The 144,179-nt window shown below is 36.5% G+C and overlaps 1 protein-coding gene across 5 annotated transcripts; it reads right to left on the bottom strand.

Moving 5' to 3' along the window:
* Nucleotides 1-42,908: 42,908 nt before the first annotated feature.
* Nucleotides 42,909-121,113, bottom strand: LOC131048089 (histone-lysine N-methyltransferase TRX1). Of its 5 annotated transcripts, none has more exons than XR_009106357.2 (26): nucleotides 119,653-121,113; nucleotides 118,544-118,595; nucleotides 118,232-118,306; nucleotides 117,653-117,884; nucleotides 112,745-112,868; nucleotides 112,252-112,356; nucleotides 111,210-111,424; nucleotides 109,558-109,650; nucleotides 109,359-109,456; nucleotides 96,555-96,725; nucleotides 93,102-93,254; nucleotides 92,833-92,880; nucleotides 86,632-86,749; nucleotides 86,446-86,511; nucleotides 86,275-86,336; nucleotides 86,020-86,076; nucleotides 66,552-66,620; nucleotides 66,181-66,376; nucleotides 65,649-65,909; nucleotides 55,336-55,397; nucleotides 55,133-55,210; nucleotides 48,113-48,208; nucleotides 47,818-47,921; nucleotides 43,896-44,080; nucleotides 43,613-43,767; nucleotides 42,909-43,434 (listed from the first exon to the last, which is right to left on the bottom strand). XR_009106357.2 is itself a non-coding variant. In XM_057981948.2 (25 exons), the coding sequence occupies exons 1-24, from the start codon at nucleotides 120,714-120,716 to the stop codon at nucleotides 43,930-43,932; spliced, it is 3,750 nt and encodes a 1,249-aa protein (XP_057837931.2). In that variant the 5' UTR covers nucleotides 120,717-121,113; the 3' UTR covers nucleotides 42,909-43,767; nucleotides 43,896-43,929. The 5 variants fall into 5 exon arrangements, 3 of the variants coding, with proteins under 3 accessions (XP_057837931.2, XP_057837930.2, XP_057837932.2); XR_009106356.2 differs by having other exon boundaries at nucleotides 43,613-43,749; XM_057981948.2 differs by having other exon boundaries at nucleotides 42,909-43,767.
* Nucleotides 121,114-144,179: the final 23,066 nt, after the last annotated feature.

Genomic DNA, 144,179 nt, shown 5'->3' with positions numbered 1-144,179 from the left:
AGCATTCTGATTGGAAGACTTAGCCCAATGCATTGCTTCCCAGCTGGTTATGAGATTTTCCAAGATATACCTACCTTTAATGAATCCAGTCTGAGTGGATCCAACAAATTTAGGCAATATGCTTTCCAATCTGCAAGCTAATACTTTGGCAAGTATTTTGTAAGAAACATTCAATAAGGTAATTGGTCTCCAATTTTTTATATTTGTCTTGTCTCCCTCTTTAGGGATGAGCTTGATAATACCTCTGTTGATAATACTGCCCAAAGAACCTTTATTAAAGGCTTCATTATAAAGGTCAAGGAGCTCCGAGCTTATCCATCCACTATTTGCTTGATAAAACTCAGTCGGGATCCCGTCAGGACCAGGAGTTTTATCTTTCTTAAGAGAAGAGATAGCATTAATAATTTCTTGTTTAGTTATATTTTGGCCAAGAATGTCTGAATCGGTCTGTGATAGTTTTTTGGGGATAATGGAACAAATTGTGTTCCTGAGAGCAGAGGATTCTCTGTTATCCTCTGAAGTAAATAAAGTACAGTAATAATTAGAAAAGGTTTTCTTAATATCATTAGGATCAACTAACTCCTTGTTATCAACATAAATGCTAGTAATGTTTTCGTTGATATGTTTTTGTTTTAGGTAGTTAAAAAAGAATTTGGAGCCTTTATCTCCGAATTGAAGCCAATGTGTCCTGCATCTTAATTTGGCACCATTGACAAGTTTTTGTTGATGCAAGCGAAGGTGATCCCTAGCGGCCGAAATAATAGGTATCAGATTGTGATTGGAAGGGTTATTCTGCAGAAGAGTTTCAGCATAATTCAGCTTATCAGCGAGATTCTTCTCAGCCATTCTATAATTCTTGGCCTCTTTTTGTCCAAGAGTTTGAAGTAGGGCTTTCCAGGCCAGCATATTTTTTTGCCATCTATCACAGCATGAAAGGGTCGGGTATCCATTCTTGTTGACCGAACTAATGAGTTGGATAGCAATCAAGATGTCATCATCTTTCAGCAGAGAGGTATTGAGGATGTATCTGGTGTTACCATTTCAAGGAGTTTGAGGATTACCAGTGAGTTGGATATTGGCAGATATGGGATGATGATCAGAGAGGGCCGTCGGATGAACTGAAACAACATTTCCAAATTTGTCAGGGACAAAAGAGAAACTATTCGATTGAGCATAGAATCGATCAAGTCTAGCATATATGCGGGAGGAGCCTTGCTGAAAATTACACCATGTGTATCTAATAGTAGGAGAGTTATTACCATTGTTTTTAATAGGATCGAAGAGTTTTTTACAATGGATCATATTATTCCAAGGATCAATTTCAGCCGGCTTCCAGTTAAAGGGTCTGCCACCTGATTTATCAATTGGTGCTTCAACCATGTTGAAGTCACCTCCCACAATCCATGGGATATCAGGAAGGGACTTTAACCAAATCCAAACCTTAGCCCTCTCCATAGGGTCATTAGGTGCATATACAGAACAGATACCAAAGGATACATTATTGATACAGATAGATACCCATACAGCACTATTACATGGTGATCTACCTTTATCAATAATGTATTTGGCCCATTTCGGATTGATAAGCAGAGCAGTGCCACCCCTGCCTTTTGAGTGAGTTGTACAAATTTTTAGGGAGTCTTTCCAAATAATGTCAAGACTACAATCAAGCATGAAATCAACTGCTTTGAGTTCTTGTAACATAATGAAGTCTTTGTTCTTAATGGTGTCAACAAAATGCTTAACAATATATTTCCTATCTGGGGATTCAAGTCCCCTTACATTCCATGAGATAAAATTCATTCAAAATTGTTGTTAGTGGGGACGCCTATAAGTTCCATGGACCCCTCTGTCCTGTTAGAAATGTTTTGAGATGATATTTCTTCAGTCCTGAACCCTCCAAGACTTTTGTTTTTTGAGCCCGGCGGTCTACCCCTTCTCTTAGATCTGGGGAAGTCTTTCTGCCATTCTAAGTCATCCACATCCACTTCAGAGTTCTTAGAGCAGATATTCCCATTTTCAGACCTAAGCGACAGAGCAGACATATTATTATCTTTTGTGGGTTCGGTTGGTATAATTATCTTGTTAGTTTTAACTGCTGGCACTATTTCCAGATAATATCCTTCCTCAATTTCTTTGAAGGTTTTAGCTTCAGCGGGGGTAGGATTAATATCAACATGTGTGGGAGGATCATAGGTCGTAGGAGTCACGGGTGGAATATTAGCTTTGTTAGTTATATTACCACGAGCTTCCGAGTTTTCAGTTTTTCTTCTCCTTTTCTTGTCTGATTTCTTTTTTACTTCCTGAAACCCATCTGACATATTAACATCTATAGTAGGTTCGGCTATTTTGGTAGATGTTTGTTCATTTATGAGTGTTACAGGTGTGGGAGAAAGCACAGGAGATACCACAACGGTATTAGCAGGAGGAGCTGTGTTTTTCTTGGTAGCTAATTCACCAGATTTAGGATTAGGGTTGGCCTCATCATTTTTTTTATTATTATTTTTATTGATAATGGGGCAATCACGGCGGAGATGTCCTTCTTTTTTACATAAAAAACAAGCATTCAAACCCCCAAGGATTTCCAGGGGACAAGAAATGACCTCTCCAAGAATGTTGATCTCAAGAGTCGAAGGTATTTCTATACCAGGTTTAATCGAAACTAAAGCCCTGGCGTCCATGTGAGGAACTAACCTAGAAGATTCATTAAATCTAATGACTTTACCAAGTGGTTCGAGGAGTTGAGTAATAAAATGCCAGAGATATGGGGGCAAACTTTTGACAATGATCCATCTTGGTGCCGATAATGCAAGCACCTCTTCATGGATGGCATCCGGAGTCCATGCCAACGCACGAAAGGTAGTATTACCAACATTCCAATAATGTCGTTTGAGAACAGCTTCCTGTGCTTCCGCCGTTTTAAAGAATATGACAAATAAACCCTTCTGCAACTGTCTACAGAAGGATATTCTATGCCCTAATTTCAGATTCCAATAATTGTAAAACCAATCATCAAGAAACTTCCTAGCAGGGCATCTATCGATATCAACAGCAGCAAAGAAAATGGCATAGTTTTTTAATCTGCTTTTTTCCTTCTCAATTTCCCCAAGCATTTCCGGATTAGGCGAAATGGAAAAAGACTTCAAAGTATCCATAGAACCCTTACCTGGTTTGGCATTTTCATGTTGAAGCGAAAGACAGAACTTAGCCGAAGCCGCGACCGTGGTGTTAGCCACCGCTTCAGAGAAAGTTTTAGCAGATGAAAAAACATTATGTTTATCATTTTCGCTATTAGTTGGTTTAGATGCAGGGGAGGCTACGAATTCATTAATGGGCGTAATGGTAGGAGTAAAGACTTCCGTAGAAGGTAATAAAGGCGGTCCAGACATATTATAATTTTAAAACAACAGATGCTAAAAGGAACGTGCACACCTATAACATTGGGGGAGGAGCGTAGAAGATGTGGACGCCACGATGCACCGCAGAGTCAGCCGCCATTGGCAAATTTTTCCAAAATCAAATATGGTCATTTGGAAGTTAATAGTTTCAATGAATTATTTCAAATATTCATTGAATTTATTTTATAAACAAGTGCCATGTAGTGGCTAGTACTTGTCGTTTTAATATTGTAATAGAAATAGAAGTAATAAATGTATTAAGAAAAGTATTTAAGATTTTATTTTTGTACCTATTATTATCTTCTAATGTTAAGAAATAGTCAATGTGACTTAATTATAATTGTAATTTTAAATTATATATATATATATATATATTGTAGGTTAAACTTATATGTATTGTAATTTGAATTTAGTGTTTATTTTGAGAAATGAAGTTGAGTATTAGAAACATTAAGATGCGGTGTAATATTATCTAATTCTATTCCACTTTTAAGTGATAGAGTATTATACTAAATTGAGAATAACCCTTACCTAACAAAAAACTAATTTTAATATTTTAATACAAGATATAATTTAAGATATAAAAGGCAAAATATAAAAGATAACCCTAACCATAATAGTAACCTTAATTCTAATTTAAGAAGGTTAATTCCTAAGGTTAGCTCTAAACTCTAATTTAATTGCAATGATAAAAAATAATGTAATTATGTAAAAGATTGTGTTTTTTATTTTATAAATTGATTTTATTTTATAAATTAAAAATTATTGGAGTAAGGTACATAATGAAAAATATTAAAAGCTAATAGTTTGATCAAATATTTATTCAAATTATTTTATAATTTTTTGACGTCCAAAGAAAGTTAAAGAAAGACCATGCCCAAATTACAAATTATTGAAACAATTACAAATCAAACAACATAAAAACATATATTATAGTAAAAATTAAGAACAATATACAAATTCATGAAAAAACTTAATTTTAAAATATTAATTATGAAAATTTTTTAGAGGTTTTAATTTTAAAATATTTATAAAAAATTAAATTAGAAGTTATATACCTTAATTTATAAAACAAATTAATTTATAATTAATTTACACCAAAAAATATTTTTATAAAAAAAATTATTTTATTAGAACAACAAATATAAATATTACTTATCTAAAATCTATAAAAGATAAGAGAATCCTAATATTAAGTTTCTATTAAAATAAGTATAAAATAAAACACTATTTGTGAAAAATCTACAAAAATTTCTCTTTTTATTATTTTTTAATAGTTAAGATGCATGGTTTATAAGTTTTCAAATTACTAAATTATTTTTCTTCAATATAATTGGGTCAAATAATTTGCATCTTATTACTGGATTTCCGGATCCATTTTCTACATGAATTTTTTTGGCAAATTTTTAGGTCATTAAAATAATATTTAGTATGGTTTAATTTTTTTTCGAATTATTTACAATGTGTATCTAAATATTTAAATTTTTGCAATTTGATAAGAAATCTAAACTTTTGTAGGTGAAAATATTTTGATGCAAATTAATTGATTATTAATTAATTGTGAAAATCTTGGTAGTTACTATTAAAGGTAACAAATCTTTTATTTTGAAGTAATTTATAAATAGCATTATTCTCACCTAATTTAAAAGTATTAAATTTTGATAGCATAACAACATTAAAACAATAGAATAATAACATGATATAATATAAACATTATTGATATATTCATAAAAAATATAAAATAGAAATATAATTTTTAAAATAAAAATATTATAATATTTTATTTTTTATTTTTTTTAAACAAGTGCTATCAAGATGGGGATAGCATCCTATATTGATGAAAAGAAAGTTACATTATATGATCATAAGTTTATTTCTCCCTTCTAGCCCAAAACGCATAACACAACTAAAATAACATAACCAACCTATACAGTCCAAAACAAGCAAAACATTACTACAGAAGTCGCATGATAGTTTCCATACACTCTCCCATAATGCCCACCTTGTCAATGCTAGCCTCTGACAGCCACCCATCTTCTCTCTGCATCATTCTTCGAAAGGGAGTAAAATCTGCATTTGTGACTCCTTCTCTGAACACCTCCCAAGCCTCTTCCACGAACTCCCTCTTTCTATTTCTCTAAGTGACCATCACCATCTGCGCTTTGTCTTCTGAGTCCGAGCACTCAAAATCCGATGAGAAGCAAGATGGGTTAAAGTAAGAGCCCAGAATGCTAGCCCACTCCTCCTCTACCTAAATTAACGCTCCTCCCTTGAACGCCGCATCCTCTTCCCTTACAAAACCTGTAATTTTCTCCACACACGCCTCCTTTGATGGCATGACATCAACTAAAAGGCATAACACAATATCATATATGAACCCATCACACTAATGTCGGTCCATGCTTAACGCATTAACTACCAAATCTTGGATAGCGGATTGCCCTTCTAGCTCAATTTTGAAGAGTCGTTCACATTGCTCTTCCATGGTCTCCTCTCAGAAAATGCAGCTTAACCCAAAATGGTGCACCAATGTTAAATATGGATTCACTCTAATCTGCGCTTTTCTTTAATAGACCGACATCCTCTAGATGATTCTACTGGCTCTACAATCTAATCACCCACCTACTCTATCCTTCACAAAATCTTTGAAGTGCATACTCAATCCATTCTCAGCGTGTCGTCGAAAAAACCTATCCTAATCACGTGAATTTGCACTGTAGAGATAGACCTCTCCACTCCTAGCACACCATTCAGAGAATCTCTTATCCGATTCCCTTCCTTGGGATGTGCTCACCGTCATTGTGCAAAATCTTCTGCAACTTTGTAAACCCATTCTCTGTCAATGATATGACTACAGACCTAGACTCAGATATTCCTTTGTTGGCTAGATAATCTGCCACTTTATTGTCCTCCCGGTAAATGTGCTTAACTTGAAAGTCTTGCAATCTATTGATCAAGAATTTGATCCTCGGAATCCATGCATTTAGTCTCCAGTTCGTGAAGCCATTTTTTATGATCCTATTTAATATAATTTGGGAGTCACCCTCAATCATAACTTTTGTAAAACCGAGGGAACAAATCAATTTCAGCCCTTCTTCTAAAATTGTGATTTCCGCAATGTTATTTGAAGCCCGCCCACAGGGCCACAAATAGCACCAACTAAACACCCTTCCTCATCTCTAATAACCGCACCATACCCGGCTAATCCTGGGTTACCTCTACTAGCCCCATCGAAATTTAATTTTTCCATCCGAATAGAGGTGGTGTCCATTTTACTTTCATCCTTTCTGTAGACTTGAAATTCTGAATATGACTGCTGATCTGCTTTAGGTTCCAAACTAATTCCGTCTCCCTATCCCATTTGGAGTAGTATTTGAATCTCCTCCCATTGATCTTGCCATTAATGGTTTCTTCAATAGCCTCTTGAATTTTAGCAAATAGGAAAGGGGCCTCTAACTCTTCCTCCCTAAATATTCTTTTGTTCCTCTCTTTCCACACATGCCATACTAACATATATGGACTAACAATCCATAAGTTGCCCCATTTAGAACTTTGCCACCTATCGGCCATGCAAATATAAAGTCTTTGAAACATTGATTTCACACCATCTGAATTTAGAGCTTCGCCAAAAGCCAATCCCAACACTACTTTGTGAACAAACAACCGTACAACAGATGTTCTGTTGTTTCTTCATCTTTCTTCCAAAGGGTACATCTATTAGACCTTGCTATACCTATGGTTTTGAGTATGTCACTTGTTAGTATCCTACCATGCAAAGCAATCCAAAGGAAGGCACCTGCTTTAGGCAATATTCTTTTATCCCAACACAATATGGTCGGCCAATTCCTATCTATTTGTCGCTTTCTTTGTAGTTCGTACCCCAGATTAACTCTATATTTTCCTGATTTTGTTGCATTCCACACTAAAGAATCATCTTCATTTGAAACAAAGGTCTTTCTTCTTTTTAGTATTTCCTCCAACTTTGACTTGTTCTCACTCGGCCAATCTCCTACTCATTTCCATGAGATTGGGGCATTAGGGGAGTGGATTGAATCAACATAATCTGCCACATAAACTCCCATATTTGCCTCTATTTGATTAATCCAATCATTGTATTTTATAATCTCTACCAATGCAACCTCCCCATTCCAAGAGTCCCTCCAAAACTTGGCTTTTTTCCCATTGCCAATTGTCCAAGTGAGGTGATCTATTATTATCTTCCTACTTTCCCATATAAATTTCCAAATCGGAGATCCTCCAACGGAATTAGCCACTATGAATATCCTTTCTGGATCACTTGAGTCCAAATATTTTGCAGCCATAACTTTGCACCATCCTTTTTGAGGACCAATATACATTTTCCAAGCTAATTTGGCCCCAAGAGCTAAATTTTGTAGTTTCATTTGGCTGAGACCTGCCCCGCCATCCTCCTTGAGGAGGCAGGCGGTATCCCAATTGATAAGGGGGATCTTTTTTACTTCTTGCAACCCTTCCCAAAGAAATTTTTTAAGCATACCATCTAAAGAAGATATTGCCTTACAGGACAATCTATAACATGGCATATAATAGATTGGTATTGTAGCCAATACAGACTTTATCATTTGAATGTGCCTTGCCTGAGAGAGCTAGTTATTCATCTATGTCGTTGACTTAATTTTGCATTTTTCAACTACTTCATCCCATAATTTATCATCCAACCTTCCTGAGAACAAAGGAACTCCAGGGTATTTGATAGGGAAACTGCCATGACTAAACTAAAGGATGCCTGAAATTTTTCGATTGAAGTCTCCTACTTGTATTGAGAAAATAAATCATGGATTTTTTCTTATTCATGTTCTGCCTGGATACTTTTTCATAATTATCTAATACTTCCTTTATGGTATAAGCTTCCTTCTCTAAGGCTTCTCCAAACAATATGGTATCATCCGCAAATTGAGAGTAAGAAATCGAATCCAGGGAGGTTGAGATGCTAACCCCTTTTCATAAGCCTTGCCCCACCCTGTTTGTGATACTCCTACCTAATACTTCAGCCATAAGCACAAACAAGAAAGGCAACAGGGGATCTCCTTATCAAAGTCCATTAGTAGCAGGGAAAAAACCACTAATAGACCCATTCACTATGATCAAAAAGCTAACAGAAGAGATGTAGTGACTAATACATTTCAACCAAATATTATCAAAACCAAATCTTCTAAGGACCACCAAAAGAAAGCTCCATACAACGCGATCGTATTCCTTAGACACGTCTAGTTTAACAATCATACCTTTGAACCTAGAGGAATGCATAGAGTGTATATTTTCAGCAGCCAAGATGATGCTATCTGTAATCTCTCGACCCGGGGTGAATCCATGCTGATTGGGTGAAATAATCTTCATTGGTATCCATTTCAGCCTGTTCACCATCACCTTGGACAATATTTTGTATATGGAATTGCATAATGAGATTGGTCGGTAATCAACTATGGAAGAGCATTCCAATTTCTTAGGAATAAGGGTGATGTTGGTATGATTGATTTCCTTCACAAATCTACCCTATTTTCTAAAGTTCTCCATAATTTTTAGAAAATCATGCTCCAAGAGCCCCCAACATTTCTGGTAAAAATCCATTGTGAACCCATCAGGACCGGGAGCCTTGTTTGGATGAAGATCAAACACTGCTTTTTTAACCTCCTCTAAAGAGAAAGGGCAACATAATGATAAATTATCCTTGTCTAAAACTTCTCTATGAATAACATATGTCATATAATGAGGCGGATTGTCGCTGCTACCATCTCCCAACAATTCCCTGAAGAAATTCAATGCCACTTCCTCTATAGCCTCCAGTGAAGAATGTTGATTGCCTTCTTTATCCAAAATCAAATCAATACAATTTCTACTCCTTTTTGCCTTCACTGATGCATGGAAAAATTTCTTATTAGCATCGCCTTCTTTAATCCACAATTCTCTAGACTTATCCCGCCAAAACAATTCTTCTCTCCGAATTAACTCTACCAACCCCTCCTTGAGAACGTTCTCTTTATAATAATCTTCATTGGATATCCCAGAAGAGATGATAATGTTGTTTAGTAATGCTAATTCTTCCTCTACTCGCTCCCTTTCAAAAAAAATATTTTTAAAAATGTCTCTATTCCAAATTTTAATCTTTTCCTTTAAAAAATTTAATCTTTTAGTAAAGGTATAAGACGGGGAACTGAAAAATATATTGCTTTCGCACCACCAACGTTCAAGATGTGATAAGAAATCCTTCTCTCCACCACATACTCAAAAATATGAAGCTACTCTTATCTTTGGACAGAGCCTCACTCAGTTTTAACTCTACAGGAAAATGATCTGATAAGGATATGGGAAGTATAGACGCCTCAACCTGATAAGATGACTCTACCCAAAAGCTTCCAATAAAATGTCTGTCCAATCTTTCTGAAATGTGTGCAAAATTAGCCCTACGATTAGTCCATGTGAATAAACCATTTTTTGGGATAACATCCATCAAATGATTCTGAACAACAAAGTCCAAGAAGTCTTCCATCACCTTGGTAGACATCCTCAAACCTCCCTTTTTCTCGTCTAAATCAAGCAATGCATTAAAGTCTCCTGCCACAACTAATCTATCATTATTCAAAAGGAGAATTTTTTCTGAAAGAGTACTCCAAACTTGGACCTTATCCATGGTTTTCATTGGCCCATAAATATTGAATAATGGAAATCCCATATTCTCCTTGAAGTAAAACACAAAACACATCATCCCATTCTCAGCTTTCTCTAACAAGGTAACTTTGACTAAAGTTGGGTTCCAAATGATACCGAGGCCTCCCGCTGTACCATTAGCTTCCTGAAAAATGCCCTCCCAACCTTTGCAATGTTTCATAAAACTGTTCAATTTCTCTAAACTAAGTTTAGTTTCTTGAAAGATAATGATTTCGCTACTGCTTCTACAAAGCGCTTGTTTTACCAAGCATCTTTTATCAGGCGCGGGGAGACCCCTGGCGTTCCATGTAGTGATCTTCATTTATTGCCAAGGGAGAGACCTTCTCCCCTATCTTTTTGCATAAAGTCAAACACACTAACTAATCCCTTCTCATTAGTTGTGTCTTCCCTTTTTTGACGATTACTCCTTCTACCCTGACAGCCTTTTGCTTTCCCAAGCAAAGCATTGGCCGACTGACTAATGCATCTCGGATCCACATTCTCTAGGGAATCTTCAAGGAATAGCTCTTCTTCAAGTTCCTTGTCTAGTTCAACCTCCATATCAGAAAAGCCTCTGTACGAGTGGTTGCTTCGTAGGGGTGACAAATTCCCTTCCTTAATTATTGGAGTATCCTGCCTGAGAAGATCCTCTCCACTTCTAGTTTCCCTAATTGCGACACTATTTTGCTCTACTTCCATAGGGCCTTTCCCTGATTTAGACATGGGCTCCTTATCTAGATGCTGATGTTGCAAAATTGCTTCTTGTAAATTTGCAGTTGAGCCCATAACCGTTTTCAATTGGATTGATTTGGGCCTCCATTTTTTTGTAAGACGGCTGAATGGTTTTCTTGCTTTCCTGACAAACATCTTACAATCTTCTTGTCCATGAAATTTGCTCCCACATCTAGAACAACAGCGAATCTCTTTTTTGATTTCCACCTGTTGACCCCATACCCCATTTGACACTCTCAGCAATATGGAGTCTGGGACACGTCTCGACGCTGTTATCCTCAGTCTTGCATATTTACAAAGATCTTCTTCATCATTAAAATCTATCTCCAAAACCATTCCTAGCATTGAGAGGGTAGGTAGGGCCTATACTGAATAAAGAGGGGCCACCCTGAGTGTTTATAACTGAACAAAAGGAGAAGGTAGGCCCAACCGCAGGTGGTGGCGAGGAAGGAATCGATCCAACCCTGGCAACATTAGCTGGGGCATGCAGGGTGGGATTAGAAGGCAGGGTGGGAGGCGAACGCAATTGGGTCGCTTTGTCAGTCATATGAGCCAGCCAATTCGACGCATTGGGAGGGGAGGAAAATATCGTTTGGTCGCTTTCACAGTCTACGGAGCCAGAACCAAGCATTCCAGTGAAAAAAACTATAGCAAAAAAGAAAAGAACCAACCATGCAACCTAATTATCAGCTTCCATGTGCTTAGAGAGAATAAGCCCAGTCTAGTCATCCACCAAGAATTGGAACAGTTCCTTAGTCATGTTGCTTTCTAGCCCGCCCTGGTCAGCCTTATCCTGGTGGAGCAAGCACAGAGAGGTAGCCGACGAGTGCATCACTTTGACAGCAAATTTCCCAATTTTGTTAACATAGGAATCCAAGTGCTCCAATTTTTTCTTAACACCATTTAACTCTTCAGAGATAGCACTGCAACCCGAACACTGCACTGCCTCTTCCTTCTCCCCACCATCAACAGCAGTCTGCCCACCTTCATAATGCCTTTCATCCCCCTCAGAGGTGTGGGGCAGCGAAATGTTAGAATGAGGTGAGGTGTTCTTGATATCCTCCTTAATGGTCTTTGAGTTGGGGACATTAGTGCCCAGATTGGAGGAATTTGAGCCCTCCGTAGCCTCCATTTCCTCCTCCCCCTTTTCACTTTTTGGTTTCTCATAGTCATTCTCTTCTTTATTAGCATAATTCTTTCTCACGATGATTTTCTTCATCCATGGTTTGTTAGCAAATCTGTGGGATCTTCCCAGGGTGATACCATCCTCTGCATCAGACTCAGCAAGAAGGATTTTAGGTTTCTTTCTGGGTTTCTTGGAGGTGGTTTTCGCAGTAGAAGGGTTGCTTCTATTTTTTTCCCCAATTTTGAGGGGGCAGGGTGGGCCTTGGTCAGGGGATTGACAAGGGGTCATTGGAATTTTTGAAGACTTTTTGAGGCCTTTTTTAGATACCTTAAGGGGATCCGGAATGGAGGGGGCAGGTTGAACCGAGATAGGTTTAGGGGTACAAAGGACCTTGTGAAAATTGTAAAGCCGAAACATCACCCCCTGGTGGAGGATGGTAAAATTACCCTCTTGACTCATACAATTGTGGACATCTTTAACAATAGATTCAAGAGCATGCAGCAGGAAGAATGGAAAAGAAATGGTGTCATGGTTGCGAAAGTGATTGAGCAGTGAGAAATGATAATAGTAGAAAACACCATACCTTCCCTCGAGGGTAAATTATTTCATAATGATTTTGCAAACCTGATCCAACGGGTAGGGTAAAATTTCTGTGTTGAAACCCCCACGCATTCTCGTCGGTTCCTCACCCTTTTTGAAGAAGCAGTTCATGTTGTTCTCGTCCGCAAACCTGTTGTTTTCTTCCACTTTCTGCCTTCAGTAGAGAGACCCGTAGCCTGGGTGGGCAATAACTTCCTCACTAATTTCAAATGAAATGTCCTCCATGGCCACCCTCCTATCCTTCCAACTATTGACAAACTGCATGGAGAGGTTTTCATTGAACTCCTTCATGGCTTCCATGAATGGGATGATTCCTCCTTCTTTAGAATACATCCAGACGCACGAGTTGTTACAAAAATAGTCATCAATAATGTGTGGTTCCACCCGGACTAAATCCCCCCCATGATAGCTTCCTTCAGAGTGAAGTTGAGATGCAACACGAGCCTGAAAAGAGAAATGCAGAGGGAAAAACCAGAACTGGAGTTAAGAGAAAACAACCGTAAATTAGCCAAAATATTGTGCAAGGCGCAATAATTATTTTTAGTGGTGTTTCCCAAGGTATGCGTCTGCTAGCTCTAGGAAGCATGTGAAGGGACACCTCTTGATATCTTTGCCAACTTGCAAAGATCATCATTATGGAGAGATCTTAGTTTCCAGTTAAGGTAATAATTAGAGTCCTTGTTGTGATTAATGATTAAAAGTTGGCTCTCCAACCCATTGGCGACATAGAAATAGGTGGCTAGCCATGTCACCATCGGGCAGAGAAGGTGGGCACCACTTGAAGCCAACATGGCATGGCATGGCCCGCCCAATTTGAATTTAAATTTCCCACCAGCAACATAGCATAGCAGTCGGCCTAAAGTGACTTGTTGAGAAGGAGGATGTGGCACTTCATTGATGGATAGAGGTGATTTGTTCATTCCTAATAAGGTCCTTATGCCTATCAATAAGAGAATCTAGGTGTCTCCAGCACCTCATACCTTTTATCTCCAACCCGTCGTAGACAGAGAGTCTGCCAACGCATTCCCCTCTATAGATATGTTAAATTTGAAATTCCTCCAACCAGACTATCATGGACCAGATGTCCTTGATGACATTGTTGATCATCCAGCTGATCCCTAAAACACCTTTAGCAACCTCAATAATTAGCTTAGAGTCCCCTTCAATGATCAGTCTTTTAACATTGATGCCAAGACCTAGCTTAATCACCCAAAAGAGAGCGAGGGCTTCAGCCATGTTGCTCAAGACAAAGTCAAAATTTCCCACATAGGCCAAAACCAGCTTGCCCAAGTTGTCTCTGATAATTCCACCCCCTTCCGCAGAACCATTGCAAGCAGCAGCGTCAAAATTAAGTTTGAGCCATGAGGGGGGAGATGTTGACCATCTGGTATTAAGCCTCTCCATTTTTTTCAAATTTTCATATCAAAGGAAGCTATCTGGCAGATTCCATGTTTTAATCCAGCTCCGATCCAATACCATAGGGGCATGTTGCGGAGTTTTCCACCTGCATATGAGGGCATTTTCCCTGAGGTACTTCTCAGCTATGTCAGTCACTGTGTCAGCCAAGTTTTTGGTGTCATGGAAGATCCTATTATTCCTTTCCTTCCAGATATGCCAACAGACGTGGGGAGGGATGAGTCTCCAAAAAGTCTGATCGGTGGGTGAGTGAAGGGGCACTTCCAGTTGCTGATAAACTGTTGCAAGTCTTCCAAGAATGTCCAAGCCAAATCAAATTTTTGAAGAACTTTGTACCAAGCCCTGGAAGTGAAAGGGCAATGGATAAAGAGGTGATTTATGCTTTCCTCAACACAATTACACATAACATACCTATTGCCAAGCAGAAATCCCCTCCTCTTCAGATTATCAATAGTAAGTATCTTCCCGTGAAGGGTCGTCCACTAGAAGAAGTTAATTTTAGGGATGAGTTGAGAGTTCCAAACTTCTTTCCAGCTGTAGCAATCATTCATGGGGGTAAACAAGAGATTGTAGGCCGAGTTAACACTGAAAGTCCCTGAAGGGTTTACGGTCCAAACAATTTTATCAATGTGAGTGAATAGGGGATCCTAATCCCCTCAAGAAGGGATTGCAGCTCTTCAGGAAAATGGATCCACTGAGGGGTATTTCCCAAACTATCAGTGAGCCTTAACCGGCAGCAAGAGGGAGAGATGTAGTTTATCACAAGGGATCCAAAAAAATCCTTGAGAGTTACCATGAGGCAACTCAACCGGGAGGAGGCAAGGGGTCTTTCTCCAAACCAATTGTCCTCCCAGAATCTAATTTTCTGACCATTACCAACTTGCCACTTTAGACCCTATTTGAGAAGTTTCTTGTTCTTAACAAAGTTGTTCCATATTTTAGACCCTGGAGGGAGCTCATTGGAAGAAAGGAGGGAGGGGAAGGGGGTGTGATTTAAGTACGTGTCCCTCATAGTCTTGCTCCAGTCAGTTTTGCCCTTCATAAGGATCCATCCGATTTTAGTCAACAAGGCCTTATTCAAATCAAATATTTTTCTAATCCCAAGACCTCCCATGAGCTTCGGTTTGCACACCTTCTCCCAGTTGACTAAGTTGATTATGGCCTTCTCCTTCAATCCCATCCACAGAAATATTCTTTGGATTCTCTCAAGTTTCTCAACCATAGTATTGGAAATCTTGAAGAGAGAGGAAGTAGACAGGAAGTAGACAGGAACACCTTGAAGAGAGGTCAACAGTAGCTAGAGTTTACTCGCACTACTCAGAGTTTTTTCAGTCCATCCAGCAAGTTTATTTTGCATTATTTCTAAGATTGATTCCCAAAAGTGGGAGGTGACCTCCTTGATAGTGAGGGGGAGACCCAAGTAGGAATTAGGGAGATCAGCAGCACTACACCCAAGGATTTGCATAAGCTTACCCTAGAGGTTATCTGTGTTAAAAAAGTAAATCTTGCTCTTGCAATAGTTAATCAGTTGACCAGAGGCAAGGGCGTACTCTTCCAGGAAATGTTTCTATTCTTTAGCCTCTATCACAGATGATTGGCCGAAAAGGAAGGTGTCATCCATAAATTGTTGCATAACCATAGGAGGAAGGGTGGAAGCAGCTTTTACTCCCAAGATTCTACTGGTCTTGATTAGATTGGAAAAATTCCTACTCAAGACTTCTGCTACCATAATGAACAAATAAGGTGAGAGTGGGTCCCCCTGCCTTAGCCCCTTCCCAACCTTAAATAATCCCCAGGGGGTGGCATTGACGATCACCAAATAGTGAACACTTTCCATTGCCACCGTGATAATATTGATAAATCTTTCTTGGAATCCCATCTTAGAAAGGACCACATACAGGAATTTCCGATTAACTTTATCATAAGCCTTAGATATGTCAACTTTGAGAGTCATACTTGGGTTGCGATTTTTCTCCATGGAGTGGCTGGCCTCATGGGTAGTAATGAAAGTGTAGCGTTGTAAATTGTACGCACTTGCTAGGGTGGTACAATTTCACACCTAGTTTAGCACCCGCCTTGGCGCATTTTGTATTTTGCATTGCATTTCTCCTTTAGCACTTAATTAATCAAATTAATTAGGTCTAAGGTTCTATTTCATCATCTTCCATATCATAAAGTTGGGCCCTTTCATTAAAGTGTGCCCTTTCCATTTTATTTCTCCAATACATCATTTAATTAAAAACCCTAATTAGGTCCTATTTCAAACTTGGGGGCTTGATTTCGGGGGTCAAAACATCTTGAAATCACCTATAACTTCGGGATTCGCTCTAAAATCATCATATCCGACGGCCCTGAAAATTTGGTGAAAAGTTGTCGGGACCATGGCGCCCAGAGAGGACCATGGCGCCCGGAGTGCACATGGTCCCGGACATTTTTCCCGAAATTTTAGGAGCGCGATCCAATCATAAAATAAAGCTTAACCCCAAGAAATTGGTCGGATATTCAATCTCTAGGTCAGCCAAAAGTCGAAATTAAGACCTAGGGTTTCATATATAAGAGCTCTCTTTCTTCATTTGAAAGGATCCGAATTTTTGGGCTTTCGAGGACCTTCTATGCAGCGAAAGAGCAGATCTTTGAAGACTTCAATAACATTCAACATCCATCCATCAAGCATTCATCAATTTCATTCATTTAGGGCTTGGGAGACATTGAAGAACAATAGGAGATTACCGACTGAAGATTGGCTTGTACTCCTCCCTTGAGGGTTGGGTATGATTTCATGTTGTTTTCATGTCTTTGCATAAGCTTCAATATATCTTTTATTCATGCTTTAGATCACTTTGCATCTTGATTTAGAGCATTTACATTATCATTTACAAGCAATTAGGGTTCACTTTCTAGGTTGCTCTAGTTTGCTTTCTTGCATTTAAGGACCTTGCACACACACTAGGTCTGCACACACAATACATTTTACAATACAACTTGGCTATTCATGGAGGTGGAAATCACCGAAGCAGGGGTTTGACTAAGGCAAAACCCTATATAGCCGCCCACCACACCTTTTCAGATATAAGTGCAAGTTTCGGAATTTGGACGACGCCGCAAGTTACAGATCCGGAAGAAGCAGACGAAGACCGAACTTCACACCAAATCTCATAGCAAAAGACCGGGACAGGGGCGCTGGGTGCCCTGGTCCTGCCAGGATAGGGGCGCTGGGCGCCCTGGTCCCTGGGACAGAGGCGCTGGGCGCCCTGGTCCTCCTGACAGACAACATTTTTTGACATTTCTGGCAGTTTTCCAGAGTGCAAAACAACAGTTTTAGGTGCAGTTTCCAGCACTGTATCAGGACAGTGGCACCCGCGCCCCCGTCCTGAACATTTTCAATCAGATTTTGACTCCAGGTACGCATTTTCATTCTTACCTTGTCCTTGTGTTTACAGCTTTCCATTGTTTAAGTTCAATTCTGCAATCTTGCTATTAGTTCATACTTGCATTTTGTGATTAGGACTTGAACTTGCATCATTTTATCTTTCAATTTCAATGAAGGAATAGAAATCCTAATAGGTAGCCCGTGGCTCTCTCTTTCACAAGAAGAAGTAGCCAATTGTGTGATACCTCTAGGCTCTTTCGTATTTTGTAATGTGTGTCAAAAGGTAGGATTAGGGCATGTTAACCTAGTCTCACTTTTTCCCCCACACAGAAAGCATCAAGAATTTGCCTGCCCAAACAAAGCCTTTTTGAGAGGGACTGATCCATTTATCAAGGAGCGGTTTGATTCTATTGACAACGACTTTAGAGAAAATTTTATAGACTGAGTTACATAGGTTGATGGGTCGATAGTCAGTCATGAGTTTCGGGTCAAGAACTTTGGGCACCAAAATAATGAAAGTGTTATTCAATTTCTTCAGAAGGTTTCCAGTGCGGATGAAGTCCCTGGTAGCTTTAGTTAGATCATACTTCATAGTTTCCCAGAAGACCTAGAAAAAAGCAAGGGGGAAGCCATCAGCACCAGAGGCCTTAAAGGCAACCATATCAAAAACCACTTATTTAACTTCTTCTTCAAACACATAGCTTATCAGCACCTCATTATCAGCCTCATCCAAAACTTGAAGGATGAGACTGGGGAGTTTATCGCTGATCTCAATAGGTTCATTGGCCCTATCATTCGTGTAGGCATTAGCAAAGTGAAAGGCAGCCCATTGGCCAATTTCATTATTCTCCACCACTTCCTCATTTTTGTTATTGAGAATGGATCTGATAGTGTTTCTCCTTTTATTCTTTGAGGTTGATCTGTGAAAGAAGGATGTGTTCCTGTCCCCCTCAGTTAACCATTGGATCTTGGATCTTTGCTTCTAGTAAATTTCTTCTAGGTTCATGATTTCTTTCCATTTGTGTCTTCATCCCTCCTCCTCTTTATGTGTGTCCATAGAGGAAATTCCCTCCGCAATGATCCTCTGGAGGCGGTCCAAATTGGTTTCAGCCTCCTTTCTCTTGAAGATATCCCCAAAGGAAGAAAGGCTCCAGGCTTTGACCTCCTTTTTGACAATTTCCAAATTTTTAGAAATTTTGAACATAGTCATACCTTGAACAAGGGAGTTCCACCGGTTTTGAATGCATTGTTTGAAGTCTGGATAGGAGTGCCACATGATCTCATACCTAAAGGGTGAGGGACCAGAGGCCAGCTTGTCAACCCAAAAGAGGAGGATGGGGGAGTGGTCAGAGATAGTGTGTGGTAGAGACAAGAGCAAGGAATTGATTCCAATGTTCCACTTAATAGAGATCATAAACATGTCCAACCTAACTTGAATCAGATTGGAGCCTTTTCTGTTATTAGACAAGGTGAAAGGGTTCCCTTGAAGGTCAAGATCAAGTAACTCATTATTTCTGATGAAGTCAACAAAGTCGATCATTCTCTCACTGTAGTCATTTAGACCTCCTATCTTCTCAGAAGAATAAAGGGGGGTGTTGAAATCCCTAGCTAACATAAACAAGTCCTTATTGTTAGTCAGGAAGGAAGTGGTTTCCTCCCAGATTAGAACCCAGCCATGTCTAGTATTAGGAGCAAAAATGTCAAATAAGAACCAAGAGAAGTTATTCATAGTGAACCTGGTAGAAAGAAAGTTGTGAGAAGAGCCAACCGTGAGCCCATCCAGCTTGCTCTTACTCCAAAGAGTACCAATTCCTCCTGAAGCACCTTTCACCTCTCCATAATGAAAGGCAGCACCCGGTCATAAACTGTCAACAAACGTAGAAAAATTTTGGTAAGTCATTTTCACCTCCTAGATTAGGATAATATCAAACCTATTGGTGAGTATGCATTGCTTAAGAGCATACTACTTTTGGGGGTTGTTTAAACCCCTTAAGTTCCATGAAAGAAACCTCATTTATTTCCCTTCTGAGTTGTCTCCAGAGTTAATTGCCTTCCACTGGCAATTTCCCTGGCCATTGCCTTAGTTCTGAGGGTCCTCTTAGAGGGTATGCCTAGTTTAGGGTTGTTTCCCACATCCGCCTTCTTATTTCCTCTAGTTTTTCTTTTTGGTTCCTGCCATTCCCCCTTCTCCTTATCCGTCGATGATGACGGGACAGAGCGACTACCATTAGAGAGAGTAGTGATATCCCCAGTAGATCTCTAGTAGCAGATGAAGAGGAGGTAAAGTCCAGACAAAACCCTATGGTAGGTGAGGCCCTAGCTCCAGTGGTCTAGATACTCCTCCCACAACTTCCCATTGAGATAGGTATCAGCTGCACGATTGTTGGCGGAGTGGATACATTGTGCCCTTTCTTCTCCTTGATACTTGCCTCCTCTTTAAGACCTTCTTGTTCTATCTTCGCTTAGGGGATCTCTCCTTCTTCTAGCTCTGGGCCCAAGCATCTCCTCAAGGGGGTAGGAACCTTCTTGGAGTCAGGGGTAACTATCATGTTAAGAATACAAGCCAAGAATGGGTAGCCCTCCTCAGTGGTATCTTGAGGACCCATATTCTCTATCGGGTCCTTGGTCTAACCCACAATATTGTCAGAATTCGAGGGGTTAGGGAGGTTACCATTCTCAGTTGTCTCCCCAATAACAATACCTAAGGATGATAGCTTCTCCTTCATCTTTTCCTCTGGAGGTTGTGGGGTTGGGCAATCCGCAATAACATGACCATGTTTGCCACATCTTTGACAATATAGGGAGGCGTTCTCATAGACAATAGCCTGTGTCCATTTACCCCATTTGGATTTAAGGGCAGTGAAATTAGGGAGGGGGTTGTTAACAACCACATTCACACAAAGGTGAGTATAAACAAGTCTGGACTTCTGCATCATCACATTGTCCATAGCAATAAACTGACAAAAATGAGTTACCAATCCATCTAAAAATGGTATCGTCCCAAAATTTCAGAGGGAGGCCCGGAAGTTTGATCCAAACCGACGCCAATCTAAGGAGGTCCACACTTGGGTCAAACCTCGGCTTCCACTTGGAGAGAGTAAGGCAATGTTTACCATAAGACCATGAACCAGACATAATATAGATGAAGTCTTCTTCTGCAATAAATTTGAAAAGGAAGAGTCCACCAAGCATAGCAGAGACCGAGACACTACCTTTGATTTTCCATCTAGAACCGGCCCATCTTCTGACCATATATATAGCGGGTCTAAAGGCTAAGAATCTTCCTACCAGGGAAAGGTGAAGGGAGGAAGCAATATTATCCATGATACTGTCTGGGAGGCAAATCTCAGTGCCCTCCTCACCATCAGTAACTCTTGGCAGCAACGTCGAAATCTCTGACTTGGAGTTACCATCAAGGGCACCTTTCTAGGAGCTCTCTTGAGCTTCCCCAAGCAAAGGTCCCACAGCCTGAGTCTTGGGATCCTTTTTGGGGTGATCCAAGTTGGGGGCCACTAGTGGAAGCTTCGCAAGGCAGGGGGCCTCGTGCAGCACTACATTGCAAGAATCAATCGAGGTAGCCCACCCACCTCCTTAGGCACGCAACACAAGAGCCAGATCTGGACAAATCTTCAGGTTAGCCCGGGGGGTCAACATCCAAGGAGGCTTGTCCCTCCCCTGCAGAAACAACAGGCATAGCAGGAATTACAAAAAATTGTAGAGCGGGAAAAAATTCCTTGAGATTCGTTTTACTATTTTTTTATCCTTCAAACATGGTTAGGGTAAGGGTTAGGTAAAGTTAAAAATTGGAGTTAGGGTTAAGGATCAATTATACTTATATGTAAAAAAAAAATCATTTAGTGCTAGGGTTAAATTATTGTTAGATTCAAAGAGGTTAGGAATACAATTTATTTAAGATTAGAGTTATAATTGGAATTAGAGACATGACTTTTATTGGAGTTAAAATAGAGTTAGGGTAAGTGTTAAAATTAGTGCTCAATTTAGGTTAGGGATTATTATGTGTTAAATTTAGGATTCAATTAATTTATAATTAACATTCAATTAGTATTATAGTTAGGGTTCAAATAAGATTACAACTTAATTAGGGTTAGAATTCAATGATTCTCATTATTATTTATAAGATAAAATATAGTAAAATTATGATCTTTGAATTATTTGCATGTGTTGCATTATTATTTAATATTATTATTATAGAGGAATTACATTTTTTTGTAATTATAATGTATAATTTTAAAATAAGTGTCACAAATGCTTATCATTTTAATAAACTAGAAAGTATATAAGATTTGAATTAACTGATTTTTAATATAATTTAAAAATAAAAATAATCAATTTCTTTTGAATTATAATTGAAACTTAGAAGTATATACATTGTAAGTTAAAATTATATGTATTGTAATTTAATTTTGATTTTGATTTTGATTTTGATTTCAAGAAATGAAATTGTATTAGATATAAAAAGATATATTATATATACTAATTTATGTTTTTTATAGTATACATATGTTTATTTATTTATATAAAGCTTATAAAAAAATTAGATATTTATATATTTGTTTAATTGATGTATTAAATAAATTGATAAAAATATTTAAACATATAAATATCATCTTTACATACCTAAAAAATTGCCTAAAAAAAATCATTTAGATGTGTAAAATAAATTGATAAAAAAATTTAAACATATAAATATCATCTTTGCATACTTTAAAAATTGCCTAAAAAAATTCATTCAGATTGCAATAGTACTAGCCTACAAGTACTAATAATGCCTCTTGTTTTGTGCAAATCATAGTTACATCCTTGTTATACTCTTAAACATTTGTTTAATTTTTATTTATTTAGTATTTTTTTATTTTTTTTTGTGTATTACCTTCACATATGACATTTAAGTGAAAGAAAAAAATTTTAAAAATTATTATTAATATTAATTTTTATTACAAGATGTATAGAAAGATTGTTATAGTAGAATTTCTGTTTTAGACAAATGTTTAATAGAAATATACTGAAAGCCTTTTTTTAAGAAGTTTAATGAAAATATAAAAAATATATTAAAACATAATAGTATAATCATATCTTAATAATAATTTGATATCAATTATAATATCATAATATAATAATAATTTAATGATCAAATTATAATATCATAATATAATAATGAATTAATATTAATTATAATATAATCATTTCTAAAGAACAAATATGATATTTTTGTTTTATTTTATTTTTCTAATGAAATAATGAACAAATTTATAATATCATTCTGTAGAGGACTCTAACATATCATTCCGAAATAGATCAACATGAAAAAAGTGGACTAACTTAAAAATAAAAAAAAAAGAGAGAAAAGTAGTTATTAGGTATAATTGAGTTTTAGAAATAATGTTATTTGGTCCTTGGCTGGTTAACATTCTTTATGTATTGTAATGCAAGGCTATATCATTACAAAGTGGGAAACGTGCTGGAATTCTGCAAAAGCCATGGGAATACATAGATGAAGAAATTAGTGGTTGATGAATTGGATTCCAATATGGCAGTTGTGCATATATTAACGTGTTATGTAAGTTGTTATGTAGATTTATTTGCATTAAAGGATACTGGAAGGGTATATAACTTTCCTTCTCTACTTATATTACATTTTGACTGGTTATAATCATATGAATTAATGAGGGTAACACATTGAGTCGTCTGTATAAGAAGGCACAATTTAAGGTTTGACGATGGTTATGACCCTTGTGATCCTGCATATTATGGTTGCTTCTGTCCATGAAACTCGTCCGTTTGATATTTGATGGACGTTTATACAAATCAAGAGAAATATTTGATGCTATTATCTAATCATTCGAAGAACTTTTTGCATTCCTTTATTGAAAAGCAAGCTGCCATCTTCAAGAATTTGTGTTTCATTATTTGACTAAAGAAGGTTCTTCCTATGAAGAACGTGATGATGCAAGCTCAAAGAGTCTAAATATAGAAGGTTCTTCCATGAAGAACTTGATGATGCAAGCTCAAAGAGTCTAAATATAGAAGGTTCTTCCTATGAAGAACTTGATGATGCAAGCTCAAAGACTTCTAATCGTCTACTAGTTTTTCCTTTTCTCTATTCCCTGCTTTTATTATGTTTAGACATCAATGGTTGCCCTCTATGTCCTACATTAGTACGCTTGACCACCTTAATTTGCGAAAAAAAAAGTTCCTAAGACATATTTGGGTACTAAATACTCAAACTTCTTTTCACCAACAACTATATTAAATAATTGTGTGAAAGGCAGATGTCCTTACATTTCTAAAATTCTATTGCCATATGAGAAAGAAGGTGGTAGAGGTAATCAGACTCATTCACATGTCGATGATGTCACATGGGGCTCAGCAATTTGAAGTGGGTAGAGTGGGGCAGAGAGTGTCTTCCTTCACAAGTGAAATATGTTCTACAACAAAGGCCCATTTCCATGGAAGAGATGTTTGCCCGGTACCCTGAGAAGTCTCCAACAGTGGGTCTCCAGGGATTGTAAACTCTACCTGAGCATATATAGCATCATGGTGCTTTGGGAAATCTTCTCCCTCCATTGGAAGCCCTATTACTTCAAATTTGTCAATCATCGTGGCATCAACTCTCGTACCCTTAACCATAGCCACATTGTTTTCCAAGGTATGTGCAAACTATCTGGCTACCTCTTCATTATATCGAGTCAATTTATGAATTAACCTAACAACCATGCTTCTTCAAATTCTCCACTACACTCTGCATCATCCTCTACAATAGAACGTCCTATAGGCTCTTTCTTTACAAGGTCACTACCCATTTCTGCTAATCTTCATTCTCTTGTTGTGTACAGTTCCTCTTAATTTCTCTTCTCAAATTCCCTCAAATTTGTTGCCTTCAAAATTCTCTATGTTCTTAATATTCTCTCAATTGGTCTTTTTGGACTGCTTGTGTTATGCATCTAATTTTATTGAGGGTTTTCATGCTACAGGTTAAGTTACTTGGCAACAAAGAGATGGGTAAGGTTATCCGCTCCCCAGCTTAAAAGTGTTACCTATGTCCACACGTGACTTGGACAGGAAGGGGCGAGGAATTCCACTATTTTAAATAAGCATGTAAAAGTATGATTACACAAATGAAAAAAATATACTTATGCGATTATGAATGAAATTGTAATGAAATAAATGTGATAAACATATGCGGGAGTATTTTGTATCTACTGTAATAAGGAGAGAACTTTGTGGCATAAAGATGTGACAGCAGATCATGAATGAATATGATTGGCATTAAACATGGATTACTGAAGTACATGGCCAAAAGGTGAAATAGGTTTTATGATGTAGTTGTTGAAGATGCATGAGATGATGTGGAGAAAAATATTGCTGTAAACTGAATGTAAATTGTTGAACAGGTCCCTCTTGCAATTTCTACGTGCATATAGTAGATGACTGGTAAAATATTTATAATGGAAAATGGAATGTTCCCAATGGGAACTTTATTATTTGCAATGGGAACTTTTTTAAAATGGGCATGAGAGATCATTTTTAGGGTCAAATGTTGTACGAACTATTTTAGATGGAGAGTATGAATTATTTTATGAATTTTGCTTTGTTGATCGGTTTTTTATACAATCTGAGTTGATGGCCATTGACCAACAGGGAGAATCTGCTTAGGTCAATGGTCATTAGCTTCAATACACCAGTGTAATAGACTTCCTCAATCTCATATGACTCTAACCAGCGAGCCTGAAGGTCTTTGTATCGAGAGTCATGCAATAAATCAATAACCTTGGTGAAAGTGTTTTTTCTTGATAAAATGGTCATGCCATTTGATTATTTGGTTCTAGATCAATTTTGTATGATGCAATGTCTCCTTTTTCAATTCATCCAGAGCACTTAGCTGTGTAACCCTATCTTGTTGGGTTTGTGACAAATGCATGCCCAATTCTAATGTTATTCTCAATGTTTTATGGTCAAATTCAATAGGAAGAACGGCTTCCATTCCCTACACCAATGTAAATGGTGTAAAGCCAATTTTTGTCTTGATGTAGTTCTATAGGCTCATATGGCCTGTAGAAGTGTGGACACCTAGTCTTTCCTATGAAGGGTTGTTGTTTTGGTTGAAATTGTCTCAATTTCCCTATTTGTCACTTCTACCCAACCATTTGATTGTGGATGGTAAGTGTGGACTTCTAGTGCCTTAAATTGTATTCATTCATTAAAGCTTGCATTGATATGAAGGTGAATTGAAGTCCTTGGTCGATGATAATTCCCCATGGCACCCCATACCTAGTGAAGACTTCCTCGTACACGAACTCTACAACTTTGTTGTCTCTGACATGTTTCAATACTCTTACTTCCACCCACTTTGTCAAATTATTTGGGCATATCATCACCATAGGTAGGTCTGCCCATTCTTTGACATATGTCACAATCCCAGTTGAGTGTAGTGTCAGGTGAATGTAGTGTTTAGTCTAACAGTGAAGCCAAGTGAACACTACTTGTTGAATTTTGTTTTTAGTTTGCAAGAAGTCAAAAATAGACAAAGCTATGGTAGTAAAACTATCTAATAGATTGCTATCAAGACTAGCTTATTTTCACATGTTCCGCTAGTTTTGTGAGATTTTGTATTTGGTTGCCTCTTGCTACATCATCATTCTAGGAGATATTTTGAAGGATTTTGATGCCACTAAATATGTTGTTACTTTTGCAAAGGTCCAAATCCAAGAAAGGATGATCCTTGCTGCCAACTATCAAAATTAAAGGTGTGAATCTCCTAGAGAATATTCTAAGTGTGAACTATTTCCAGCTGTCAAGATGATGATGCCATCCATGCGCCACTTTCAAACTTCTATCATCATTTTTTTATGTATTATGAGCCATTGATCATTGTAACTAACTTTTGGGCTTCTTGTCTTTAAAAAAGGGTCAAAGTCATTCATTTTAAGATATTAGTAATTGTTGATCACTATCAAGCCGAAGTTAGAAAAAAACAATGAATTTTGATTTGCTTCATGGTAAGAGTGCTTGTATATTTTGTAAATTTTTCTAAAGTCAAGGTCCATTGATGATCATTCAAGATTATAAGTGTATGACTACAACTCATCATATTTTGTGAAATATCAAACTATTGTGCCAAAATATGGGTTTGATTCAAACATGTCTCAATGTGATTGGTTTTTCTTTGAATATTTGTATTATTTTTGTACATAGATGTGAATGATTTTAGTGAAATACAAATAGTTTGTCTCAATTTACATTTCTTAATAAGTATACATGTGTAGTTGTTAAAAAAACTACATTTTTTAACCTTTTCTCTCCTTTCCCTTATCTTTTTCCTTTTTTTTGAAAAAATCCTTTTGAAAACATAAACTTCATGAGTAAAATTGAAAACATTTTAAGAGAATCAAGCAAATTTGATGAAATTGTGAAGAGCTTTAGGTAGTTTACAAAGAATTGATTAGAGTTTACCAAACTTTACCAATTTTAGCACCTTGCGTTGGAGCGCTACTATTCTCTTCCCTAGTAGTAGATTGTTGTTGAATCTAACTTCTAGGTAGTGGTGTCTTTGTTGAATCTGCAACATTTTGATGGTGTTAGTTGGCAGTTGCAGTTGAAGTTGGTTATTCGGCAGATTCTTTTGTTTTGCGATCCTTTTGTCAGTCACTTTCCTTCATATTCCCAGAGAATGGAATGGGGTAGTTGATTGTCTTGCCAAATGGGCCTATGAATTTATGGAGGTTTGGTCTATTAAGAATAGGGCTCAAATATCTCCTAAGTTGTCTCATATGCTAGATCAACTTATTGATCTGGATAACTCTTTGTAGTTCTCTTTGTTGGATGGTTCGTCTTCTTTTGTTGTATTTCCTTTTTTGTTTTGAATAAAATTTTGCCCCTCTTTATTGTCAAAGATGAGTAGATAGTTTTAGAAGAATTTCTCAAATTTATCAACTAATTTGATAAATTCATCCAAATAATTGTCGATACTACCAAAAAAATGTCAAAATGTGTGATTCTAGTAGAATATCCTACAAATCTTTGTTCAATTAAAGTTTGAAAGTAAAGATTAGAAAAACATAAGCCCATTTGTGAAATAGCAATTACAATGATCCTTGTGTAACCCTAGTATATAAAGACTTGACAATCAAAGCCTTAGGATAATAAATTTTGTTAAAATTTAAAGTATTTCAAGAGAGAGATAGGATTTTGTTGTAGAAATTATGTCTATGTTTTGTGTGAATTTAGACCACATCAACAAGTCATTATTTTATGCATTCATAAAAGGCACGCATCCAATTAAAAGATCAATAACATATAGAACTAAGAAAAGGATTTTTTTTTAATTGTCCCTCCTCTTTCAGTATTAGCCTTTGCTATCATAAACGCAATAAGGTGGAAAACTTTCTATCCAACCAATGCATTGAAAATTCAAATGAAATAATAATCATACACAGGGTCAAGAGTTGGTAGAATCTTGATGATAACATAGATCACTTGCAGATTAAGAAAAGATAATAGCTTGCAAAGAAAGCGTAGTAGAGCCTAGGTGGCACTTTCTTTAACATGCATTAATGGGAAATTCCTTGCATTAAATTTGCCTACAAAGGTGGCGAAGGATATTTGTCCCTAATCGTGTCAAATCTCCCTGAATCTGAAGTGATTTCTATCTTGTGGACATCGCATGCCTCGAGCTAGAAATGACAGCTACCGTTGGCTGGCTTTTCGGGAGATGAAAAGGATAATGCTATTTTAAAAGAGAAAATTATATGGCATCACTGCTAACGAGTCCACTTAACTCTCGAAGAAGGTAGAGATTTGAATTCAAAAAAATAGTCGTTCCCCAAACTTAAGCGCCATGGATTAGATTTGAAAATAAAGAAAGAAGAGGTTTTGCTAGACCTTTTCATTTGCTTTGAGAGTCATACCATGCACCCATCAAACCAGAGGGTATCTTTGTTGCATAATTAAAACCTGTAATAGTTAGCCTTGCTAGTTGCCTCCCTGTTCCCACCAATGAATAGAAATGTCATCTGCTGCAACTTTTGAGAGGGCATCTGCCTCTGTGTTCGCTTCTCTTAAAATATGTTTACCCTCATATTGCTCTAGCTTCACCAAGTTTTTTGATATACTATCTAGAACTGCCTATAGCCTCCAGTTTGGGTTTTTTTGCATTTTGATTTCATTGATTGTTATCTTTGAATCTCCCTCCACTGTGATGTTTCTTAATCCATGGTTGATGCAATCCAATAATCCTAACTATAAGGCTTTAAATTCTACTATATTATTAGTGTCTGGTGGAATTGGCTTAGCCATTTTCCCAATGATTGACCCTAAGTGGTCTCTAATCACATATCTTGTGCTTGAAGGGTCTGGGTTGCCTTTGGAAACACCATCAAAATTCAATTTGAACCACCCGCGCTTAGGAGGGGTCCAAATAGCTTCCTTTCTAAACTTGGATTTTTGCCCAAAAAAGGGAGGAATCTTAATTCCCTGCCAATTTTTCCTTATACTTTCATCCCAAGAAGAGAACATTTTGGACGATTCTATTGAGAAAGCTAATTTGCAGTTTACTGTCTCAACAATTAATGTTTCAATTGAGTTTAGGATTGATTCAAACCTTCTGGCTTTATTATCAAAGAGCCTTCGATTCCTTTCTTTCCAAATTTCTCAGACAAGGCAAGATGGAGAAACTTCCAAAATCTGGCTCAAGATGCTTTCCTTCAAAGGAAGAGGCCAACATTGGAAAAGAGAAATTATGTCATTAGGAAGAGCTGCTATCCACCCCAATTTTGCACAAAGTCATCGCCAGAATTTTGAGGCAAAGGAGCAATTCAAAAGAAGGTGATCAACTATCTCTACATGGGCTTTACACATGATGCATCTAGAAGGCCCTTCATAGCCCATTTTAGTGAACTTTTATGCCGTTAAAATTCTTTTTTTGGAAAACTAGCCATGCAAAAATCCTTGTTTTTGGAATAATCTTACTGCTCCAGAAAAACCTAATTGGAATGTCTTGTTCATCTTGATTTGAGGCGTTGACTAAAACTTTGTAACCATCTTTAGTATTATACTACCCTGTTTTGGAGGAGGCCCAAATTAAAGTATCTTTCCCTCTTCTAGGGTTGATGTTTTTTACTTTTAACATATTTAAAAGTTGTTCTAATTCAATCCCTAGAATAGGCAATCCATCCATAGACTTCCACCTCCATCCTTGCATATTTGAAGTCATTTCCACCGCTATATAGTCACTAACTCGGGATCCCCAATGTTTCTTAAGCCAGTGCTCTGCTGTTGGAATGTTGAGAGAATTTGCAATGCTAGGATATCCTCCCCATGAATCATCCCAAAAAGGGCTAGAGGTTCCATCATGAATATCCCAAGACATGGAATCTGAAATCAAATTTCTACAGGAAACAATGAATTCCAAGTTCTAGATCCCTTCAAATGAATGTTTGCTCTAAGGAGATTATGGGGGTCCTGATCTGAAAGATATTTAGTTGTCAGCATCCTAACCCATGTTGCGTTAGGATTTTTTATAAACTTCCAAGCTAGTTTGGCCCCAAGGGCTTTGTTTTGCAATTTTAGGTCTTTAATTCCTAAACCCCCCATTGACTTAGGTTTGATAATTTCATCCCATGCGATTAAGGCAATTTTATGCTTTTCTTCAGAGTTTTGCCAAAAAAAAATTCTCATCTTCTTGATGATGTAGGAATTTGCACTAGCTGTTAAAGACAAGATGGATAATAAGTAAATAGGTAGGGTCGAAATCACTGCTTGGAGCATAACTAGTCTACCTGCCCATGAAATCCACTTCCCCTTCCAAGAGTATGTGCTCTGCTCCATCTTTAGCTTTAGAGGCTCCCAAAGTTTATCGTTCCTTAGTCCTCTATCAATTGGAATGCCCAAATGTATACATGGAAGTGTTCCTGCTCTGCATTTGAGGATTCTTAGGATCTTAGCCTGTATTGGGTTAGGAGTGGAAAAAAAGAACTTTTGATTTTTCTTTATTACTTATTTGTCCAAATGCCTTTCCAAAGGATTCTAGTAGCAAATTTAATTGGGTTGCTTCCTTGACTTTTGTTGCACCCAACAAAAGATTATCATCAGCAAATTGATGATGTGTGGCTACAAAATTTGTGGTTACTTTGACTCCCTCTAGAAGGATGTTAGATTGTCTTGATTTTATTGTCCTCCCTAAAGCTTCCCCCATTATGATGTAGAGAAATGGAGATATAGGATATCCTTGTCGGATGCCCCTTGAAGAAGAGAAAAAGCCTGTTGGCTTTCCATTTATCAAAATAGAAAATTTGGGTGTAGAAATGCATTTATAGACCCAGTTGATCCATTGTTTGGCAAAGCCAAAAGCTTGCATAATTTTGCAAAGGAATCGTCAATCTACATTATCATAAGCTTTTGAAATATCTAACTTAATTATCATACCTGGTCTATTTGTGTTTTGAAGAGTATGGATGGCTTCTTGTGCCACAATGACCCCATCAAGAATTGAACGGCCAAGAACAAAACCAGTCTGTTCATCTGATATAATGTTGTCCATAAGAGGCTTCATTATGTTTGTCATGACTTTTGAAAGGATTTTGTAAATTGTGGTGCATAAAGAGATAGGTCTGAAATCTCCTAGGTTAGATGCTTTCTCCTTTTTGGGGATGAGAGCAATAAACGTGTTATTGATTTCTCTGAGCAATTTACCTGATCTTCTTGTGCATTCTAAAGCTTTTGTAAGATCTTGACCCAATATATCCCAGCATTTCTTGAAAAATTCAGAAGGAAAGCCATCCGAACCGGGAGCCTTTCCAGAGGGAAACTGATTGAGAGCTTGAGATACTTCTTCCAAAGAGAATTTCTCAATTAATTTCTAATTTTGTTCATCTGTTATGATCTTTGGGATCAAAGCCAAAAACTTTTTTTGTTCTATCAGTTGAGAGCCTTCAACATTGTTTAGAAAATTAGAGTAATATTTAATTATTTCTCTCTTAATCTCTTTGGGATCCTCTATAGTTTGATTATGATTCGTCTCCAATTTAGAAATCCAGTTCTTACTCCTGCGAATCTTTCTCACATTGTGGAAGAACTTCGTATTTTTATCTCCCATTCTGAGCCAATTCTCTTTGGACTTCTGCTTCCAAAATATTTCTTCTTTGGAAAGGATATCCTCATATTCCATGAGTGGGTTCTTTTCTTGTTCAAAAGATTCTTGATCCATTCCCTCGGAGATGATCTTATCATTTAAAATTGCCAACTACTACTCTAAGGATTTTTTGGATGAAAAAATGTTTTTAAAATGATGAGCATTCCATTGTAACAATTTCCGCTTCACTAGTTTCAACTTTGAAATGAAGCAAAAAAGTTTCGATCCTTCAAATGGTTCTCCCTTCCACCAGTCTTCAACCATAAATAGGAAATTTGGGTCTTTCATCCACATATTCTCAAATCTAAAGGGAGATCTAGGGGCATCATGGGTACCTTGGAGCGAAAGCATAATGGGAAAGTGGTTTGAACCTGAGCAGGCTAGGACTGAACAGTCGAAGACAAAGGGAAAGGATCTGAGATCACCCTACCAAAAGAATCTATCAATTTTTTTCTAAAATATTGCTAAAGCCTTTTCTCCTATTTGTCCATGTGAAGGAATCCCCTGAGTCAATTTCTAATCATCCATTCCTATTTATCCAATCATTGAAATCCTATTGAGATCTGCCTAATTGGATGATGCCTCCTCTTTTGTCTGAAGCATACCTAATAGAATTGAAGTCGCCTCCTATAATGAGTTGTTTATCAACAAATTGTGATATGACCCCATTGTAGGATAGCCAGAAAAGTCACCTTTTAAGAGGAGATGTTGGTCCATAAGTATTAATGACAAAAAAAGATGAGTTTGATTGAAGATGAGTGATTTTGACTAACAACCATTTTTTGTTAGAAGCAATACCCTCAACATGAACTTGAGAAGGCTTCCAGATTATCATTATAACCCCAGAGGCCCCTTCTGAGGCAACTATCATTTGCAGGGATGAATGGAACAAAGACCTAATTCCACTACCAAAAGAGATAGCTTGCTGACAATCTAATTTGGTTTCTTGAAGGAGGGTGACATCTGCACTAACCAAAAGGATCCTTATTTTGATCACCCTCTATTTGTTAGAGGCATTGAGACCCCTAACATTCTAGGATAGGATTTTCATTGTTGTTCAGGAAGGGGGTTTCCCTTCCCTACTTTCCAAAGATCTGTAATTTTGGATTGATTCTCCATTGCCCCATCTTGAGATCTATCTTCAATCAAAGATTTGCGGCCCTTCTTGGGGGGGAGGATCCAAAGTGAGGTTTCTCCTTGCCCTCTTGATTTTGATGCAAACCCAATTTCCTTTTTTCCTTGATCTGAGAATATAATACTGCTAGGGGGTATCTAGAACTGAATCCAAATCTTCATCGTCTTTCATGTATCCTTGAAAGAGTTTTTGGGTGTTTTGATCCAAAGTCATATCCAGACCTTGTGGAATTAATGAAGGTGACAACAAGAGTGGATAGGGGATCTCCGTCGAAAGATTGAAGCAATGCTTTGTTGATAAAGGCTTTGTAGTAGGGGGTAACTCTCCTTCAGAGAAGTGAGGGTCATCTTCCACCTCCGTATCAACTTTAATATCATTTTCTATAACATCCTCCTCCTATAGGATATTAGCTAGATGCATAGGTTTGCCTTTTCTTGATTCTATAAGTGTTGGAGCACCCCTAAATCACTTGTGCCTGAGTTTATTCTTCCTTTTTAAGGCCTTTATGGGATACTAAGAGAAAATGTTGAAGGCGCCTCTACTCAGAGAAGGGGTTTTCTTTTGGCCAAACAAGCTCCTAGCTGTTTTATGAGGTTGGATCTTAACAATCAGAAACAAGATGAGAGGGGGATAGCTTGAAGGAGGGAGAGGGAGAGACACAGATCCCATACCTAAAGGAGACTGAGTCAAATTTCCTAACTTTTCATCTGAATGTCGAGAGGATCTTGGAGTATGAAGATGGTGGGAGCCTTCAGGAATAGGAGAGATAGTCGGAGAAACCAAACCTTTGTTTTCCATCTGCAGAGTAATATCTTTACTTGCAAGAGCAGCATCTAAAACAGGTGAATCCGTTAGATTCTCTAGACTCTTGTCCACCCTATGTGGATCGAGGCCATCATTACTTGGATCTATTGTTGCTTGGAGTAGATTCAATGCTCCTCTAGATGCTACCAGTGAACAATTTTTAATGATTTGGTTTCGGAGAACGCATTTGCCAAGAATCTCCTTTCCCAATCTCAGCACTTTCTGCTTCCATCTACCCACTTCTGAAATTATTTCTATTTCACTATAAAAACCTTGTTTTAGGTCAATCTCAACATAGATGTTGGCCACATCCCCTTTGAGACCATTCAAGAAATCCTCCTTGATTCCCACTAAAGATCCTAATGCATCACCAATCTTCAAAAGAGCCTCCGAGCACCAAAACTCAGATGGAAGACCAACTAGAGAAAGTCATACTGAAGACTTCTGAAATTTGTGGTTCATTGGATCAAAGCCTAATTTCTAGTCGATGAAATGAAAAGTCGAGCCTTGAAAGAATAGCGGGCAACCATTAATGATTGCATTTTTCAACGTTGAGTCTGCGCATTCTAAAAAGAAAAAGTCATTCTGCAATGGTCTAACTGAGATCATTCCTGGAAAAGGAGAAGTCCATTAGGACATGATCTCTTTGATATTCCCTCTACAGCCACACCATTGCACAAAAAAGGTATTTTTCTTAAAGCGGGCAATTGTAGGATTTAGAGAGTCCGAAGGTAACACAAACAACTTACTCCCCATGCTTTTGCTATTCCATTTTTTACGTTTATGATCAAAGGGAGGGATTTGCCAAGGGGGAAAGGGTTTTTTGATGCCCAAAGCCCTCTGATGATCTCTGTAGGTAGACAAAGTTCTTGAAGTCGTAAGGTGGGTTTGCAAGCTCTAAGGGTGACTCTGTTTTTAAATAAAGAAGTCTGATTAGATGGAGAAAAGCTTGGCTTCCTTGATTGAAGAGGGATGCTATTAGAGCCTATTGCTACTCTCCTAGCCCAAGAATCTAAGCTATGGTACTTGGAAATCGCATTATTCATGTGATTTTGATTACAGGCTTGCTAAGGAGCGTCAGAGCAACGATGAGAGATTGAACTTTGTAGTGGTGGTCGCAAAGGAAAGCCTGCCCAGACAAGTCTCTGATTACTCTGATTTATTTGAAGCCCCTGGACATTTTGTTGTCTCTGGAAGCGCGCGGTTCTCTGAAAACTCTACTTTCTCTGGGTTTTCGGAAATCTTTGATAACTTGTAGAGTTTCTTTGAAGACTCAGATTACTCTAGATCCACTGGTTTGAACGTTGAAAGGCATCTGGACGCACTGCATTCCCCGCCATAGATTATTTTATTACTTGCAAATGTAATTTTTTATTTTATTTCTCTGATTGATCCTTTATTTCCCTGATTGATCCTAGATCCTAGAGCCACACTATAAACCTTGCATAATCTTGCACCTGGCGTTGAGGCAGATTGATCACTGCACTACTTTACAACCAGTCAAAATGTTTGCCTTCAAGGGATGTTACATATTACCTTTGACCGCCATCCCTTGCATTTCACAAAATTATGAGATTGGCTTTTCCTTCTCTGTATAAAAGGAAAGTTATTTATCATTTATCTTCAATAAATTTAAGATTTAATCTCCGGTATCAGATCATGTCTTTACCCTACTGCATCATTCTTCATTTGTATGTTCTAATAATGTAATTCTTGATAAGTAGCACCTTAATATCATCTTGTTTAATGTTCTATGATTGTGATGTAAAGATAGAGATGTATCGGGTCATGCCTTCACGTCTTTATTCTGCTGCATCATTACTTATTAATATCCTTTCTTTGTGGCAATGGTGTGTCTGTATTGATTATAACCATCACTTTACAAATGGAACATAAACTAGCCAAACAATGAAAAGCATAGTATTCATCTCCCACAGGCAACTAATAAATATAAACCATTCCTAAAACAACGAAGATTTTCTGGAGGAATATCTTTCAACTAAAGAACTTCAAGCATAAATGAGAGTTGATTAATGTGCACGCTAGAAAATTCTAATGCTTCCATCTGTATCTAATATATTATTCCTAGATGGAATAAGTGATAAAACATAATAAATGCTTCCATCTATATCGGATAAACCCATTCCAAATGGGAATTGGATAAAGCTCTGAAAAATTAGTGTTTTAAACTTCAATTACCCTGAATAGTCATTGCCTAAATAACGTGGTGTTAAATCCTAACTTTTTACTTAAAGACGTTACAAGAGAAGTTAGCAACAATCATAAAATCCTGAAAGAATCTCCCGCAATATATTCTGTCTGATTACAATCAAGATCCATGCGGAGTTTGGACCAATGGCAAATGGCAGACATAATAGCTAATGGAAGTATAGCCATCTTAGCTTCATACAGAATGATACAAAACACAACTGCTCCTGTCATGGTCCAAGCAAGACCCCGTCGAATGGAAATGGACCTCCAAAATTAATCATTGGGATTGAATCAATCTAATTGCCGAATGATTTCCATCCTCTGCAGGTTTTGTGGGCTGCAGAATTACATAGGCCTCTCTCCATTTGTTCTTATCCAAAATCCTTTGCAACTGCGAGTATTATTTTGCTCAATGATGGTTTTTCTGCAATTGTTACAACTGCATCCAAAAATCACAGCTGCGGTGAGGGTTTTCAGTTTATTTCTCCTGGTTTGGTGTTTTCCCTGTTTTAACAGGAGGAATTGTGAGTAAAAAAGCCAGTGTCAGTTAGAACTCACCACAGAAACAGTCTGATAGCCTCATTTTTTTGTATAACATTGGATTACAGTGCCAACCTAATTGATTTATAACTGTCAGTTTGGGAATTCCATATTTGATCTGCTAGTCAATGATCTTCTGCAAAGTTAAAAAGGACAGGATACGATGACCAACCCATCAACAATATCAATGTCATTAATCCAAAACATTATCAATGTCATCTATCAATTAAAATAGATACAGTTTACTTAGACATCAAACAAACTTTCCGTAGGTGCAACAATCTGTTAGGTTTAACCCACAAAAGAACTTGTAATCGGAGTTGTCATCTTTAATCAGCCTTACCTTCATTTAGACCAAAACTACCAGGTAAGCATATGCATCCTGAAATCAATTGGCATGTTAGGCATCTTCAAGCAACCAATCCTTTTTCTTATGAAACATAGCAACTGTAGTAGCGAGAGTATACATCTCAGTCTGCATTGTTTGAAATATCACCACCGTTACAGGCAGACAGGACTAGTAGAGAAGATTGGACGAGTCCTCATACACCATTGAAAAAATAGTAGATGATGCTTGAGATAGCGAAAAAATATTTATTTTTTTAATATTTAAATATAATAAATTATACAGTGGATACATAAAACTTTGGAAAATATAAAAAGCTTAAATTTTATTTAACTTTTAAATACTATTTATTTTTTTAAGATAGAAATATGGTCAATGCAAGCAAAGGTTAATTGCAGTGTTCCATGGGCGTTGGGGACGGGGGGACGCAGGGACATGGAGACGCGTTTTCGGGACGGGGGGGACCAAGGGCCTAAATTTGGGGACGGCGGGGGGTTGGCGGGGTGGTGGTGCTCATATACTTATATATACATATAGTACTTGAAAAACTAGTTTTGAAAAGATGTATAACAGTATAACAGTATAAGAATTAGATTTCAAATGATACTATAGGAAATACCAAGATTACTTAGATTAGTAATACTAATTGCTAAATGCTAAATAAAATTTGACAAATGAAATTGTCAAATTGGAGATTTCTCATTTCTATCATATGAATATCGAAAAAGGAAAACAAAAATACGAATATCTGATGCCATTGCAAAGTCTATAATAATAAAGATGATTACATGATTCATCATTACAATGAGTAGCCAAATACAAATACCGAAATACGTGTAGCAATAGCATTACAAAAGAGACTAGAGTCAAAGACAAAATGACAAAACTCAAAATGTAGCTAATGGAGGCCTCTAATCATCTGCGAACTCCTCCTCACTGGAACTACTGGACTCCTGAAGATCAAGGTCCCTCAAGCTCACACCAACTAGCCCCGCATCTGAAGTGGTAGGATCATCCTCATCAATCTGTGAAGGCTCCTCTGGCTCTACATCCCATCGTGCCGCTGGACTCTCCTTGTACACAAGTGTCTTGCGGTCCATGAGACGCAAAGCACTGTGTACAGCCACAAGCTTCTCTGCTCTCTTAGAGGTAAGTTTGTTCCTCTTGAGAGAGTGGATGAAGCTATATGTAGACCAGTTCCTCTCAGCAGCTGAAGAACTGGAAACCTGGGATAGCAGACGGATGGCTAGAGTGGTGGTCAAAGATTTCAGGCCATGACAATTCCACCATAAAAGTGGGTCCTCCTGTGCCATAGTGTCTATATCCATCTTTGCCACATCTGAATAACCTCTAAGAGTGGCAAATCTTCCCCACTCAGTGCGCATTGTGCCGGCATCTCTGGAATCAAACATCTTCTCTATGCACCTAAAGACACCCACCTTCACCTCATCATCCTGAATCGGTGTCAGTCTACCCGGTCTAGCCTTGTACCACTTAGAATTCAAGGCAAAGGCAGCCATATGCAAAGGAGTGTTCAACTTGTCCCATCTACGATGAATGATAGGCTAGATTTGCTCATTGTAGAATGCTAAAGAGGGGTCCTTCACTTGCATAGCAGCCCTCATCTAGTCAAGCATGGAGTCAATGCACTCATACACCTCTCCAAGGTTAGGAGCATCCCCATCCCCATATCTGATCACCTGGAATACTAGAGAAATGATGGAGACAATGTATTTCGCATCAGTCCAAAACACATCACTCTTCACTATCTCCTTCACCCTTCTCCCTTGCTCTTTCTTGGCCTCAGCCCACCTATTCCACTCATTAGTCATAACCATGAGTTGCAATGCCTCTTGCAACTCAATCATTCTCTCCAAGAGAATGAAATAGGATGCATATCTAGTCTCAACTGGTTTCAAGAACTCCTCCTTCGTGAAGGTCCTGAAGAGTGCATGTGAAGTGTGGTGGTTGCAGATAAACATCTGCACATCTCTTGCATCGGTGACCACTCCTCTAATCCAGTCTATCTTCCCCATGTCCTTGAGTGTATTGTTCATGGCATGCACACAACATGGGGTCCACCAAATGTGTCTATAGGCTGCCTCAACGAGTCTCCCTGCTGCTCTACACACATGGGTTGCATCTGTCACTACTTGGACCACATTTTGTGGCCCAACCTCCTCAATAGCCTCCCTGAGGACCTGAAACTGGAAATCAGCATCTTTACAATGCCCTGTACAATCAACTGCTCTAAGGAAGTATGGGCCCTCTGCACATGTGACTATGACGTTGATGAGTGGACGATGGCTAATGTTTGTCCACCCATCCATAACTATGCTGCAACCCGATGCCACCCAACATGCCTTCATCTCCTCCATCAAAATATTGATCTTGGAATATTATTTATCCAAGATCGAGGTCCTCATTTTCGTCTCCCCTGGTGGCACATAAGATGGTCCTCCCTTGGCCACCATAGCCATCATCTCCCTATAATAAGGAGACCGTGTAACATAAAATGGAATACCATTGGCAAAGAAGAACTTGCCAATGGATTCATCTATCTCATCTCTAAGCTGCACATTAAACATATCAGCAATGGGGTTGCTCTGTGGTGTCTGCAACCTACGTTTCCTAGCCCTAGCGGCAGTAGAAGTGGAAGTGGATGGAGATCCAAACATCATTCCTCCCATCTGCGAAGTATGAGAAGTATGTGGCACATTTTGGTTGCCCTGAAGTGTTGCCCTAGCAGACATAGTAGTAGGCATTGAAATATTTGTGTCATCTGGAACCCCCCAAACCCTGTTAAACTCAATTATGTACTGTATATTTTTAGCTTCCTCCAAAAACTTACAATGTTTCACGCCTTTTCCTCTCCAAAACAAGAAGTGTGCATTCACCCTACTCATGCTACCTAACCATTTTGTGTCACAAATATTGCACTTCCACTTCCTTGTTCCCCCACTTGAATGTGATGTGCCTTGTACTGATATTCGTGAAGCAAATTGTTTTAGAGGAGACTTAGGATCAAAATGATCCCTAGCATATGGTGCCAACAACTTTGAAGGGCAACCTGTACTAGCTGGTGCACTCGCCATAGAACTAGATTGGGCTCCAGGATCAGCTCCATGGTCACCCCCCTCATTTTCAGGTTCAGAATCATTCTCACTATGAGAATGGATTTCCGTGTCATCTTCACTCATGCCTTGGGAGCTCATTGTGAAATTGACACTACATTTCACAAAATAAAAATAAAAATAAAATCAGCCTAGTTTAACAATAGATTTTTAAATTTTTTTCCTATTCATCTCAAAATGAGATTTGATGTTGAATCTTGAGGGCAAAATGATGATTTTGAGTCTTGAGATGAATAGGGAAAAAAAATCCAAAAATGACATAGAACAATGAAAATCAAAAAATAAAACAAAAAAAAAATAAGAAAAAGTTGAAAAACCCTACCTTGTGCTTGAAAAAGCTCTCCAAAATGTTGAAGAATCTTCTTCTTCCTCTTCTTCTTGCTTCTAGCAGCTCTTATCACACTTGCAATCACTTTTCTCACCCCTTCAATCACTCTTCTTCAAGTTTTTCCTCCTCTTTAGCTTGCTGGAAAAAAATTCAGTTTTCCAAAATGAGAGTGAAATCTAAAAGAAACATGCTTTTGTGTTGTTTTGGGGGGTAGGGTGGGGCCCACGTCCAATTAGGGTTACCCCTTAACCCGCCCAAAAGGCACATGTTTTTTAAAAATTGTTTTTTCCAGGTGCTTTTGACGTGGGAACGCGGGAGATGCCCAGACGTCTCCACATCCCGGTGGCGTTTGGGTGGCGGTGGCGGGACGGTGGGGGACGTCGCGTCCCCATCCCCGAGACGTTTCTGACTGGGGGACACGCCCAAAAATAGGGGGGATGCGTCCCCGTGGAACACTGGTTAATTGTGATTATATTTTATAATCAGCATCATAACCAAAAATTAAAATTTAAACCAACCACTTAGAGATGGCAAACAAGGCCCAAGACTGAAATCCCATTATTTTAAAAACTAGAAACTTGAAACTTTGAACAAGCTCTAAAAATTTTAGTTAATTCAGAATTCTTAAAAAAAAATAGTATTAGTTGTAGATTTGTGGTGAAATAGTTATGATGTTAGCCTAACAAATCATCTGAGCCTAGCTATTTGTGCTTATTCCCAGCTCTGTAGTTTTTCTAGGTGTGAACACAATTGGAGCCTATTTGAAAGCATTCACACATAGATGAGAAATAGGAACACCTTGAGATTACTACATTTTCATTCAATTGATAGAACTTATGTGCATGTAAAGAAATCTGAAACCTTTTTAATATTTCTCTTGGAGACTAGGTTGCCTGTTCTTTCTATTGGCATCTCTATTGATGGGCTACCCCCTTTTGTGTACATTTTGGTTGCCCCTCCCAAAGCTCCTCCCATAAAGGACATCATCACTATAGCTGCTCAAGACAACACCTACAAACAGCATATCCTAACTCCCTGGGTTCACCCCACCACCCCCTTGAGTCACTGAACCCCAAATTGGCATTTTGCATTGAGAATTTCTATTAGATGGTGGATGGTATAATTACTTGCCCTCACTATCTCTAGTGTCATTGGTTCCATGACTTGAGATATCCCCTTGGCCAAATTAGAGTGTATTCTTACTAGTTACAAGTTGAACCTAATCATCACATCTTTCATTGAGATCAAATCTCATCTTTGTGGAGACCAATGAACACATTTCCAAATGTCCCATTTACCATAAGCTTCAAGGAGAATATCACTACCTCCACAAAATCTTTAAAAACACTCTATCTACTTCCTTCAAAAATTCAAACCAACAATGCTTGGCTCTTTTTCTTAGCAAAGTCGTCACCCTCCAACACAGATCCCTACAAGGAGTCTAGAGACTCTAGAGCCCGCATGACAATCACTTCCTTTTTCCAACCCACCCAAGGAATAAGCAACACATTATGCCCTATTGATACCAATTCTTCACATATCAAAGTTGTTAGATTAGTCAAGCAGCACTTACTCTAACTATAACTTTCTAAGATTGCCCAAATTTTCAAACCTACTCTACTTGAACACCATGGCAACATAGATCTACTACTTACCACCCACCATCTAGATGATAAGGGGAGACTCATTTTACAAGTTTATGTTCTACCATGGGAGCTACACCAGACCTAGATGTTAGGGGAGTTTCTAAATTAAATGATTTACCTCCTAAGATCTCTCAACCTAACCTCTCTAGCGTATCAAGCATCATCAAAGCTTTCACAATGATTGATGATAGCTCAAGCAACAACTCAATTGTTAGCGATCAATAGACATTACTAAATTTATTAATTTATTTCTTACTAATACCTCTTTGAGCTTAGACAACATATGTTTCTGCAATAGAAATTGTTAATTTTTCATGCCAAAAATAGAAAATTACAAGTCTATCGTCCAAGGGGTTGAACTTAATTGGTTAAAGAATTTAGTTGTCATTGTGGAGACCCAAGTTCAAATCCCAAAGAGACATATAATATGGAATTCTAATTTGTAACTCTTGATCTTCCATGGTTGACTTCTACTCTGGAGGTGGGATATCTAAGTTGTGATTCTTGGTCTTCCATAGGTAGTTTCTAGTGTGGTAGCTCTAAAAGAGTTAATACTAGTCCTATGGTAGTGCTCACAAGAGCTTGTATTGGGCTCATGTCGATACCTATATGAGCAAAATATTTGTAAACGAAAAGCAATATAAAAAATTGGAGTCTATTAGTGCACTTTTTTGTTTGTTTTAGCCATCGTCAACTAGATATCAATACTTGAGGGAAAAACAAATATAATTCATGCGATACATCTAAGAGACTTGTATGGGGAGTTTCCCAATTTCAAAGAGCCACTTCCAAGAGACATTGAGATGTAAAGAAAATTTACCTGAAATCTCCTTCCTTATGTATGGAGACATCCCCATATGTGTTCTTGATACAGAAAATAAATACTCAAGATAAAAGTTTTCGGGTAACTACGAGTATGGTTTTAAATTGATTAGATTCTAAATTCTAAACATTATGTTCACAATTATAGGGGGGTTCAAGATCATGTAGATTTTATATGCTTGCAATTTTTAAAATTCCTTCATGGAAAAACATAGTATTTAAAATGAATCAGAAACTTGTAAAGTTGCCATTTTTTGTGTCAAACTTAAATACAAAAGCACTCTTGAGAAAAACGTCCATATTCTGTGTGAAGAAAGCCAAACTCAAAGACAAGATGCATGCAATAAAGTATTGTATGTTAAATAGTTCATGATATTGATGCACGGATTCAGCTTCCATGAAGTTTCATATAATGGAAAGAATAACAACTGTCAGAAAGCAGCTCAAACCAGAACAAAACAACAAAACTGTTAAGATGAAAACTTGGAGAACAAATCAATAGATGGAATTACTAATCATACATTTTACATGCGCAATAAATGTTGCAAAACTCTCATTGGGTGTCACTCCACTTTCTAGAAGAGCAGATTCAGTAGTTGGATGTGTTTCTTCTTTTCAATCTGGGTGTAGTTGTACTCAAAATTACCCACGATTATATGCTCTTTACCTTCTTATATTATACTGAGACAGAAGAAGACTGCATCCAAATGCCAAATAGGTATAACATTCCAAAATCATGGACTGCAACCATTCACCACCTTTAGCAACAAGCAGTTTCAAAGCCCTGGCTTTGGCTAATATCCTTAACATCCCTTTTTATCAGCTCAAAGGTAATCAGCAATTTCAATTACCAAGAGGCTTTCACAAAGTTGATGTTACAAAGGGCTTAAAAGACAGCACGCTTTTCCCAAGTTGATGTTCTAAATCTCAATGGAAGCCATTACAACCTTTCCCCATGTTGATGTTATTTGTATATAGAAGCGGGACATGATTCTTCTGCAATACAAAAACTTCTCAATGAATAACCATTTTCAGTAGCTCAAACTTAAAATGTAGAGAATTGAATGTCAATAAATTGTCCTCAACAGACATGATATACAGTCCCATTAACATAAAGAAACTGCATATCAAACATTATCTTAATAGTAAACTGATTATACTTCAGTATCCGCACCCTCATTTTAGTCCCTCTTCATCAGAGCTGTTCTCTTAACATATGGGGCACAAATATTAACCACTACGGACTATGTAAGCTGTGAACTCCAAGATTTTTGAAAAAACAACTGGATAAATGACCATATAGTGAAAGATCTGCAAATAACAATCCAACTGACATGGAACGAGTTAGTGTCCTGAAACTAATAAAGTCATTTGGTTTGAAATAATTTTTGGTATAAAAAGGAAATTCCTACAAGAATAAACCCTTCTGTTATGTTCTACACATAAAGTTTGCCAACCTGAAAGTAATCACTGCATTTGATCAAGTTCTTTTCATTCACAATCGTCAGGTGTCCAGTCAGTTAATTCCCTGCGTGGCACACTGATTGTTCCTACTTGCTCCTCGTTGTCATTAACATTGACAATTCCACGGCATCTTGGGAAGCCACAATAGCAAGCTAACTGTTCATCTATAGAGAAAAATCTGGAAAATAATGCCAATCCATAAGAAAAAAGTAAATAAACAAATTATGACTTGCCCAACAATCTTATGAGGTTACCATGTAGTTGCATAGAGCATTTAGGCAATTCTCTAAAATTTGAAATTTCATTAAAGCAGTAGAAACAGATGCATGCACTATTTCTTGCTTATAAATCAAATGATACAAGATAGTGTTACACAGCTAAATAGCAATTATCTCCATATATAACACAAACTAGTGATACTTAGTAAAGGAAATAAGGAAACTATATAAGTTCATAAATCAATTGAATAAGCAATGATTGTTTGAAGCTCTTTGAGTGTAAGTCTCATATGAGTCTCTGACATACAAACACAAACAAGGTTTGAAAAATCAAAGTAAAGATTCACATGGCAGAGGACCAAATATGGTATTGCAAAGATACATATCTGCCCGTGTTTCATAACTGAGTGAATGGATTTTAGGAATTATAGGGTAAAATAAAGACATGACATTATATCAGGAACCTAAGGAAAATTTACGCTGACATTTTGCGTTCTTTGCCAAGTTTAAGCAAATGACAATGATAACAAATTATTCCAAAAGGAATATAATAACTCTAAATCCATGCTCCTTGTAGATTGATACAACAATAAACATGACATCATTAGTAATACCTCCCTAATTGTGCTAGATCAGTATGTGTTCTTTGAGTAAAAATCCTCGCTGAAATAAAAATATTCTTCTACTACAGTTCAACAGGTAGTGAAAATTGTTCTCAGGCTTGGCCAGGTAAGGTATATGGATGCATGGCCCTTCTTTCAAAGACACAAGGCAGAATTTAGGAATGTGGAGTTTTCAAGAGAGTAGAAAAAAAAGGTTGTTGCATAGCCATTTAGAGTGATAAATAGGTCAGGAATTGTGGGGACCTGCTTGGAAAAAAAAAAATCTTCAATTTGATGACATCAAAATAGAAGAGGATTGTGAAGCAGTGCCCTTGACTTTGAGTAGGGTTGCATAGCTTTGATGGAGTTTATCCCAGCAAATCTAGCTTGTTCGTCCATCTCAAGTGCTATTAGGGTTTTGAATTCCTGAGTTCCCTTGCATTTTAGCGTGAAATATGTTTTTTTTTAATCAGTAATTATATTGGGAAATTGTTATACGTCCATAGAATTTGGTGTCATCAGCTCAACATGAAGCTGAAGGGCATTCAGATTATCCTTCCTGTGGTGCTTTGATATATTTTGAAGTGTTTTCCATGGCAAGACCAACAAGTACAAAAGATCACCTCGAATCCCAAAGCCTTAGTTGAAATTTGAAACAATTTTTCATGGACAAGATGTTTGTCACCAAAGATAAGAGAAAAAATTGTGTCCATCTTCACATACAAACAAATTTAACAAATGGAATGAAGTAAAAGCTGCTAGAATACCACCAGGAAGAAGACGTCTATGAAAGAAAGGATTCCACCTAAGAAAATGAAAAGTAATAAGACGAACCAAAAGTCCTAAAAACTAGGAACAAAAAGGACAGGATCCATGTCACCAAAAAAAATGCAAAGGCTATACGAGAACACAGCTAATCACAGGTATTCATAGAAGAAATGATATCTGAACTTTGTAGGATGAAACACCACTAAATAATCTCCTTAACAGAATCTTACAATGTGCCCAAAATGGCTGGGTTGGGAGGGATCAATGGAGTTATCTTAGATTGTGGTTACTGTGTCTTCTTTATCCATCCACAGACAAAATTCTCCTAGAGGTCACAAAACTATTCATATTGAGCCTTGGCATGTCTTTGGGATCCTGGCTTCATGCAAAAGCAATTGGTCATCCCAAAAACTTAGTTACAAGATTTGATGTTTTAGGGGGGGATAACTCACTATGCTGTAATTATTCTGTACTTTATCTTTTAATAAATCTTAAGCTCAGTGGAACTAGACCTCGTTTAGCCACTAGCTCCCTATTAGCCATAAATTAATAAGCTTCTCATTCCATGAGTTGACACATGCAATATATTCTATTTTTGTACCTTTGTACAAGTGGCATTGCATGATTTCTCTCTCATCATGTTTCTTATACCATTATTGATTATATTTTTATTTTATTCATACTATTCTAGAGTGTTCGACATGTATAGTTGCAACCAGCTCCTATTCTTCCTTGATCTCAATGTGTATATTACTATATTCATATCCCTGGACTGGTACTCATTGAGCATAATTAATCCAACTTGATGAATTTTACAATATATATGTGGTGAGAATGAAAATTTTATAGAATTTTGTGTGCCTCTGTGAGAAAAAAGGCAAAGAAATATTTAATCACTCTTAATTGTGAAGATTGATGTCTGGGACATGGCCTTGTGGAGAAAAAGGGCTACGAAACTCTGATTGAAGAAATGGAATAAAGAGAAATCTAAAGTTGTTTGTCTCATGGTCTCTGAGAAAAATGTGTTGATCTTGGAGTCTGAAAATCTTTGTACCATGACAATCTTTCTCAATCCAAAGCTGACCAGAACACATTCTATCACTATAAGGTGGAAATCCAAGACTATAAATAATTAAGGCCTTCAAAAATTTAGAGAAAAGGGTCCTCAGAAAAGTAAAACTTACTATTGAGACAGTACACATCCCTCAAGAATAGTTTCAACTCATCTCTATGGATTCCAAGAGCATTTGAGACAGTGAGCATCCCTACTTTACTCCAATAGAGCTTCGACCAAAGTCAAAATGGCCATGCACAGTCTTAAATGGTCCAACAAGTCTCGTCAATCTCATTAAAGCAATAATTAGTCCCATTCTAACCCCAACTTCTAAAAGAGGCAGTGTTTGAAAAGTAAGCCAAAGGCTTTTCACTAGTTCAAAAGATAGCAATAAATTTGAAATTTTAACTTAGCTTCTTCAATAATAGTGTCAATTTTTTAAAGATTAATGCTTCAATGCTTTCCTGTACGGTTGTACCCTCTACCCTGATCTCGTAACTGAACTATTTTTACATACATAGAATGAATCCTACAACACCAAATGCCTAATCTACACTTACTATAAAGGATCAAACGAATCAGAAAAACTTTCTTTGTCTGTTAACTTCATGCTATGTGATCTTAAGAAATGCATGACCATAGTTCATCATCACCTGAGCACCCCTTCACAAGGCTGCTTGTATTCATAATTTAGTCTTATTTGATAACGGAGAAAAGTAACTAATTTTGGCATTAATGTGTGCTCATATGCAAATTAAAGTTCAGACCTTGAAGGTGAAGCTAGATATCAGCCTAAGGCAACAACTCTAGATGTTTTATTCCCCCTGCCTGTACAACAAAGAAATGAAAATCCTAGTCTTTGACATATTCTAAAGCAACTACTTTAGTTTACCATTGCCTGGTAGAACTTAATAAAATATCCAATTCTATTCTATCAAAAGCAACCAATGGAAAGGCAACTGCAACATGACAAGCATGCCATTAAAAGTTGAAGTTAGTATTATGCTGAAGAAGCAAGCAAAAGAAACTCATATCAAAAGGGGACCTACACATGTCATAGAACAATTTTAGAGATTTAGTTATAGATTCTGTTTGCTTGTGTGCATTTCAAAATAAGAAATAAATGTTTAATTAGAAATCACAAAATCTATTCATAATCATAAGCTAGTCAAGTTATCGTGGTATTTCTCTCTTGTCAATCTCTCATTTTCTTGTTTACTTTTGTGCATGTCAAGAAAAAGCATTGATGTTTAACAGAACACCATGCACATACCTGTAATCATAAGTCAGTTCTTCCCATTGCTTTATATCTCGTTTCGCAAATATAATGATGCGGTCTTCACCACATACATTAATGGCCCTTGAATAACAGTTAGGCTGTTCATTATGGCAAATTTATAAATCAGTTATAATTCATGCAATTTAAAAGAAACCCTAGGAACTTGGAGTACAAATTTAAGAAGTTTCAAAACCATAGCCTGGGACACTATTTGAACATGTCTGAACAAGAGCAAATGTTAAACTCTCTGAGATAACAAAATGTTTTCCAAACAGTTTGACATGGCTACCTCACATGAATGATTGATTAGATGAGCAATACTACCAACTCTAGTGGCATCTATGACGCGCTCCTCGTCAATGCGAAACATGTAAGTGCCTGCACCCTGGACAAGCAGCAACAAGATATCAAACATGGAGAATACTATGTATTACATTTATCCAAAGCTAATTTTTCAGGAAGAAGTTCTCAAAACAGAATACTTGAGAATCATACTCAAGAATTAAAACCAAGTACTTAAGTAATAACAGTGCTTTCTATAATGTTAAATTGGCAAGTAAGGTCAATTTAACATATATGCAAAATGGTTTTCAAATTTCAAGCTAAAAATATTAGGAATGCTCCAGAGAATATCCACAAGTATAATTAAATTGAGTAGGCAAAGTGAAGTCCTTTATGATTTTAAATTCCAAAATCATAAATATATTCAAAATGGTTTTCAAATAGCAATAGAGTACAGCTAGCAGAAATAGCACTAAAAAAGCAAAAAGTAGCTACAAGCTATAATTAAACTAAAATCCCATTAATAAAAGGGCATTGCTGGAAAGAGGGACCTCCATGAAAGCAATTACTTTTGCGAAGGGTGGAACAAGCACAGCCAATTGAGTGACAAGCTATTCAATAGAGCATAATGAAATTGATATAGTTCAGATCTCTGTTTGAAAACTTTGCAAACTCAAGAGGTCTCCTAGCATAAGCACCAAGTTAATATGGTACCCAATGATGAGATTAGAGACAACGTTCTCGATAGTTGGAGGTCTACAAGAGTGCAAAGGAGAAGCTCATCTCTTCAACTCATGTAATTCGAAGGAGGGGTAAACAACCAGGTAAAAATAATCCTTTAAGTTTTAGCTCAGTAACTAAAAGTAGAAACTAGAAACTTGAAAGTTTGAACAAGCTCTAAATTTTTTAGTTAATTCAGAATTCTTAAAATAAATTAGTATTAGTTGTAGATTTGTGGTGAAATAGTTATGATGTTGGCATAACAAATCATCTGAGCCTAGCTATTTGTGCTTATTCCCGGCTCTGTAGTGTTTCTAGGTGTGAACACAATTGGAGCCTATTTGAAAGCATTCACACATAGATGAGAGATAGGTTGACCCGAGAGTGCCTCAATAACCTTGTCTTCACCTGGTACAACCTCCACCTTCAAATCAAAAAGGTGGAGGGTCCATCTCATGACAGTATCAACTTGGATAAAATCAATTCTTTTGCTGATTGGACAGTCATAGAAGAACATAAAGATGTCATGTTTACTGTTAAAGATCTTTGGAGAGAGCAGCAGCAGAGTCAGATGCAATGAATGAAATCAAAGTCAATTTTGAGGAAACAATCAGTCCTCATTTTGTTACCGGCTTACCTTCTAGTTCGGGGCCCAAAAGATTTACACTAGGAGGGGCAAGAGGAGGATGTAGATTATATTTGGCTGTTTTTTTAATTTGTGAACAAATCTACTAAAAAAGGTGTTGTTATATAATTATTATTTATAATTTTGTTTGTAATACAATGTATTGTTTGACTTTGAAACTTTGAAATTTTAAATTTTGGGCATTTGAGCATCATATGACATACAATGTTTGACTTTGACAAATGGGAAATCAAATTACACTTTTGTGTTCTCTAAATGCACTAATTTCTATTTTCTTTGTGTAATTATGTTTTCTTTTGTTTTGTTATGTTTTTTGGCCAAGTCCCAAGTCCAAGTCAAATTTTTGGGCTGGTGAGTCCACATTTTCAAACTATGGTTCAGATAAGCCAACAAAGAGCATCTCCATGGAAGCAATTACTTGGGGAATGTGTGGAGTAGGCACAGCCAGTTGAATGATAAGCTAAATCATACAGCAGAACGGACAAGACACAAGTCAATAACACTCTAACACATTGTTGTACCCATTCAAAATTCTTCACATAGTTGTCAACTTTTAAGTCAGCTATTGCCATTCACTGCCTAGTGAACCATAACCAAATTCTTACCTCTTGTGCTCATGAATCTTGTTTTTCTAAGCTCTAATCAGTGTCTTTGCATGGCCAACAAGGGATGTTTTCCAACACATCAAACAAGACAAAGAATGCATTTTTTTTAAGGAAGAAGATGCAAAAATAGTGTACAGCATGAAGATGAACATCCCAATGCATATGAGCACGCCAATACATTGAGTGTCCCAAAATCAATGTTCAAATCAAAAATCAAATATCTAGACCCATGGAGTGCACCAATACACTAGACAGCCAGAAAGTGTTCTTTTAAGTGGCAAAATGGCTTGGTAAGTCAACAACTATTCATATGATCTAAAACATGCTTAAGTGAAAAGTGGAAATGTGGCTTAGAAAGTCAAAAGGTACCTTTTTAATAGAAAAATGACTAAGCAAGTTGAAAAGAAAAAGCGAATAACATCAAAAAAATTGGCATATGCTTGTATTGGAATGCTTCAAAACATAAGTGTCCCACATTCAATGTTGGACATCCCTGTGCATTGGCATGCACCAATACAAAGAGTGTCCTAAAAAGTGAAAACATGACAAGTGGCCCTCCAACACTTTGGAGTGCACCAATACAGAGCATAATAGAAGTTTCAAATGGTAAAAGGTGGACAGTTAGACTAGAGAAACAGGCCAATACAAAGAGCATATTGTAACATCCCCTTCTCAAACGTAATCTATTTGATTACAGTTAGCCTATTTTCTGAGTTCCCGTAGGCTAATTGGTAAGGGAAAGGGGACTCCAAAGATCTTGGAGAGCATAGGTTCAATTTTCTTTGGTTTTTGTTGCTTGCAATGAGCTCAATTTGCAGTGAGGATCGCAATGATACTTTCAAAATGTGTTTTCTGCCTTATTTTTAGAAAGCCACCAAGGTGGCACTCGTCATCATTCTACTGCTTCAATTTCGTCATGACACGCTCAAAATTAGAATCCAATGTCGTTGCAAACTTTTCGCAACTCTGGTGAATTATTTTAATTATTCAATTAAGTTCTAATGTTTTATAATTATTTGATAACTTAAAGTGTAATATCAATTTTTGAAAGATGTTTATGACCCTTAAGTTGGACGCCTAGAAGATCAGGAGCTTTTTTGCATGAAAAAAGTATTAATATTTTTAAGTCATTTGGGTGGGAAAATGTATTAATTTATAATTTCAAATTGAATATTTTCCCTCCAAAAGCTATAAAAGAAGGTTGAGGAATTCATTTGTTCATGTTGTTAATTGATACTATCATGTTGTCAGATTGAACCCGTGAATTCTTCCTCCATCTTCAGAGGATGAAAACCCTCTTTATATTTCTAGTTTAGGATTTGAAAGATAATCCCTAGCTAGAATAGTGCAGTTTCATTCTGGAATCACCTTTGTGCAGATTGAAGCTTCAGTTGTCGCTTCCAACCATGGAGATTTTTTGTCTTTTAGTTTGACTATTTTGGAGAGTTTAGTTTTTGATATCTAGAGTTTGCTTAAAAGTTTCTTGGCAGATTAATCTCTTGCTGGACCATACCATTCAGGAGGGTTTCTTTTCAGTTTTGGGAAGCACATTTGGAGCTGGTTGTGATTTATTGTGTTGCAAACTATGTTAATATGGACTACAGATCTGGCCGCCAGATTCGGAACTGATTTGAAGTGGATTGGGCAAGTGACATTGCTGGTTTGTATGGCCAGGTACAGGCCGTACCATTCCCAGACCTAGGCGTGTGAGCTAAACATTGAATCACCTCTCTTTTGGGGCTCATTCTTGCTTGAAAGTTGGTGTCAATGTTCATGGATGCTGATATAACATTTGGGAAGGTGGTCTTTATCATTTTGGCAGGTTTATGAGTGATACATACACTGGTTGGTCGATATCCAGTTCTGCAAATTGATATCAGACCTGTACAGAAGATAATGACAGCAAGGAACAAGAGTTTTCAGACCTTTGCCAACACATTTACATCATTCACACAAGGTACTTGCTGTAGTTTCCAGTTTGGTGCTTGTTCATGCTATTTGGAGTTATTTCGGAGTTGTTCTATGTCACTGTTATTATCAGCTTTTTAATCAGCAGCTGACCAACTTCTCATTTGATAATAAATATTCTCCTGGACTAATGTTGTAGTGCTTTGGATGGTCATACCGCCAAAGTCATTGCTTTCATCAACTTTGGGTTGTACCAGTGGATGGTAATGCTGCCAATGAATTTATTTTAGTTAATTGTTGATACTTATCCCATTGAACAAGTGGTTTTGTAATTGCCCAGCACTGGAAAACTGGAAAGAGTCTGTTATCTACTTTCAGTTGTATAGGCTTTCCAATGTTAGTGTATGTACCTAGTTATTTACTTTCAATTTAAATAAGCTTTCCCACTGAAAAGTGGATGTGTCATTGCAATTCCCGTTGAATAAGCAGATGTTTACATTTCTGTATTGCATGATGCATCCCACCGAATAAGTGGTTTAGCCGGACTGCCACCTGATGCCTTTCCTTCTCAACAGTTAATTTCCAGTTGATTTGTAATCCTGACAACATATGCTCTCACCTTGCCCTTTCCAAGATCTGGGTGATCAGAAGTGGGAAGGTAGTTGTTATCGTATTTACAGTGAAAGCTAATGTATTTTTAAAACAAAAAAAAAATTGAGGGTGTTTATTACACATACTATGTAAATATTGTAAGAATGTCAAAAAGGGATTGCTTAATGTAGAGGCACGTGCCAATACAAAGAGGATATCGAAAGTTATCACAATGTTAGAATGTGATACCTACACTAGAGGAATGTTTCAATATACTTGAGTGTCCCAAATCAATGTTTAAGTTGAAAAGTGGACATCCCAATGTATTGGCACACACCAATGCATCGAGTGTCCCAAAAATTTGAAAAACAGAAAGTGGCCCTCCAATTCAATTAAACACATCATACCAAAGAGGGCCCACCTTGTCAAAAAAGAATCAAATTTAGTCACTTAGACCCATAAAGTGTGCCTCTCTAAGGGGAGGACCGAAAATTGGAAAGCTTCAAATGAAAAATAACCTTCAGTCTTGTGGTTTGTACCTCTCCAAAGAGTGTTCCAGATTTGCAAACATAAGTAGGACAGAGACTGCTCAAGCATGCACCAAGATAAATGATAGTAAAGTTTTGACGAGTTGTAGTTTTCCAAGGGTTATGAGTCATGACATCAATTATCAAACATCTCCAACAAGGAGCATTACAGATTTTCAAAGTTCTGCATTGTTTGAGAGCCATTCCAGACTTGTTTGGCAGATTTCCTAATATCTATGGCAGAGTTTCAGCGGTAATTTTGTGCTGTTCCAACAGATTATTCATTATATGGCTCTCATTTACGAAGGATAACAGTAGGTCTTGGATTATTCTCAGCATGTTTCAGTCCTCAAGTTGCAAATTTGTTCACAATCAAGATTATTATTTTTTCTACTCTTAATTCAAAGTGCTCTTTGAGGTCAATGATCTGCTATTTTCTTCAAAAAAGATAATGTGGAGGTAGTCATATCCTTGGGTCCCCAGAATACCAAGTTACAGATTTGTCTCATTAAGTGTTTCATCCTTGTAATCATGCATGGTGTATTTTGAGCTTCCCCTTCGAGGGTTTCAAAACACTCAAGTTTACAAATTTTTAAAGAAATCAGATTCAAGTCATCAATTTTTCTCTCTAGGGTGTACATTTTTTCCTTGAGTTATTAGGTTCAAAATGAAGACAAAATTATCTTTGCATCAAAATCATTGTGAGGAACCAACCAACAACACCAGGCAGGCTATTCTTCGCCATTGCTATGATTGATGGACCACTCTTCTTGGATGAACTTTTAGAAGGTTTAAACTTTATCTTAGGACGTTGTATATTTAGCCAAGACCTATTTAAAGCTTTCTCTGTTTTAGATTGCTATGTATTTTGAATTTATTTTGTGATGAAGGCTTGTTTTGTATACAAGCTATTTTTGGTGTAATCGCAGTATGATTTTTATTTATTTTGAATAAATCAAATGTAAATATTGTTAAAAACAATTATAGATAAGTACTATTCGCACTAAGATTGGGGAATGATATTCTTTAAGCCTACTTGCTGTTGTGATTATTGTTCAAGCTTCTTGTGTTGTCTTATGTGTTGATTTGGGACATTGAATAGAAATTAGTGATTGTTGCAGGCTTTCGATTGCACTTTTCATTAACATGGGTGTTGTATCTTTGTAAATTGTATGCAATTTCTATCATTCAATTTATCGGGTCTTGTCTATTGTTTTCAATCCAATTCCATTCTTGTGTTGTACTCATTCTTTTTGGTATCCACTTTTAGCCAAAAAGTGTGAGCATGTGTTAGCTGTCATAGATTAGGTTCATGTCAGTCAAAAAAAATATTAAATCTCTCATGTCTGTAGAAGCATTGATTAGTCTTGTGTGCATGCCTAAGAGTCTAAAACCAAAAGATAAGCAATTTATTTAGTCTATTTGCAATGCACGCTCAAAAACCAGAGATTCAACATGTACATATTGTAGAAAGAAAGAGGTTGTTTCCTTAAGTTCTAGGGTTTAGTTTAGTTTTTAGCTGCAAGGGAGCTTCCCATTCTAATTCAAAGAAAGGTTTTAAATCACTCATTGCTCCATTTTGTGTTGTCTTGAAAGAGACAAATTTAAATTCTAACAGTTTTTCAACAAGACATGAGTGAATGACAATCCGCATCAAGCTAATAAGATGTTCAGACAAACAACCAAGGAGGAGCTTCAAGTAAACAATTACTTTGACAAACTGTGCAGGAGGTACAGCCTGTTTAGTGATAAGCTGTATCACAGCAGAAAGGAGTCGATAATAGATATAGTTGCATTTCAAACAGAATTTCGGAAGCTAGAAAAAACAATATTGTCCTCACTGCAGTTTTCATAAGCTGAGAGACAATTCAGATGAATGAAATTTCTATGGATGCACAGAGAGTTGACCATTTGAAACCCTGATAGCGCTCAAAAAACATCCATAGAAGTCACAAGAAACTTTAAATGTAATTAAGGATAAAAGATAAAAATAATAACAGAAAATCATTACAAATAAAGAATATACTTACAACTAAGGAATTATATATGAAATGCTCTCTAATATCTGCAATAATTGGCCTGACAATCTCCCCAGTGTATTCAATGACCTGAATCATAACAATCGGGCAAATTTTATACTGACCTCTATAAGGACAGAACAACAGTTATATTAAAATTGAGAGTAAATGAGAATTAAAATTTTCATGACCAATATATATTCTAAACAACATACCATGTCCCCTGCTTTGTGTGGTTGTTTTGCAAAAATACCAAACCCATGTATACCTGATTTTCCTACAGAATCAGATTAAAATGCTGAGGTTTAGTCCACATAAATTTCAATAGAAATAGCTAGGCATACCTCTGTCACAAATGCACATACACACTGAATTTCCTTTCTAGAAAATTTTAATGAGCACATAGGCATGACACCAATTGTACACTTCAGAAATCAGCTTTCCCAGCATTAAATGATGCACAGAATTATTTATATTTTGCCTCCAGGAACAGTTGATTACAATGATAATTCTAGCATTCACCCAACCTACCTAGTTTGTCAATCTGAAATAAGCATGGTTTTGGTATAAGTATATAAATAAAAAGTCAAAGTCAGCCCAGCTATACAAAAGGAATGAAAAGCAGCACCTTCTAGGTTTTGTAAAAATCAAAATAGGAAGGAAGAGCAATATCATGATCTCATGAAACAGGTGATTACTTGAATCATGTAATTCGAAGATCAATACCAAAGCCATAGTAATATCAGTTTCACTGTTCATTCAGCATTCTGCACATTGGTAATATCATAGTACTGTTACATCACTTACACTGAAACCTGTGTTACTGGTTTGCAGCATGTGGCCCGCCAGTTCAGGTCTGATCCAGGCCTGGATACAAGTGTGGACCCAGTTCGTCCTAGGGATGCCCAAGGTCCCTTCTGAGACCTGCAGGTTCATCCAAGACGAACCTGGGCATACCTGCTACGAATTTGGTGAGGATCAACACCCAGGCAGTGAATTTGATCACTTAAGTTGTTTCGATTTCTAAATTTAACCAAAAAGCCAAAATCGCCACCCCAAATCCTAAAACATGATATTCAATGCATCTCAAAGACAAACAAAATCATCTCTCATATAGTGAATGCAAAACAAAAATATTATTCATCCTTGCCGAACTTCCATTCTTGCTTGCCCTTGCATGAATAGAGTTGAAGATTGATCGGATAATATTCCAAACTGGTTGGTTTGCTATTCCTATGCACTTGCAAGAGTTCATTTGTTGCCAAGGAAATTGTAGAGGATGATTTCTACAAAAATGTAGGTTCTTTTCAAGTTTTTGGTATTTATTTACAAATTACCTCCCTTGTTTTATTTTGAAGTTTTTGTTAGTTTTCATTCTTCTATGAATCTATAACACACGCTTAATTTTTTTTAAATGGATTAAGTTGTATATATATTTTTTTGTTTTCACTTGTTTCAATTCTTCAGATGTGTTGTTTATTGAGATTGTTGGCATATGTATTACAATGGCATCCGGTTCTAACTCTATGGGCCAACCCTGCTTCAAAAGGGACCCAAACTCTCCCTTTGCAAAATATGTTGAAATGGTACAATAGCTTCCAGGTGGTGGGTGTTATGCTTGGATTTGTAGTGGGTGTGATGTTAGATATTCAAGCTAATACAGTCCAATAAAAGGAGATTTGTGCCACATCCCTAGGCTAGGCATCAAAGCTTGCCTAGGAAAAAATAGTGTACCCATTTCAGAACCACAAGGCATGTCATATATTAATGAGCAAGAAAAAGCAGATCAAGCAACAAATCCGTCGAATCATAAATCACATCATCATTTGTTAAAAATGTATCTCGAGAAATGAAGCCCCCTTACACCACCTTCTAATCTTCAACCTATAGAGAGCCACTCAACTTTGTACACGCCTAAAGAGCAACCCATGGATTTTACACATAAGAGATCAAAGGGACCATTGGAAATGGCATTTTTAAATGAGTCTCAAGATATTGCCGATCAACACAACGAGATGTCTCTATGCAAATGGATTGGCAGTCAATGTTCGTTTACCATATTGGCAACAAATGGTGAAAGCAATTAATGAGGCTCCAAACGGGTACAAGGGCTTGGGTTTTGAGAAGGTGCATACCACCTTATTGGAAAAAGAGGTGAAGTTCCTAGAGAAATCATTGAAGCCAATAAGGTATTCATGGGCTGAAAGCATAGGTGTCCATTGTTTTTTATGCATGGAATGATGCAAGAACTCGGCCATTGATCAATGTGGCTACAAGGAAATGAGATATCAAGCCACAGAATATTAACTTAGATGCTTCCACTACCCTCCTTGTTATACTTGATGTTGAAGATGAGCCAATTAGTGAGTGTGAGAATTCTAATGCTACTGCCAATGCCAACGATAGTGGCATTATTTGTGGTTATTCTAATTTAGCAATACCTACATCATCTAATATGGATGGTGATAATGATGTTTTTGGAGACCCACATGATGATGCTTGATCAATGATGACTAATTGTTTACACTTGACATTATTATTTATTAATTTTAATATATATTATAACCTTCAAGTTCGACTAATTGACATTGCAATATTTTTTATTTTTATGGTGGTTTTGTTTATTATACAATATATGATGTTATGTGTGGTGTATTTTGAACTTAATTATTGCTGTAAATATGTATACAGTTCTAATTTTTATATATTTTTAATGGATGAACCCAGCCCCCAAAAACTTTTTGACCAAACCCAAACCCAAACCAGTACTGGCAACTTAGACTTAAACAAATCATGGTCATACAATATACTCTTAATTTCCATCTCCTCATCAAAGTTGTCAACCATGATTCCCCAAGTTTCTAGTATATGGAAACACGGAGGCATCTTTCCAATATGGCAAAAATTTCCAACATTTGGGAGCTATGAGGTAATGGGTCAGGGGAGGGAATAAATTATAATACAAATATACAAATATGAACATTATATCCATGACACTGAACATTGCAATGAACATTGAAATTGAGAATTAAGCTATAAGGTATTATCATAACAATAACTATAACGTAAATTCTAAGTCCTACATGGCAAAATGAAAATCAGAAAATATAACAATCATATTACATGCGTTGACAAAATGCAAAGCTCGCTAGTTAGAGTCTTCATCAGACACGTGCCCCAATGGTTCCTCATCATTGCTTGATATTGAACCTTTGGCTCCTGAAATGGGATGTCAACCAATCTAGGTTGCATATCCTAATCCTCATCAACATGCAAGTTTAAAATCTATTATTCTATTTCTTTTTTAATTGTGTTGATCATCAGGTGTAGACCATCTTATGTAGATTAATAAATGTTATGCTAACTTCATTGTGTTCTTATAATTGTCAACTAGTTTCCATTATGTGGTGGTTATAAAAATATTGATGAATGGAATTAATGTTGAACAATAATCATCGATGACGACACAAGAAGGAATTGTAGGAGTAAATGTGCCAATTGAAACAAAAACTAGTTGACCCACAATAACAAGAAGACAAACTAAATGAGGAACTTAGGTATTTGTGGGAACTCTTGGTACTTAAGCACATTAGACAAGAATCAGTAAGGAAGAAAGTACCCACAAGTCCATCTTGAGTAACTCAATCATACCAAAGAGGTTCATCAACATTGGATAGTCTACCTAGACTCCTAGAAAGGCAACAGATAATCTTGCAAATTCTCATGCCAAAAGAGATTGTAAATCACACAAACAAGTCCTATAGTATTATGAAGAATAGCATTGCCGAGAGATAGAGCAACAAAATGTAGACCAATGCCAAAATCCAAGAGATTAATGCCACCAACCCGAACAAAGGAAGGAGAAGACAACGTGGTTGACAGATAGACAACAAGCACGATGATTATCTCTAAGAGAAAGATTCATCAATATCTCAAATTCGAGTCCCCAAACAAACAAAGTGTGATGAGCTCAACCAACTTTAAAGAATAGCTAATTACTTATAAGATAAGTGTGGATTGAAATTCTTAGGTGAGTTCCCCTTCCTAAGTAAGTACTAACTGTTTTCCCCAAGTTGAGCTAGAAGTTGTAGAGAACCCTTCCTGAGTAAGTACTAACCTTGCTCCCCAAGTTGAGAAGTCCCCCGACTTAATAAAGTCCCCTTAGATTGAGGTAATGTCTTTATTCTAAGTTAGAATCTAACAACTTCCACAAACAAGAGAGGAAAGCATACAAGAGCAATATTCGAGGTATCAAAGACATGCTACTATAAGGCATAAAACTAGGGATGTCAAAGAAATTAATTGCACTGAAATAAAGAGACCTTAAAGGCAACCAAAGTAGTGTACAAATTGCCCAAACTATAGGAAGAATTCAAGATTCAAACGTGTTTCAATAATGTTGAATGAGCAAAGGAACATCCCAATTTGAACTTCTTCAGAAGGATCCCACCATTCCAGTTGCATCAAGAAAGACAACTAGAAATGGTTACTCCACCTAATCCAAGTTTTGAGAAGCAAAAGCTACCACAATTCAATAGTGATGCTTTTGAAGATCTAATGCACCATTGCAAAATATGAATGCATGCTAATGGACAAACTTTTGAATCCATTTCTTTCAATCATTTCCAACCGCACTCAAAAGAGTGGCAATTGATTGGTTTATAGATCCAACACAAACATGTGTTCTCAAGAGAAAAAATTCCAAAGCTTTTAAAAGCATTAAAATCTTCAAGAACACAAGCATAGACACAAAGAGCTTTTACATAAAATAGAAAAAGAAAACCTACTAAGGAATTGATGAAATAAAAATTCATCGAGAGACTAAGCCCTTGTTGCAGAGGAAGACGAATGTGTTGCCACCTTCATCTTACAATGATGCATGTAAACATAGTTTAAATACTCGACTCATAGTTACTAGCAAGTGAAAAGGGCCCAACAGGACACTTTCCAAAACAATTGCCACTGTGTTTTAGGCAAGTATTCATCCAATAATTTGCAAGTTCCAATGAGTCTCTGTAAAAAGCTCCCCTGCCTTATGAAAAAAATAGGCAATGGGCAAAAAATAACAAAACCCTCTACTTTTCTCAGTTTTTTCATTTAAGATATTGTGCTTTCAACTCTTTTAAATCATTGCTCTGATTTATTGATGGTTGGTTAAGAACTCAAGAGCATGCACTACCCTTTGACCCCACTAGGGGCTGCCGACTCCAAAGCCACACTTTGGTTAAAAAAATAAAAGTTGTTTTAGGCTGTAGCAAATGAAAACGCAACATTTTTCTCTCTATTCAATAAAAAAATCAACACTTCTGAGTTTCATTTTTTTTTATATTAGAGATAGAGGACCAAAAGTACAAAGCTCGAAAACAATATGTGATGCAAGCACCAACCCAACTTGGACACTAAGTCACGGACAGAGTCAACAGACATACTGATTAAACAAAACAACCCCAACATATATAAAAAAGAATCAGCACATAGAAATGTTGTGGCTGTATTCTGACCTTAAAAATTTTAGTCCATTGTAGCATCCGATATGCAGTTGTTCTCTTTTGTGGTGCAACATTTTGGTTGCTTGTTCCTTATAGAGGCTACACCTAATGTGCTAACTTCCTTTTTTCTAAGAGTCATCAATGGTTGCATCTGTTGTATAAACTAGATATGCAGTCTATGGATTCATGGTAGTTTCAAAGGCTCCATAGATGTTAAGTTTGCTATTTTCTCTTGGCAGTGCGTAAACTTAAAATTCAGAAATAGCAAGAGTCTTGTTGGCGGCTTGGATGCTGGAAAATATGGAAAACAAAGATCTAGAAATTAAAAAACTCAGAAATAGCAAGTCTTGTTGGCTGCTTGGATGCTGGAAATTATGGAAAACGAAGATCTAGGAATTAAAGACATGCAATCAATCTTTGGAATAATTTAAATGTTTTAAAATGAATATTTCAAATGCTTGATTGTCATTCTGGAACTGTAACTTCTATTGATACATTGTTATTTTTCTGCATTCTATATATTTGTTGTTTTAAATAGCTAAATCTATGCTCGAAAATATGAGAAATTAATCCATAGCAGCACATAGTGGCGAAATGCCATGAAGATTCATGAGACAAGGTAGATCACAAAGAGAAAAAGTTAATAAAGAATTTCCAAGAACACCCATGTGGGTCTCAAGAACAAAGACAACAATATTCTCCAAGAAATGAGGTCAATCACCAAGATTAGATTCTTCATAATAGTGACCACTGTCACACAGATGGGAATCCTAAAGAGGTGATGAAGTAGTTATAAGAACATCCATGAGGGAATTCTCATCAAACAGAAAAATAATGTCCTCCAAGGGATGAGGATAATCATGAATATAAGATTCAACAAAGAGGTAATAGCATAGATGCAAGAGTCGCAGAGTACTCAGCAAGTTTTTAAAAACTTGCGAGTTTTTTTTTGCTCCAAGAGTTTTTCAGCTAAAAACTTGCAGAGAACACTTGCCGAATTTTTCACAAAAACTCGATGAGTCTGGCAAAAACTCGGCTGCACTAAAAAAAGAGGCCCAAATGCATCAAAAAATTACCTAATTTTTTTTTCTTCAAGTTAGTCTCATTCTCTTCATCAGAATATATATATATATATATATATATAACATAAAATTTAAGTATAAGTCAAAATTCCTTTAAGTTATATTTCATGTATATATTGATAGAATGTTTGAGTGGTTTCAGATCTCTATCTCACTCACTTTATTTGCCCTAAATTCTAGACCTCTCTATCTCCCTATCACTCTTCCTCTATCACCTCTCTCTACCGCTCTTTATCTTGCTCTCTCCTCTCTCCCCCAAGATCTAGACCTATCTCTCTACCTCTCTCACCCACAGACCTCTATGAGGTGTACTACCGTCAACCTCATTTTGGCAATGTGGAGGAGCCACAGCGGACTCCTAGGACTAGACCCTCTAGCTCTACGTCTCCACTAGTTTTCACTAGAATTGGAAAGAGGAAGATGTAAAATGTTTTGATGTAGTATTTACTTTTAGTTTTACAAAAACAATTTGCTATTTTCATTTTGTTTCAGACTATCAACCATCAACGTTCCACATGAGGATGCTATTTTGTACCCAAATTGCATTTAAATCAATCAATAAAACTAGATTTATCTTGTTTCTTTTGTTCCCTCATTTATTGACTCATTGGACGCATCTCCTTCATTGAATTCTGAAAAAATAATGCATTTCTAATCAAATTTAAGCAATTTTTTAAGTTGTCGGGTTTTTGCCGAGTCACATTTTCCGGCCTTGCCGAGTTTTTGTCATGTCTGAGTTTTTCAACTATGGGTAATACTGTCACACAAATAGGAATCTCAAATAAGTAGCTCTCATAAATGGAAGATCCTATAAAGAAGTAGTGTCGATATATTACAAGCAAACAAGTTTGATGAAGTCATGTGCAAGTCCTTGTGCTCAATGTCATTATCAAAATCATCAGCATAATGAGGTTTGAACAATATGTCATAAATGGAAACATCACATGATGACAAGATGTCACCAAATAACTGCTTAAGGGCCAATCAAGCAGCACAAGACACTTAGTGTCCCCAATGTGATGTTAAATCTCCATAGAAAATGATAAGACAAAGGTGACCATAACATATATCACGATTATTAAGCCACTTGGTGTGCTTATTACAATTAGTTGGTGGTGGAACATGTCATAAAACATAGATATAGACACCTTAGTATTGTTCACACAAAAAGAAAGGCACATAAAATGGCCTTACAAATATACACCCCCCAAAATGTGTGGCACTTTGTAGACTTATAATGATGAGATATTACAAGCTGTGTCTTTTTACAATATTTGTTGAAAATAGAAAACAAAAAAATCATTGTTTTCATCACATTATAATGGTAAATCTGGAGCAAAAAATTACCCACTTTCCAAAAATGGCATCAAAAAAGAATCCTAGGCACAAAATTATTACCACATGACATTTGGAGTCACAAATAGTGAAATGGAGAAAAAATAGTAGTGCAGAAAAGTTCTTTGAGGGGAGTGTAACTTCCTTTTACACGCATCCTGCCCACTAGTCTTCAATTATAGGCATAAAGAAAACATAACCCAATAATTTGATTGAGCCAATTGCTTTTTACAACAAACTCATCTTGAAGGAGGGTACACGGCCTAAAAGGTTGGTCAAGTCATTGAGCAATAGGCTGATTTTTCTTGGGTGGTGCAGCAATTTAGACCAAGCGACCTGGTTGGCACCCTAAAGGGACTCGACAACACCCTAAAACAAACAATCGGCCATCAACACACCCTAAAAGGACTGTTTAGGGACAAGCCAACAATTGAAGTGCCCTAGAAGGGTCTGTTGACCATAGCCACAACATTAGATCACAAACGTAGCCACGGTCAGATCAACTAAGGTCGAGACTCTTAAAGGGATAGATGACCACTAAAGCATCCTAAAAAAGCAAACAAAGGTTATGCTTGCAAGTTTGCAACCACCAAAATCAATCACAATTGCAATCCTAGGAACAATCAAGTTGGCCTATGCCAACCCTAAATGGCAAGAAGCCCCAAGTTTAGAGGGTTTGGCCTAGATTTTTTTGAGCTGAGACCACCAAAATCAATCACAATTGCAATCCTAGGAACAATCAGGTTGGCCTATGCCAACCCTAAATGGCAAGAAGCCCCAAGTTTAGAGGGTTTGGCCTAGATTTTTTTGAGTTGGCTCAGCCTTAAACAATTAACATTTTTTTCAAAAAAGGGTCTAACTAGAAAAAACTTGTAAATAATTATTAGGGAGCATGAAAAACTACTAAAACTGAATTTTTGTCATCTTCTATCTCAAATGGAAGTGTTTTTTTGTCTATTTTTGTGAAAAACTTAAAACTGAAATTTTAATCGAAAATTCCCAAATTTAAATTTTTTTAAAAAGCTAAACAGTTTTCAACATATCTAAAATCAATTTCTACTTGTATACAGAAATTTTTGCCTAAATTGAAAAATAAGAGAAAAGGGGCGAAAAACAAGGGTTAGTGGAAAAACTAAAAAGAGAGAAGGAAAATTAATAAGGTGTCTGAACTGCTGATTTCCTCACTATATAAAATCTAAATTTCCATAGCACAATGATTCTTACATAGAGCCTACATTGATTTCATGCTAGAAAAGAAATGAAATCGTATCAGAAAAGGCACGTAGGTTCTCATGCCATTTGAGTAAAACAGAATAATCACTCACCTGCTTAAGAAAGGACCCAAAGATTATTTCTTAAGCAAAGAAATTACTATAAACAAAAAATCAAATGCTATAAATATGTATTTCAAAAGGCTAAAAATAGTATATTGACATTACAATACTCCTCAGATAAGATCTTAAATAAACTCCTCTAATAGATATTAACTCATTAACTATCTCCTTAAAGTCTTCCCCTCATGGTATTCATATTTTAAAGGGATAAAACCCTAATTTATAGAATTCTAAGAGAACCATAAAAGTGATTGTATTGGCCATCTTACATCATTCTTGATTATGATCGGCTAGATTACGCAGTTAAGTCTTATTGGTTGACTTGCACGACAGCTTACTTTTTCTAATTTCTTCATCAGTCAAAGTAGGAAAATACCTAACATTTCTAGCTTAAGTTAAATCATCTACCTAAATAAATTTAAGTAAAATGGTGGGTATACAGCCACACCGACATGATGCCATAAGAGAAGTTGGGGTTAGTGTTGATGTTATTTTCTTATTTCAAAAAGAACACAATAAATCTTGCAATAACAAGCATGACATAAGAATCTAACCAATATACCCAATGTTTAGGGCAAACCTGAAAATTCAAAGGCCTAAGGTAAGTGGCAAATTTACTGACAACAAAGGCTTTTGGTAAGAATTTTCTAGTAGAAAAAATTGGTTTTAGTAACATAATCGTGGCTGAAAAATATAATAACCCAAAAGTGCAATTAATTTGTCTTCTACAATGAGGCAAAAATTTGGAAGGTGGACTTACATAAGGCATTTGCAAAGTACAGAACACCACAATAGGATTAGCTACTTCCAACATATACTCCAACCCCCCCTACAAGGATGAAATTTGGCCACATACAAATAGCATTATTTCATAGATGTTATTCATAGTAAGTTGGTTGATGTTACATGAGTTCCAAACATTAGGGTGTGGATGTCAAATTACATGGTTAGACTGAGGGTCTACGATCTACAATTGGGTAAGCTGTCTAATTGAATTCACGAGTTCGTCTCCTTGAAGTAAAAGACAAGAAATTAAAAGAATAATAATGCTAACTTAAAAGTAAAACAAATAGAAATGCCTCAAAATAGTTAATACAAAATTTATGCTGTCTAATTCATAATGAATTAAATTCCACAGAGACACATTTCAGACCTTGTCACCTTCCCGTACCAAACTAGTTTTCAAGTTTAAAAAATGAACTAAAATACTGCCAAGCAATTAGTCAATAATTTCCTAAAAATAATACCAAATTCCTAAAGCTCTATAAAAGATTTTAGATAAGCTTACCAAATGCTAGTCTTTTCCTGAAGGTAGCACGCATGTGATCATATTTATCTGATATAAAATTTCGGGAGCCATCCACATGCTGCCTACTTGAATTCTGGTGTGCAGATTCTAGACCATGTCTAGCATTAACCTCCATGTCTTCCCATGGACCATTTCTACAGCAACCACTTACCAAATATGGCCTATTTTCCACAAACAACCGTTTGATGGAAGCTGCTTCAGGTTCCTTTCGACCCCGCCTTTCAGAGAAATTATATGGTTCTGTTTTCCATAGAGTACAAGTTTTTAAAAGAAAAAAGCATATACAGAAAATCTAACAAAAGCAAATTTAACAAAAAACATAACTGTAATGGGCTCCACAGTGCACACACTGCATCTGCCTCAACAATCATTTGGAAGATAGTTTAGATATTTAAATTTATATGCTTTAGATTGGAAATGTGAAACTCTTGTCTATAAAGAATTAAAGATCTTCAAAGAAGAAAACACCAGATAAAAAGGAAATCAATAATTTAGGTAATCAAGCACTTACCACAACGAGCACAACCGGAAGGATTGGAAGGAGGAACATATGCTGAGCAATCTCGCATAGCTAAGGATCCTTCTTGATCTGTTGGACTCCGCTCATCTGTTGGTTGCCTATGCTTCTTGCAAAATGAAAGCAAGCGCAGTTGTTCACATTCCTCATGAGCGTTCCCTGTATGTCTAACCCTTTTATCTTCCAGAACCTACAGATAAAGGTAGAAAGATATAAAACCCACTCTTGATTAGATATACCAAACTCAAATAAGAGAATTACCTGACTCAGACAAAAGGACCAACTGGTGTGATAATAAGAAATTCATGAATTTGAAACATTTTAATGATCTCAAAGAAACTCCTAGTCTCAAAACTGCTACAAACCTCAACACAAAGTCCTGCTGCACGGGCACAAAGTGGATGATAAGCTACACGGCAATTGTGTTCAGAGCACTGCATGTATATTAAGAGTGATAGCTCAATGCACTCAGATTTCAAAAAAATCAAATCAAAATGCAATCTCACTGTCAATCACAATGGAAAAACATACAGCCTCAAGACCACAAGAAGGCACTTATACATTCAAAATTGTCACCGTTGTAAAAAGCGTCAATTTTAACAAACCTGATAAACTGAATTGGCTGCTTCAAGAACATGTCTCCAAAACAACAAAATTTGTATAAAAATCATTGTGCTTCTGAATTCAAGAAATTGGATTTTTCTTTTGTTTCTGATTTTTTTCATACAAGTATCTTAACAAAATATGCAGTAGAACCCAAGAAATTATTGCAAATTAGTACAATGCAAAAGCACTTTTCTCAAATCAAGGAATTGTAAATTCTATATAAAGAATTTACAAGAGACGATGTTTCTAAAAGAAACAATCGTAAACTGAAGCTGAAAATACAAAACTAACTAAAGACGACTAAGATGACCATTAAAGAAACATTACAATATTCTAATACCCTCCCTTAATGGTCATCATTCTAACTACCCAAGGAAAAACAAAGAAGGTTGCCCCCTTCTGTTCAAAACGTTCTGCGACATCAGCCTGCCACTGACCTTGTCATTGAGATGAGCCTGCCACTGACCCTCCCAGAATCTGGAGAACTTCTAGATAACACAAATCGTCCACAAACTTTATCAGATGAGCATGACACCCCAAAACAGACTGCAAGAAGCCATGATTTTTGAGGGAAAAATTGCCAAACCCAAAAAACTTAAGTTAACAAAGCATCGTTTTTTTTTTCAAAAAAACAGTAAAAACCCTAAGATAGGACAACCTATACCCATGATTTTTGAAGATAAAAATAATTTTTAAGGAGAAAATTATAAACCTTATAGAATAATTTTTAAGGTAAAAAATTATAAACCAAACAAAATAATTTTTTAGGATAAAAATTATTAAAACCATACCAGAATTTTCTAAGGGAAAAAATTATTAAAACCCATCCAAAAATTTTTGAAGGAGAAAAAATTATTAAAAACCCAACAATGATTTTTTAAGGAAAAAAATTAGAAAACCCATGAAATTTTTTTGTGAAAACAATTACTAAAACCCACAATTATTTTTGATGGGAAAAAATTTTTTTAAAAAACTTCCAACTCAGACTATAGAAGCCTTGCTTGCAATTTTCACAGAGCCATCAACAAAGGAGAACAACTCCCGATGGCATAAAACACAAGCCAAAAAAACAAATCCCGTTGAATAGAAAAATACGGGAACACGGGCTAAAGAGAACAGACACAAACACACCCAAACAAACCCTCATCACGTCACACAAAAACACTCTTCAGACAACAACTAGTCCAACGGAAATAACTAGAAGTTCGCGGAAAAAACAGAAGTCGTGGAGGGCACAAAGGCAACATGAAAAAACCATCGCAGAAGGTAGAAAAACATCGCAGAAGGTAGAAAAGCATCGCCGAAGAAACAAATGCCATAAGAAGAGTCCGCGCGGGCGCGAAACATGTTTGTGGAAAAAAGAGCAGCGCCTAGCAAGCCATCACAAAAAACAGTGCCCAGATAGAGCCGACACGGGGAGAGAAAAGGCTGGTTGCAAATAAAAAATGGCCACGAATTTGCAGAACCTGGCCCGCAAAGCTTCTACAAACCCTCAAAAAATAGACATTGTTGAAATGTGGCGACTGATCAGCAAAGTACTATACACTCAACACGTATCCTTATGAAAATCGACATTGTAATAAAACCCTAAAAAAGGCCGACTTTGTTTGTTGCCCTAAAAACGCATGTTATAAGCGGCTGGGATGCTTAAGGCATTGTAAGGTTGATGTACTGTTTTTTTGCTGGATAATAAGAAAGATTGGACGGCTGTGTATGGTGGACGTAACCCATTTTGGGTGAACCACGTTAAATCTCTGTGTTATCTGTGTCCTGTTTTATTTCTTTATCTTTTGTATTTAAATCTGCATATAATTGTTAGTTCATATTTGCTTCGGATCTGCTTGAAACCCTAACGGACATGATTCAAGATCGCGAAAAACAAACCCTCAAAATTGCCTAAAAAAGGCCACAAAAAATTTGCCCAAACAAAATTCCAAATTGAACTTTGCCCAGAAGACGAGTCAAAATCCTTCATGGGTTTGAACACAAAAACCTGCCTTAGCAAATCCGTACCAAAACAGAGTGTTGATTTTTATACTTTCAGATTAATGTAAAACTCAGAAATCAGAATTTAGTTTCTAATTAGATGTTTGTTGTAAAATTCAGCGATTTCTAGATTTAGGCATAACATAGAAATGAACAAATAAGAACAAAACACAATTACGCTGGGAAAACCTCCTAGGAGGAAAAACCCAGCCAGAAAAGATCCTCAGATCTGATTATGGATTAGATTCAATATTCTGATTACAATACTTATCTCAAGTACTTGTAGAGGTCTGAGATGTTCACTCTTAGGGCTGATGAAATCTTCAACAAGTCTGCACTTTCATAAGCATTAGATCTGCCCCTTCAGCACACCAACCAGCAATCAGGTTCATACACTGGATCTGCACTTTTAGTGCATCTTAGGTCTGCACTTATGCTTGAAGCTGATCAGTAACCCTAGCGCCTTAATTCTAGAGCAGTTCACACTCCTTTATGACAGTATGTACTTGATATTGGCACCTTCAATGGCAAGTATGATTCGCATAAGTTCCTTCTTCAGCCTTCGCATTAAGCAGATGTATATTTCACATGAAAGGATATATTGATTGTGTAGAATGAGGTGAAGATGCCCTTTATTTATATGTGGTGCAAGGACTAATTAAGTCGGCCTTTACTTAATTGATGGCTTTTAATTATTAACATCTCCTTTTACCGAAATGCCTTATTAGAATAGGGTCAGCCCTATTTATGGGAGCACGCTATCTTGAGTGTGGCGTGAAGATTTAGAAGGTGCCGTGAGAGAGGGCCCAGCCCTACACGTTGAAGGCGGGGCCAGACCTTTGGGCGGATTCCAATGTTGCCCAAGGCAATTGGAATCCGCCATTCCTACCTAATTTCAATCAACATAGAGAACCAGAAAAGCCTTCCCAAAAACCTGAGCCCTCCGGTGAGGGAGACAAGCTCAGGCTGGCTCTGATACCATGTTAAAACATTCGATGATAAAAAAAAATAGAGTGAGAGCTCTATATAAAGAATTTACAAGAGATAATGTTTCTAAAAGAAACAATCATAAACTGAAGCTGAAAATAGAAACTAACTAAAGACGACTAAGATGACCATTAAAGAAACATTACAATATTCTAATAAATTTTAGAGTGACTCAATTACCAAAAGTCGTATTTTTCTCTTCAGGTATCAATTATTCATTTTTGAAATCTAATGATACATCTATCTTGCAAACTTATGCTATACACTCTGGTTATAACTACTTTTGTAGAAACAATTGGATAATGAAACTCATTCGCATCAAAGTAGAACTTAAAAGACACCAAAAACAAGGACCCCCACACCCTTTTACAACAACCCTAAACCTAAAACAAAGACACTGACACCTAAAAACAAAAAACCCTCTCATTTTGCCATTTTGCATTTTGTGAGAAAAAGATAAAGAAAGAGAATGGCAATAAGAAGCAAAAAAGAAAGCATCAAAACTACATCATTTGAGGTAAGTTAAATATCCATTGTTCATTTGCAGAAAGAGAATGCCAATAAGAAGCAAAAAAGAAAGCATCAAAACTACATCATTTGAGGCAAGTTAAATATCCATTGTTAATTTGCAGAAATCATTTTGATATTGCTTTTTGTTTCTTTCTTTCACAGTTTCAAGCACTTAGGGGGTTTCAATAGTTTTTGGCTGTGCATCGATAAGGTTAGCGAAAATGAAGAGGTTGAGATTCAACAAGGAATGAGAATCCATGGAGATACTTGGGATCCTTCTAGGTAAAGTAGTGTTGCAGGTACTGTGGGTTCAAATAACCTATTTGAATGCCCATTTGATCTCCCAAAATCTTATGCAAAGGGTCCCTTCAATCCTTAAAAATGTCTTTTGAAATTTGAAACAGCCATAGACAAGACAAGCAAAAAATCTCAAGGGGAAATAGAGTTTGGTTATGTCATTTCCAGCTACAAAAGGGGTTAAAATTATCTGTTGTGCATAGGTGGACAAAGGATAAAAAGATGTGAAAAAATAACACTAGCTAAGAAGACCAAGGTGTCTAAGTTATTCATAGAGGTTAAGCAAGCATAAATTGCACAATCTAATATATCATTGCCGACCTGGATTGTGGACATCAAGACTCAAATCGGAGAGGGTTCTACAAAGGGAAAGACAAAGACTATTGTAGGAATATTCTATATGCAATCCCAACAAGTGGTAGATTCTTCAATTGCCATAATCTTTCTTTGCCCATGCCATTCCATTTGATGTGGCACATTCTCCCTACTTCAAACAAATATGTTGTCTCTCCGCAACAAATAGCAGGGAGTGCTTTAAGGCTCCCCGATAAGAGACTTCAAATCGAGAGGATAATTAGTTATTATTCAGCTGCTGCCTTGGTTAGATTGGTGGTAGAAGCGAGAGATATATAGATGTTCATTCAACCACCACATCTCACTTACTCCCTTTAATACTATTTTAAGGAAATATATATTTTGTATTTGCACTTTGATGATTAAAACTCAAATGATTACACATTGAAATGGTATTTATTTATATGACAACTCACACAATCTCAATTCAGTTCTAATTTTTCATAATATAGTTATACAATGAATATGGTGAATGCCTTATGATATAAATGTTTGAAATTTCTTGTATAGTTTAATTTTTCTTTCTTTTAATTGTTGTGCCCTTTTGCCCTCTAAAAATTGGGTTCTTGTCCCAGCCATCCTTGAAATGTATCCCCCCATCCCCTACCATCTTTATCACAGAAACTTGGTGGAACATAGGAAATAACCTATATTCTGGTCATCTAAGTCATGACATTTGCTGAATTTCGGCCATGAAGTTTGAAATTTGGTGAACCTCGAAGGATTACCAAAAATTCATTGAAATTCGTCTGATATTTCGCACAATGTTATTTAAAATATATTTTAAAAAACAAAGAATTTTTAAGGTTGTTTTCTGCATTTTATCTTGCTTGGGTTGTTCTCTCTACAGTTTGCAAGGCTACATGAATTCTTATTCGACGCAAAGTTCTAGCCCCAGGAGTGGATGTGTTCACTCACATCATGCACTCTACCACAAGGGAGTCATCAAATTTGACGGGCTGATCCTTTGGCTCTTATTCAATTCAGTTCTTTTGCGGCACCGGTGGGTTTGAGCAGATTCAAGATTAATGACTCCTCCTAGGCATCTGATACCGATAACACTTGACTCCTCAATTTAATATTTTTAATAAGTTTTTTATATCATTTATATTATTATGTTTTTATATATTTTGAATATTTTTTATTTATACTACGTTTTCATACATTTTTATATTATTTTTTATGTAAGATATTATTTTTATTTTTATATATATATTAGTTATTTTATATTTTAATAATATAAATATACATACAAATAAAATTACATTTATAATGTAGAAAATGTATAATATTTGCATATTTTTTATATTATTTCTTTATATTATCTTTCTATATATTTTTAATATCATCTTTTTATAATATATTATTTTTATCTCTCTATATATTATTTATTTTATTAACTAAAATATAACAATGTTAAAACCTAAGTCACCAGGTTCGCCGAATTTCAAGGTTGGAGTTTGAAATTCGGCGAACATTTAAGAAATATATAAAGTTCGTTAAAATTCGTTGCCAAATTCGTATGGAACACTTTGAATTAGGTTTTTTTGACAACAGAATTCCTCCTCCTCGTGGCTAGGGCACAATATATTTCTGCAAGGCGTGACGACAGAACGGTGGGTGAAGAGTGTTTTGCGCGAGGAGCTTCGCCACCATGGGATCACAAGCGTTAAGCATGCCGTCGAATAGAAACCTGCAAATTTGAGCTAAGTCGACCACGACGGCCACGAACCTTGCGATTTTCTCCATACATCATTGCGCTCTTTTGGTGTCTCCTTATCCCTAGCGGACAACACTTTTGTTGCTGTCTTCTCGAAGTCGTGATGATCCTCTACGGGCCGTCGCGATTTTATCTACAGTTTTTAAGTTTTCTTATATATAGTTATTTTAAAGCTTTTCTATAGTTTAAATTTTTTTAAAACCTATATTTTATATTTTAATAATTTACATTCATTAAAAAATTAATATTATTTTATTTATATTAACATTTAATATATTTAAATTTAATATTATTTTACTTATTGTTTTAATATCAATATCTAATAATTAAATATTTAAATTACATAAGGCGAATTTAATTCGAATTTTATACATTTCCAATTTTTCCCTTGTCGAACTTCGAATTCGAATTTCAAAGCTGTCGAACTTCGAATTCGAATTCGAACCTAGTGACTTAGGTTAAAACTACTTGGATAATTTTGTGAATGTGGAACTTATATTTTAAAAAATCAAATTTATGCAAGGCAAATTTAATGACAATTTTTTTCCCGAATTTTCCCCCCTGGCCGAAATTCATCCAAATTTTATCGTTGTCAAACACAAACTCAAACTTGAACCTTGTGACATATATCCTCCCTTAACAGCTCTATTATTGGACTAAGAACCAACCTAAATGATATTCATCATACAGAATAAAAATCAGTTGAATCTTATCTGCTAGAGATATTAGAAAAACACAAACTTTCAAACAAATGATTAGAAACAAGATTTCCCCATCAAGTACATTCACCTCCATTGTCCTCTCTATTGAAGACTTTCTCTTGGAAAGCTTGGAGACTAATGTCCCCTTTTCAAATTAGGATTTAATAATAAACAATAATAGTAAAATTATAAATATAGAAGAATAAAATTAAACATAAGCATAACTAAAATTTAGTTAAGTTTAATGAATGGTCAAAAGGCATAAGATGAGAAGTTGTGACTCCCTCAAACATGAGATATAAAAGAGAGAAGAGAACTATATTTGAAAGGGGGGATACTTTAAGAATCACAAGTGAAGATCTGATTTAAGTAAGAAATGCAGATCTGATTATGAAAGGTTGTGTCCCTTTCAAAGGGCAGAAGTAATGAAGACTTGCACTCTTTCAAAGGGTGCTAATGGTGAAAGGGTGTGTCTCTTGCCAAGGGCATCCATAATGAAGAGGTGTGACCTCTCCCTCACATTGAGAGATATAAAGGAAAGGAATCAAAAGCATCCAGTGACATGACCATCGATCAGATCCGATCAGAATTGTTATTAAGTTACAGGAGTCGGCAGCCTCCTAGTAGGGGGCACTACATGGAGTTTGATACAATTAGTGCTAAGTGCTTACTCAATTTATCAGAATTTAACATTAAATGAAAACAAAGTAAATGTAGGGATAAAAGTGCTCAAATAAATTCATATATGTTCAAAGTATATGGAGCCAAATGGCAAGTGAATAAAAGCACAAGTTGGGTGACAAACATTTACAAAACTGATATTTGAAAAAAAAAGATTGGACAGACACACCAGAAGCCTAAAAGATATGTGGTTTGTATATCTACATGGACAAATAAACAGTCACATCAGTTTTGATAAATATTAAATAACCCACTTAAACAAGAAGGAGCAATTCTAGTTTAAGTGACAAAGGTTGGTATCATTGCAAAGGCTGTAGGAATCCTTCTCACATATTGTTTGAAGATTCAAACCTCCATGTCCTCCAGAATTAGTGATATCATATGCAATGATTCTCTATGACTTTATTGGCAGAATGAAAAAATGAAGATAGGAGACACTAATGATACTTATAACACCAAAAAAAGACAAGCTTATCCCATAAACTATAGATGATTTGACCAGCTATCTCCTTTCCAACGCATCCTTCACCATTTCATTGTATTGTTGTTCCATCCAGTAGCAGGTCTTGAGATGCAACTTGACAATCAGTTCATTTTGGCATAAAGCTAGTCTACAGGTCAGCTATGAGATAAGAAAAGTTGTGGCCTTTAAATTTTCCAAATATAAAGTGGTCAACAATACCATCCTCACATATCAAGGGCAAGTAGTAAATAACAGTTACACAGCTGTTACCACCTTAAAAAGACAATATTACCCGGTTTGCAGAAAACCCTGCCAAACCCAGAACAGTCCAGGCAGGGTTCTGAGCCCAGTGCAGACAAGGTCCAGCCCTGGGCCTAACAAAACCTAACCTTAAAAAGTACATTTTAAAAAATTCAGAGATTAGTACTAAATAATGAAAAAAGGCATGAGCAATGAAGGTCCCCATGGCTTTGAAAAATAATAAATTGTTTAGGTTTGCAATGGATGGAAAAGCAGCTTTTATTCCTGAGATATTTTCTGATTAAAAACCAAGTAATTTAGTTCCATTTATACTTTTGGTATCCCAAAGCAATCCAAAGAGATGAGCAATGCTACTATGAATGTAAACCATTTCGATTTTTCTTTAACAATCATAATTACATTAAATTAAACTGAATATGTCAGATAGATGTCATAGAATAAGGACTTTGTGTGCCAAAATTGTTGATCAAATGAGACCAATAGTAAAAAATCAGCCAGAATTGATTGAATACAAATGTAGGGGTAATTCACAAATCTCCATCTACAAAAAGTAAGAAAAACATTCTCCAAAATAAAGCATAAAATTCCTATTACTATTACATGGTATGAAACCTTGTTATATTTGTAAAATAAATTGAGGGCTCATTCCACTAATCTCTAATTTCCTATTCTACTTCTAATTTCTCTTTTTCTTTGACCTCACATTTGATTTGGATTAGGAAATCCATACCAGTTCCCAACCATGATATTCGCAAACATATTTCCTATTTTTAGTAGGTTCTGCAAGAATCCTATCCAAACACAAACCGATCTGGATTGGGTTTTAATCCTGATCAAGGTATGGCCTGTATTTGCCCAAGGTCCTGCCCTAAGCCTTATGCAGAGGCATTGGTCATAAACTTGTGCAAACCCAAGGAGAATCCACCTGGCAGCCAAAAAGACCATTTTAATGAAAAATAGCCCAAACAATAACCCTAACCCTAACCCTAACTAACAGATTGCATAGTCTCAATCAAGGATGACAAGTAAGGCTGCTATACAACATCATTTGCATGGTGCAACTACTGGAAGTGGCACTGGCACTACTTTTCCTTCCAATGAACTAGTTGATGACATTTATGCTCTCAATGAACACCATTAACATGATTTAAATTGATTTTACATGTGTAGATGCACTAATGTAAACCATTGTGATTTATCTTTAATGTTTGATAATTGAAATTGAATTAACAATTATCAGCTGTGTTCTGTATTTAATTTTGTAATTTTTTTGCAAATCATGTGTGTGTAGTTTAGCTGACCCCAGCCATACTGAAGCAAGCTGCCCAACCCAAACCTCATAAATCCAATTTGTCAACAGTCCATTTCTTTACATGACTCCAAATAGTATCCCCCTATATTCCTGCCATATCACATATTTGCATATGCATCTATGTGCCATCTGGCATACCTAGCAATATAGATAAGCATGACATTTCAAAGGTATGAAATTTAAATGCATCACTCAATCAGCTTGTAAATGACCTTGTCTAGTTACAACCATATTTTAAAAACCTTGTGAGTACTAGCAGGATGTAATGTCCCTTAATGTTAATATTCAGAAATATGGGACAAATAACTTCAAAAATCAATTTTAAGAAACTCCTTCGTACAAAACTCCAAATTCTTATGAAATATTGATACTGCTGATAACAAATCCTTCCTAGAATGATAATGTATCAATTCTGAAACATAATATATATGTTCTGCAAATAACAATCTGTGGTCAGGATGGTAGATTACTGCTGTGTCAGGTATGACTTGAGGAATTGTGTGCGAATTATGGATGTTCCTATCTGCAGAAGTATAGAGAGATCTCTGCTCTTCCTGGTGTGTCAATGTGAGATTTCTGCTATGATCTTCTCCTTGCTGATAGCAATAATGCTATGAAGCGCTGTGTCTGATATGGTGATAACAATATGCTGCTAATCTTCTTCTATCACCTACAGTGATGTAGAATGATTGCTGTTTCTGATTATGACTTGGGAAATATGCAATGTATTGGTGCTATCTGATGTGAACTTTGGAGTATGCAAACTCAAATAGTGCCAACGGCATTTGCTCGTACAAGCTATAATAATCCAAGTTAAAAACCTAAATCCCCCCCTTCTTTAGGAGTGGAGGGTTGATATAAATATCCTCTCAAATAGATTGGTAATCAGTTGTGACCCTTCATTGTTTTTGAAGAGACACCTCTTCTGTATCAATTATGATTGTTAACCGATACAAATTATGGTTAACCGAATAATCACGCTAATTAGACAAATGGCATTGAATAGTGTATGGAAAGATGGAGATGAGTAATGAAATGATGGCATATAACTGAGAAGATATGTTTATTTAGAAGGTTTATCACAGTCTCCCCCTCTTAAAAATCTTGCTTGTCCTCAAGCAATCTAATATTGGGATGCTGTAAGATACGGTTGTTTTCCCAAGTTGCATCTTCTATGGGCAGATTTTTCCATTGAACAAGATATTCTTGAAGGATCCTATTCCTTAATTTTTTCTCCCTTATATCGATGATTTGTTGGGGGATGCGCTCCAATTTGCCATCTTCGTTTAAGGTTGGTAATTCCATGGATGCCGTGACTTGTTTGCCCAGAGCCTTTTTGAGACAGGATATGTGGAACACATTGTGAATTTGGCTGCTCTCGGAAGCTCGAGTTCATACACTACTTCCCCAATTCGACTAAGCACCTTGTAAGGTCCATAGAACCAAGGCGTAAGTTTTTCAGCCCCTCTTTTCTTAAGTGTTGTTTGCCGATAAGGTAGTAATCCCAAGTACACCAAATCTCCTATCTCAAAACTCCTCTCGGTACGATGCCTGTCCACGTAAACTTTTTGTTGGTTTTGAGCTTGTTGTAGATTATTCTTGAGTGCCTTGAGAATATGTTGACACTCTTGGATCCATTCCTTTGCTCTAAGTGCCCTACAATAGCCAAATGCCAAGTCTATAAATGATAAGGCTTCGTATCCATACAAAGCTTTGAAAGGGGTCATTTTAAAAGACATGTGGTAGGTTGTGTTGTAACAATATTCTCCTAAATAAAACCATTTAACCCAAGTTCTTTGCTGACCAGCTACGTAGTTACATAAATAACCTTCTACCCACTTATTTACTATTTTAGTTTGCCCATCCGTTTGTTGATGGTAGCTTGTGCTGGGTGTTAGATTGGTGCCAGCGGGTGTGAACAATTCGGTCCAAAAAGTGTTGAGAAACTTACTATCTCGATCACTTACTATGTTTTTGGGTAAACCATGTAGCTTAAATACCTCTTTGAAGAATAAGTCTACCACTTGTGGAGCATTGAAATCTGATAGAATGGCAAAAAAATGTGCATATTTTGTCAATCTGTCTAGTAACCCCATGATGAAATCCATTGATATACTTTCACATTTTTATTCTGGAATAGGAAGTGGTTGGAGCAGTCCTGCTGGAAAACTATGTTCTGTTTTATTTTGCTAACAAGTAGCGCATTCTCTTACGAAACATAAGACATCATCTTTTAAACCTTTCCATGAAAATCTCTCCCTTACTTGTTTGTAGGTTTTGAAATATCCGAGGTGTCCAATTGTGGGTGCCTCATGAATTTTCTCGAGTATTTCTTCCTGAAGTGTGGATTGTGGAACCAAGTAAATTCTTTATTTGTGATAGATGATATTGTCTTTCACCTTATACTGTTCTTCGTGAGATTTTCCTTTAATAAGGTCACTAGTGAAGGTGTTCTTAAAGTATTCTTCTAACAGGTGAGTCCTCCAATCACTGGATATTGAGGATAAGGAGCAAATGGAGCGTCTCCTAGATAAAGCATCTGTAACAACATTGTTTTTTCCCTTGACATACTCTATGTCAAAGTCATAGACTTGGATCTTGCTGATCCACTTTTGTTGCCATTCATTGAGGTATTTTTGCTCTAAGAAGTATTTAACGCTATTGTGATCTGTTTTGACCACAAATTTAGTGCCTACTAAATATTGGCCAAATTTTGCTAAAGCATGGATAATGGCAAGCATTTCTTTGTCACATATTGAATATAACTTCTCACTGTCCCTTAATTTTCTGCTTTCAAAAGCAATGGGATGTCCATCTTGCATCAGAACCGCACCAATTCCTTCTCCCGAAGCATCACATTCAAGGGTGAAAGGCTGATTAAAGTCTGGAAGGGCTAAAACTGAGCAGTTACTTATGATATCCTGAAGTTTTTCAAAAGCCTTTTGTGCCTCTTCCGTCCATTTGAAGGCTCCTTTCTTGGTTAGGCTGGTTAAGGGGGCTCCTAGGGGTGAAAACCCTTAGAGAAATCTCCTATAATAGCTACATAGTCCATAAAACCCTCGTAGATCTATGAGAGTCTTGGGAGGAGGCCAATCCAAAATGGATTGTATTTTTTCTTGGTGGACTTGCACCCCTTTCTCATTAATAATGTGGCCAAGATATAATATTTCAGTCATACAAAATTCACAATTTGATTTCTTTGCATAAAGTGATTGAGCATCCACGATGCCCAATACTTCTTCTAAGTGCCTTAGATGTTCTTCCCAAATCTTACTATATATTAGGATATCATCAAAGAATACAAGTAAAAACTTCCTTAGTTGTTTATTGAAGGTATGATTCCTGCAGGATTGGAAAGTTGTTGGAGCATTTGTGAGTCTGAATGGCATAACTGAAAATTCGTAATGCCCAAAATGGCAGTGGAAGGCTGTTTTGTGGATGTCTTCTTCTCAGAGTCTTATTTGGTGATATCCAGACCTTAAGTCAATTTTGGAAAAATACACAGCTCCATGTAGTTCAACCAATAATTCATCGATTCGAGGTATAGGATATCTATTCTTAATTGTTTTCTTATTGAGGGCCAGATAGTCAATAAATATTCTTAAGGTTACATCTTTTTTTCTACCAATAGTACAGAAGATGCAAAAGTGTAGTGACTCTATCCGGATATGTAACTCAAATTCATCCCAACTTCTGATATAGTTTTAAACCACTGTATTTTCTGATTTCTAACGACTTGACATTTCGTCGAACACTTGTTATGCAATGATGCAGAGTTCTGATTTCTAAGCTTAAGAGTTTGATTTTGATGTTTGCCAGTGAGGTTTATGTATCATCGAGCATTCTTATGCAATAAGAGACCATAAATAGACAAGCTGGAATTTATTTCCAGATCACTAACTTAAATCAGAATGAGCACAAAAACATCCTTCAATGATAGTTCTGTTGAGTTATGTATGCTACTGATATTTCAAATAAGATATCCCAATGTGGTTTCAGATATTAATATGAAAAACAATGAATGATTTTGGCATATAATGTTCACACCAAACCACTCAATGATTTCTGAGAAATTTGCAGTTTGGAACCTAAGCTAACTGAATATCATTACAGCAACATTTGATATAATTCTTAGGAACAACCTGAGTTCTTTACAATATCCAGGAACATTGCTTACATTCAAAATAATACCAACTCACTTGTATGACTTGGAAGAATGAGTCCAGTGATCAATTTTCGAACCTTGGCTTAACACGGCAGAGATGGGTGCTTCACAGATGACTACGCAATCATATACCCTTCATTTGCACCCAGCTAAGGCGGTTCTGTTGCTGTCCAAGCCTGGTGCCTCTTTCCCACATACCTCTGACTCCATTCCACCTCAGATGCAAGCTATACGTAGGAGATTGGAAATGCGATTTTCTTTCTAATGCCACTGCGGCGTAAGCAGGTGTTAAAACGCGGGCCAAACCATAGTTTTCAGACTCATGGACTCGCCACGGACTCGCAAGTACATTGGCTTCAAGAGTCGACTCACCAAGGACTTGCGAGCTGAGTCCTGGCAAGTGCTTCCCAAGGACTCGCGAGTCTTTCGCATGGACTCGCGTGAGTTTTTCGCTCGGATTCGTGAGTCTTTTGACAGGACTCGCGCGACCCAGAAAACACATCCAGCAAGCTTAAAAAGTGGTTTTTTAAAAAAAAAAATTTCATTCATTTGGCAATCTTCCTTGGTGAAAACAACACCCACTGCTACTACTTCTAGCTCAAGGCCTGAAAAATTGAGCTATATTAGGAGAAATACAAAGAGGAAGATGTAGTCTTCTCTTTAGTTTGTTCATTGTTGTTTTTCACATTTGGAGTTGGACATATCATTATATGTAATTTTGTAAACATTTATAAAAAATATGCTTCTATTATACATTTTAGAGTTTGAAACTATGAGTATGAATGATGAAATCTCAAATATTGAGTGTTTGGAGATCATATGACATGTGTAATGTTTCAATTATGGCTCTTATGTTCTCTAAATGCATTAATTTCTTTATGGTTTTTTTTGTAAAACTACGGTTTGTTTTTTTTGCCGAGTCTTTCGCGAGTCCGAGTCCAAGTCCAATTTTTTGGTTTGCCGAATCCGTGGCGAGTCCGAGTATTAAAGCTTTGGGCCAAACCACTGAAAGTAACCCAAACTTCAGCTGCAGTGCTGCTGGAAAACCACGACCCATCACTCCTGTCAATGAATTCGCCAAATTTGGAGACCTAGGGCTATGTCCAAGATCACCAGCCACTAGAGTTTTCGTCCTAGGGTATTGGCTACAGAACTCGCTTAGAGAATAACTTTGGCAAAGAAGAAAAATATCATGAATAATGTCATTCCTCCAAACCCAATTCACTTTATAATTCGCCTTATACCTTCCTCACATCACTTCATGTCATATTAATAATATTTCATTGGGATAAAGTTGCTCCACTTATATAAATCGACTTCATAAAAAAACCCTAACTTAACCATGCTGCTTTACATCAAAAAGTCGGGCTTTGATATGTTTTCACAAATGCACAAGAATAATTTATATTGCCTTCCATAAGCCGCTTAAGTCATATAAATTTTAACTTAGCCTTTATAAAAGTGTCACCCACTATTAATATTTCCACCTTCATTAATAAATTGACCCAAAGCACCATGCGTTTAGCTTAGGCTTATAATGTTTCATGTGTCCAAACACTTAGCCGCCTCCAATATTGATAAATATTTCAACTAAAGCCTTCATGTGAATAAATCACCGAAGACTTTGGTGTTCCCCTTAATAATCAATTATGAATAAATAAATAATAGAGCTTTATGGCCCCTCATATTTAATTATCGTTTCATTCCCTTACATATTAAATTACGCTCAAGCCTTCAAGAATATGAAAGGCTAGCAAATTTCGACTATGATGAGGCACTAAGCAGGAGAGAACATCACAGAAAGGACCGAAAATAGGTCTAATATGCCCCATGTCAAGTAGCTCCTTGATTGCTTTCTCGATCTCGTCCTTGAATTTCTTTGGATGCCTATAAGGGGTAGTGATGACAGGTTTTGCTCCTTCTAGTTCTATAGTGTGCTTGAATCCTCTGTGTGGAGGCCTTCCTAGGGGTAAGTCTCCAAATACCAAACTATGTTTGTTCAAGATGGCTCACGATTCTTGGTCTCGGTGATGCTCGTGCTGGTTGCTAACCTTAGTTGAAATTAGGCATTGTGCTGCCCAAGCTACATCTCCATGCCTAAAAATACTTTCCATTTTCTTTGCTGACACCACCCTAGGTGTTCCATCTGATATTCCCTTGACGATGATTTTTATTTACTCCGTCCTTGAATTTGAATTCCATGGTTAGTGAGTACTTCCCTATAGATATCATCCATTGGATGCCTAGGATGGATTTGTGTCTCCTAGATCCACCACAAAGAAGTCATCGGTGATTGTGCGATTTTCAATTATGATTTTCAGATTGGATACCTTTTGTGTGCACATGATTTGGTAGCCATCAGAGACCATGACTTTGAATCCTTCATGCTCTTCCAAAGGGAGCCTTAGCTTCTTTACTAGTGCTGCGTCTATGAAATTGTGTTGCTCCACTGTCAATGAATAAGGTGATCTTTTGTCCTTGCAGCGTACCACATACTTTGAAAGAGTTGAACCTTGGGGTTCTGAACATAGTGGCTATGATGCCTTCTTTTTTTTCTTTTGTGAGGAAGTCCTTTCCTTGCTCATTTTTTGGATTGCTTGCTTGATTCTCCTCTTGAATTGTTCTTACCTCAATGTAATGAGTTTTCCCTTTTCCTCGACATTGGTGCTTTGGTTTCCATTGAACCTTACATGTAAAACGAATACAACTTTCATTGTCCATTCTTGTTTCTTTCTTGGTTACCTCCTCCTTTGGTGTGCAGTCTTCCATGTCTCTTGCTATTTTTGATGGCTCCTTGTAATGTTGTGGGGCTGAGAGCCTTGACCCATCCTCTAAAGGGATCTTTCAGACCATCAACAAATAATGCAGTTGTCTTTGAGTAGATGTATCAGCAACTAATACTGAAAGTCTTTGGAAATCTGAGATGCATTCTTCTATGGATCTGCATTGCTCTAATTGTGCTAGCTCTTTGAAGAATAGTTCCGGGTCCTTATTATCAAACCTCTCTATTAATTTTTCTGTGAATTCTAGGTAGGAGGTGACCTTTGAATGCCCCATGGTGGCCATACCAAGGTACCACCATTCGTGTGTTGCTCCATCCAGCAAATTTTATAGCTTCATCCTCACTCATGGGGTTGAGTTAGAAGAAGGCATCTACTTTTTGAATCCAAGCTCGAACTGTATTCTTATTTGACCCATCAAATTATGGCAGGGTAATCTTTCCTATTCTCTTTTTAAGGTATAAGCGTTCTCCTTTAGGCAGGTGTGTCATTCTTAAATTCAAACAACCCTTGAGGGTTATTTCCTCTTGTAGCCCTCCATTGATCCAATCTTCCCAAAATTGTTTTTGTAGTTCAGTTATATTATTTTGCCATTCTGATTTAGTAAATGTGGGAATCATGTGGCGGAATTTTAAGCATTGATCATTTTTTCTTACTTCTTCCTCCTTGTTGACTGAGACATCCTCAGTTTTGCTCAATTTTAACAGCAGTTATTCTATTTGCTGTGTTGTGTTACATTGTTCTTACAAGAGTTGATCCATAGTTCTGTTAATTTTATGATTATCCATTTCTTTCCTACAGGCTGGCAGGATGGTAGCTCTGATACCAATTGTAATGTCCCTTAATGTTAATATTCAGAAATATGGGACAATTAACTTCAAAAATCAATTGTAAGAAACTCCTTCGCACAAAACTCTAAATTCTTATGAAATACTGATACTGCTGGTAACAAATCCTTACTAGAATGATAATGTATCAATTCTGCAACATAAAATGATATATATATATATATATATATATATATATATATATATATATATATATATATATATATATATATATATATATATATATATATATATATATATATATATATATATATTCTGCAAATAACAATCTGTGGTTAGGATGGTAGATTACTGCTGTATCAGGTATGACAAGGAATGGTGCGAATTATGGATGTTCCTATCTGCATAAGTATAGAGAGATCTCTGCTCTTCCTGGTGTGTCAACGTGAGATGTATGCTATGATCTTCTTCTGCTGATAGCAATAATACTATGAAGTGCTGTGTCTGATATGGCAATAACAATATGCTGCTAATCTTCTTGTATCACCTACAGTGATGTAGAATGATTGGTGTTTATGATCATGACTTGGGAAAAATGCAATGTATTGGTGCTATGTCTGATGTGAACTTTGGAGTATGCAACCTCAAATAGTTCCTACAGCATCTTATCATACGAGCTATAACAATCCAAGTTAAAAACCTAAATACCCCCCTTCTTTAGGAGTGGAAGGTTGATATAAATATCCCCTCGAATAGACTGGTAATCAGTCATGACTCTTCATTGTTTTTGAAGAGACACCTCTTCAGTATCGATTATGATTGTTAACCGTTACAAATTATGGTTAACCAAATGATCACGCTAATTAGACAAATGGCACTGAATAGTGTACGGAATGATGGAGATGAGTAATGAAATGATGGCATATAACAGAGAAGATATGTTTATTTAGAAGGTTTATCACACAGGACTTGCAAGTACTCATCTGAAAAATCTGCAATCGTAACTGCAACAAAAACTCCACACCAATTTATTTTTTTCAATATAAATTGTCAAAAATCACTTAACTCAGCCAGGCATTCTGTGTAGAAACTAAAAAGTGACTCAAAAATTTATTTATTTTTCACTCCTTTTTGACAAACCCTTCGACACAGACAGGTGACGGGCTAGAGTAACATTTCAGACTTCTAGTGCATTTTCTGAAAAAAAATTACTTTTATAGTCTATTATTATTGTATATTGTTTAAGATCTGGGTGACAGCTTGTTTGCTGTGTCCAAGCTTCAAAGAGTAATCAATGATATTATGCTGCTCTAAGAATCCGAAAAAAAGAAGCCGTTCCAGCTTAAAAATCCAATCATGTTCCTCTGCCCTATTCCTTCAATCTGACCTCATTCAACGTCTACATTTCTTTTTGAATCAATGTATTAACTTAGGCAGTGAATATTTTCGATTGGCACCAAATAATTATAGCAATATAAAATTATTACTAACATTATGTCATCAATTTCTTTATTGGTATGCTCTAAATAATTGTAAAAGGAATACGAAATATGGACATTGTTAGTTTAATATTAAGGAACATTAATAAAAAAGAATGTTTCATTATTTTAAACCTTCTTTATTTATTGTCAAGGGATTAGACAAAGATCATTAATGCAAAAGGAATGCCTCAGTTATAAGTTATACAATTTAGTTTGACACTCACACTTAGTCATAAAAGAAATCTAGAATTTGTAATTTTTATTTCTGTTGAAACTTGACGTTGATGTGTTGAATTCATTTTTTGTTCTATGCTGTGTATCAAACTCTAATTTTAATTTCTTATAAAGAGAAACAATAATATATACCATAAATTCAGTGATATGCATGTTCTTAAAGAATATTTTCAAAACTAATCTATTTTTTGATGTTCAATAAATTGGCCAAGTTATTACTGAGCTTTTTCCAAGTCATGAGTTATTAAAAATTTTGGGCCAGCCGAGTAATTGTCAAGTCCAAGTTTTTAATCTATGGTTACAGTTATGATAAAAGTTCTGCTTCCATGGGTGAAGATGTAAACATAAAGAACAAAAGTTTTGGTCATGGTCAATTTTCCATGGGTGAAGATGTAAACATAAAGAACAAAAGTTTGGTCCTGGCCAGTTCCATAGACCACAAAATCATTGCTACAAGCCATTAAACATGAAAAAAAAAACATTTTCAGAATTCTGTTATCAAAGTACCTGAATACATGCTCCGTATGGTACCTCACAAATACTGCATATTAACTTCCAACGGTCCTAAAACACACAGAAACACAAATCCACATCAAGCAACAGAACAAAAACAACGGTCATTCCAACAAGTCTAGTAATGTCCCATAAGAAGTCTATCAAACATAACAAAATACAAACATGCTAAAAATGTCTAAATACTTCCAATCACAGACATACAGACCAAGGACTGTTTCATAAATAAAAATACCCATCCAATCATACCTTACTAATTCTATTTACTCCATCAATTGGTTCCATTCTTTTGATATCCACAAGGCAAGTCTCTGCAACATAATTTAGCTGGGTAAATGACAACATTCTGTGAAGTAAATGTACAATGGTTAGTTGGAAACCTAACCATACTTGTGAATCCAAGAACACTTTTTCTTAAACCTGGGATCCATGTTGCACAAGTTAAGTGAGCCCAACGTCCACAGGTTGTTTTCTTCATTGCACCTCCTGAAAATACATAAGAAACCACACTTAATTAACCACTGAATGTGATACAATAAATAAAAATGCCACATTGTCAAGGTCTTATTAATAGTTAAAATGCCATTTCGGTGTGACTGTAAATACCAGTGATGGGACACAAACAACATGCAGGCCATCTTTTGGGTGCTCCTGGACGGCACAATTTACAATGCCAAAGTTTCCCATCTACTGGTTCTAGCTCACCATAGCAATTTGCATGCACCTAAGCAATCAATAATAATGAGTTTAGTTAATTGCTGATGAAAGCTGAAACAAACTGCTAAATGCTGTTTTTGATTCCAATCCTATTGAGGACAAGTCAATATGCACAAAAGGCACTTGCAAAGCTTTAAGACCTTTGCTTGTTATTTAATATGAGCAAAAGGAGAAATAAACTCTTGTGCAAAGCATATTCTACATTTTCACCATTCTTGAGCTAAATATTGATAAACATGCTCAAATTGACACTGAACAGACTCAGCAAACCAAAGCACCCATCCAATATAAGTATTTCTGAGTCTGGAAACTAAAGTAAAGCTACAGGCAAACATCCTATAAGAATATTAAGTCTACTTTTAGTCCTCATCAAAGGAAAGTTTCTAGCAGTGCAATTCTTTAACAGCACAAGATAATTTCTAAAGCAGGTCGATACAACTCTTCCGAAAGTTACCAGCATAGCAGTAAGAAATTATAGTCTTGTTATTCTCTGCACCTTTTATCCCATCCAAAGCTATCAGTACCAGCATATTTTCACTAGAACTTTAGTACCCGGAAGTATAACAAGCAGTCAAGTGGTCCCAAACATAATTCTGCTGATTCAAAGAAAACACCAAGCTGATTAAATACCACTGAAGTGCGTTCATAGTGCTCCTGCCAAAATTTTTAGTTATCACTGTCCTACTTCTATTTTTTTTCATGTACTTTAAAAAATTATGTTGGTTTTTTGCTAAACCAATATAATAAGTTATCTACACCACAAGGTCATAACTTATGCAAATTAAACCCACACAAATAGGGTAAGTGGGATGCATGCTGCTGTGTAGAAGGATGTCTACTCATTTATTGTTAAGCATAAACATAACGGATGGACATTACCCATAATAAAGTGATAGTTTGAACATGGATTCATAGATGTCAAGAGAGTGATGGATGTCCATTCACGATCAGGCTTATTTGAGGATGTTTGGTCCAAATATTTCTACATATTGACTCAAGTCAGATATGAGAACATAAAAAGCAATCTTAGCCATTCAAATGATGGGCAACAGTGAGCACCCTTAATGCATAGGAAATGCAGACTTTCCTTCATATATTACTATATTTTCAATCTACCTTACATATTAGCGTTATTGAGTACTCATGCACTGATAAAGCATGCCTGGAAGTGTAAGAGCTCTATATTATATAAGCCCAATTACATCAAATAAGCTTGGCATTTTAATGGATAAAGTTGTGAACAGCAGACTACAATAGTATTGCTCAACATGTATTTTGTTTCTGGAAGTTACTGTAGCTCACTTAATAACAAAAGAAATATAAAAATTTAGTTTCCATCCCGTTCTATCATTTTTTGAGTAAGAATTCACTGGTTCTTTTTTCTGGTTCTAAATGTGACAAATACATAACAAAGCAACAAAGGTTATTCTAATATATACAAACTAACAAAATGAATTTTTTTACTTTCTAATAAAAGCTAATGCATTGAAAATATACCCCACAAAATTACACTTTTCTGATTGCATAAGAGCCATGTTTTTGAGATTAGGAAGTAAATAGATTAAGCTTTTGAAAATTTGTTTTTACCCTCCCTCAAAATTTTATTTTTAGTTCTTGTGTCTTTCATTTAAAAGAACGGTCCTACCACATGTTAATAGCATAATTGAAAACAAAATAAGATTAAGCGGAATGTTTACTAGAGACCACCAAAAGTTTGTTTTGTCAAGTTGAATTTTGATAGAGCTTCAAAAGGGGGCTTTGGCTTTTCTTGAAGATCTTAAATTGGTGGCTTCCGTAGAATGTAAATATCTAGAAATTGGATGTGATTCCTAGGTACTCATCAAAGGGTGTGTTGAATATTCATTGAAAGATTGGAAGCTCCACAATATTTCAGAAGAAATTCTTGATGTTGCCGAGACCTTTGAAGAGATTTTGTTCACCCATTATTACAGAGAATGTAGCAAGGTAATTGAACTCGAAGATTGATAACCTTTTGAAGTTGCATTCTCCTTTGGTTGAGTGTGTTACTTTCCAAAGTATTATCGATATAACACACGCATTAGATTTGAACGACATTCCCTTAGCGTCTCCAATATCCCCTGTACTTTTGTTCATCACACCCAACCTTTTGATTTATCTTATACCAATTAATTATGACAAGAAATGAAAGAGGTCACTGCCTTTTCATTCATGTCAAGGTACCAACACGTGGGAAGTAGCATGCACCCTATCTTGGACTTGTGGAAAAGATTGAAGCATATCATTTGATTATTGCCGTGTCATTTCATTTCAAATCACTATCATGATTGCTTGTGGGAGTGCTACCTTTGTTTTAGCCTTTAGGACCGTTTCGGCATATAGAGTTTGGCATTAAGTATATGGAACACAAGACATCGATGAAGGATTCCCCCAATGGTGGATTGCCTCAAACAGAAGGCTAAGACACAAATTTTGCCTATAGGATTCAAAGTAAATGGATTTGGTTAAGAATAAATATTTCTGGCAAGGATGGCCCCTACAACACTATGGTTTTAAGAACTAAAGCATCTACTTTGGAGCATTTCATGAAAAACTAGCAGACTTACATGATAGGATGGTTAAATATTGGATTATAAGTCACATTCTTTCATTGGAGGATGATTCTCTCATAGTGGAGAGTTATAAGGAAGTGATGGCAATTCAAAAGCTTGCAGGTTGCTAATGTGCAGAGGTGGAGAAGCTCAACAGTACATCCTATGTCAATGCCAAACAGCAAGTTGATATGGTTGGTTTTTGCCAACATTTGGGACTTTAAGTAGATAACCTTTGCATTATCCTGAAGAGAAGTTCTTTAGATATTGTCAACTGATTCACCATACCTTCATTTCCTTAACAAATGCCACTAGCACTTGTGAACAAACATTCTCGAAATCAAGGGTCCAAGTAGTACCAAGGAAGGAAGAAATTGGAGATCCCAGTCTATCGTGCTATTAATTAGGTTGTCTTTTGGTTTGTTGCTTTTTGTCATTATGCTACCTGTGTCCATTTGGGTTTTGTTGTCTTTTTTTGAGTATCTTAAGTTCTATGTATAGAATGAACTTTTTGTTGAAAACTTATCTTATTTTATGTTAACACTTCGGCCTGGGCCCCTATAGAACCCACCCACATTAACCTATCAAACAAAAATAAAGTGGTCCTACAAAAATGAGTGGAGACTACATCCATAGGCATGTCATCTTTAAAATATTAAAAAAACATCACAATGATTAATACAGATTAATCTTAGAAATATAAATCATTTGACTTAAGGATTGCAATAATGTTTGCTGGCCAATATGAATGAATGCATTTAGATACAACTTATGTACTAGTTCACTAGGTTCGCAAACCAGATCTAGGTCCAATTAGTACCAAGCCGAGGCACACACCCATGTCTGTCATGGGTGCAAAGATATCACTACAGAGCCCACCCGAATATGTCTAGGTACACCCTACAACATACCCAAGTGAAGCCAGGTGGTCTCTATCATGCCCAAGGTGAACCAGTAGCATACCTAGGTGAACTAGGTGGTCTCTATCATACCTAGAGCAAACCTACAGCATTATGGGCACCATGTGGCAGGTTTTTGAACTTTTTTTTGCTTTTTTGACCTCCTATGTTGATTGGTCAACATAACAAACAATATTAAATAATTCAGGAATTAAAAAAATAGAAGGTAAAAATGAAAACAAAAACTACACATAAAATTTTTCCTCAAGGAAATTTGCAACACAAAAAACAAACACATTTACCTCATTTTGAAAACAAACACATAAACCAAATACACTTATTGAACTTCATTCTGCTTGTCATTGCACATATAGAGTTAAAGATGGATCATTGAAGGCTCCAAAGAATTTGGATTGCTATTCCTACATGTGTAAGATCTCATTTGCTGCCTAGGAGATCATTGATGAAGATTCTTGGATTGGAAGAACGTTTTTTAGGTTTTTCTCCTCCTTTCTTCTATAAACAAATTCTCTTGTTTTGTTTTCCTTTTTCTACATTTAAATGAGTTACGATATATTGTTTTTTATTTTAGTTGTTTGGAATTTGTTGTTTTCCAAATTCGATGCCATAGGGATTACAATAGCACCCAATTTGTCATGTCCTCTTTTCAGTAATACTAATAAAGCCATAGAGAAGACCTCTAGCCTATCCCCATTTCTCATAGGCTAAAGGATAAAAGAAGGGAAATAGTATTTAATGTTGTTTTAAGTTGGGCCTATTAATTTTTAATTTAAGGGGCCGATTCAAATAAAAAGTGGTTTTTAACACTAATAAAATAGAACTATTTTAGATATTAAAAATAAAATAAAATAAAAGGTAATGATGGCTGCTTGAGAAAATTAGTCCCAAGGTTCCATTTGGAGTGCGACCAAAGGAGCACACTTGGCTTCATTTGGATCATCAAGTTTTGCCATCATTTTGCTAATTGATTTTCAGAATTTGAGCTTTGTGTTCAAATTTACTTCAAAGGACAAAAGCCCTCTAAGATCTATCTATTGGATTTGGGGACAAAAAACCCTCATCTCCAACATTGGCAATTCCGTCTGCGAGTTTCATGCGTGCTGATTGGATTACTTTTAGATTTGAAGGTTTGTAAAACAACATAATGAACAACAGCAAAGGATGAACAGAGACAATGGCCATATTGAAAAGTCAGAATACTTAATATTGCCCTATGGTTCATATGAATTAATCTGATCAAAGCAGCCAAAACAATAGAATCACTCAAGATAAAGCAAGATGTTGTCAAATGGGATGTGCTAAAGTAGTAGATCATCGGGGCTTTAACAATGGAAACTTACTTTCAGATCCCCACAAAACATATTACATGCTTATGCTTATATGTACAAATACTCGAATTTATAACTGTTGAACATTTAAAAGATAATGTATCACATTCAGTTCTGGGAGTGGCACACCACAACAGACAAGGCCAGGAGCAAATCTTGGGTGAATTTCATGAAACCCATCATTCATGGCATTCACCACACAGAGGTAATATGGAACCTATTAAAAAAAAGGAAGCTAAGAAAGAAGCTTCAGCAGAACTTGATTGTATAAATAAATCAAATAATCAACCTTTAAAAGTGTATAGGCATGAAGCATTGCATCTCATTCATGAAATTGAATTCAGATCAGACAAAAATGTAGAAAATTAAACAATAAGATGAAATTTCAAAAAATACAGAAAAAGAACTGATAAGAACATAAAAAAACACTGCATCAGAAGAATCCATTTCAGGCACCTTAAACATCACACAAGAACTTTCCAGCACTATTCCATTTGCAATTCAACATATACAACACACCAAATGACATCTCTATATAGAAAGCATGGAAGAGAGTAAAATTGGGGATGGATGTAAGTATATCAACTACCCAAAGGGGGAAGAACATAAAATAAGAAAGCGCAGACAACTACCAGTAGATGCCACTCACTAACATGCTATATGACACAAATAATGGTCAAGCGATACATATTTTGACCCTGGACTCTACATTGCTACAAAATATTAGCCCAGACACTTATAATTTGTGAAGTATAATCTTGGTTTCACAAGTCAGATTAAGCGTGAATTCCTCTTACCCTTATTCTCTTAATTATAAAAGCTTACCAGCAAATACAAGTTTTTTTTAAATGTTGCAGAAATCAACCCAAACAGACAAGCACCACATAGAACTGCTTGTAAGTGGCCATAGAAATGTGTCTCCCATAAGATATAAAATCTTGCTATCCTGTTAAAATATTATTCTTAATTGTTTAGACAAATCCTTGCAGATATTCAAATGTGTTGAAGAAAAAAAATCAAAAGTAGACCTTCAATTGAAGACCCAAATATAATGGGATTTTAATTAGGCTCCGAAGATAGATAGTATACATATTTCTCAATCTAATCATTGAGACAAATGTTTTAAATTAAAAGAGACGTTAGTGAAAACTGAGAAGTATGCACAATCAGTCCCACAGTACATCAAACCATAAAAAAATTCCACATGGTATTTTTTGCTGTTAAACTAACGTCAAGCTGTAACAAAAAGAAATGAAATCTTAAACTTCTTACCATCATTCTACATTTGTCACACTGAAGAAACACATTGTTCACATATTCCTGCAAAAATAATCCACAAAACATACTTTAAAGGTATTCATTTACAGCTTATAAAGCATACACTTCCTCTAGGAAGAACAAAAGCCACAGGTAGATGACAGATTGGCAATAAATTATATGCCAAAAACTTGGGAGACAAATAAGTATGCAAAAAATTGAGGAAGAATGAAATAAAACTGGAAATTATAACACAATATCTTAAAAGGTAAAAGCAAAACCACCTCTTCCATGTGGCATACGCTGCACCGATCAAGGTCTTTCCACTGAACATTAACAGGCCTATAGCCTGCAGGCAATACCTCATCACAGTTTTGCATTGCAAGCTTGTCATCCCAATTCATGTACTTTGAGCATGCCCGGGCATGTGGTAAAGCCTAGAACAACAACAGTTGAATTTCAGTTTTTTGTTCACATAATTTACTCCTCTACATGGAAGTACACTTTCATCATCACACAGGTAACCATGCACATAAATAATAAAGTCGTTGAAATAAAAATACTCCATGATCCGTATATCAGCTTAAGCTTATACATAAATCATTATAAATTAATAAACTTTCTCAAAAAATAGTTTTAAACTTTTATATGACACATTTTAGTATACTCAAAGTTTAATAAACGCTTTTGAAAAAATTAATTTTGCAGAACTAATACAGGCAAGCCTCTTAAGGAGTAACAGGATTGAACACACAATTCCATATGGAATAGGAATACACGAGGCAGTGGGAACAGGCCACTGGCATGTGGAGGTCATCTTACTTACTTCCTCTGGACACAGCCTAAGATAACTATTCTAAAGGTATGTATGCTCTCAACGTTCATTCAAGCAGGCTCTTCCAAAGGATGAAGAAGTCTCTAACATTCGAATGCTCAAAGAGGTTACCAATAAATACAGGGGAAGGATATTTCACAATGTATAGTTTAATGGATGCCTTAGAGCACATAAGGGCCAACATTTAAAGCAGGTCATAGCTTGATAATATTCTGGCATTTTCAAAATGACAGATAATGTTTTGATATAATGTTTCATGGGACAGTGTCCTAGTTGAAAAAACTCTAGAGCAGTTAGCAAAAAACCTGGCAACAGGAGACTTGGAAAATATTCCCCTGGCTTGTGGTAGTTGCCATTATTGCAAGTCAGAAAAGCAAAAACTTGTGAAAAAAATCCTTGTCGTGGGTTGGGAAGAGCACATAATGAATACTTGATGTTGGGCTTTTACCATAGGAAGATTTAGTATCATATAGGATGGTAAATTGCCTTAAGAGAATTTTTTAACAAAGAAAGGATATAAATATCCACAAAGGTTAATGTGACCAAAAGTATAATGAGCTAAGATACCACAGGTAAGGAGAGGCCTAAAATGACACCCTGTAAAAGAAAATAAGATACATGGAAAGAAAATTATAATATTGTTTCTTTAATAAATTCGTTTCAAATTTAAACAAGGTCTCCTAAAAACAAGTAGCCTAGGAAAAAGGATACAGTAGCTGAGCACATTCCAATAGTTATGAGTACATTTGGGCATTAAAATACCATTTCTTTTATCACTGTAGCACCATGTTTATTTTTATTTTTAACTAATAGTTGTAAATTCAAGTTATTAGTGTTGACTCTCATTACCAATAATTAAATGAAAAAAACTCTCTAGAACAAACTACATTATAAAGAGGACACATGGGCACACCAAAAAAATATGATAGTGCACAACTATTGTACTAGCTTTTCTTATCTTTGTATTTTCTGACACAATAAAAGCATGCTTCTGTGGCAACATATTTGATGGTGTGTACCTGCAACCTTATGTTTAAGGAGTGAGCTTGCCAAGTAATCCAGTATAAACGTTAAGAGTTACTCAAAATCAACATGTATTAATTTGAGGGGTGCATGGTTAGGGTGCACAACTATCCTTTCCTCTAGTTCTAATAATTTGTACTTGGAAATCTCTAATGGACTATGAGAATCTTCTTTTTATGTTAAAATTTTATTTTGTGCATAGACATCACCGGGGTGTACTGAAATAATCCCAATGCCAGTAAACATAAACATGACATGGGAGGAAAAAAGGATTACAAGTCACCCTTTGTGGTACTATACCAAAGGAAGAAAAAACAAAGCCCCAAGCAGCAGACCAAATCACAACCTAAGAGCACATAATCAAACATAAAGCTTTCTACAACTCAGGTCTCATCTCGGAGTTGGTGAAACTGACGAAAGCGAAAACTGATGAGAAATTACCTGTCTCAAACAAAGTTAACCACTAAAATTAATTTGCTGAGTTCCTCCCACTTTTAACCCTGAGTTATTTAACTCCATTTACACTTTCAGCAGGTTGTATCAATAAAAATGCTACTGATATATTGACAATAGGAAGAGGAAGATGACAACAATAGGATCTTGAGCTACAACTCACTCGCATAGGAAACAATAACAGGATGGAAGTAAGGATTTGATTAAAATCTGAGACATTGAACAAGTTGCAACCCCATAGATTGTTTTCTACTAGATGCAAAGAATGTCAAAATCTAAAAGATGTTCAAAACAAAGTTGAAATTTTATGTTTTATGTTCATTTTTACCTTCCCCAAACATCTAAATCCTTCCCACCTCAATGTATGTGATTAACTGACCCCAGGTTTAATATCAAATTAGCACTTAAATACTACCTTATTACGATTTAGTGTTGCAGTGCTATGGTTTTCTTTTTTTAATTTCCCATTTGAATATCAAATCAGCATTTAAATGTACTAAATATTAGAGCTTCAGATCACAACATTAACCGAGTACTACCTTAGTAAGGTGTGCAAGTCAGAAGTTGCATGAAGATTATCAGTGTATAGGAATTTGTAGATACACAAAAAAAGAAGGAAGAAATATGTTTTTCCTACACTGTGAACTTGAAAAGCAAACTGAATATTGCTAAAATAATGACCAATGCTCACAACCTACATGGTGAATCTGATTACTAGATTAACCCAAAAATCCTTGGTAAAAACAAATTTGTAAAGTTTGCAATACTAACATACTTAAAGGTGAACACCAATTTCTCTAATCTGCCCTACTTTTCATAATGCGAGGAGCAAATTCATCCAATTCGATTACCCAAACAAATCCAATAACCAATTGTGACTCAAAAACTATTAAATAATCTTCTATAGTTAAATGATGCATTTCAAAGGTTCGATAGACCAATTTGGTCTAAAGGACATTAAAATCATAATAATCATCAATTTAGATTCATTCCTACCAATTAAAGCCAAGTAGAATACCATAAAAGTCATTATCACATGCAGATATCTAAAAGAGTGGCAAAATCCTATTTGCAGAAAAACAACAATAAGCAACCAACATATGAAAATCAGACAACGATAACTTTTTAAATAGTGACTTTAAGAAAGGAAATATTCTTCAGAAAAATCACTATGAAATTATTTGTTCAGACTCCAAGATTAAAAAACAAAGCATAGTTTACTCTGCTGTGATCCACAAAACATTCTACAAATCAATGAAAACAATTAACATTACGAAGTATGAACACAGTAATAAAATATTATAAGGATTGTCTAGGGTCTTTTACAATGTTTCTAACAGAATTATGTATTCTTTGCTGGTGTTACCTAGCAAATAGAGACAAGAGTTACAAAATTGAAAGGCAAACTTCAACACATGATACTTGCCTGGATAAGACTAGCTATACGTTTATTTGAAAATCCAAACATATATGAACCAGACTTATATGGCCGTCTTTTCTCCAGATGAGCTTTCAAACCATTACCAATTTTTTGTTTTGACTTCTCTACTCTTGCATATATTTTCTTCCAACATTCAGTTGGAGTGGATCCATCAATCTGTTCAATGCATAAAAAGGACAGAGTTAGACAGTAGTTACTGAAAAGCTTTAGCATTCTAATAGAACTTATATTAATCAAAATGATGGAACAAAACTAACATAAAGGAGATGAAAGTGATAGTCATCTTTGATAAATGACTGCTCCAACTGCCATTCATATTTTGTAAAAGCACAAATTCAAAAAAAGTAAAAAAGGGACCTAGAATGATAAACATCCAAGGTTAAATGTCGACAAATGTCAGGAATCATTAAAGCATCATCTTGAACTCAACCCCTAATTGATCAGTTCAGTTTCTGTACCATGTTTAAGTAGGAAGAAGCACTGGTTGTTGGAAACAAATGGGGTAGCAAACCAAGAATAACTATAATTCCATAAAATAAGGGGAATTGAAGGGAGTACACAACTCTGTGTTCCTTCTTATTAAATATAGCATATCAAGGGGTAATTTCACAATTAGAGGACATAAGTTTCAACCAACCCAACCGTTAACACTTAGTGTTATAATTCAAATTCACATGCTCCACATTTACTTCAACATTTCCTTCTATGCTTCGCTTGGAGACAATGTTGCCAACTTGGCTGATATAAAGGCCGATTTCAGGTAAGAAATGTCCTGGAATTGGATCTTGGTTCGAATCACATGCAGATTTCAACCAAGGCTCCTCTTTTTGCATTGGAAATGATACCTCCCTTCACCAATCAAATCCAACAGATTCCAACGCAATTCTAGAGATAAATCATAATATTGAGCGATTCCATGGTAAATGTGATTTTCAAAGGTTTTATTTCTTTTTGGACTGGAAGAAGCCCTACATTGCAGAGGAAAAATGACTGAGAATGGTTAAAATCCTAAGCCTCTTTCTGTGCAAGAGAGACAACTATTGCTAAAGCGACCTGCTATTCCCATGCCTAGTGCGGCTGCCTCTGCCCCATTCCAATAATACAATTCTTCCAATGATTGTAGACAGTCGAGTCACGCAGGTCAATTATATTTAATTTGGTATAAATATTAGACTTTACTTACTATTTATATATTCATTATATTTATTTTGTTATTAAATATTAGACTTTGGTTACCTTGATAAACATTTTTAATATATTAAAAAAATATTATTACGATTTAGATAGTATTCTATTAATATAGTTTAAAAAATAAAATTTTATATGGTATTCTTTTCATATAAAAAAAAGTTATCAGTATATATATATATATATATATATATATATATATATATATATATATATATATTGTAATTAGATTATATATATATTTATTTATTTATTTATATTTATATTATATATTTATAAATATATATTTGATATGTTTTCTTCACTAGCGTACCTTAAACATACCCAACCTTCTCAAAAAATATTATCGTACCCACATACCATATCTACGTACCCATACCCATAACAAATTCGCTAACTTAGCTTGAAGACTACAAGGGAGGACACCACATGCTCAACTTCCAGTATATCAAGTCAAAAGTGTAACTTTTTGATGCTATTATGAGACCTATAGTTATCATGGACCTGATTTTGATGATACAATATGGATGACACAGATGAACCATATGATTGTTGAAACAAATATGCTTCAGCAGTTACATACTGTAACAATGCCATTCTTCCAAGTGATTTTAATTAAAATTTGATGCACGCCTCATCTAGAGAATCTGGAAGAGATCTTGCATGGTAAGCACAGCTCTAGGACTGAAAGAGATCATTTCCTCTTTGGTTCTTAACGAGAAAAGAAATATTGAAGCAATACACTACTCTTTAAGGATGAAGTTATACATAAGTGCCTACATGTCTTCAAATTCTTGCACATTTACTGCTCATATCCATCCAGATTCTCATTAAGACAGACACTTACAAATGAAGGCTATTCAAAACATTATTAACTCTTCTTCTTTACTTCATGTAATGAACCTTTGTTGTACCTGCCTTGCCCTTCTGATAATTAGGGCCTGATCTATCCACCGAAGGTTGGATTTAGGGCCACAAAAGGAAATTACGGTTTCCTGCAACATTTAGATATTTTATTTTATGTCAGCAGTAATATTAGATCGGTGGCATAATTATTGCAGCACAAAATACATACACGACCCATTCTAGATTTTGAGGATTTTCCAGGTTGGCTGGGCTACCCATCCAAACCCATCCCGTCTCTTAGGGCTAATAGGGCCACCTGAGGATGGGCCCAGCATACCCCTAGCTTGCACTCATTATCTTGAATGTACTAGCAAACAGAGAATATCAGGAAGATAACAAATGCATACATAAAACATAGATTCATGACTATATTACTTGGTTAGCATTTATCCATTATATATAAATTTGTAGGGACTTATTCATTATATTTGTGCCTAGTTGCAAAAACATGACTATCATTAATTAGTATTCCTTTTCTCTACATATTAGTTGTGTCTAAGAATGAATGAATTATTTTTATTCTTTTGTCTATCACTAAAGTGTATTTTAATGCAGCATTCTAAACCTGATATTGCAGGTTACCTATCTAGCGTGAAGATTAAGTTCATTTTACCCTTTTGTACATTATAGATGTGCTTAGTTCATTTGGTAAGACATTTTTAGGCATGGAACCGATTTAGCAATTAATCTGGGTCACTACTTAAATTATATTAATTACTGTTATATGAGGAATGAAAACAGATTTAATACAACTGGCACAAAACATACTTCAACATTTCGACATTTAAGCGGATTGGCCTAGGGACGTACCAGCCTACTGGTGATGGGAAGGAATGCTTACTAGGCGCTGGTTCTTCATTGCTGGGAAGAACCAACGACTAGCCCTTTTACATCGTCTGCTGACTGATGCATTCCCCGGGCAATCCTCATGGTTGTCTAGGCATCATAAATTATGAAAACTGAAATAAATATTATTTCTGAGTAACGAAGTTACCTGTTGGATGCTTCTCCTTGTCCTTCTCTCCTTGTCACTCCCTCTCTTGTGTTTCCTTGGGTTGCGGTTTTATACCTCTTTGAAACCATGCGATTCCCTTTGAAACGTGGTGTCTATTCCAAAGGTGGCTTGGGAATGGACGCATCCTTTCATTACTAGTTAAGATAAAATGTATTTTAAGTGGTAAAAATAATTTATGTATTGAATATATATATATATATATATATATATATATATATATATATATATATATATGTACATGTATTGTTTAATGTTTCTAATCATTGCCTGTTGTCTACATGGGAATATGACAGTCCTCCCCCCTTACATTGCTTGTCCTCAAGCGATGTGGAGATTTGGGTGGTTGAAGATCTCTTCACCCTCCCAAGTTGCATCCTCCTCCGGCAACCCTTTCCATAAGATCAAGTATTCTACAATGTTTTTACTCTTTATTCTCCTCTCTTACGTCTAAAAGGGCTTCTGGATCGAGTGTTAATTTTCCCTCGTCATCTATTGGAGGTAACTCCTTGCATGGGGATATCTGCTGCCCTAATGCTCTTTTTAATCTAGACACATGGAATACATTGTGGATGCGGCTGCCTGGAGGAAGCTCAAGTTCATATGCTACCTCTCCTACCTTCCTTGATATTGGGTAGGGTCCGTAGAACCATGGCTTCAGCTTCTCTGCCCCAATAGATTTCAGCGAAGACTGCTTGTAAGGCTGCAACCGTAGGAAGACTAAGTCCCCTATCTCAAATGATCTTAAAATACGATTACGATCAGCGTATATCTTTTGCTGATTTTGGGCTTGATGTATGTGATCTTTTAGAACCCTTAGGATGTCCATGCTTTCCTGAATAAAATCCTTGGCTCGTGGTACTTGACTTTCTAGAGTAATTAGTGATCCAAAAGAGGTGGGTTCATAACCATAAAGTGCTTTGAATGGGCTCATTTGGATAGACATATGATGTGTAGTGTTATAACAGTATTCTCCTAAATGTAACCATTTGATCCAAGCTTTTTACTGCCCAGTGACATAATTTCTTAGATATCCTTCAATCCATTTGTTGACGATTTCAGTTTGTCCATCGGTTTGGGGATGATAGCTAGTACTCGAAGTGAGACTAGTCCCCACCATCTTGAAGATTTCTTGCCAAAATTGCCCCATAAACCGACTGTCTCGGTCACTTATGATATTTTGGGGAAGCCCATGAAGTCTGAAAACTCCCTTAAAAAACACTTCTGCTACTTGAGATGCTTGGAATTTGTTTGTTATAGCAAAGAAGTGTGCATATTTGGTGAGACGGTCCACAACCACATATATACAATCTTTCCTTCAGCCTTGTGTAGGCCGGTGATAAAATCCATTGAAATGCTTTCCCACTTCTGGTCGGGAATGAGCAATGCTTGTAGCAACCCCGCTGGGTGGTTGAGTTCTGCTTTGTTCTTCTGGCACTGTGTACATTCTTGTACGTATTTTTGGACTTCTTTCTTAAGTCCTTTCCAAGAATACCGTTCTCTGATTTGTTTATATGTCTTATAGAACCCTGGGTATCCTGCCAATGGATTATCATGGTACTCTTTAACTATTACTTCCTTGAGTTTAGAGTTGGGCACCAAGTACAACCTGTCCTTATATAGGATAAGCTCCTCCACAACTTTGTATTCTGCATGACTTGATGGGTCCCTCAAGATCTCGCTAGCAAAAGTGTCCTTGGCATAATCTGCCAAAAGATCATATTTCCAATCAGCATTTATAGAAGTTATGGTATTTATTTGTTGCTTCCTTGATAAGGCATCTGCTACCACATTGGTTGTTCCTTTAACGTATTCAATATCAAAGTCATAAGCTTGTATCCTGCTGACCCATTTTTGTTGCCTATCATTTAGATCCCTTTGGTTTAAAAAGAATCTTAGGCTGTTATGGTTTGTCTTTACATGGAATTTGGTGCAAACTAGGTATTGGCGGAATTTGGCTAGGGCATGCATGATGGCTAACATCTCTTTATCATAGACGGGGTAATGCTTTTCTGTTTCTGTCAGCTTACGGCTTTCGAAGGCTATGGTGTGTTTCTTTTGCATGAGGACAGCTCCAATCCCTTCTCCGGAGGCATCACATTGTAGTTCAAAAGGAAGGGAAAAATCAGGGATAGCTAGGACGGGGCATGAGCTCATAGCTTCCTTCAGACTTTCAAAAGCTCTTTGGGCTACTTCGCTCCAAGTGAAAGCCCCTTTCTTAGTTAGATCGGCGAGAGGGGCTGCCACTTTGGAGAAACCCCGTACAAACCTTCTATAGTAACTGCATAACCCCAAGAACCCCCTTAATTGTGTGAGGGACTTAGGTCTAGGCCATTCTCTGATAGTGGCTATCTTTTCCTCATCCACGCTAACCCCCTCCGCATTATTCTTATGCCCTACATATAGGATTTCCTCCATTCCAAACTCACATTTGGATGCCTTAGCATTAAGTGACTCTTGCTCTAGGATACTTAATGTGTCCTCAATGTGTTTGAGGTGCTCCTCCCAAGTTTTGTTGTAGATCAAAATGTCGTCAAAAAAAACTAGTAGAAATTGCCTTAGCTGCTTGCGGAAAGTATGATTCATACATGACTGAAATGTTGTTGGTGCATTGGTTAGACCGAAAGGTAGAACCAAGAATTCAAAATGTCCATAGTGACACCGAAAAGCTGTTTTGTGGATGTCCTCTTCCCTCATCCTGATTTGATGATATCCTGATCGAAGGTCGATCTTGGAGAAATATCTGGCTCCGTGTAGTTCATCAATCAGCTCATCTACCTTGGGATTGGGTACCTATTTTTGATGGTTTTCATATTCAGTGCTCTGTAGTCAATACACATTCTTAGAGTGCCATCTTTCTTTTTAACAAGTACCACCGATGATGCAAAAGGGCTGGAACTAGGTTGGATGTGTCCCATAGCAAGTAGTTCCTTAATGGTTTTCTCAATTTCTTCCTTATATTTGTGAGGGTGGCGATAAGGGGTAGTGATGACTGGTTTTGCCCCCTCTTCCAATTCTATAGTGTGTTCAAACCCCCGTTTGGGAGGCAAACCTTGGGGAATTTCCCCAAACACTCCTTTATATTTCTCCATGATGGGTTTGATGTCCATATGCGTGGATTTCTCATGAGTATTGCTCTTATCTAGTATCATGCATTGGGCCACCCATTCTCCTTGTCCTTTTCTAAAAATTTGCTCCAATTTCTTACAAGAAACCACTTTAGGGCTACCATCAGGTAAGCCCTTGAGAGTAACTTCCTTCCCTTCATTCTGAAATCTGATTATTTGGTTTGGGAGATCAAACATAAAACATCCCAATGAATAAATCCATGGAGTCCCCAATATGATATCTGTGTCCAATGGTACCACATAGAGATCTTCCCTTACCGGATGGCTACCTATTATGAACTCCAACTTAGGTACCAACTTAGTGCATTGGACCCTTGCCCCTGTGGTTGTTGCTGCTTCGAACCCCTTAAAAGTTTGTGTGGGTAATTTATGCTACTTGACAACCCTTTCATCAATGAAGTTATGGGAGGCTCTGCTATCCACAAGTGTGACTACTTTCTTCCCTTTAAGCGAACTCTTGATTCTAAACAGATTGTGTTTAGCAGCATGGGTGATAGTGGCAACTATGGCCTGATCTTCCTCCCCAGTCTCATCCTTTTGCTAGGTGGCTCTTCCTCATCCTCATATGGTGAGGCTTCTATTCTATGAGCCCGGCCTTGACATTTATGGCTCCTTCCTTCATAGGGTTTTAGACATGTGAAACAAAGTCCCTTCTTTTTAAGGTCCTCCAAGGCTGAACACATATGTCCCTTTTCTCTCTTTCCCTTGCAATAGGTGCAAGACCTTACAATCCCTTCTTGATTGTGTTTACTGTCCTTGGGCGGAGGTTTGGAGGAGTTGCCAAAGGGCTTGGTCTTGCCCTTGGCTGAGCTTTCTTCAAATTTCATAGCTTTCTGTATAGCCTCATCTAATGTTTGAGGTTCATGGACACTCATTGTGCTTTTGATTGATCCCCTCAAGCCTTCTATGAATAGGTAAGTAAGCCTTTCTTGTGTTAGACCCGGTACCATCACTACTAATTTCTGGAATTCTGTGGCATAGTTTTCAATAGTCCCATGCTGCCTTAGTTGGGTAAGCTCTCGAAAGTACCACTCAGGATGCTTTTGGTCAAATCTTTTTATGAGCTTTTGGGTGAACTCCTCATATGTGTTTATAAGTTGATGTCCTTGAGTGATAAGGCCATGGTGCCACCACTCATGGGCAACTCCGGATAGATGAAGTATGGCAAATTTAATGGCATTGGATTGAGTCATGGGATTGAGGGATAAATAGGTATCCAATTTTTGGACCCATGACCTAGCTGATACCTTGCCTTCCCCATCATAGTTGGGGATAGTCACCTTACTGAGCTTGTTTTGAAGCTCTTTGTGGGCTGGAGGATGTCTTTCATTCCGGCCCAGTGTCTTTAGTTTGGCATCACAATAGTCTTTGAAGGTTACAAGATCTCGTAGTTCGGGATCCAACCCGCGGTAGTCTGCAAGGATTTGATCTACATTCCCCATGGGCATGTCACGGTTATCATCACTTATTGGCGCTTCCTCAGGTAGGAATGAAGGTCGAGTGGGCCTTGAGTTGGTGTCCTTTGACGGGGTGGGGTGGTGGTTTTCAGAATGATTGGATTGGGCTTCTTTGGTGTTATGGTTGCTTATGTTTTGGAGGGCCTGAAGGACTAGTTGGTTATTCCTCTCATTCTGTTCAATGAAGGCCTGCATGGTTCTTTCAGTTTGTTCCCTTAGTGCTTGAGCAGTTTGCTCCATGAAGGCCCTAAGTTCATTACTAGCTTGTTCACTCATGTCGTTGGCTCCTTTTTTTCTCTCTCTTTCTAAGGCCCTACGGGATCTTTGGCTTTGTTGCATTAACTATTTCCACAGCGTGGCAGGAAGGAGGCTCTGATACCACTGTAATGAACCTTTGTTGTACCTGCCTTGCCCTTCTGATAATTAGGGCCTGATCTATCCACCGAAGGTTGGATTTAGGGCCACAAAAGGAAATTACGATTTCCTGCAACATTTAGATATTTTATTTTATGTCAGCAGTAATATTAGATCGGTGGCATAATTATTGCAGCACAAAATACATACACGACCCATTCTAGATTTTGAGGATTTTCCAGGTTGGCTGGGCTACCCATCCAAACCCATCCCGTCTCTTAGGGCTAATAGGGCCACCTGAGGATGGGCCCAGCATACCCCTGGCTTGCACTCATTATCTTGAATGTACTAACAAACAGAGAATATCAGGAAGATAACAAATGCATACATAAAACATAGATTCATGACTATATTACTTGGTTAGCATTTATCCATTATATATAAATTTGTAGGGACTTATTCATCATATTTGGGCCTAGTTGCAAAAACATGACTATCATTAATTAGTATTCCTTTTCTCTACATATTAGTTGTGTCTAAGAATGAATGAATTATTTTTATTCTTTTGTCTATCACTAAAGTGTATTTTAATGCAGCATTCTAAACCTGATATTGCAGGTTACCTATCTAGCGTGAAGATTAAGTTCATTTTACCCTTTTGTACATTATAGATGTGCTTAGTTCATTTGGTAAGACATTTTTAGGCATGGAACCGATTTAGCAATTAATCTGGGTCACTACTTAAATTATATTAATTACTGTTATATGAGGAATGAAAACAGATTTAATACAACTGGCACAAAACATACTTCAACATTTCGACATTTAAGCGGATTGGCCTAGGGACGTACCAGCCTACTGGTGATGGGAAGGAATGCTTACTAGGCGCTGGTTATTCATCGCTGGGAAGAACCAGCGACTAGCCCTTTTACATCGTCTACTGACTGATGCATTCCCCGAGCAATCCTCATGGTTGTCTAGGCATCATAAATTATGAAAACTGAAATAAATATTATTACTGAGTAACGAAGTTACCTGTTGGATGCTTCTTCTTGTCCTTCTCTCCTTGTCACTCCCTCTCTTGTGTTTCCTTGGGGTGCGGTTTTATACCTCTTTGAAACCATGCGATTCACTTTGAAACGTGGTGTCTATTCCGGAGGTGGCTTGGGAATGGACGCATCCTTTCATTACTAGTTAGGATAAAATGTATTTTAAGTGGTAAAAATAATTTATGTATTGAATATATATATATTTATGTACATGTATTGTTTAATGTTTCTAATCATTGCCTGCTGTCTACATGGGGATATGACACTTCATTTTAAAAAGAATAAACATTAGATGATAGTAGGCATGCATCTACTTCACTAGGAGCCACCCAAATGATACTAGGAATCTGCATGGTACAAAAATCCTTATTTTCAGATATATTGTCACTAAAGGGAAGTGGAGACATCCACTAAATGAACAACAGATGGGGGCACCTGAGTTATTGGACAGCAGTCACACGAAGAAGCCTTATGTGAGAGAAAATGCTCTTCCTCAAAGAGATCTGATAAAACACATAAAATATATTGATTTGGAAATGGAATGCTTACAAAATGTAAGATACATCCCCTATATATGGTAAATTCCATACCTTAAACCAGATTTGTGCTCTGCCAATGATATCACAAAAAGAGTGTGGTATCTACCTACCACCAATATCTAAAATTGTCTAAATGCAGCTTGTAGAGAAAGCTACTAGCCAGAAGTTAGAACCTGACATGTCTAGATACATTGACTTAGGTACCTCGTGGAGTGAGCTACTGTGCTCAAACCTAATATTGTATAAAATATGAATTTCAATAAAACTAGTCCATTTACATGATAATGTAGATGAAAAATGGATTCTGTTTTGGCACACAACATGCTCTCTTCCTTTGGGAAACTTTATCCCCAAAACTTGAGGACAAACTAGAATCTCTCATTCATCATCATCATCTTCTTCTTCTTTCACTTTTTTGTCTTCCACATGGAGATAAACATATGCAGCCACTTCAGAGGGTAGAAATTTTGGACAATGACATATTTTGATGAACCAGGTGAAATAATTTTCTGTACTATAAATGCTCAAGGCTTTGACGTGTTTCTATGTATGAATCAACTAAGAAAATATAAACCATCTTCAGCATGTGACCAAAATTATCATCATATAGATGTGTCATGTGAATTTTAGAAACAGAGAACTCTTTAGCAAAATTTAGAGCAAATTCAAGTGAGAGAAGACTGAACGGATTATTATTATCTGCTGAAACAATTTCTTGCAAGGTGAACTCCTGAAATGAAGAGTCTATTTTGTTGCTCATTTGTGACCACTAGATTATTAACATTTTCCAGTAATAGGTTTGCCCATGACTGGCTTCATTCAACAATGTAAGAAGCCAACCCTGTAATAAAACCTCCTCTGTCAATGCTTTGAGAATTCTTAATGCAAAGTTTAACATAACATATATTTGATATTCATATATTTAACAAGCCCAATTTGATCACTTTTAGTATTTTCTAAATGTCATGAAACTTCTGTTCTTTATATGCCTTAACATTATTTTCAGGATCTTCTCATTCTTAAAAGTTAAAAGGAATGCAAACTTAAACCATACAAATTGAATTTCTACTAAATGACCGAGGACAGTGTTCTCCTTCAGTACTCTCTATCTAGATCCATCCATGAAGAATTATGCAAAATAAAAATCAATGAAGGCTTCATAATCAACAAAGCATGGAATGCAAGCTGTGAAGCATTCGAAAACTCAGTCAGTGATGTTACAAGTCCTCTGACTGCATTGCCATGAGGCTCAAAAATTTCTAGTTGAAATTTTAGTTAACCCTCACTTCATGGTGAGACAATCTGAGTTGTGTGGAGAAACGGACAAGATGCAATGGGTGTATTTACTATCTTAATGCTTCTAATATGAGCTAGGAAGTCCTCTCGAACTATCAAAAACACTGAAAAGAATCACTATACATTTTTTTAGCTCATGTTACATGCCAAAACTCTATGCGCCTATAAAAGAGTCACCTACCTCCATGTATACCTACAATTACTAAGAATCTCTCTCCCACCACATGACTCATAGTAATCATCCACAGCTATTGCTTTGATTTTGGTTGCTAAGAAGCTATTGGTGCCACAATTATTGACAAATAACTTCCCAAGATCACAAACTGAAATACTATCACAATCCTAAACTAAGATGGTCCCTTACAGCTGATGATAGGCATTTCATTATTATGTAACTTTGCAATTCTAGGGTACAGGTATCAGATATGGTGGATTTTTTACTCTTCTAGCTATTGTTCTATCACTCTTGTTGTTACCTACCATTGACATTAACTTTTAGCCACCAGACAGATTGAATTACAGTGCTTGAGTTTTTTCCTTACAAACCATATGCACATATTAATCAAACACAGTTTAAGATTTAATCATGGAGATTAACAGCACTTTTTCCTTTAATTTTTATCCAACAATCTTGTACAACAAAAACTCAAGCCTTTCATGAGCAAGCATGAATTCTGCATTACATGCCACATTTCAAAGAGGTTGGAGTTTATATCAATTCTTCCTATAGCATGCACTCATAATGAGGGCGATGTTGAGTGATCTGAAGCAATGAGCATTTGATCACCTTTCTTGACCCTAATTTATCCCATGGATTATTTCAGAAACTCCTTGAATTATCTTTTGTCTTAGAAAATGTGGCCTGGGGAACCAAGCTGATGGCCAAGAGGTACTACATCACTGCATCTTGGATACTAGATTGTCACAAGCTGTACAAAGTTATGAAAATTTTCTTCAGCTATATTATTATTTTTGAAGATAGATTGACTAAAAGAAATGTGACCATACCAATATGCATCACAGTTAGCTTTAGCTATATGAGCAGAGCCTCAATCTGAATCATTATTGGCCCACCCTTAGAAAAATTTCCAGGCAAAACTACTAAGACCTAAAAATGTTCATGTAAATGCCTCAATGTAATGTGTATCTTTTAATGCTTGAGTATGTCAGTCTTACAGCATGAGCTCCCAGCATCTTTCTGACCCCTAGAGTGCCAGATCAAACAACTTTAAGATATCCTAGATAAGCACTGCAGTCAAATCTATACACCATCACCAAGCCAATAGATGTGTCAGTTGTTCAACCTAGGTTGTCCGAAACATTGAAGGAATAGGGAGAAGAGACCACCAATCATTCTGAAACCTTACCAGACCCTTTTCTTTGTGCATTCTTTAGAGTAAAGAAACTCTATACCCTCTTTTCCAACAAAGGTTGTGTGGGTGCACTCAACATAGTTCATCAATTGGGTTTGCTCAGAAAAGCAGATAATCACTTTTCTTCAAGCCTGCTGCATACAGCAATTAGCTTATTTAAGCTTATATCAAAAAATGAAAATACAACAGCAAGCATACATAAAAACTAAGTTACTAGTTTGGGTTTAGGTACAGGAGTTTTGTACAGAGATACAACAAAGAAAAATTGGGGATCGGATTTGTTTTGGTTATATCTGTACAGAAAACATATAAAATCATAAATATATACAAATTTAACTTCAATTGTATAACTAAATCCTAAAAAACCAAATATATATATATATATAAACCTTGGTGTGTAGATATACCATGGTGTAGTAAGTAAAAGAAAGTAATTCAATCACAACTTTAAACACAGATACCCATAAAAAAAATGACTATAGTTTACCTCTGCTCCATCTTCCAATGTGATACGGAAGAGTGGCATATTCCTTTGCAGAGGATTTCTCAAAACTTCCATCTTGTATTCTGCATACCTACCTGGACCTGCAATATGCGAGCCAGAAACTGTCATTTAAAACTCAGTCATCTTTGAGATGACCAATGACAAAATCTCAAAATATATTTTTGATGAATATTTTGTGCACCTTTTATAGAAGTAAATTTCCGTATAACAGTGTATCCCTCAGTCCATATATGATGCTCATCATGAAAATGTTCTGAATCTTTTACAATTTTTCCTGCAGAGGATACAGAGATTCAAATGCTTGAATATTACAATTGCTTAATTTTCAATGGATCTACAACAAGCAAATCGCACAAGCTACCAGATTATATTGCTCAACTAGAGCTTGTCTTCCTCGAACCCATTTCAAATACAATAGCTTCAAATTTTTCTTATCCGTAATATACAAACAAATGTACATCTAACTCCAACAAAAAACTAATTTAAACAAGAAAACATCCACTCATATTGCGAGCTATCTAACATGTTCTGTTCTGTTCTGTATTACTTGTCAGAGGGAAAGAGGAGTACCATGATAGCATTATAACCTTCATAATCTAAATTTGCTTGTCTGACCAGGGCAAAGCTAGTTTATCACAGTGTTCCACGGAAACACGTTTCCCCTCCCCAGGCCCAAGTCCCCCCGTCCCCGAAACCCGTCCCCCAAACTTTTTCCCTTTGTCCCCCTGTCCCTGAAGCCCATCCCCACGTCCCCCCATCCCCAACGGCCGTGGAACACTGGTTTATCACACCCACAGCACATAAAGCATACATGGAGTACTGGCTATGAAGTCTTGCAGCTATAGTTAATATGTGTAGTATATTTCCCTTTTAGCATAAATGAAAAATGCCCAAAAAGAATTTAGAAAGCAATATGAACCTCCACATGCATTTTCAAAAGGTTTCATGATGTTGATATACACCAACATCTTTGCATGAGCTTTAATCTAAAGCTCTTCTATGGCTACATATCAACAGTAGTTAAAATAACAAAGGCAAACCTTCCAACACCACGTCATGTTGCTTCACCTGCAGAATTTGCAGTGGAAGCTTGTATTATTAGTTACCATGAAAAATTTTGATAGTCTTCTTTGCTTAATTGATTATGCCGATGGCAACCATAGAGCACTTTGTGAAAGTTAACTTTAAATAGCAACACTCTTTTCAAGGGAATGTTGAGGATTAGTTTTCTTTTATTAGACGTGATGCTGAGAATTCCCTACATGTGAGACATGTGCATAAGGAATGGCCGTTAGGAATGTTTCATTGCAGGGAAACAGTTGATTAATTATGCTTGCCATGAAGATCACTTGTAGAATACGCATATATTACATTTGAATTGGTGAGAAACAAATAAAGTTCACAAATGTGAAGAGAGTTGTATTGTGCAATTGGACAGTGAGCAACAAAGGAAACTGTAATGGAACTCTTTCCAATTGAATTTAATAAGGGACTGGTCAGGAAAAAATAAACTAAAGCAACTAGACATCTACACTGTTTTGTGGCCATCATTTGTAAATAATGGAAAAGGATTTTTTCCATATTGATGTACATTGAGCAGTGGACAACCATAAAGCTGTGACAAAATAATGCTACTTTTGTATATAACATAAACTCACTTTGACCATACCAATGCATAGATAGCATTTTTATAGGAATCGAATAGGTATATCAAAAGATTGAATTATAGAATTATAATCATCTATGTTAATCTCAAAAAAAACATCATTAATGATAGAACATTTATATGAAGAACCTTCCTTCTCAACTTAATATTAAGATTATGAAATTCACCTAAACTTAAAACACGAAGACCACCAGTAACAATAGGGCAAGAGAAAAGGCACTCGACACTTTTCTTGATTTTTTCACTCCTTTCATCCCCCATGCAATCTTCATCACCATCACTCTGTTCAGAATTTCTCTCATTTTCTCTCTCACTACCAGCATTTACAACTTGCATTTGTAATTTTGACATTGCTTCCGGAAGCTTTATATCCTTAAGATACCTGATGATATTGACATATGTAACAAGACATAATTTGTCAATCCAAAGTGAAGTTCAGAATTTTTAATAAATATAATCCGTACAAAATTTAGTCAAATTGCACAATTAATTTCAAAAAAAAAGGACAATTCCCCCAATAACTCTCAATATAAAGAAAGAGTATTAAATGATGATAGCAATAAGAACCACAAAAATAGAAACGCTCAAAAAATATGAAGATTACAGGCTACTTGAATGTAGATAATGGATCTTATAAAAAATTTATCTTCGATCTTAAATATCAACTAGTTAAAAATTATGACACAAAATTCTAGATGTTTATACATTATATGATAATAAAAAATGGAAGGAACAACGAAATTAAATCAAAAACATTCCAATCCACCTGCAATGCAGATATGCAACACTCATAACCCTACATGACAAACAAGGACTTGATATGCACTTCTGAAGACCCACGTCAAGAAGCAAAAAAACTGACACTATATGAAAAGCTACTATGTCAGACCACTGCCTCACTACAAACTCTACACAAAAAAAGGAGCAGATATGCATATATAGAAGCTGAAATACAAGTAGCAAAGAATGGACGCAAATTGAAGAAACAAGACCTCACTGAAGCTGGTGTTTCAAGAGTAATGCTCCCAAAAACATCAAAGCACAAGTTCAAAGAATCAAGACATTAAAACACAAAAAAGTAAAACTAAACTATAAAATATCAGATAAATTACATAAGTAAATATATATCATATACTCTGTTTATAGAAAAAGTTTGACAAGATACATCTAAGTATGAAATAGTGAATTTATTGTTAGACGTTGACGCACCTCCATGCCTCCCGTAATGCTCGCAAAAAGACTAAGGTTTTGTTCTTAGATTGTAAGTTGCGTTGGAAACCTCTGGAAAATGGCATAATCTGCTTAGAATTGATCCTGGTTGAGCAAGCCAGATATAAGTACATCAATAATTTATTATGAAATGAGCTGATCACAAAAATTTGCCGTTGAAGATCAGCTATAGCAATATAGACAAATGCATATACTTCCCGGTAGTTAAAACTCAGACCATGCCATTCTCGTGGAAATAAAATAAATGGCATCTAGCGAACAGAATAGGAAAGAGAAAATCAGAATTAACAAACAGAGAGAAAAATCATTAAGAGTCTAGAGGATGTGTGTGTGTGTGAGCCAATGAATATACCCAAAACATGAGAGAAAATCTACATCAATGACAAAATCATCTCCAAGATTAAGCCAGCTATTTTGACATTGATTATAGAACACCACGATTCATAAAATTTACTCATTAAAGCTTACAAACCTTGCATAGTCATAGCTTCCAAAAAACTGCAATGGAATAGAACCCTCTCTTGTGGCTGGTTCTAATCCATCACAAGCATTTGCATGCAGTTCATCCATGACAAAAGCTGGCCACATGGAATGTCCTGAGAGTCAGAAGAATACTAGTCAGTTAATTGAATATTTACAAATGAGGGAAACTACTGATAAGCATATTAGAAAACTGCATTAAATTCTGCCCACTCCAACAAACAAAGTTACTAGGACAATCTTCATGTAGATGTTGATATTGTATGTTAAATTACTATTTGCCAAACAACAGACTTCATCTTTAAATTGTATTTTTGCAGCCACTAGCCTTTATATTTTAATTATATTTTGCCACGCAATATCGTTTGAGACCAAACATTTCAATTCTCAAGCAGTGATTGGAAGCTTTGGATATATGTGTCATTTTCTATTCTCATTCCAAATCTAAAAACTCGTATTTAGGTTCAGGCCTTGGTAAGGAATATTAGAGATGGCATGCTCTTGCAATTTAAAAGCATTTGTCACATATATTGATCCTAATAATAAGCATTCAGTCAAACTGAGATTCAAGATAAAATATAGGAAAAAAGAATATGATAAACATATAGAAAAGAAATCTTGTACTCATTTCCAATCAGAAATCATGTTTAACAGAACCATCACCCCTGTCAAAGCCAACATCAGAATGACTGCAATAATCCTTTTCAGCTCTCAGTAGGATCAACATGGTTTAGCAAAAACAATGGATACCCAAATTACCCATTCATGAAACATTTCTTTCAATATAAAAAATATCTAGTAATCAGTACACCCCATGGTCAAATGGTTTCCCTTACTCACAGATTTAATTAAAGTTAATTTTGACCGAGAATCTAAAATAATCTGGGACAAGCAGGTAATTGTGGAATATCATGCAAAGATACGCAACACATGCTTTTTGCATTCAAAACGAGGATGGGAATAAAAAAAAGTGGCACAATTGTTTGCTTGTCTATGTGGGTTAAAATAGCTCTCCAGTGTCATTTTGACAACATTTTTCTCAAAGGTGATTCACAGTTTATCACCTGAATTCTACAGTGAGGACTCTCCTCCCCAAGCAATCATTTGATGGGCATCCACTGGTCAATTATCAGCCAAACAACCATCCTACCTCAATTCTCAGCCCAATGACTACCCTACCTACCAGACCATCCACAGAAATGCAAATTGATCCAAATCAAAATTTCAAAATAAGATGCCAATCAGGTTGCCAATGCATTGGCTAGTATGCCACCAACTTCACTCGGAGAGGGATGTTAAAATCTGATCATGAAAAGAAGTTCCTCTCCCTACCTAGAGGTGCATATCTCAAGAAAAAATATTATAGAAAAAGGAAAAAAGAAAAATGTGGAAGTAGAAAAAATATAAATAATGTTTATTATTCTACACATTAATCAAAAAAATTACCATTTCCTATTAGCCACCTACATCCTAACATGTCCCTAATGCCCCTCATGTCCTGTTGACAACTCTCACGATCCACTCCCTGAATTTCTACCCCATCTTTGCAAACCCTTCCCTACCCTCTATCCGTCTTATAGCTGACATATCTCATTATTTCTATTTTTTATCTGTTTCAAAAACCTTAGGCTGTATTAAACAGCTTAAGGTCTCACCTTGTTGCTGTCTCACCCACTACCCAAGGCTACCAATCACAATACACTCCCAAACACCCACAGCCAGATTCAGCTTCTCAAATCCCCACTACCCACCATGACACATCCCCCTACTGCCCATTTCCACTTCTCTTCAGGCAACAAGCACCTTCCACTTGCGATGAATCCATCCACTGTTTCAAGAAGCCACCCAACAGAAAAAATAATTCTTTGGGACGTTGTTACAAGATTTTCAACTTCATTACTCTCTCTAGGTCATTTCTACAACAACATGAAATTCATTCTGATGCACTACAAATGATATTATCACTACCATTGCACCAGCTGGCCAAAGAAAAAGATGACAGAAAATGAAAGTTTTAATTGCACCCTTAACAACTAAAAATTGAATGGAAAGTTGGAAACCAGTTAAAGAAGGCTCTGACAACACATTTATTGGCTAGCTAGCAAAGGCAGCTCCAAGCAAGCAAGCAATAAATCAAACCAGTTCCACTCCAAAAGCCAACTTGTGCCTTAGGACCTATTTCTATCCACTTCCCACAGAATTTGAGCTTCAAAACGGCCAACATCCTTTTGCCATAACAAATTTTAACTGTATCCATCTATCCTAAGCTCTCAGATTCCACCATTTGTGGCAGATCATTAAAATATGTTATACATTTCCGCATCTACCTTAGTTATTAAATCTCATTGTTTGTTGCTGCAATGAACCTTAGAAGATGTACTACAGCATCAAGTAATCACATAAATCAGACCTAGTGTGGAACTAGAGGCAGGTAGAGGGCATACAACCCTTCAGAGCTACAAGTCTACAAGCAGAAGTATATTAAAAAACATCATTGCATCAACATGAAGAGAGAACAAAATCATTCCAGCGCATTTTAGAGCAAAAAGATGAATTAGCCCCTGCTTTAAGGTAACAACTTGTTCTTGTCCTTCCATTGTAATTGCTAATAAAAATCTTGCTCTGGACATCAATCTAAATAATGAAGTTGCTGGCTTTGCTGATGTTGAGATCATACCCCACTTATCCAATCCTTGTACTCTCACCAGATCATTTCCAATCTAAACATGATTGTTTCAAAAAATGTGATACAGAAAAAATTGAACCTGCACAACAGGATGATCCAAACCTTTATGTCATCTTAATGAAACCGAAGAAGCCATTCACAACCACAGCGGATATCTGCCCAAAATCCAAATACACAATCCCTTTAAGGAAATGTGTCTGCTTCACCTCATTCATGTTGTAAGCAGCAACAAGAAAGGATGGACTCAATGAACAACTGCACCAACTGACTTATTTTTATCATTGACAACCACAAAAAAACTCTCCAGGCAATCACCTACTTGCTAATATTGTAAAAAGTACAATGCCAAATGATGAAGATTATCGAACAGCAGGCTAAATTTTCAGCCCCTCCAAAGCATCAGAATCACCAGAATGAAAGCTCCAAAACGGCAGGTATATGTGGAGTAAACTGGCAAGCAGCCCTTACTTAAGCTTCTATAACCATCAACCCTTGGCAGATTGTTCTGAAAGACACCCGATATCTCACCACTGCCCAAGGAAAAAATAGCTTGCTTTACCTCTTTAAGTTTCAAACGGTTCTCTCTTCTTGCCGTATATGTTGAACTACTGGACCCTATAATGTTATCCATACCCACTAAACAGCTATTTTGTAGCAATTGGTCATCATCTTTCCACTGTACTCTTGTAAATCTCAGCTCAAAATATCATAGAATATATAGGTGTATTCAGCTCTTTGTGTAATATCCAGAATGCTGGCAAGATCACAAATCTACCTGCTTATATCATAATTAATATATATAATGTTTCTAATATTTTATTTTATTTTTCTCCAATCAAAAATAAATGTCAACAGAACCAAAAAAAGCTAAAAGTTGCGTGGGACATGGATACAATTATAAAAGTAATGGATACTACTTATAAGATGCAACATCTGCATACATGCAATAGTGTTTCAACTTTCAAGAGCTATATGTATAAATATGATAGGTATGAATACATGTGAAATAGACACATAAGATATAAGATATTTTTGACATAAACTAAGTGATTTATAAATTCAGATGCTTTATGTGGCTATGCGAGGTATGTCACAGTTTCAAAGCATATTTGAGAATAAATATCCAGGGCATGCAAGCATCTGCTTGCATAAAAATACAGAATGCTGGAGAAAGCAAAATTAAAGAGAGATCTAATACTGATACTTCAAAGGTTTTAAGAACTTGGAATTGTTTATCATGTAGATTTCCTACAACTTAGTATTCATTGCAAAGACCAAATTCCTAAACAACTATAAATAATGATTCTATGGAAACCATGTTTTTCAGATGGATAACTAGCAATTCAAGCTTTCTGTTTTCTTCTTTCAGACATTTGTTCTGTACAATGTCCCGGTGGACTTCTGAAACTCAGATATTTGAAGAGAACCTCCAATCTGAATACTTTACATGACATATACTATTAAAGAATAGTGTTATTGTTATGGATCTCTAAATTGGAAAATGTGTTGAGCAATGTAAACACGACTACAAAATAAATTTTGTTATGAAGCATAGATATCTCTTAATAATCAACAAGATAAACAGTGATGTGCTATGCAAATGACTCGAGATTGAGAAGAGGTGTGTGAGCCATGATTCAGTATTATGAAACACCTGATCTACATAATCATTTTGTGAAGTAAGTGTTCATATGCTGAAGCACAAGCGGATGTTCTACAAGTTGCATTCATTATTCTTCTTGTTGCTTTTGTCCAGGGCATTGTTTATACAGTGAGTAATTTCATAGCAGGCTAAACTCAACTCTCATGACATATGTGCAAATTGCCCACAGATTCAAATCTTAATGAAAACAAATTAAGCCAATGGAGAGATCATCACACCACAATACTCTTGTGAGCAACTGCATCATAGCCTCTTACATACACATCATTGGGAATCCATCCAAGGCAGTCTGTCGAAACAGTTTAATGATATATGATAGAGATAATGAGGTTTTAACATTCCAAAAATTCCTGTCTAAAACTGAGGCACAAGAAAATACAAATTGTAATACAAATAGAGCATGTACATTTAAGTGTGATCAAAGAATCAAGTCACACGCACACCAGAGGTCTTGATGTTCCAAAAGTTCCCATCTAAAATTGAGGAACAAGAAAATACAAACTGGAGTACAAATAGTGCATGTACATTTTTAGTACAATCAAGGAACACACCAGTAATTTTCGCCCATATCACATCCCCATGGCCAGGTTCCCCTTGATAATCATCCATTGTTGCAGCTAAGGCAGCCATCTCATCATAATCTAAATTGTTCATCATTTCATTAATTCGCATCTGTTCTTTGTTCTTCAAATGCAATTTGCGCATTTCCTCTCCTGAAACAAAAAGCTTCAATTTCTCCTCTACCAGGAGCACCCATTCCTCTTCCCCATCAACATATTTAACCTGCATATTGCAATTTTTATAAGAAATTGTCAACATATGAATAATATTCTTATGTGCATACTTGCCAAGCATTTCATAAAGAAACACCATTTTCATAAAGAATAGGAATGTCCATTAAGCTAGGAACTTATATCATGACAAAAAAGAAACTCATGTATAACAATGGCCAAATAGCAAAATCTTGTTATACATATGAAGCATGTAAGGACCTTTTTCCAGTCATCCAACCAAAATTCACACATGGAGATAAATTCAAATCTGACAAGTGAAATAACCACATAAACCAAAGCTTAAGAGAAAAACAATTTAGAATGTAATTATGACTGGTCAGAAATGTTTCAACATACATGATGCTTCTTGTTTTTTGAATCGTATTGATCAATAGCTCCAGAATACCACTTATCGTCCAAAGGCCAATAGACCTGTCATTTTAAACCAGTCAACCAGCTCAAATTCATATAAACTGTGTCCCCCTGATTTAAATCCTCAAAATGATAAAGATTTCATCAAATTCAAGGTAAATTGGAGCAAAAAAAGAAAAATTAAGGTAATGGGAGAAACATCAAATTTAAAACCTGTAGCACAATTGTAGGAGGATCCACAATGCATTCGTATAACATTGAATTTTAAGCTGAAGATGCAAAAACTAAGTCTATTACCTTGCACATGTATTCAAGTAAAGCCATTGGATCAACTTCAGTAATACCGACCCTGTAGGATGCACAGTGTTAGAAACACATTCATCCATCAATGCTAGCAGAGAATTGAATATAAATCCATAAACAACCACATAACCTTCTTACATGACATTACAAAAGCGTCAACTTCTTCTAATTATCTTTTCCTCACATGAATGCCAACATGGATTCTATAGTAGCAAATTTATTGTTTTCCCATTTCTAATCAAATCAAGACAACTTATTTTCAAAAACCAATCCCTCAGAAATGGAGAATCACTCTCAATTAGAGTTTGCACTATATCAAGTTCTCTAATCATCCATTTCCTTACAAGGATCCACATGTTCAAATCTTAAGAAACAAAAGAAAATTTTCTGAGCCGACTCCCCTGGATGTTTGCTACTGCAGTTGTTTATACATTATTATAGGTTGGCATTGTCATTGTATGCACACAAAGTTGTTTATACATTATTATAGGTTGGCTTTGCCATTGTATGCATACAAGGCTTCTATGCTAATTAGCATCATGATCCTGATCCTTACAAACCTACTGACCATTAGGTATAGCAATGAACCTGTGGCTGCTCAGGATCCTCAACTGAGCTAACTGTCACCAGCTCTTCAGGGCATATACTAACAAACTGCAGTTGGCAGCGATTTGCATTAGCGAGAGCTGCGTAGAATTGGTCATTCCTTACATTACAGGTGTAAACATTAATCAGTAAGAAGACACGGAGTGTATTCAAGAACATCCTATGGTGCATCGACTTTTAGACCTGTCAGATTATGAAAAGGTAAACTTCTTAATTCTGGTTTAATTTATTTACAACTGAGATTGTAACTTATGGATCTTACTTAACAGACTGATAATGTGGTTGCTCTACAGTTCTGGTTTTTTTCTCTCAGAGATTGGTACATACAGGTATTCTTTACTCTTAACAATTCTGATAATTTGCTCTAGGAGGCTGGAATGTATGACACTCTTTACTACATTGGTGATGTACTTGGTATATGAAAAAATAACCTTCTAATCATTAAAACATACCCACTTGGTTTCCCACAAACAAACAACCAAATACCATACACTTACTCAATCCACTTCCTTTTGTTTGAAGCCGCAATTTGCTCCCTCCCCCGGGCCTCTGGTTTTGCAACTGAAGCAGGCAAACTCTCTCTTCGTTTTACAGACTGTAAATTCCCATTTGATGCAAGCTTGGCAGCTCGTTGCATACGAGCCCCACGTTCCCTCAACCACATTCTATCTTCCAGCTTCCTCCTCTTATCAGGAAGCAAATCGATTCCCTCAAATGTGCTCTTCTGTAGCTTCTTCCTCTTCATCGACCCACTGCCGTTGCCACTCCTGGCATTGACATGGGAGTCGAATTTCTTCAATTTCCCAATCCCACCATGATCTCCACTTTCAATGCCATTTAATCCTCCACCACCATCAATTTCCCCACAATGCACTACCACATCATCATCGCCATCATCAACAATGTCCACGAAATTTTTATCCTCCATCATAGCATCCCTACTTCCCAGCTCATTATCAGGCCTCCTAACCTCATCTACATTGCCATTTCTATCATTGTCCAGAGTTTGACGATCCTGCTTCAGTTTAACTAATTGTATCAGTCCCTCCGTGAAGGAAAGAGTGGGAATGGAAGCAATACCATCATCCACGTGGGAGCAAGAATTTTGGGGAGAACCAATGCCACCATCCATCTGGGTGTTAGATTTTCTTGGAGAACCAATGCCGTTATCCATGTCGTTGTAAGTTATTTTGCCATTACACATGTGGGTATTGGATTTTATGGCACCCTTTTTCCTTCTCCTACAATAAACTAACATTGATTTTTCGATTTTATTACCATAAGTTAACGAGAGGTCCTTACTCTTATTGGTTTCCAGAAGCTTCCTGGCCTTGCCCTTGCTTGAACTCACCTTAGCATTTTCAATACCATTGGCAATGCTGACTCTGGAGTCCTCAGAAGTAGAAGTGGTATCCTTATAAAGCCTGTGTATGGGGACAAGCTTCATGGGTGTTCCAGTCGTGGACATGACTACAGATTGGGACGGTGGTGATGATGCAATTGGAGCCGAATAAGAATTGGAAACAGAAATTTTATTACCATTCTCTTCGGCAGATTCCATATTGATCTTGAAAGAATCAATAAAATCCTACCCCAACCTTCGCCTGCTCCGGTTTCAGTCCTCCATAGCCTCCTTGTGTTCGTTGCCTCCTCTGCTTCGTGTCTTCCCTCCACTTCTATGAGAGGATTCAATATGAAACCCCTCTTATAGTGTTAAATAATAAAAATAAAAATCAAACGAGTTGCTTGCTCGCCTCAATTCGGATTTTTGTGATAACTTCTATGCCTGTTTGGCGGTCTCTTTTCTTCTATTTTATCTTATAATGTTCAATAATAAAAATCAAACGAATTCCTTGCTTGCCTCAATTCGGAATTATGTCATTTTTTTTTTCTATACCTGTTCGGCTGCCTCTCCTTCAGTTTAGAGGAGGTTCTCCTCGAAGTTTGCGAAACATGAACTTTGATTTAGTTTGAAGTGACATTATCGTATATTGTTAACAAGCTTTTATAATGATTTTAGTTTGAGAAGTTTCGCTTCAATTTCACATCAAGATAGGACTACTTTTTTTTTTCAAGGTGAAACATACTTAAAAAAAATTTTGGATTATGCATAGTTAATGTTAATTTGTGTTTTCGAAAAAAGTGTTGTAAATAGTTGTTATATTATTTTAAGGATGAAAGGGGTATTTATTTTCAAGATTCATATTGATTTATTTGTTTTATATGTAATGATTAATATGTCATTTGTGTATTTTCATCTTAAAGTTGATGAATGATGTGAATTTGAATTGAACTTAATTATATATATTTTAAATGTTCAAGTTTGATCTACAAATTGCTCATTTCAAATGTATGACTTATCTCTGCTCATTCTAATGCTTGCATAACAATCAATGGTTTAATCACTCAAACCTTTACAACAATCAATAAGACAAGGTTTTCCTTTAGCTTAATTCATGTATGTTCTCGTAGTAGATGCTCACGGCTACCCTTTAAATCATGCTAAAAGGCATAATCTAATCCATGGTATTTCACTACCTAAAAATGAAGTTGCTCTTAATTCTCACTTTGTTGGTCATAGCTTATTATTCATTCAGAACTCTCAAGAACTCACCAATACCCTTGATGTCTTGGACCTGTTTGTTACTAAATTTTGGATGACTTCAATTGATCAACCGCCTCCTTGGGCTCCCCCGCATCTGAAATGGAGTTTGAATTGACCATAATCCAAGTGATTTAGTGATGCAGGAGCATCCCTAGTCTATGAGAAATCTTGCATCAACCAAAAATATTTGCTTTTAGTTTTGTTCCTATTGCAGTTTCTGTGTTACTTTCAGCATTTTCCAGTAGATGTTTATTTTCATTGTGAAACAGATTATTGGCTTCCAAGCTTGTTCTTGTTCATCATTCCAGATTTCCAGTTCATTTGGATTCACTTCCGGCAAGTTATTCCTTCCGGAGTGTTTGTTTCTTGGTTCTGGAGCAGTTTTGAGTTTATCGACTATGTTGGAGGTTTCTTCTCGTGTGGAGCGATTTCTTGGCTTGCAGATCAATGTGGCACCACACACAATGTACTTAGGTCCTTGGTCGACCCTCCTTTGTGGTCCACACTTCATGTTTGTTCTTGGTGGATGAGATCTTCACGTTTTGGGGCCAACCTATTTTACACGTTTCATTTTCCTTCCTTGGTACACGTAATATTTTGTGGTCGACCCTGATGTGCTCCGGATGGTATATATATATTGTTGTGTGTGATCCTTTGAGACAAGTGAAGTTGTATGATGATCTAGATTCATAAATTGTAATTCGGATACTTCTTGGAGGCCCGAATGAATTGTATTCTGGGATGTAGTGTAACCGGGCATGTTAGCCTGCATGTAACCCGAATGTTACTGGGTGTTCTATGATGAATATATGATGATGCGGGTGTTTAATTTTCCATTTTCTATGTTCTGTGTTGTTGCTTCCGTTGTGTTACTCTTGCTGCATGATTTGGTTTGTTCTCTTTGAGGACCCACCAGATCATGGTCGTGTCACATGGTATCAGAGTTGATTGTGAACCTTGAGGCATTCCTTTGGGTGAACAGATCATCAATTTGAGGTAGGCTTCTATGTGTTCAATAGATCATCGACGGAGAGGTAATTGAAACCTTATAGTCAGATCGCTGAGTTGAGGCAGTTGCACCAAAGCAAAGGATGAGATGTCGTCAAAAAGGATGAACCCTAGAAGAGTAGAGCAGATGATGGAGGATTTCAAGAATGAGATGAGGAATGAGATCCGAAATGCGTTGGCTGGTTTGCGGAGGAATCTGGAATCGGAGGATAAGTATGAAGATGCAGGGGAAGAGCTTGAGGTCAAAGAAGTTGAAGGACCGGTAGACAAAGGAGAAGATAGATTTCTTAGAGCGGTGGTGCAAGTAAGCAAAGTTTATAAAGTTGAGGTTTCAAACTTTTTGGGTTCGTTGATTCTGGAAGACCTCCTAGATTGGATTGGAGAGTTGGAGGACTACTTCAAGTTTGAAGATGTTAAGGACCCACAGAGAATCTAGTTAGCACAAACTAAGTTGAAAGGACATGTTGCTTTATGGTGGAAAGAGTTGCAAAGAGATAAAGTGGAGAACAGTGAGATGAAAATCACCTGGTGGAGGCAGATGGTCACAAAATTGAAGACTAAATTCATTCCGGCAGACTATGAGTTGGAGTTGTTCAAAAGGTTGCAGAACTTGAAGTAGAAGGGCATGAGTGTGAAGGATTACATTGAATAATTCTGCAAGGTGATGATCAGATCCGATCGTAGAGAGATGGATAGGGAGAAGGTGGCTAGATACATAAATGGACTTCGATTTAACATCTAGGATGAGATGAGTATGCTGAAGATTTCTACAGTTGAGGAGGCTTACCAATATGCTTTGAAGGCTGAAGATAAAGTGAAAAAAAGACAGCAGAATAACCCTAGAGGAAAGGAGAGATATAAGGGGCAGGTGAATGGCAGTATAGAGAAGCAAAATGTTGAAGAAGAACCAAAATCTAAATGGAGTAGAGAACAGTATCAGAAGACACAAAGAAAAGTTAGTGGTAGTAGCAATAGAGAATTTTTAGGTAGATGTTTTAAGTGTGGAGAAATCGGACGTAGATCTTTTGAGTGTAAGCAAGGAATGGCAAGGAATTGCATGGCAAATGAAGATCAAGAAGCTAGAGTTACCAGAGAGAATGTGTTAGAACCAGAGCAGGGAGAGTCCCTTTTGTTCAGAAGAGTCTTGATGGAGCAGAGTAATGAAGATACCGGACCTACTCAAAGGAAGAATCTTTTTCGGACTATGCGTAAATCGGGAGGTAAGTGTTGTAAGGTTATTATGGATACTGAAAGTACTAATAATTTGGTATCAAAGGAGATGCATTGAAGCTTGGTTTGAAGAGGCTTGAGCATCCTAGCCCTTACAAGGTGAGTTGGTTGCAAGATGATCATAAGGTGGAATTGAGAGAGCAGTGCTTGGTGAATTTTTATATCGGACCTTTTAAGGATGAAGTCTTGTGACATGACATTTTACCTATGAGTGCTTGTCATGTTTTGTTGGGTAGACCTTGGCAGTTTGATGGAAGAGTTATTTATGATTATAGAAGAAACCTAATCATTATTGAGAAGGATGGGCACAAGTTTACTTTGGTTTCTTTGAAGGAGAAGGATAAGGCAGTGAAGAATTTGAGTCTTGTGAAGAATTGTAGTGCTGAGAAGCAGGTTGCAGAGGTTACACCGGATGGTGGCATGGATTTGCAAAAGGATCTAGTGGATAGGTCTGTTAACAAGGTGGTACTAGATGGCAGTAAGGTTAAAGTGATGATGGTAGACCAAATAAAATCTTGCGCCTAAAATAAATTAGAGTTGCAGAAGAAAGAGAGCAACGGTCAAAGACAGTGTGCAGGTACGAAGCAAGTAAAGGGAGATAAAGAAAAACAGAAGCTAGAGAATTTGGCTGAGGTTCCAGAAGAGGTTAGGAAGAAGTTTGCAGACAAAGAAGACATTTGGATCAGAAATGAGCATGGGGTCTATCCCCCGAAGCCTTTTCGATGTTCATGAGTTGCCTCTCACGAAACTTTTTTTTCTACCTAGGGTGTTTGATGCAGGAGCATCCCTGGTCTATGAGCAATCTTGCATCAACCAAAAATATTTGCTTTTAGTTTTGTTCCTATTGTAGTTTCTATGTTACTTTCAAGATTTTCTAGTAGATGTTTCTTTTCATTGCGAAACATATTTTCGACTTCCGGGCTTGTTCTTGTTCATCATTCCAGATTTACAGTTCATTTGGATTCAAATCCGGCAAGTTATTCCTTCCAGAGTGTCTGTTTCTTGGTTCCGAAGTAGTTTTGAGCTTATCGTCTATGTTAGAGGTTTCTTCTCGTGCAGAGCGATTCCTTGGCTTGCAGATCAATTTGGCACCACACACGATGTACTTAGGCCCTTGTTCGACCCTCCTTTGTGGTCTGCACTTCATGTTTGTTCTTAGCGGATGAGATCTTCATGTTTTGGGGCCGACCTATTTTACACGTTTCATTTTCCTTCCTTGGTAAACGTAATTTTTGTGGCCAACCCAAATGTGTTTCGGATAGTATATATATTATTGTGTGTGATCCTTTGAGACAAGTGAAGTTGTATGATGGTCTAGATTCATAAATTATAATTCAAATACTTCTTGGAGGCTCGGATGAATTGTATTCTCGAATGTAGTTTGTAACCGGGCATGTTAGCCTGCATGTAACCCAGATGTTACAGGATGTTCTATGATGAATATATGATGATGTAGATGTCTGATTTTCCATTTTCTATGTTACGTGTTGTTTCTTCCATTGTGTTATTCTTGTTGCCTGATCTAGTTTGTTCTCTTTGAAGACCCACCAGATCACGGTACGTCATTTAGCTTGAGAAATGTTGCGTGGAAATCTAAAGTTGAGGCCAAGCTCAACTTTTAGCATGAAATATTATTATTATAAAATTGCAATGGAAGCACGTCTCACCTTTCTTGCCAATCACTCCACTGAATGTCCCTTTTTTGTCAAGCTGGAAATTATCAAACATACTTTTTGAACTTGCAAGCATACTCAACAAATTTAGTAAGCAATCATGACTCTGATTCCAGTCATAATTAACAAAAAAAAACAATGTAAAACAACTCTTCAAGGGTTGAACTATTCTCATAATATAATCTCATAATCTTTTCGCCAATGTAACATTTTTATATATTTGGATGCTCCAACGTAAAACTATACTCTAGTGTTTTTCCTCCAACAAAAGTGATTATGCATGATTTATTCTCTAATGTTATTTTGTGACAGGCAACTCTTGCTAAAGCCTTGAAGGAGAATCACAATAGCAATTCAAAGCTACAAACACATCTATCTAGAGTGCAGCCTTAGTTGGCAGCTATCACAAAAGACCATAATAGATCTCTACTTACAATATTTAATATTGTTACGAACAATCATGTACTTTGTACTCTTAGAGAAAACTAATCTCTTCTCTTATTGTAATTTGCTTCTACACAAAATACTTAGTTTTCAATTATCATAGTTGATTTTCTTCTCATAGTATCATAGTATTATATGCATTTGCATGGTTGCTTGAAGTGTCTTTGAATTTGTCAAAAATATTAAATAAATCCCAAGGGTTTGGCTAAGGCAAAAAGAGGGGAGCAAGTTACTTCTATGTGTAACACAACAAACTAGAAATGTCTATTATCATCACCATGTTCAAATGATAGATGCGAATATAATTTTACAAAAATTCTAGGTCACAAATTTGAGCTCACATTAAAGGTTCAAATATTCACTAATATGGATCAAGTATACATTAACAAAAGTGACCTAGAGAAGAGCATAATAATTTTTACTCTATCGAGAATCATCTAACACAATTATGATTGATAGACATCTAGATGAATCATAAAATATTTTTTGCAAGAAAATATTTTCTAATCAAGTCCTAGAATTTAGTATCTTAATTTTCTTTATCAAATACAATTATTAATTTTTAACATAGTTTGAGGGAATCGCACTCCCTTGTAATTATATTATAAAAGAGAGAGGGTGGAAAAGAATTACACCTCGTGGAGGAGTAATAAGAAATTATTTACAAAGAGTACTAAACCTAATATTTAAAGGGTGTGGGACACAAACTACAAAGTGATATGTAAGCCAACACATAACAACATGATGCTAAAAAGATTTAAAATGGAACACAAAATGACACATGAGCCAAGGGAAATAAAAGATTAGCTAAGTATAACCAAAGTGTAGATATGCATTGAAACGAATGTTGTTTAAATAACAAGTCATATTACACACATGTATCTATCCAACTAACATGATTTGCTAATGGCCATCACCAAAAGAATTAGATATATCACATTCAAGATACAAAGTAGACATATTAAATAGTCAATGCATAAATTCGTCACCATGCATGTCCCATTTTCCACCCTAGGTATTTTAAAAAAATGTGTGGCTTATTCAATGATGGTTATCAATGCATCCTAAAAATTAGATAAAAATTGTTGTCATTAATGAAAACATCACAATATTTTTTTCACTCTCTAAACACCCTATACATTGCTATAGGGAATGAGATCACACCAAGATCAACCAAGATTGTCTTTCTCCCTATGCTCAAGTAGTAGAGCTCCCTCTATATAATTCTTACAAAGAGATATGGCTAGAGCTAAGTGTTGGAACTTGTCATTTCTTTGTATAGATTGCTAAGGAGAACGAGACCTTACTAGAGGAGTTCTCCACCTATACTAACACCTACGATAATATTATTTTCCTTGCATAAGAGGAAAAAAGATCATAGAATCCCCATTAGGACATACTATGTTAGTTGTACAAGGGCTACCACCCTAAAAGTCCAATAGTCATTATAGCTATAAAAAAAAATTGAACTCAACCCCCCAAAAGAATTTAGCTCTAAATCTATGTGTTAGAAATCCATCCAAGCTTACTACATTTTTGGTGAGGTTATTGGTTATGGTTATCAACAAGCAATAAGTTTTAAAGTAAACTAAATGTTGTGTTTCTTTTTATATCAATAGTAAAAAAATTAAATATTTTTAAAAACTTCCATATTCATCATTTTACAAAATGATTGTATGGTGGATTTAAAATTGTTTTCGATATTGGAGAGTGTCTATATTTCTCTTTCTTTAGATATTTTAAATAGATATACATATTTGAAAACATCAAGACTTTATGCAAATTTTAAGTTGTGAAATTTTATATATTTTAGCTAAATATTATCTTTAAATTTCAAATGTCAATAAGACTTATTTATTTGAATTTAGGTGTGAATGCATTGAATACTTGTTTCTTTCATTTTTTAGCACAAATATATAAAGGAATTTTTTTTAATTTTCATTTCTAAATATATTAGACCCATAATTTTTATTAAGGTAAAAATAGGTTTTGAAGGGGCCCCAAAACCCTTTACAATTCGAGCTTAACAGAAAAAGCAACAAGAGACAAAAAGGAACAGGCCAATGAAAAGCCAACAGAAAACCATAAAAAACCAACTAAAGCCCCACAAAGCCTACAAAACCAGCCAGACCCAAGAAGATAAACTAATTGATTTTTTTTAGGGCATTAGCCAGGGTGTTGCTAATCCCATGCAGATCTTTGATGTTATCCTTGAGATTTGGGAGATCCTTAGCAAGAGCAGCCACAACTTTCTTGACACTCGCCCTAGTCCTCTTAGCAGCACCACCAACCGGAGTAGCTTCACCCCTGCCAATCTGTATAGTCTCATCATCCATGTCAAGTTCCACCACCGGTTTAGGAGAGCTGGTGTGATCAAAGACCTTAGCAATATCCTCCAAGTTTTTAGTGACAACTGATAGGATATTCGGGATAATGCCCAACAATTTTTTCATGGCCTCTCTCCCTTCTTCCAGCGATTTAACCTTCTCCTCCATATCCTGCTTCCATTTCATCTGCTCCTTGTCGTCATTCTCCTTCTTCTCATACGTATTTTTCCCCTTTTTTTCCAGGTTCTTCAAGAGTTCATAGGTCCATATGTCATGATCCAGTCTCGCCTCAGTAAGTTTTTTGAGGTTATCCAGGAATAACCCATTATCCGTACTTTCCTTGTCCTTGCTTAAAATATCCTAATTCATATTCTTCTCAGGTTCCTTGTTCCTTTCCCTCTCAGAATTCGCATCTATTTCCTCATTATCCTTGTAATCCACATCCTCCATAGGATGGGTGTTGTCCTTGCCAGGGCATTCGTTGTGGATAGGGCTTTCATTGTCAGACTCGTTATCATCGCTTTCTTCCTCAATACCCACCTCCTCATCTTTCCAGCTGTCTTCACCATTAGAATCATCCGTCTCCATTTCGCTGCCTTCTTTTTCAATTTCCTTTGTTTTCATCCCAGGGGCACTCTTTCTTTTTTTGCTAGAAGACGCCTTCTCCTTGCCGGAATCGCCTCCCTCCATCTTTCTCTTCCCTGGAGAGGCGGATAACCTCTTGTTTTCCAGCAGGGCGAGGGTTTTGCAGTGCTCATAGATGAGCAGCAAGAGCCCACAATGGAGAATCGGACTTGAGGGATTCTTACTGTGTTTATTGAGGGACCTGAAAAGGTAGTAGGGCAGGGATACCTTTTTGTTATGTCTGAAATGGTTTAAAAGAACAAAGTGGTATGTGTGGGCCCTGGAGAATCAGCCCTCAACCATGATATATTCCATTATAGCATTCAAAACCCAGCCCCATATTTTCTTAATATTAGCAGCTTCATAGTAACCCCCTGTGGCTTTGCCAATTCTATCCCCCTCTTTTTCCTTTCGTAGGAACAAATTAACCGCGTCGTTGGAGACTTTAAGGTCTCTAAAAAAATTAAGCCCAGTATGGGGCATGCCAGTCACAGTAGCTATGAGGCACGCACCCAACTTGAACTTAACTCCATAAATTTTAAAGGAACCATTACACCAATTTTCACAAATTTTGGTAACGGCGAGATTTACCCTACCTTTATCATAATCCACTAGCTTCTCCATAAAGCTTGTGAGGGATCCTTTTTCCAGCTTCGCCCACACCTTCGGTATCGCTTTCCATGCTGACGTAATATTTGGTTCATCCCTCCTTAAATCTCCTCCCATCTTCAAATTCGAATTATCAGCTTTGTTCCTCTGCAAACTCAACACTTCTTTCTTGTAGTTACTCGAGATTTTGAACTAGGTGACCCACAAAGCGTGCAACATATTATAAGAAATGGTTGGGGATCTGCCACTTTGCCAGGTAATAATTACCTTTCCATCAAGGCATAAATTATTCATATGCTTTGTCATGATTATGTGGTCCTTCCCTTCCCATATATCTATCCTTTCTAAGGAGCTCTTTAATGTTTATGTTGACATCTTCCCCGTGCCAAATCATTTGGGAATCAGAATTAACCCCTAGGTTCGCCAGACAATCCACCAACATATTTTTTTTCTCTAAAGGCATGTTGAATTATAATATCTTTAAAGCTAGCAATAATTTCCCTAGCTTGCAAGATAATATTTTCAATTGACCATGATGGCTCCGACTCCCCCTTCAGACATTTAATAATATTAAGTGAGTCTCCTTTGAGCCATAATTTATCATGATTAAGATTCTTGGCTATAATAAGGTGTTCAGGGCAGCTGAGGCTTCGACAAAATGACTTGTTTGACTCCCCAAAGGACCAGCCACTGCCACTAAGCAACTTCTAGCAAAATTCCTGACAATGCCCCCATATCCAGCTTTACCCGGATTCCCCTTAGAGGCCCCATCAAAGTTAGCCTTAATCCACCCCTGAGGAGGAAAACACCAAAAGATACCTTCTCTTCCCTTCTCCTTGCTAGTGGTAGTAGTAGAGAAGTTCCACTTGTCTTTGAAGTCATCTTTAGCAGCTGGTCCATAATCAGTGCCATAGATACATTCAAATATACTCTTGTAAATTTAATCCACCACCACTTTAGGAGTAGCACTTTTATCCTTGGAACCCCTATTGTTGCGCTCCTTCCAAATATTCCAGATAACATTCGGAAGAGTAAGTCTCCAAGTCTCCACAATCTTAGGATTGGAATTGGGCAATGCCATTGCTGCCAGGTTTCCCCTAAGGAGTTTGGAAAAACCCATCTCAAGTTCCACCTACTTAAGATGATTTTCCAGATTTCCTGACTAAAAGTACACTAATTAAGAATATGGCAGGCAGTCTCTTCTTCCTTGCAACAAAGAGAACACCTGTTAGGAAAAACAAAACCTCTCTTTTGAAGGTTGTCCGGGGTTAAAACCTTGTTTTGAATGAAAATCCAAAAAAAGATATTAACTTTAGGAACTAACTTCTTGTTCCAGACTTTAGCCCAAATAGGAATTTCTTCCACAGATTCATTATGGATAGCCACAGCTGAGGAGACAAAGTATTTCCCATCCAGGGTTTCCCTCCATATCAGTCTGTCATCTTTGTTGTCTCTAGGAACTATAGCAGAGAGAGCAATCTGAAGGAACTTAAGCCCCGGACACTGCTGGCTGAAATCAGTCCAATTCCCATTTCTCAAGTAGTCTTTGACCAGCTCCCCAAACTTGCTTTTGAACCAATCTTTCCATTCATTGATGATTGGAACATCCTCTAGAGGTTTGTCCAATATCCACCTATCTTCTCAAAATCTTATTCTCCTACCGTCCCCAAGGTTCCAAATTTGTCCAGCAGCAGCCCAACTTTTAGCAGATTGAACAGCATTCCATATAGCTGAACATTCAATAATAAAGGAATTGTCTAAGAATTCTTCCTCAAAAGGTTGCATATAAAGATATTTGTTTTTCCAGATAGAGTTCCATTCTCTTTCGTCCCCTTTCATTCTCCAAATTTGTTTAGCTAATAAAGCCTTATTCATGGAACTAATATTCCTTAAACCCAACCCACCAGAGGCCTTAGGAGAACAGATTTTATTCCAGACAATAAGGTGAATTTTGTTTTTGACTTCCACCCCCGACCAAAGAAACTTTTTTTGGATTCTTTTAATAGCTTTCGCAAATTTTTTGGGGATTTTGAACAAACTGATAGCATAAACAGGAAGGTTTTGGAGAGTGGCTTTAAGCTGAGAAACTTTGCCCCCTTGACTAAGGACAACCCCTTTCCAACTAGCAAGTTTTGAGTTAAATCTATCCACCAGCTTATTCCAAAAAGAATCCTCAGGCTTAATACACAGAGGAAGCCCCATAAGAAGAGGGAAGCTCAAAAATTTTGCAACCAAGAATTCTTTCAATCCTTAGTTGCCTTTGAACAGGGGTGTTAATGAAGAACAAAGAACTTCTATCCCAATTAATTTTTTGACCAAAGGCAGATTCATAAGTATTCAACACCTTCTTCATGTTTTTAGCTTCCAAGATAGAAGCTTCCCCCATAGTAATAGAATCATCAACAAACTGTTCATGGGAGCAAGTGACATTGGATGAAGATGGTTTCAAACCCTTAAGATTGCCATCTTCCACATTTTTAAGAATAAATCTACCCAGGCATTCAGCTAAAATAGTAAACAAGATAGGGGATATGGGGTCCCCCTGTCTAAGTCCTCAAGAGCTTTTGAAGAAACTAGACGGGGAACCATTGACAATAATAGCAGAAGAGGAAGTTTCCATAAGTTGAGAGAAAAGTTGAATAACTTTTTCACCAAAACCAAACGCTTTCATGATCCTTAGGAGAAACTGCGAGTTCACTCTAGGACGCACTTAAGGAAAAAAATTGTTTAAGCTGTATCTCATAGATGGCATAATAATTATGTTGATTGAGGTGTAAAGTAATTAGATTTTTCATTAGAATCTTGACTCTTATCTTTCCAAATACTTTGTGTTTGAAAATGAATATTTAATTTAATTACAATGGCAAAAAAGGAATGAATCAATTATTTATGGCATGGGTTCCCTCTTCAACAATAATTTTATTTATTTATTATACAAATGAATAAAAAGATGTGTTTTTTAAAATATATTATTGATAGATTATACTTATATTTTACTTTAAGTTTAGGCTATGCTTAGGCTTTTGTAAATTAAAAAGGGAGTTTTATTTTTTGTTTAAGTTGAATGTCATCGATAAGTTAATTAAGATGTAAAATTATATATGCTCTTTTTTAGAATTTTGACTCTTACCTTTCTAAATAATTTTTGAAAATAAAAAAATTATATTATTTTCAATAGTAAATAAGAGAAACAAACAATTATATGGTAGGGATTTCATCTTTAGTAATATGTAATAGAGATATGGAAAACTTAGTGTGACACTTAGTATGCTTGTTCTTAATTACTTATTTCATTACCTACATTTACTATTTGGCATAAATCTAATGGATTGTTGGAAGCATCAACTTTGTATCACATGTGTCTAATTAAGATTACGATTAACATGATCCATAGCAAACTTATCAAAAAAAAATTAAACTTTCTTGTAACACGGTAAGGTCATTCAACCCTACCCATGGCTAGAGGTGTCTTAAATATATCTCAATAATTTATGCACTTCTAAAACTAAATGTATTGTTCTGTGACAATTCATGAAATTAGAAATTTTGCTATGTGTATAACCTACAATAGTATAACTCAAATTTTGACAAGGATTGATTAAACATCATTTTGAACATAAAATAAAAATCAATCAAAAAAGCGTATAATACTCATCTATTTTTACATTGATGTCAATATCATTGTGATGCTTTAATTACAAAATGTTGATCTACATGTGGCGTGTCCATATCATGGGTCTATATATCAATTAACACTTCTTCTCTCTTTTATGTAGGTGTTTATGCTATACAACATTAGAATTTATTTCGATTCAATTGAAGTTTACAAATCATTACATTCATCAAAGCAATTCTCAATTTAGCACACTTTGATACATAATTCAACATATTCTATTAGCAACCTCATTTATATCCTCCCATTATTTTACTTACTATTAAAATCAAGATATAATTGATTACACATTTAAAAATCAAAAGAATATTTTGAGTGGGAAATCACATTTAACATTAATGTGTGTATGTTAAAACTCTGGCTTAATAGTAATCATTAATTCAATAGTGGAGCATACTGCTTTTTTGTTTTTTCTTACATGATTAATTTTCATTGGGTTGTTGTTTATGTTGGCAATTGACATTCATTTGGTGACTTTTGGTAGTTGCTTATTGGTCTAGGGTTGTCGATGATGACAACTCCTCTTGGAGATTTGATCTGGTGGTCATGATTCATCGTATCCGGAAGTAGGAGTTAACCAATAGATTGTTAACCGGTAAAACAAGGCTATCTCAGTAATGTTTTGGTCCAGAATGATCTTTGATAATTATGGTGACTCTGGTGGTTGATCTCATGTTCTTGGTGAATGGAAAGATCCTTAGGAAGTGTGTGATTATAATCTTTTGGTCTAGTGCTATGTTTTGTTCGAGATTGAAGCCGACTTGAAGCTACATGTTACACTTCTTGAAGTCGACTTGAAGGAGATTACTTTTTTGTTAAGACCAGATATATAAGATTGATTTGGCGATTGGTTTTCAGTGTAATACTAGTGTGGTGATCCATTTTGGTGAGATTGAGCGCAGTTTCACGTGCGCATTTGGTTTACAGATAATCCAGTAGCTGACCGAGACAGAAACATAGTATTTAGCAGAGTGAAGACAGTCAGAGATTCAGTACTTAACCGGAATTCATTCTTGCATTATCAGATGCTACTTGAGAGTTCATTTTATTGTAATCAAATTATAAGTCAGTGAGACTTCCCTAAAGGTTGTAGCCTTCGGACAATTGTAATTGAGCAGTGAGCTCTAGGCAATGAGCCTGAATGCAAGTGCATTCCCCCATCTATGTAATATTTATGTACTCCTGACCATAGTATATGAATATTGTGGGTTCCAACCCCACCATGGTTTTTCCCTTTCCGGGTTTCCACGTAAAAAATTCGAGTGTTGTGGATCTGTGGTTTATTTGTTGCTTGTTTTTTTTTGTTTTTTTTTTTCTGTTATGCATTGCTAACTGGTGGATAAAGAATAAGTTTTTGGTTTTGATTTCTGACAGATCATTGATTCACCCCCCTCTCTCAGTGATCTATGATTCTAACAATTGGTATCAGAGCCTAGTTCCTCTGAGGAAGTTTAATCGCTTGAGGAAGATCCAAGAGATTGACTCAATGGATTTTGGTTTTTAGAGACAACTCAGTGTGGCACTTGAGGATCTTGATGCAACTAGAAATGAGATCTATACCTTGAAGAAGAACCTGAATGCAGCTAATGAATTCATTAGTGAGCTAAAGGATGAAGCAAGTGTCTCTTGGGAGAAGAGGAAGGAATTAATGGAAAAGTTGAAGGAGAAAGAAGATCATATCGTGAAATATCAGGACAAAGCTGATGAATTTAGCAAGCTTGAGAGAGAAAATGTTGCCTTGAAGAATGAGATGCAATCCATTATGACGAGATTGACTAAGGAGTTTGAGGACCGAAAGAAGAATGAAGAGAATTTGGCACAATCATTGAGGAAAGAGCTAATGAATGCTTCAGGCTTACCTATGAGAATGATCAGTTGAAGCTTGAGTTGACACAATCTAGGAATAATGTTCAAGAACTTGAAAGACAGATTGCTACCTTGAGGGATGAACTTGCCACTGCTAATGAGTACAAAGACAAATTCAAAGCTAGTTCAACAAGGCATGATGAGATGCTAGAAAGTCAGAGACATGGAAATGACGTGCCAGGTTTAGGATTTGAGAAAGGTGAATCCTCCAGATCTGGACAAGGAAATGCAAAACTTGATCAATAGAAGAGCAAGAATCCTTCGGTAAGACAACCTAATGCTCATAAATTCAATGGTAGATATTTTACTTGCAATAAGTTTGGTCATATGGCAAGTCAATGCAGAAGTAGGATGAATAATGAAATGATGAACAATAACAATATGATGAACAATATGAATAATATTCCTACCTTTACCGGTCAATGTTTCATATGTAATAACTTTGGACACAAGTCAAATATGTGTAGAGCAATAATGATTAACTTTTAGAACAAAATATTATATTCTTGTGGAATGTTTGGACATATCTCTAATCAGTGCAGGACAAGACCAAATCAGATGAACTTCAAACCTATGCAATTTAATGTTGTTTGTAGAGCATGCAACAAAAACCGGTCACATTGCAAAGTATTGCAGAAGCAAAAACAGTGCTTCGATAGACAAGAACAAATCAGATGAAAAGGGAAAGGCAAAGGCAGATGAGATTAGAGATCAAACATAAGAAGATGCAGGTAAAGAAGGGAGAATCTAAGACAAATAATGGATATGTACCTAAATCTGGTGTAAAATCTTCATCTGGTAACTAGAGCTTTTGGCCTCAAGGGGACGCAAATTCATACAAATCTTGCAGGACCCCTTGATGAGATCTATAGTCGATGGATTACAGATGGGAGGAATCAAATTTTAGTTGATATTTGGGATTCTGATGGCTGATTTCGGCATCCGATAGTTAAATAGGGCATTCGGTTGGATATCTAAGGTGCATTTATTTCAAAGTGAAATTAGGGTTTGCAAAGTTAAAAGGGCAAATATGAGAGTCATTATTCACTTTGTGAATAGTGTTTTCAAGCTGCAAAACCAAGGCGATCAAGGCTTCCAGGCGATCAGTAAGCTAAAAGCGATCGGACGAGTGATTTAGGGCATCCAACAGTCAGTTGAGGTATTTTTTGAAAAAAAAATTATGAGTTTGGTTTTCTAAAAATTTGAAATGGCATCCTCATCCTCCATTTCTACTCCACTGGTTGTTGAGGTCAAGGATAGACCCCGTCCTGAGTTCAAGAAGAACCCCTACAAATCCATGGAGTTTGACCCAGTTGGAGAATTCTCTTCCATTCCGCACATAGTTTTTCATATAGATGATGTACGGTCCTATATTCACTGTGAGATCTAGGAAACTGGCAATGAAGACATTTTAGACCTTTATACCGATAGCATCATGGATGAAATTGGCAACCCCAAGTCATAATTTGCACAGTTGCAAAGAAAGGGTTTCACTCGGTTTGTAAACTTTCCATCATTCAATGAAAATGAATGGGTGAGGTATTTATTGAGCAGAATTCATGCTGAATTTATATGGCTTGACCAACCCTACAAAATCACTTTAGAAGCGATTAGGGTAGTAACTTGTTTGAATCAAATCGATGACAAGTCAGGATTACGCAAAGTCACAAACCCTACAGTAAAAAATTTAATCAGTGCAAAGTTTGATGGGCATTCAATGAATATTAGCACAATTAAGGAAGATGATGTTAAGCTTGGTGCGTTGGTCATAAGTTACAAAGTGTACCAATCTAACTGATAAAATTCTATATCCGACAGTGACATCCATGCAGCCTACCAAATGGTCAAAGAAGATGCTCATTATGATTTGTGTGGTGTTATGTTGGAGGAATTGAAGATAAATTTGAAGAAAATTAAGATAAGAAGCATGTCTTCAAATTTGGTTCCTTAGTTATCCGTTTGGCACTTTACTTCATGAATCAGATCCCCAAAACCAGCACAGTGCAATGAGATTTTGACAGACCGGTGGCCCAATGGATAAAACAAGGGCTTGACAGACTTGGTAATAGGGACAATCAGAATGTTGTATTATGGGAATTCTTCAAAACTTTTCAAAACAAGATGAAACAAAGAGTTAGAATCCCCAAGGAAATTGTAAAGAAATGTGAGCAGACAATCTGCTTTATGGCGAACAAAGATGAATGTCTCATGGAGGCGGTTTGGTGCAGGGCACACATCACTCCAAGCAAGAAATTTTGGTTTGTTTAAGTTTTTTGTGTTTTATTTCAAGTTGTAATAATGGACCAACCATTTGGGACTCAGTGGAGCCATGGTTGAGTTGACCAAGCTTTGATATGTTTAGGATGTTATTAAGTCTAGGAAGTTGTAATGTTGATGTTGATCACATGTGTGGTACTCTAAATCAAAGTCATCATGTAATAGGGGTATAATGTATTGTTTTTAAGTCTCCTAAAATGCATTGAGCATCTTTTTGAGCCTTGGAATGCATTTGAGTGCAAATTTGCATTCTCATGCTGAAAAGATGTAAAAGTTGTTGAGCAACATTTTGCAACATTTTGCAAAAGTTGCATTTTTGGATGTTGGCATTGAAAAGTTGGTTCAACCAACTGAATCAAGAGCATATAATCCAAAAACAACTTCACTGTACGGGTTGGAGGATCTGGAATGCAAAAGCAAGTTTTTGTTGCAAGAAGAATTTTTGTCTTTTCACTGTTTTGACAGTTTTCTTTGTTTCTGGTTGCATTATACGGTCCAGTACGGACCTGTCAATAGAATCTCATTGTAGGGAATGAGATTTTTTTGAATATTCTTTCCACCAAGGTAGATTAGCAAGTATGATTGTGTTTGGTTGCAGAGATCTAATCCATTCTTTGTGACTAGGTGTAAAATGCTTGCAAAGTAGGGTTTAAGGGAAAAATGACTCTAACCTGAGCATCCATTGATGGCACCAGTTGTAATCATGTGGAATGATAGGTTAGGGTATGTAAATAGGTTTAGAATAGGTTATGTGATTTTGCAGGCCTTTGTGGAGGAGCTCCAATGAAGCCCTAGGCTCACAGCTAGGAGTTGGTGAGTCCAGGACAACAAGAGATGTGTGTTTTAAGAGCACATATGGATTGGTGGAGTCAAAATGGAGACATAGTTGGAAATCCCTATGAATGTCCTTAAATAATCCCTAATTGATTTGTACAGATGTTTTGACTGGTGAACCTTTCCAAGAACAAATTTGTGAGTCACCTGTAGGTCTAGATACCTTAAAAATAGGGCAGTTTTGGACACCCCATGTGAACAGAGAATCCAGATGGAATTTTGACATATTTTATGAAAATCTGAAAAGGGTACTCGAATCTACAATTTATTTGTGGCCTTGTGTGGGAAGTTTTCAAACTAAGCCCAGAAAACTGTTATAGGAGGGCTAATTGTATTAGGCATATTTGGAGCCGGTAGAGATCAAAGAAGGTTGAGAAAGCTTGGCGATGGGTTTGAAGGTGACCAAAATAATTGAAGACACCAAAACCATTGTGTAACTTCATGTTGCACTCTTGAAATAAGTTTCAAAAGTGGGATCCTTTGTAGAGGTTGTTGGAGCCTTAGGAGTGGTGTTAGAAATTGAGGTGGAAACCTCAATAGGTAGTTAGATTGTCAAAGATCAATGGCTATACCTTGGAGGAAAGACAAAGTGGATTAGACCTTGGAGGTATAGTTAGCCAAACCCCTACCAAGTACCATTGGATGGGCTTGAGGAGTTAGAGGGTTGAGTGAGTCAAGTAAGACAAGAAAGCAAATAGGATTAGCTCCAAGACTCTCTGCATCAGAGTGGTATCAGAGCCACCCTTTGAAACATTGGTGTATGTCAAACTGTGAAGAATCAGAAGCAAGTTCAATGCCTCCAAAGGCAATGAATCCAAAAGCCATCCGATAGATGGTGGTAGAGATGTTAGAAGGATTGAAGGATCAAGAAGGAAGTAAAGGAACCAAAGATGTTAAGAAGGAGAAGGGGAAGGTTAAGACAATGGGGAGATGAGACAGATGAAGAAGTGGAAAATGAGGAGGATTAGATAGCAACAACAATACCCCAAGACCAAAAACTATTCTTGGATGCAGTCAAATCCATCTCCAAGGATAACTTGGATGGATTACCCACCTATGGAGGAAATCTCAATGGAGAGGAGTTACTAGACTAGATAGAAGCATTACATAATCATTTTGATTATAAGGAGGTAGCATAGGAGAAAAGCGTAAATTCGGCCAAGTCAAGATTGAGAGGATCAACATTGGTTTGGTGGAACATGATGCAAGAAGAAAGGGTACAAGTAGGCAATAAAAAGATAACTTCGTGGGAGCGTATGAAGATAAGGCTTAAGGCTCAATTCCTACCAGGAGATTATGAAGTCCAAATCCACAAGAAACTGCAAAATTTGAAACAAAGGGAACTAGATGTCAATGCATACACTGAGGAATTCCACAAACTAAGTTTGAGGGCTAGGAAGCATGAGAATGAAGTGGATAAATTGGCCAGGTACATGAATGGCCTTAGGCAAAACATACAAGATGAAATAAGCATCCTCACACTAGACACCGTTCATGTGTTTTCAGTTGGCATTAAGGGCAGAGGAAAAGATCAAGAGGAGAAGTGAGCAAAATTAGAAGCATGGAGGTGGTAAAAAAATTAGAGGTAGGGGAACCTTTGGTAGAGGGTATAATGCTTCAAGAAATGAAGAACCTCAAAACCAAGAAGGAAGTAGGGACTCCCAAAGAGGAACATATAGAGGATCCTTTAGAGGAAGAGGCAATTTTAGGGGCAGGTTTGGAAACTCGGGAAGAGGAAATACAGTCTTCACTAGTAGGTGTTATCACTGAAATCAAGTTGGACATACCATGAGTAGGTGTCTGGGAAAAGCCTCAAGTTCAACAAGCTCATGCATGGGTGAAAGAAGGAGTCAATTAGTGCAAGAGGAGGATACTCAAAGTGAGACCTTTCTAATCAGCAAGGCAGGGCCAATGACAGATGGAGAAATCTTAATGATGAGAAGAACAATGCTTAAGATACCCCAAGCTCGAGAGCCCCCACAGAGGAAAAGTTTATTTAGGACCACTTGTAAGTCACATGGGAAAATTTGTAAGGTGATTGTGGATTCAGGTTCCATAGAGAATATTGTCTTAGTTGAAATGGTGGATAAACTCAAATTGAAAAGATTGCCTCATCTCACTCCTTATAAGGTGTCATGGCTCAACCAGGGTCAACATGTCTTAGTTGATGAACAAGCATGGGTGGACTTTGAAATTGGTGAATACAAAGACAAACTACTATGTGACATATTGCCTATGGATGCTTGTCATTTTCTTTTGGGTCATCCATGGCAATATAATGTGAAAGCCAGTCATGATGGAGAAAAGAACAGTTATCTCATCACCAAGAATGGCAAGAAGTATCAAATGGATCCATTACTTGATCCAAAAGAGGAAAAGCAAGTAGGGTCTAGTGTTATGTTGTTGAGTGGTAAGGAGTTCCTTAGAGTATTGAAACAAGAGGGAAATTAGGGCCATGCTGCAGTGTTAAAGCCTAAAGATGAAGCTAAGGCAGATCCAATGAGTGAAGTGCCTCAAGAGGTGCAAGGTTTACTAAAGCAATATGCAAAAGTTATAGGGGATGATATGCCTGATTCTTTGCCTCCAATGAGAGATGTAAATCATCAAATAGATTTGATCCCAGGGGCAAATCTGCCTTAAAAAGCTACTTATAAAATGACACCTAGCCAAAATGAAGAGATCGCCAAACAAGTGCAAGAACTCTTAGACAAGGGGTTTATTAAAAAGAGTTTGAGTCCATGTGTTGTTCCTACTGTATTAGTGCCTAAAAAAGGAGGAAAGTGGAGGATGTGCACTAACTCAAGAGAAATCAATAAGATCACTACAAGGTACCGGTTTCCCATGCCAAGGATAGAGGACCTATTGGACAATCTAGGTGGAGCAAGCTACTTCACAAAAGTGGACTTGAAATTTGGTTATCATCAGATAAGAATCAGACCTAGTGATGAATGGAAGACAACCTTTAGAACCAATGTAGGCCTATATGAGTGGTTGGTGATGCCATTTGGCCTCACCAGTGCACCTAGTACCTTTCAAAGGCTCATGAATGAAGTCTTAGTTGAGTTTATTGGTAAATTTGTTATAGTGTATCTTGATGACATTTTGGTCTTCAACAGGTCCAAGGAGGAACACCTTAAGCATGTGGAGATGGTCTTGAAGAAGTTGAAGGAGGCTCAACTCAAAATTAATCTTGAAAAATGTGAGTTCTTGAAAACAAAAGCTAGTTTACCTTGGTTTTGTTATTTCACAAGGTTGTTTAAAGATGGATCCAAGTAAAGTAGAAGCAATACTTAATTGGCCTACACCTAGGGGCATAAGTGATGTTAGGAGTTTTCATGGAATGGCATCTTTTTTATAGGAAGTTTGTGAGATACTTTAGCCATGTTTGTGCTCCTATACTCAACACCATTAAAGGAGGGATTAAATGTAAATTTATATGGATAGAGGAAGCCAATAAGGGATTTGAATTGTTGAAAGCTAAGATAGCAGAGCTGCCAACCCTTAGATTGCCTACTTTCAGTTAGTTGTTTATAGTAGAATGTGATGCTAGCCAAAGGGCAATATGGGCAGTTTTGAGCCAAGAAGGTCATCCTATAGCATTCTTCTTAGAGGAATTGAATGAAGCTAAGCAAAGATACTCCACATATGATTTGGATTTGTATGCCATGGTGCAAGCATTGAAAAAGTGGTGTCATTACTTGTTGTCCAAAGAGTTTGTAGTTTTCACTGACAACCATGCCCTTAGTTTCCTTAATGGGCAAGAGAAGTTGAATCAAAGACACCTAAAGTGGGTTGAATACCTACAACCCTACACCTTCACTATCAAGCACAAAAAGGGCACTACAAACAAGGCAGTTGATGCATTAAGTAGGAGATTCATGACTATGCAAGAGATACAATTGCAGAGTGTGGGATTGAATGAGTTAAAAGATCTCTACAAGGATGATAAAGATTTTGCAAAAATATATACTGTTTGTTATGATTTTTCTAACACCTCACGTGTCTCTTATTAAGAATATATGATACAAGAGGGTTTGTTGTTCAAAGGACACCTTCTTTGCATTCCCCAATGTTATATGAGACAAAACATTATCCAAGAAAAGCATCAAGGAGGTCTAGGAGGTCATTTTGGCATAGATAAAACTTTGGAGCAGGTTAGTAGGTTTTACCATTGGCCCAAGTTGCAATCAGAAGTGAGAAGGTTTGTAGAGCAATGTGCAATCTGCCAAAGAGCAAAAGGATCATCAAGTAATGTAGGTCTATATCAACCTTTAGTCATACCTCAGAGGCCTTGGGAATGTTTGAGCATGGATTTTGTGTTAGGCTTGCCAAGAACTCCAAGGAGATTTGATAGTGTGTATGTAGTGGTAGATAGGTTCAACAAAATGGTACATTTTATACCTTGCAAGAGCACCAATGATGCCACCTACATTGCAGGACTCTTCTTCAAAGAGATAGTCAGAATTCATGGCCTTCTAGTCAACATAGTCAGTGATAGGGATGTGAAGTTCATAAGCCACTTTTGGAGGACACTTTGGAGGAAGTTGGGCACCAAATTATCCTTTTCATCTGCCTATCATCCTCAATCAGATGGTCAGATAGATGTAGTCAACAGATCATTGGGTAATCTACTAAGATGTCTCACCAAACAACATGGGCAGACTTGGGACTTGGTACTCGGCCAGGCAGAATATGCATACAATAACTCAGTTAACCGAAGCACAGGTAAAAGTCCCTTTGAGATAGTGTATGGTTTTCATCCTAGGGGCATATTAGAGCTCAGAGATCTTAGTTCTATGGCACCTAAGAGTGCACAAGGTGATAATTTTGTAGAAGGTATCAAAGAAGTTCATGATAAGGTAAGGCAGATCTTACAACAAAAATCCGAGCAGTATAAGGTGAATGTTGATAAAACAAGAAGGAATGTGCAACTTAAGATTGGGGATTTGGTCCTAGCATATCTAAGGAAGGAGAGACTTCCAAAAGGGTAGCCTACCAAGCTAATGATGAAGAATATTGGACCTCTCAAGGTGGTGCACAAATATGGACAAAATGCCTATGAAGTTGAACTCCCTCCCACCTTGAGTATTTCTCCTATCTTCAATGTATGTGATCTCTATCCATACAAGGGAGAATCACAAACATATCAGTTGGACACCTCATCATAGGGTAATGAAGATTGGGTAAGACATTTGCCACCATGCCAACCAGTCAAGTTGGAAAGTATCTTGGATACCAAGGTGATAAAGAAGACAATGAAAAGAGTTTATAAGCATTATCTTGTAAAGTGGGCAAGGTTACCTAAATCAGATGCTATGTGGATGTCAGAATCAAATATACTTGAGCATGGAGTGGAAATTGTAGACCTCTTAACACAAGGGACTTGAGCTCTTTGTCCCAAGGGAGTATGGTGCAGGGCACACATCACTCCAAGCAAACAATTTTGGTTTGTTTAAGTTTTTTGTGTTGTCTTTCAAGTTGTAATAATGGAACAATCATTTGGGACTCAGTGGAGCCATGGTTGAGTTGACCAAGCTTTGATATGTTCAGGATGTTATTAAGTCTAGGAAGTTGTAATGTTGATGTTGATCATAAGTGTAGTACTCTAAATCAGAGTCATCATGTAATAGGGGTCTAATGTATTTTTTTTAAGTCTCCTAGAATGCATTGAGGGTCTTTTTCAGCCTTGGAATGTATTTGAGTGCAAAGTTGCATTCTTTGGATGAAAAGATGTAAAAGTTGTTGAGCAACATTTTGCAAAAGTTGCATTTTTGGATGTTGGCATTGAAAAGTTGGTTCAACCAACTGAATCAGGAGCATATAATCCAAAAACAACTTCATTGTACAGGTTGGA

Source organism: Cryptomeria japonica, chromosome 10 (genome assembly GCF_030272615.1).
Source record: "Cryptomeria japonica chromosome 10, Sugi_1.0, whole genome shotgun sequence".
Classification (NCBI taxonomy): Eukaryota; Viridiplantae; Streptophyta; class Pinopsida; order Cupressales; family Cupressaceae; genus Cryptomeria; species Cryptomeria japonica.
Note: the sequence above shows the minus strand (reverse complement) of the source record. Positions and strands in the feature narration are given on the sequence as shown.

Bases quoted from the DNA above. Each gene is read 5' to 3' on its own strand.
- LOC131048089 (XM_057981948.2), bottom strand. From the start codon at position 120,716: ATGGAATCTGCCGAAGAGAATGGTAATAAAATTTCTGTTTCCAATTCT. The intron at 65,910-66,180 runs GTAAGTGCTTGA...TATGGAAAACAG, and splicing joins TTCCGGTTGTGCTCGTTGTG to AACCATATAATTTCTCTGAA. The intron at 48,209-55,132 runs GTAAGTATATTC...CTGCTTGTCCAG, and splicing joins TCATATATAATTCCTTAGTT to GGTGCAGGCACTTACATGTT.